Below are 144179 nucleotides of genomic sequence, written 5' to 3' on the forward strand. Positions count from 1 at the left end.
TCTTTGTTTTGATAGTGTAGCTTCTTCTTTTCATTCAGTTTAGTCATGATTGCTGAACTTGCAATACTTTTGCCAATTGGTTGTGCAGCCAGATTTATTTGCCATTCCTTTTGCGTCATCCCTCTCAACCATACACTTCTTCAATTGCTCATCAATCCACTTCCGCCGAAGTCGGTCCCTCTCCTTGTTCGGGTGGCGTTCGGCTTCACCGGCTTTCTAGCCACCGCCGATCCACTTTTCATTTTCCATTTGTTCTGTCTTTGTCTTATCACACCTGGTTTCACTCAATCAATTACCTGTTTATTATTTAACCCCCTGTTCTCCATGTTGTATTTGTGAGTGATTGTTTCTTGTATTTTTAGGTCCGTCATGGTGTGCTCATTTGTTGTTAGTAAAAGTACATTGATGACTCATATTTGCTGTCCTGTGCCTGACTCGCTACACATAAGACACTTACAAAGAGTTTAATACTTTTTACAGTCGTTTTCTTACTGAATGCAGGCTTATTGGTAACTGGAATAAGCTATTTCATAAATGTGCCAAGTGCAGCGCCTGTTTGCTCATCATGATATACAACGGAACAACAAATGTTATTACATAAACAATATTAAATTATTACATAAACAACATAGGAATCACAACAAAACTTATTGTATGACCTCATATAGACTATATTGGGCCCAGCATTTGGAACTTTGATTTTCCTAGATATGGCTACTATATTGTGATCACTACCTCCGATGGATCTGGATACTGCTTTCAAGCTCATTTCTGCAGCATTAGTAAAGATGCGATCAATACATGATGATAATTTAATTCCTGTGCTGTTTGTAACTACCCTGGTAGGTTGACTGCTAACCTGAACCAGGTCGCAGGCACTGGTTACAGTTTGAAGCTTTTTCTTGAGTGGGCAGCTGAATGAAAGCCAGTCAATATTTAATTTACCCAGGAAATATACCTCCCTGTTGATATCACATACATGATCAAGAATTTCACACGTTATCCAGATAGTGACTGTTAGCACTTGGTGGTCTATAGCAGCTTCCCACAAGAATGGGCTTTAGGTGAGGCAGATGAACCTGTAGCATATTACTTCAACAGTATTTAACATGATCCTCTCTTAAGCTTTACAGGAATGTGTTAGCAAGCATGGCGTTTTCTTTTTGACGCACACGTCATGCAAGAAAGCAATGATCATTATGATGTTGTTGTTTTACCTGGATGCTTCGTGTGCAACTTGCACCCCTGCTACGTTTTACTTGTGGATAGAGAGGTTTTCAGGAACACATTGAAGAGTAACCTGACACTGTATCAATACGTCAGCATACATTTGGATTGTAATGACGAGAAGAAAATGTAATTGACAGAGGAGGGAGTGAACTGAATTAATGCATAAGGTAAGGACTAGAATTTTCTCTGGATCTTCTAACAGCAATGCGTCTGACTGGTGTGTGCATGTATTATAATTAGCAGTGTGGCAGTTTCCCCAAAGTTCGGTGTTTCTAACTGGCTATAATAGCAGCCAAGGATGTTCGCTAGATTATTTGTTTGTTCTCTGATTACGCACAAGTGTCCAGGTCAGCAGTTTGCACAGATGACTGTATTCAGCCATATGAAAACCTTCCATAGCGAAATATACCTACCTAGCTAGTTATTTTTTTTCGCTTCTCATCCAATGGTGTTAGCTAGCTAGCTAAATCTGCAGGCTTTCTACTAGCAAGCTGCTAATGTTGCGCAGAAACCTAGTTGCTCGACTGATTTTAGAACGCTGAGGTTCATCTGAAAAGGTAGCAGCACATCCTTGGCTTTTATTGGGCAGAAATGTACACGTGAGAGCCATAAATTGTGAATTCAATAAAAACCATCATATCAGATGTAATAATACATTTTATTTTAAGCGCTTTTTAGACACCCAAAGTCACTTCACACAATCAGCAATCATCAATCATCAAGATAAGGCAATACAATCACCTGAATGAAATCAGCAAGAATCTAAAAGTACACGAAACATGATGACAGACTAACCAGGGGAGTAACGTTAGAACATGAATTCTCTCCCAATCGGTTGATATTACAGCTTTCTGGAACACATGAATGGAAGTTGCGTCCAGCAGGCTGCATCATTCTGCCCGAAGTCATCTGGGAAAGAGGGTAATACAGAGAAAGATTCGTTTTTTAAAAATGTAGCTTAAAAGGGAACACATTACCTTTAAAATGTATTTTTACATCTATCAAAATGTTTGATGAATAACGTGAGGGAGAGTGCTCTGTCGACAGCATCGTACCTCCATAGTTCATCTCCATACAATGCTCACGGCCATTCGTGTTGTCGTTCCCAGCAACATGGATGTAGTTATCAGGTTGCCCCTTGCCCCAGTTCTGGTAGCTAAACCTGGACCCATCGCTCCACAGCCAAATACCCTCCTAAAGAGCATACAAGCAGATGTGTAACCAGCAGACACTATACATTATATAAAAATGATTTAACCGCGTTTTGAAGCGACAGTGTTTGTTTACAATTACATTGTTTACAAACAATGGAGTAAAACAAGTTTATATTTCGGGTAAGGCACCACTAGGCATTTATAATTATATTCTAAAAGAATCAACGCATCTTACTGTATAGGTTTCAGGAGTGTTAAACAGAGTGTTTCTGACCTTGATGGCATCGTTGGCTCCAATCCAGGTGCGCTGGGCTCCGTTGGCACTACTTTGGATGAATGACTGAAGGAAGTTATACTGGGAGAGGCTGTGCACTGACGCCAGGTTACCTCCCAATAGCAAACAGTAATGCTGAAGAGAGACAGAGAGAGAGAATCACACAGAGGTAGAATATTTTGTTTTTTTATAACCTTTATTTTGACAGGTAAGTCATACTGAGACTGGGGTTTCTTTTACAGATGAGCCCTGCATAAATACTATCAATCACCTACAATATACATTATAAAACATATGAACAACAGACACATTTATCAACATAGATGTCTCCAATATTTACTTTGAACTGACCAAGCGGGACCAGATCATCTCATTTCAGAGAGCTCCATAAGTTGTTCCACATGAAGGGCACAAACAAACTAAAGTCAGTTTTATCCAACTCTGTGGAGACCTTAGGGGCCTCCAGTGTTATCCAAGTCTGAGACCGGGTTTGGTCATTTGTAAGTCTAAATTGAATTAATGATGATAGATAGGAAGTTTCTGCATTAGTTTCTGAATTTTAAGATAAAGAGAAGAAATAGCATGTCAAGTTGTAGTTTAGCAACCCGGTTAAACAAGCTAATTCTATGATGTTTAGAATGAGTAAATCTGGCCCTAAATATGGACATTTACAGGTACCTCTGCCTCTGGCCATTTGGCCATGATGGGGACGTAGTGATAGCAGTGTGTCTCATATCTGTGCCAACTAGGTGGGCATGATGAACTCCTGGTTTGTAGTTCCCGCTTCTCCTTCGCTCCCATCTCCCCAGACTCTGTAAGGGGGAAGAGATAACATGCAATATCCTGATGAAATTATTAGTTCCGTCAACACAATCTGAGTGGTCAAAAGTGCATTCCAACAGTGATATTACTGAACACAGCACTACAGCTATCTGTGCATTATCAGTCCATTAACATTAGCAAACCAACACAATATTATAGCTTTCTGCAGGTTTCAGAAATCCTGTTGATATGGGATTGAGGAAGACATTTTACCGATTGGCAGGTTGCGTATCAGGTTCTCAATAATTTGATTCTCTGCGTCATTCAGATCCCCTACAACAAAGAGAGACAAAGACAGAGGAAAGATTAATACTCATGTGGTCTTTAGCGTGTAGAATGATATAATCAAACTGCATCTGATGAGTGAACAGGTAATCAAATCATTGATAAGAATACCTCTACTAGCTACATATCATTAAACACCTCTTATCTACGCTGTAACTAAAAGGAGTACACTAAAGATATGGTGGAAACTATGAGGTGTATCTCTCTTACTTGCATCACCCAGAGCAAAGGCAGCGCTGAGAAGCAGAAATATGGTCAACATCGTCATGGTGATACTTTCCTGAGAAAAAGAGAAAGCGAGAGAGAAAGAGGGAAATGTCAAATTCAGCGTCGGACAGTGAGTACTTTAGAACATAGGTGGAGGTGACTATAGTGGACTTACCTGTTGTGTAATGAATCTCTGGTAGGCTCTGTTCTGTTGGAGAATGGGGCACACTTCTATACCCCCGACCACAAGGAAGCAATTATCGTTTTTTTTTATCAATAGTTAACTAATATAATATCTATTTCCTTCTCATGACGTGTTTCTTATCATCATCAAAAGAAGAGAGTAGCAAATATGCTAAATGGGCAGGTTGGGGTGGTGGTGGTGGGGGGAGGTGCTCATACACAGTACATTCGGAAAGCATTCAGACGCCTTAACTTTTTACACAGTTTGTTACGTTGTGGTCTTATTCCAAAATTGATTCAATATCCCCCCCCCCCCTCATCAATCTACACACAAAGCCTCACAATTACAAAGCAAAAACTGAAATATCAAATTTTACATACCTATTCAGACTCTTTACTCAGTACTTTGTTGAAGCACCTTTGGCAGCGATTACAGCCTCAAGAATTCTTGGGTATGACGCTACAAGCTTGGCACACCTGTATTTGGGGAGTTTCTGCTGTTCTTCTCTGCAGATCCTCTCAAGATCTGTCAGGTTGGATGGAGAGTGTCGCTGCACAGCTTTTTTCAGGTCTCTCCAGAGATGTTCAATCTGGTTCAAGTCCGGACTTTGGGAAGGGTCAATAAAGGACATTCATAGACTTATATCCCGACGTCACTCCTGCGTTGTCTTTGCTGTGTGTTTAAGGTCGTTGTCCTGTTGGAAGGTGAACCTTCACCCCAGGCTGAGCGCTCTGTAGCAGATCTCTCTATACTTTGCTCCGTTCATCATTCCCTCAATACTGACTAGTCTCCCTGTCCCTGCCACTGAGAAACTTCCCCACAACATGATATTGTCACCTCTGTGCTTCACCGTAGGGATGGTGGCAGGTTTCCTCCAGACGTGAAGCTTGGCTCTCAGGCCAAATAGTTAAATCTTGGTTTGATCTGTTCATTTTACTGATGTTAGGGTTGCGTAAATTCAAATCTGGTATCAGGATAAATATAACAATGAGTCACCGATTTTATCCTATGTATTTTTTATTAGCTAAGTAAATAAATGGCAAATGCAACTTTCGTATATACGGGCTCTCTGTAATACCACGCAGGCCAGAACAGAGAACTGACAAGATGTATGTAAACAGTATTCTTTATACTGTGATAGACAGTTCCAACCCGTCTGTTGGCCTATCACAGTAGAGACTGGGCGTGGTTTAAACTTGCCCAGCCTATCGCAGGCGCTCAGGCGGATCCCCGCCTCTTGGCGCTTCTTGGAGTCCTCCCTCCATCGATGTATAGATCCTTACTGTTCTGGTATCGCAGCCTAGTTATAACAGTTGCTCAGTTCCTGCTATCGTGTTGTTCAGTATTTTTCCATCTCAGTTAAAGCTCCTGATGACCACCCCTCCCTATCACAACTTTGTAAGATACAGCAAGTCACACCATGTGCTCAATATTGTTACATACAAACACAAGGACAAAGCATCTGCTGGGCTGTTATCTACAGTTTTGCAACATGCAGGTCACACCATGTTACTCAGTTCTTGTCACACACACAAACAGGCAAGTAGCAAGCAGTTGTTTAATCTCATAATGATGCTTCAGTGCACAAATGCAGACACCTCACACAACCAACATCAGATAATATTTAATCATATATATCTAATGGCTATAATGTAAAATACAGGGTCCAACACTGAGGAGTTGCTTCCGTCTGGCCACTCTACCATAAAAGGCCTGATTGTTGGAGTGCTGCATATATGGTTGTACTTCTCTGATAGGGAATCATCTCTGGTAAATCTCCGGGCTTCCTCATGTGATGCTCATGTTGTGGATGATGATGTGAAGAAGAAGAAGAGGAAGAAGTTTTAATGTTTTTTGAGATAATGCCTTTGACATTTCAATGTCACAGCAACGTCAAACTGTCTTTTTTGGGCAGAAACGTCGGAGAGGTCCTGCATCGAATGAATCAATAATCTTATCCCATTACTCCAGCAGCCAGTCAGGCCCATTTCCAGCCAGAGAGAAGAGAGAAATTCAGTACATTTCCCTCGCAACAAGCAGATGTTGAATGACTGTGAGCAGCACACTTAAAGGCCCAAAGGACACCCAGGAGAACAGACAGACCATAGACAGCCCTTACCTCTGAATAGGAAAGAGTGGAATGAGCTCATGGTCATACGGTACTGCATGATGGTTCATATTGCAGCAATGCAAAGGCTAGGAAACACAATGAGTGAGACTAGGAATAATGATGTGTACTTCACCTGATTGTGGAGACATGTTTAAATGAAGACAGTGAGTCATTTCAAACTGGTGTGTTTCTGTCTAGCAGTCAAATAAGATTTATAGAAGAAGTTTTACCTATGGCCCCCTACTGTGTGTGTGTGTGTGTGTGTGTGTGTGTGTGTGTGTGTGTGTGTGTGTGTGTGTGTGTGTGTGTGTGTGTGTGTGTGTGTGTGTGTGTGTGTGTGTGTGTGTGTGTGTGTGCGTGTGTGTGCGTGTGTGTGCGTGTGTGTGTGTGTGTGAGTGGCATGCTCTGACTCAGCACATTGATGTGGGCTGCAGAAAGAGAGAAGAGCAAGCAAGCAAGCGAGTGAGAGACCATTGATGTGGGCCGCAGAGAGAGAGAGAGAAGAGCCAGAGACACTGGCTCTTTTATTACCTAATCCAGTTTAGGAGATGAATTCAGCCTTTAATCAAATATTCCCATAATGATTCCTCATGTATACATGAATCACTGCCCTTACCCAATAACAACTCTTTGGGGTTCTGAGTGGCGCAGTGGTCTAAGGCATTGCATCTCAGAGAAAAATGTGTCACTACAGTACATGGTTCAAATCCAGGCTGTATCACATCCATATGTGATTGGCTGGTACACAATTGGCCCAGTGTTGTCTGGGTTTGGAAGGGATAGGCTGTCAAAAAAATAAGAATTTGTTCTTAACTGGCTTGCACAGTTAAATAAAGGTTCAATTTGGCCCTGACCAATATAAAGACAAGAAAGAGACTGTAAGTGTGTCTGTGTGAGGAGTCAGGTCTAAATGGCCTGTATGAAAGTGGCAAAGCTGACACTGGAGTTCTCTCTATTCCTCCCAAAGCTTATCAACATGGTTTCATTCATTCCTCGCTAGTCTAATAGTATCCTCCAGGCACCATGCCCTGGTTCACTGACCTGCTGTATGAAACCAATGAAATGCATCAGAAGTGTGACAATTGAAAGCAGCTCTACTTTGGAGACATTGTAAGGGAACATTTTATGTTCTGCTGACATAGCCTTGCATTGTACACAGTAGGCATCTCCTCTCACTCTATCTTGGTTCAGGTGACTGTGACCACCTCCTCAGACCAGTTGGCAGAATACCCAGAATATGTTCTAGAAGTTAACTTTTAGAACTACCCATCCCGGATCCGCTGAATAGCATAGCGCAACAGTCAAAAAATATTACTAGAAAATATTCATATTCATGAAATCACAAGTGAAATATAGCGAAACAAAGCTTAGCCATTTGTTAATCAAAATCGTCTCAGATTTTGAAATTATGCTTTACAGCGAAAGCAATACAAGCGAATGTGTAAGTTTATCGATAGCCTGGGATTGCATTATGTACACTTAGCATCAGGAAGCTTGGTCACGAAAATCAGAAAAGCAATCAAATTAACCGTTTACCTTTGATGATCTTCGGATGTTTTCACTCACGAGACTTCCATTTAGACAGCAAATGTTCCTTTTGTTCCATAAAGATATTTTTTATATCCAAATACCTCCGTTAGTTTGGTGCGTTATGCCCAGGAATCCACCGGAAATAGCGGTCACGACAACGCAGACAAAAAAATCCAAATTATATCCATAATGTCGACAGAAACATGGCAAACATTTTTTTTTATAATCAATCCTCAAGGTGTTTTTCAAATATCTATTCAATAATATATCAACCGCGACAGTTGGCTTTTCACTAGGACCGGGAGGAACAATGGCTGACTCTCTCATTTGTGCAAAAATCACTCTGAGAGCCCCCACTTGACCACTTACATAATGTGGTCGTTCACGCTCATTCTTCAAAATAAAGAACTGAAACTATGTCTAAAGGCTGTAGACACCTTAGGGAAGCCATAGAAAAAGGAATCTGGTTGATATCCCTTTCAATGGTCAATAGGGATGCATAGGAACACAGAGCGTTCAAAATAAGAGTCACTTCCTGATTGGATTTTTCTCAGGTTTTCACCTGCAATATCAGTTCTGTTATACTCACAGACAATATTTTTTACAGTTTTGGAATCTTTAGAGTGTTTTCTATCCTAAGCTGTCAATTATATGCATATTCTAGCATCTGGTCCTGAGAAATAGGCCGTTAACTTTGGGAACGTTATTTTTCCAAAAATAAAAATAGTGCCCCCTAGCTTCAAGAGGTTTTAAGATAGGAGACATTACTCAGTTTCTTGGGAAATGTAGCCTGCACGATAACAGCCAGTCACCTGCAGGAACAAGCACTATGAACCATGCCTATGTAGGTGTTTTGAAGGGACCACCCTGGCAGAGCTGGTAGCAGACTTTTAATTTGTACAAGCCTTACTTTCTCAGAACAAGAACAGACTGACTAGTTTAAGAAGAAAGTTCTTTGTCTCTGGCCATTTTGAGCCTGCAATCGAAACCCACAAATGCGGATCCTCCAGATACTCAACTAGTCTAAAGAAGGCCAGTTTTATTGCTTCTTTAAATCAGCACAAGATTTTTCAGCTGTGCTAACATAATTGCAAAAGGGTTTTCTAATGAACAATTATCCTTTTAAAATGATAAACTTGGATTAGCTAACACAGCGTGCCATTGGAACATAGGAGTTATGGTTGCTAATAATGGGCCTCTGGGCCCATAATGGGCCCCGTTTCCAGCTACAAAAGTAATTTAAAACATTAACAATGTCTACACTGTATTTCTGATCAAGTTGATGTTTTTTTAATGGACAAAAATGTGCTTTTCTTTCAAAAACAAGGACATTTCTAAGTGACCCCAAACTTTTGAACGGTAGTATATGTACATATATGTGTGTGTGTGTGTGTAGTGGCTTCTTCTGTGGTGTCCTCTCATGAACACCATTCTTGTTTAGTGTTTTGCTTATCGTAGACCCGTCAACAGAGATTTTAACATGTTCCAGAGATTTCTTTAAGTCTTTAGCTGAGACTCTAGGATTCATCTTAACCTCATTAAGCATTCTATGCTATGCTCTTGCAGTCATCTTTCCCTTACGGCCACTCTTAGTTAGAGTAGCAACAGTCCTGAACCCTCTCCATATATGGACAATTTGTCTTACCTTGGATAGATGAACACCAAGGCTTTTAGAGATACTTTCGTAACCATTTCCAGCTTTATACAAGTCAACAATACTTCATCTTAGGTCTTCTGAGATCTCTTTTGTTCGAGACATGATTCACATCAGGCAATGCTTCGTATGAATAGCAAACTCAAACTTTGTGAGTGTTTTTGTATAGGGCTTTGCAGCTCTAACCAATATCTCCAATCTCATCTCATTGATTGGGACTCAAGGTTAGCTGACTCCTGACTCCAATTAGCTTTTGGAAAAGTCAATAGCCTAGGGGTTCACATACTTTTTCCAACCTACACTGTGAATGTTTAAATTATGTATTCAATATAGACAAGAAAAAAACAATTATTTGTGTGTTATTAGTTTAAGCACACTCTGTTTGTCTATTGTTGTGACTTAGATGAAGATCAGATCAAATTTATGCAGAATTCCAGGTAATTCTAAAGGGTTCACATACGTTTTCTTGCCACTGTACAGTATATATATATATATATATATATAGTATATATATATATATATATGTGTGTATATGTATAGCTGAAGTCAAGTTTAAATACACATAGGTTGGAGTCATTAAAACTCGTTTTTCAACCACTCCACAAATTTCTTGTAGTCATTTTTTCCAACAATTGTTTACAGACAGATTATTTCACTTATAATTAACTGTATCACAATTCCTGAGGGTCAGAAGTTTACATACACTAAGTTGACTGTGCCTTTAAACAGCTTGAAAAATTCCAGAAAATTATGTCATGGCTTTAGAAGCTTCTGATAGTCTAATTGACATAATTTGAGTCAATTGGAGGTGTACCTGTGGATGTATTTCAAGGCCTACCTTCAAATTCAGTGCCTCTTTGTTTGACATCATGGGAAAATCAAAAGAAATCAGCCAGGACCTCAGAAAATTATTTGTAGACCTCCACAAGTCTGGTTCATCCTTGGGAGCAATTTTCAAATGCCTGAAGATACCATGTTCATCTGTACAAACAATAGTATGCAAGTATAAACACCATGGGACCACGTAGCCGTCATACCGCTCAGGGAGGAGACGCGTTCTGTCTCCTAGAGATGAACGTACTTTGGTGCGAAAAGTGCAAATCAATCCCAGAACAACAGCAAAGGACCTTGTGAAGATGCTGGAGGAAACAGGTACAAAAGAATCTATATCCACAGTAATACGAGTCCTATATCGACATAACCTGAAAGGCCGCTCAGCAAGGAGGAAGCCACTGCTCCAAAACCGCCATAAAAAAAGCCAGACTACAGTTTGCAACTGCACATGGACACAAAGATTGTACTTTTTGAAGAAATGTCCTCTGGTCTGATGAAACAAAAATATAACATTTTGGCCATTATGACCATTGTTATGTTTGGAGGAAAAAGGGGGAAGCTTGCAAGCTGAAGAACACCATCCCATCTGTGAAGCATGGGGGTGGCAGCATCATGGTATAGCTTGGAAGTTTAAGCTTGGTCGCGAATGGGCCTTCCAAGTGGACAATGATCCCAAGCATACTTCCAAAGTTGTGGCAAAATGGCTTAAGGACAACAAAGTCAAGATATTAGAGTGACCACCACAAAGCCCTGACCTCAATCCTATAGAACATTTGTGGGCAGAACTGAAAAAGTGTGTGCGAGCAAGGAGGCCTAGAAACCTGACTCAGTTACACCAGCTCTGTCAGGAGGAATGGGCCAAAATTCACCCAACTTATTTAATTTTTTACCTTTATTTTACTAGGCATGTCAGTTAAGAACAAATTCTTATTTTCAATGGCGGCCTAGGAACTGCCTGTTCAGGGGCAGAACGACAGATTTGTACCTTGTCAGCTCGGGGATTTGAACTTGCAACCACTAGGCTACCCTGCCTAGTGCTTGTGGAAGACTGTGGAAGACTCTCTGATGTGTAGCCTAACGTGCACAATGATATGCCAAATAGGTGATCAGAATAAGCAGCCTCAATATTTGCAGCCATAAGTTGTAATATCTCTCGTAGCTGATCCGTCGTCAATTCCAATGTTAAAGAAATATTTGAATGGAGAAAGTGTACATTGGAGGTGGCAGGTAGCCTAGTGGTTAGAGTGTTGGACTTGTAACTGAAATGTTGCAAGATCAAATCCCTGAGCTAATGAGGTAAAAAAAAAACGGTTGCTCTGCCCCTGAACATGTTATGCAGGTGAGTGAGGACCCAAAAGCGGTTTAACAAAAACAGAGTCCTTTAATGTCAAAACACAGGGAAGACATAGATCCTCTTAAGATGTATAGAATGGCAAAATAGACAACCCGCAGAGAGGGCGACAAATAAATCATAAAGTCCTCTGATATTTACAGAAGAGTCCCCTTCTTAGCAGCAGAGGAGAATAGCAGGGTTAGCGGCGACAGAATGCTGGTCTCTCTGGGTAGGCGCGGGTTGTAGAGGACAGAGGTACCTGATCACACGTAGCATCAGATGAACAGGCAGATTCCGACAGGACGGGACAAGGGTGAAGCAAACGAGACGATAGTTTGGTTCTGGCATGAGAAACTCAAACGAGAATCTGACAAAGACAGAAGCAGGAACAGAGAGAGAAATAGAGACCTAATCAGAGGGAAAAAAGGAACAGGTGGGAAAAGGGTGAACAAGGTAGTTAGAGAAGATGAGGAACAGCTGGGGGAAGGAAAGGAAGAGAAGGTAACCTAATACGACCAGCAGAGGGAGACGGAGTGAAGAGAAAGAACAGGAACAAGACATAATGACAATACATGACAGAACAAGGCAGTTAACCCACTGTTCCTAGGCTGTCATTAAAAATAAGAATTTGTTCTTAACTGACTTGCCTAGTTAAATCTGAGAGCAGCACTTTCTTTCGGTCCTATCAGTATTGACACATGCTACAACAACGCAGTTAGAGTCCGTTACTTTTGCTTGGAAAAGCATGTTACTTCATCGCCCATGGTAGGAAAGATGTATCATTAAAACACTTCCACATTTCTTTCCTCCGTAGTAGCAAGACGCCCGCACTAGTACCCAACGAACCCAAAGGCTCTTTTAAGGTACACATAATAAATGAAAATAAGCACACACCGTGCGTGTGCACGCCAGTGTGTGTGTGTCTTTTGTAAAGAATTGCTATTATGCAGGAGACCAATCTATTGCTAAATACATGGCTATTGCATTGTTATAACTGAGATAACACATAGCAACGTATTTTCACAGTAAAGCCTGTGGGGTCCCCTACAGGATAGCTCCCACATTACACACATAATCTCCCTTTTAACCGAACACTGTGTGCCCGAAGAAGATTCTACGATGACGGACAGACAACTGAGCCAATGGCGGAAGACTACAGACTACAACCAGCTGAACCAATCCGGAGATCCGATCTTCCTAGAGTCAACCTACTTTCTGTGACCATATAAGGGCTGTGCTGACTGTTTACGCGCTCTCTGCCTGCTGTTCCAACACGAACTAACGGAAGAGCCGTAATTACGCTGTACTACATATTTTCACTCTGAATAAACTGTTTACTTGTCATAAAATTTACCACTTAGTCTGAATCGATCCTTGACCGGCTCACCCATCTACATATCCAATTGCTAACACTATACACAAAAGAGAATGGTCAAAATGTCCCCTCCGGTAGGAAAACCAGGGATCTTCAAATCCCAGGGTGGTGACACAAGCTGTTCCTCTACGAACTCTGTTAGAGGTATGTCAACTTGACACTCTCTATTTAAATAGAGTCTGGTGATGACAGCTTTCACTCCAAAAGGTTTTTGTTGTTCATTCAAAAAAAAAGTCTAAAACAGTTGACGTGTTAAAAATGGATCCCCATTAGCTGCTGCCAAGGCAGCAGTTACTCTACAATTGTAAAAACATTACAATACATTCACAGATGTGTGTTTCTTCACAGTCCCTGCTGTTCCATAAGGTGTATTTGTATCTGTTTTTAAGATAACATTTTACTGCTTGCATCAGTGTGCAGCCAGACTTATTTGCCATTCCTTTTGCGTCACTCCTCAAAACCATAACATTTTTTCAATTCCCCATCAATCCACAAGAGTTTAATAGTTTTCACAGTCATTTTCTTAATGAGTGCATGCTTATTAGTAACTGGAATAAGCAATTTTATAAATGTGTCAAGTGCAGTGTCTGTTTGCTCCTCATTACACATCACGGACCAACAAATATTCTTTACAGCAACAACATAGGAATCTCTAAAAACGTATTGTATGACCTCTTATACACTATACTGGGCCCAGCCTTTGGAACTTTGATTTTCCTAGATATGGCTACTATATTGTGATCACTACATCCGATGGAACTGGATACTGCTCTCAAGCTAATTTCTGCAGTATTAGTCAAGATGTGATCAATACATGATGATGGTTTCATTCCTGTGCTGTTTGTAACTTCCCTGGTAGGTTGACTGATAACCTGAACCAGGTTACAGGCACTGGTTACAGTTTACACGTTTTCTTGAGTGAGCAGCTTAATGAAAGCCAGTCAATATTTAATTCAACCAGAAAATATACGCACGTCACGCAAGAAAGCAATGATCATTATGATGTTGTTGTAGTTTTACCTGGATGCTTCGTGTGCAACTTGCACCCCTGCTACGTTTTACTTGTGGATAGAGACTTCTGGTTTTCAGGAACACATTGAAAAGCAACTTGACACAGTGTCAATAGTTCAGCATACATTTGGATTATAATGACAAGAAGAAAATGTAATTGACAGAGGAGTGAGTGAACTGAATTAATGCATAAGGTAAGGGCTAGAATTTGCTCTGGATCTTCTAACAGCAATGTGTCTGTCTGGTGTGTGCATGTATTATAATTAGCAGTGTGGCAGATTCCCCAAATTCCCAAAGTTTGGTGTATCTAACGTTAACTGGCTATAATAGCAGCCAAGGATGTTCGCTAGCTTATTTGTTTGTGCTCTGATTACGCACAAGTGTGCAGGTCAGCAGTTTGCACAGATGACTGTCTTCAGCCATATGAAAACCTTCCATAGCGAAATATATCTACCTAGCTAGCTGGCTAGTTATTTTATTTTGCTTCTCATCCAACTGGCGTTGAGCAGCAACCGAGTTGCTCAAGTGGTTTTAGAACTTTGAGATTCATCTGAAAAGGTAGCAGCACATTCTTGTTTTTTATTGGGCAGAAATGTACACGTGAGAGTCATACGTTCAATAAAAACCCATCCAAATGAAACGCATCCAGTCTAATGGTCACGTTATGGACACTGTTGCTTCGTTTTAATCCGACGTCTACATTTTTGCTAGGTTTGGACAGAAAATAATTTGGGCGACCCTAATGCTAATGACCTCGTCAAAAAGAAAACACCTTAGTGGTTCTCGGTAATGTCGGCACTATCATGACAAGAGGTGGGGAGTGTGTTATGTACCTCCAAGTTGATTTGCTAATTCTCATCGACATTGGTGTCATATTGGCTGAGATATGATGGTATTTAACATTGAGCTTCAACCAATCCGTACTATAGCGACTATAGTGATGCCTAGAGCTGAAAGAGAATTTGATGTACTGTTATATATTTCAAGGTCCCCCAGGCCCAGCTGCATCCATCCTTTCAAACATGAATGCTGAATGTATGTCATTACATGTATCACGTTTCATGTAAGACCCAGTTGCAGACAACGTTAAAAACAACATCTTATTAATCCAACAGGGGCAGGAAAAAGACAGGTCAAGGGCAGGCAGGGGTCAGTAATCCAGATAGGTGGGGCAACGATACAGGACGGCAGGCAGGCTCAGGTTCATCAGAGGTCAGTAGACCAGATAGGTGGGGCAAAGGTACAGGATGGCAGGCAGGCTGGCTGAGGGTCAGGGAAGGCAGAAAAGGTCAAAACCGGGGAAACTAGAAAACAGAAATAATCATGAGACAGGAACAGAAGGAAAAACGCTGGTAGGCTTGACGAAACACAACGAACTGGCACCAGACAAACAGAGAACACAGGTATAAATACACAGGGGATAATGGGGAAGGGGGGTTGAGACAATCACAAGGACAGGTGAAACAAATCAAGTTGTGACAACATGTGCACACTCAGTCAATGTATTGAATATGCAGGTTATCATTTCAGTGGTGGATGCCGCTTCTCCAGCCCATGTAAATGTAATTAGAATATGGGTGATCTAGTGTCACCCAGTAAAATAGCTTTACCTGAACTGGCTGCATAGCAACGGGGGCTGGTCATGTGAATCAGCCAGAGTTGTGTTCATTAGGCACCAAACGGAAGGCAACAGACTGAAACAGGGAGCAGGGAGTGACTATCTGGACTTGTCCAACAGGAACCACTTGTTTACATTTTAAATGGTTTGCCAAAGTGTGCCCTAATGACTAAAACCCTGGTCTAGAACAAAGGGTGATGTATGAGAATTCATCCTGCTTCACATCAACCTATTCACAGTCCAGTTCATACTCAATAAGCATCTAAGACCATACTCATCAAATGCTATTCATTTTCCAATAAAACATAAAAATAATTGTGGAAAAGCTCCCTCAAAATATTTTAGTGATGAACATTTGACCATCTTATTGTTATGTTGGGAGATAATAGTTGGGAGTAAATAGTTTTCATTGCCCATTAAGTAATTTATTCATATGAAGGTGATTTTTACATGGGCCATCCAGACCCACAGAGGGCGTTGTTCTGCCTTGGCACTACATCTTTCATTATGACAATAATAATGGCAGCACAGTGTGAGAGGTTCTTCCTGGAGAGTCATCCATCTAGAGAGGTGCAGGTTATAAGAATGCCCTTTTTACCCCGAATGAATGGAAGTGGACCTCGTTAACACAATGTTTTCACACCCAAGACTGTTTCCATGTTTTATAGTCCATTCACACGTCCCATGAAACATATTCTTCATCCAAATGGAACAGCTGGAGCAATAACGGCAATAACAGGTCTCTTGCCCCCCCCCCCATGCATCATCAGTGTGTTTGTGCCTCAACACAAAATACAGTCTCGGCCGCTTTTTTCATTCCCTGGCTCTCTTGTTCTCTCCCCCCTCCATATTTTCCTCTCAGCAGTCTCAGACTCTCTCTCTCTCTCTCTCTCTCTCTCTCTCTCTCTCTCTCTCTCTCTCTCTCTCTCTCTCTCTCTCTCTCTCAGCAGTCACTGCAAGGACACAAATGAGATGAGCCCTGGAATGTCCCCACACTGCATGCCATGAAGGATGACAGATACATGGGAAATGTTGGTATGTCTGTTCCGTACTTGTGTCTCTTACTTTTGTTTTTTGTTGCATATTTGCGTTTTTCAACACACACGCACACACACACACACATCTACTTTAGGCTATTCCATTCCATTGCCCAATTGCTCAACAGCAAGGGAGTCCTTCCTCTTTATAGCAGGGTAGGGGCCGTGCAGGCTTTTATATCCTCCACCAAGCCAGGCAAGTGATGATGCTGCTGAGGACATGTGGGCATGTGTGTATGTCTATTCTCTCTCTCTCTCTCACACACTCACACTCACACTCATGCACACACGCGCGCACGCAAACAGAGAAGGAGAGAGAGAGACTCCTCCCCTCTCTCTTCCCAACCCAGCACCAGGGTCCAGCCTGAGTTTTTAGATTGTCACAGCTGGGGGCAACTGATTCGCCACCCTCCCCTCCTCCCTCCATCCTTCCATTCAGGCCTGTCCCACATCAAAAGCCAGCTGTGAGGCTGCAATCAAACATGCTCCTGCAGTGAGGGCCTCTTGGGGAGCACTGATGCCCAGGAATGAGCTAATGTGCTCCAATAATGAAGCACAGGTAAATCTGGGAAATAAATCAGTTTTCTGCATTAGTTAAGTCTGGGTCTGCCTGGTATTTTAACCCATACCGTTCACACTGGATATACCTCAAAATGTAAACCGAACTAGTTGCGAACGCTATTCCACATTCCAGAGAAGGAAGGTAATATTTTATGATTTTGTCTCAACTATGGTATAATTCTGGAGATTCCCCAGGGCAGGACAAATTTCAGTAGTATACAGGCATGCACTCTGTCATGCATGTAATATCATGCAATATTTATTTTCATCAGGAAGGTCATACTGTAGTACAATGAAGTGGTCAAATCTCTAGTGTACAGTGTGCATGTAGGCTACCTACTTATACACATGCATGCAATCATACATACAGTTGAAGTCGGAAGTTTACATACACCTTAGCCAAATACATTTAAACTCAGTTTTTCACAATTCCTGACATTTAAACCTAGTAAAACTTCCCTGTCTTAGGTCAGTTAGGATCACCACTTAATTTTAAGAATGTCACGTTCTGACCTCAGTTTCTTTTTATGTCTTTGTGTTAGGTTGGTCAGGGTGTGAGTTGGGGTGGGTAGTCTATGTTCTTTTTTCTATGTCTTGGCCTGGTATGGTTCTCAATCAGGGACAGCTGTCTATCATTGTCTCTGATTGAGAACCCTACTTAGGTACCCTTTTCTCCCACCTGTTTTGTGAGAAGTGAACTTTGTCTTTGTTCAGGGCACATGGCCCAAAGCTTCACGGTTTGGTTTTTTGTTCTTCGTTTTGTCTGCGTCATTTTTGAATAAAGAAAAAATGTACGCTTACCATGCTGCACCTTGGTTCAGTCCTTCAGCCAGCCGTGACAAAGAATGTGAAATGTCAGAGTAATAGTAGAGAGAATGATTTATTTCATTTTTTATTTCTTTCATCACATTCCCAGTGGGTCAGGAATTTACATACACTCAATTAGTATTTGGTAGCATTGCCTTTAAATGATTTAACTTGGGTCAAACGTTTTGGGTAGCCTTCCACAAGCTTCCCACAATAAGTTGGGTGAATTTTGGCCCATTACTCCTGACAGAGCTGGTGTAACTGAGTCAGGTTTGTAGGCCTTCTTGCTCACACATGCTTTTTCAGTTCTGTCCACAAATGTTCTATGTGATTGAGGTCATAGCTTTGTGATGGCCACTCCAATATCTTGACTTTGTTGTCCTTAAGCCATTTTGCCACAACTTTGGAAGTATGCTTGGGGTCATTGTCCATTTGGAAGACCCATTTGCGAACAAGCTTTAACTTCCTGACATGTTTTGATGTTGTTTCAATATATCCACATCATTTTCCTACCTCATGATGCCATCTGTTTTGTGAAGTGCACCAGTCCCTCCTGCAGCAAAGCACCCCCACAACATGAAGCTACCACCACCGTGCTTCACAGTTGGGAGGGTGTTCTTCGGCTTGCAAGCCTCCCCCTTTTTCCTCCAAACATAACGATGGTCATTATGGCCAAACAGTTCTATTTTTGTTTCATTAGACCAGAGAACATTTCTCCAAAAAGTACGATCTTTGTCCCCATGTGCAGTTGCAAACCATAGTCTGGCTTTTTTATGGTGGTTTTGGAGCAGTGGCTTCTTCCTTGCTGAGCGGCCATTCAGGTTATGTCAATATAGGACTTGTTTTACTGTGAATATAGATACTTTTGTACTTGTTTCCTCCAGCATCTTCACAATGTCCTTTGCTGTTGTTCTGGGATTGATTTGCACTTTTCGCACCAAAGTACATTAATCTCTAGGAGACAGAACGTGTCTCCTTCCTGAGCGGTATGATGGCTGCGTGGTCCCATGGTGTTTATACTTGCATACTATTATTTGTACAGATGAACGTGGTACCTTCAGGCATTTGGAAATTACTCCGAAGGATGAACCAGACTTGTGGAGGTCTACAGTTTTTTGGCTTGTTTTCTTTTGATTTTCCCATGATGTCAAGCAAAGAGGCATTGAGTTTGAAGGTAGGCCTTGAAATACCACGACAGGTACACCTCCAATTGACTCAAATTATGTCAATTAGCCCATCAGAAGCTTCTAAAGCCATGAAATAATTTTCTGGAATTTTCCAAGCTGTTAAAAGGCACAGTCAACTTGTCACCAAGTGTATGTAAACTTCTGACCCACTGGAATTGTGATACAGTGAATTATATGTGAAATAATCTGTCTGTAAACAATTTTTTGAAAAATGACTTGTGTGATGCACAAAGTAGATGTCCTAACCAACTTGCCAAAACTATAGTTTGTTAACAAGAAATTTGTGGAGTGGCTGAAAAACAAGTTTTAATGACTCCAACCTAAGTGTATGTAAACTTCCGACTTCAACTGTGCATACATACAGGCACAATATCTCTTGAGACAACACCCACATGAGTATGACACACACAACATCAACCCATGTAGCTATGTAACACTGCAGGGTACAGTATTCTGCACTACCATGATGCATTTTCCATTTGTTATTCCCCCTCCCCCATCCACCACACAGTTGCCATCTATGCCCTACTTTAGTAAACAGGTATTTCCCCAGCCAGCTACAGTCTGAGTGCATGTGTGTTATGGCGGGGAGGTGGAGGAGGCCCCGTCTTGTCTCCATAACCCGCTTTACATTTGATGGCAGGGACATAGGGAAAGGTGTCTGGCACGCTGGCTTTGTGTGTTTGAGGAACTCCTGTATCAACTATCGTGTGTTTTTCCATTCTTCCAACTCATCTGAACCCGACTGTGGCAGCTGAGCTCATTACAGTCCTTAAATCCCACAAGGCTGACAGGCCAGTTAGTTTCCAGATTTACAAAAAAAAATTCTACCCCCTTTACAATTTCGTGATATCCAATCGCTGCAACTCCCATACAGACTCAGGAGAGGAAAAAGGTCGAGAGCCATGTGAAACACAACACCGCCAATCCGCACTGCTTCTTGACACACTGCTTGCTTAACCCGGAAGCCAGCCACACCAATGTGTTGGAGAATACACCGTACAGCTGGAGATCGTAGTTGGCGTGCAGGCGTCCGGCCCGCCACAAAGAGTCGCTAGAGCGCGATAGGACAAGGACATCCCGGCCGACCAAACCCTCCCCTAATTCGCCTCATGGATCTCCCAGTCGCGGCCGGCTGCTACACAGCCTGGGATCAAAGCAGGATCTGTAGGGATGCCTCTAGCTCTGCGATGCAGTGCCTTAGACCCCTGCGCCAAGCCTCAGATTTACACTTTTAATCTAATCAGCCGTTTCAACATCATATTTTTCATAGTGAGTGTATTTGGCCAGATATACGTTATATATATGTTCTTGAAGTTAAGATAGGAGACATTACTCAGTTTCTTGGGAAAAGTAGCCTGCACGATAACAGCCAGTCACCTGTAGGAACAAACACTATGAACCATGCCTATGTAGGTTTTTGGCGTAGCAGTAAATAAGAGGACTGAAGGGACCACCCTGGCGGAGCTGGTAGCAGACTTTTACTTTGTATGTGTGTTTGTTGTAACCTCTCCAGTTAACTGATACAAAATAGTGATTCATTTATTATTTACTTAATGTGTCCTGGTGTTGAATTTCCACCACAACATGTTAAGGAAAGAGGGACTTCTAAACAGGATTTAAAAAAAACTGTTTTGACACTGTTAACCTTAAAGAAATCCTTAAGTCTAGAAAGTGGCCTTTCGGTATTTAATTTGAAGTGAAGTGAAAATTTTGTGTCCAGCTAAACTCCCTGGTGAGAGAGAACTGACAGCTTTTTACTGCAGCATAGGACAATTATTCCTAGATCTGTCCGGACTTCTAGGTTCCCAAACCCAATATTTTATTCCAACAATAACATTTATACAGCAAGGTTCTGTATTTGCTCAATGTCTGCAAGATGCACAGAAAAGTGCTGCGTCCACATTATAATGGTCTCAGCTCCGCTTCAGATATGACAAACCGGGCCTATAGCTGTAATCATTAAAGGGGTTAGTGGTGGTGGTGGAGGTGGCATCGGGCCAGTAGTGGCTGAGGCTTGCTGGAGACGACACCCTGCAGAGCCATTTGTGAAAGCCAATAAAGTTCCTGAAGGTCAGGGACACTGCTAGTCCTGGAGGGCCCCTGTCCTCCCCTCCTCTGCTCTTCTCCTCTCCTTTCCTCCTCCTCTTCTCTCAGTTCAGCCCGAACCATTGATGCAACAAATAGGAAATCCCCTCCCTGTGGCACAGACCAGCTCCGAAGACCCTGAGAGTGGCAAGAGTCCCCTTCACTCAGAGAAACTCTGAGGGAGAGTGTGACTACAGGGCTCACAAGGGCTACAAGGTGAGAGCCAGAAGAAGATTGACAAACAAGGGTTTGGTTTGAAGCAGGAAAACTTCAGACGGTAGGGGAGCGATGGTGGCCCTAAACGTGTTGCCGCAAACGATGTCATCATTAATAATTTTTTGGGGAAAGACTAAATTAATTAATCTCACACTGCGAGGTGTTTGTTTCATAAAAGTGGTTCAATACAAATCCTTCTGTTAGGTTCTGACAAAGTAAAAACTCAAACGGAATGCTAGGTAAAGGCTCAAACCAAATGTCTTCACCCACTGGGCCCAACAGCTGAAAGACAAAGACATGTTAACACAAGTACATATAGCCTCTACTGTGCGGAGTCAACTCCTAGACAGCTGATACATTTCTGTTGCTAGGCAGGAACTTAAGTGGTTCCTCTCATGGGTGTTGTCATGACACTGCCTCCTATGTGTGTATGTCATAGGACTGTTTCTTCTCACTTCATCTGACCTGACCACATTCCTCACTCCTCCCTAATCTGCAGCTATCTGACCTTATCAGTGACTGAAACCAGACTGTTACTCTTTGCCTCTCTCCATAGGATGCATGAGATTTGACAATAACATGTTCTGACAAAATGTAAACCTTCTCACTCAGTAGATTTGCATACAGCCAGTTCTAATATGGTAACATGAATAAGGATATTTCAATACTTCAAGTTAGAACCCAACACTTCCAAACCGGATTTTAAAAAACATGTTTTGACACTGTTAACCTTAAAGAAATCCTTAAGTCCAGAAAGTGGCATTTCGGTATTTAATTAGCAGCTTTCCATTGCTCCTACATCAGCCTGAGAGAGAGTTGTTTTAATTAGAGCACTGACAGCTTAAGTTAGTCAGCCACTTCATTCTCTGTAATGCTGCACACAGCACACATATCAATAATGCTAATGTGACAGGGACCACACATATAATGCTGAGTGGGATGCTGGGACAAACACACACACACACACACACACACACACACACACACACACACACACACACAGGTAAAGATGCAGGCATCCTTGCACACAAATACATGCACATGCACAAACATGCAAGGACGGATGCATGCACACACTCCTGCAAATCGATAAAACAAACACACTGTGGTTATTCGAGGTTAACTCTTGGTTGTGTTATCAACTAATGAGAGTCATTCCGTGTTGAGGCGATATGTCTTGACAGTTGACTCCATTGGATTTCAATAGAGGCCTACAGTGCATCAAATGTTTCCTTTAATTCATATTGTCATCCAATGTATATGTTTGCCTATAGCCCGGTGCAACACAAGGGCTTTTTAGAGATGATAAGGGACAGAATTAACTTTACTGGGGGGGGGGGGGGGGGGGGGCTGGTCCAACTCAAGGTGTCATAAGAAAAATGCACCTCCCCCTCCCCCTAAAAAATATTTTCAACTTTTTTTTAGGGGGAGGGGGGGTGTACTGTAAAATAAATTGAACACCCTCCCTCCTCATAGAATGAACTCATAATAATATTTACAACTACAAATAGCAATAAGTGTAGAGAGACTGTGTTTTGCCACTTCAGCATGCTTTTGTTGCGCAGTCGGTGCCACGCAGGGCTACGGGCCATAAAGTTGAAGGTTCACCGACCACCAAACATGAGCTCACTCTCCCTACATGTTTCACTACACTATGATCAGAGCTGGCTACAGCCAATGATCAGTTAGGGGGAAATCAGATTTACTAAAATGTTATGACATATTTATAATTGTATAAAATACATGCAACAAATTTTCCACCAACTGGTTTCTGTGCCACACAACCAATAAACAAAGCTTTCCCGACTTCAGGCACTTCAATATTGGGGTTGACATTAGATACAGACACATTACAGAGAGAGAGACGAAAAAATGCTCAACCTCCAGATGAGTATAAGGGGGGAGTTTAAGTGCAATTTTTACAAGCTTGTTTGACTCGTAGCTTATTCTTTAGATGTTTGGGACTGCTGGTGAACCATGATGTGCCTCCAACTTTACAGTTGGCACTATGCATTGGGGCAGGTAGCTGTCACGACTTCCGCCGAAGTTGGTCCCTATCCTTGTTCGGGCGGCGTTCGGCGGTCGACGTCACCGGCCTTCTCGCCACCGCCGATCCACTTTTCATTTTCCATTTGTTTGGTCTTAGTCTTACACACCTGGTTTCACTCACCCAATTACCTGTTTATTATGTAACCCTTTGTTCCCCATGTTTGTTTGTGAGTGATTGTTTATTGTATTTTCAGTCCGTAATTGTGTGCTCGTATGATACTTTATACATTTCTCATTTTGAGTAAAAATACGTTGATTACTCATATTTTCTGTCCTGCGCCTGACACTCTACGCCAGCTAAACACAGGACCCTTACAGTAGCGTTCTTCTGGCATCCACCAAACCCAGAATTGTCCATCAGACTCCCAGATGGTGAAGGGTGATTCATCACTCCAGAGAACGCGATTCCACTGCTCCAGGGTCCAATGGCAGCGAGATTGACACCACTCCAGCCAATGCTTGGCATTGCGCATGGTGATATTATGCTTGTGGGTGGCTGTTCGGCCATTGAAACCCATTTTCATCAAGCTCCCAACGAACAGTTATTGTGCTGACTGTCCACCTATTTTTGTATATATTGTGAATAAAGCCAATATAAAAGGAAGAGAAGCTTTGGCCTAGCCCCAGAGAGATAGATATATGCCAGTGGCTTGCCATGACACCGACAATAATTACTTTATGTCAGATGGCTACAGCATCTGCTATACAGATACAGACGTACAGAAAGAGGGTAGTTTGTTATAACATTATATTAATGTGAATAACTATGGTAGACCTGAAACTGTTTTACGCCGGGGCGTACTGCCTTCATATCAAAGGCCTGCAGTAACTAAAGCGTAATGATAGCCACACCATACCACAATCGTGTCAAAACTTTATAAGGGTGATATCAAATGTAAGTCAAGACATTTTTGTAGGGAAAATACGAGCAGAAGAGCAAATGTAAACCAGGGAAAAAGCGCACAACCCTTCCCTGTGCCCCCCAGAAAATCACAGAACCCTCCCCAAAGGAAAAAAAAAGTTGGACAACCCTCCCCTATTTTGGGCCACCAGTCCCCCAGTGAATTTCGATCTGCCCCTAAACAAAAAAGAACTGTTTGAATATTCAATCCAGGGAAATGGCTTGTGCTGTGTTTCTCCTGAGTACTAAATCCTCTCTGCTAGTTTGTTGCCAATCGATGGAAAGCTTTTCACAGTGGTGAGACCTCAGAATACAAAAGGCCCTTGGGTAATATAGTGGGTCCCTGATGTCACAACTTCAATTTGTCTGTGTGGTAAACATATTTGACAAGTCAACAAAGAAAATATACCAACAGGCAATCTCTGCATGTGGCTCACAAGGACCTGCCTTTTGTTTCGTCGTGATTCTCAAAAAGCTCTAAAGACAGTCCATTTACACCTGACACTGGATTGAATGTGTTCCTGGTAAATTCATGTGTTTGAAAACATTGTACCCATTTCAGTAGTGTAAATATGAGAGATGTGATTGCCCCTTGCCTCTTACCTACTGCTCTGCCTTTCAACCTCCACTAGAGATGATGGTGTAAAGTACATTTGATCATGTCAGTTAGGGGTTGCCTTTCTCTAATCCTGACAAATCAAAAGCTCCTCTCTGCTTTGAAGTGTTCGTCATTTTGTTACGTGACAGCCTAAATTGTTGTTTTTCCTTCATCAATCTACACACAATACCCCATAATGTCAAAGGAAATATATATATATTTTTTTAAACATTTTTGAAGATGTTTTAAAAATACAAAACTTAAATATCAGATTTACATAAGTATTCAGACCATCTACTTCAGGCCTGGGCAATTATTTTCCATGGAGGGTCATATCAAAACATATTTGTATATAGCCAGAATCATATTACAGGATTATACATAATGTGTATGACTTTGTTGACACTGTAAATCACGTCCAGATATGCTACTTTTTTGACTTTATTTAAACATGAACAGAAATAATCCACATCCACGTTCTCCTTTTGGTGGGCATTTTCATTATTAAACATGCAATGAACTACACGGAGGGAAAAGTACACTGTGAATTCAGCACCACGGACAGAACTCTTATTAACGGGTCTGCACAAAAACACAAGAAAGTGTGAAAGCTCAACATTACATTTAAACTACTCAATCAGTGAGGAGTGAAGTCTCTGATGGGCATTGACTAGAGCAGTGAAGTCAGGTATAGTTTCTGATGTCGCTCTGTGCAGGATTGCTGAGAGGTGAGAGTCAGTAAGAGATGATCCGTGCCTTGAGTTGTTATATTTAATCACTGAAAATGTCTGTTCACATACATAGGTTGACCCAAACAGTACAAACATCTTCTGAGCTTGACTCATAATAATTGGACAATTTTGTTCATTGAGAGATGCATAGAACCTCGTCAGTGTCACTGTGTTGAATAGTTCTCCAATCACTGCATCAGACTGACGATCAATAAGCTCAAGTTGCAGGTCAATGGGAGCGTTATCCACATTGAACCTGAAAGGAGAGGAAACCAACAGCATGTAATTTTCCAACATTTTGAAATCCTCAAAACGATGAGAAAACTCACCTTTCAAAGCACGCAGCAGCGAGGTATACTTCTCCCGTTGGTCATCTGATAGGGAACAGACTAGTTGTGTCGGAAGGTGGGTGAGATTGTTGGCTTCTACTTGGCAGGTCAGGAGGAGTAATTTCCCTTGAAGGCTTTGACAAGGCTGTAAATCTGATGTGCAAAAATGCCCTTGCTTTGTAGTTTGTAATTCAGTTAATTAATGAGGGCCATGATGTCCACGGTGAAGGCAAAATCAGCCAACCATTCTTTATCTTGCAGGAAATCCACATATTTTCCTTTCATTTGCAAAAATTCAGCAATCTCCGACAGGTCCCACACACTTTTAAGCATCTTCCTCAAACTCAGCCATCTCACGTTTGTGTGGTAGGGGAGATCTGCGTGACCTGATTCTGTCTCTTCCAACAGCGAGACAAACTGCCTGTGGTTTAAAGATTTTGCTGTTATGAAGTTTACCACTTTAGTGACGACTGTATCCACAACATGGCTCATTTTCAGAACACATTTACAGAGCATCTCCTGATGAATAATGCAATGTGGGAAAATCAATTTCTGATCTGGGTTCAGCTCGGCTACTTCATCTTGTATCTTTTTCTAAAGGACAATGTTTTTTCCTGTTAAGTTTGAGCATCCATCAGTGGTTACACTGGATACATTTTCAAAACTCAGTCCTAGCTTTGCCACACACTTATTAACCTCGTCCAATAAATATTTCCCTGTGGTATGTGCTCTTCATTCATTGCGCTGAAGCAAGCTCCTCTGTAATTTCAGTCTGGGGTTATGCCGCGTAAGAATATCAACAACTGTGCTGTGTCACATGCATCACTGCTCTCAACCAGGGTCAAGGAGAAATAGGTGAAATCCTGTACCTTGCCGTTCAACTGTTGTTTCATATTCTCTGCGACGTCCTCAACACGCCGTGTCACTGTTCGTCTTGACAAGGAAACATTTTCAAACAGAATCAATTAAACATTATTTTATGAATTTACCCTCAGCGAATGGCTTGCTATGTTTAGCAATTTTGTGGGACAGTACATAGCTAGCTCTCACAATTCCATCGTTTGCTGAATGCAGTTTTGTGAAAAGTCCTTGCTGCTTTTGCAACTGAGAATGCAACTATTTCAATGCACTTGCCCTTTGCTCTGAAGACATATTCCTATATTTCTCTGCATATTTCGTCTGGAAGTGTCGGGACAAGTTGTATTCTTTCAAGACAGCGATGCTCTCTTTTCACACTAAGCACACAGCTTTCTCTGATACCTCAATAAAGGAATATTTTGATGTCCACTATTGCTGGAACACCCTACATTCATTGTCTACTTTCCTTTTCTTTGAAATCTTTGAAAACTCAGTTTTGCGTAATTTCTAGCTAGCTACAATTTGGAACTGTGACGTGTGTCTCAGCCTGTCAGTCACTGTCTGTCCTAGTGCAGTTGTTATTTATATGTGCCTTCATAATATATGTCCCACAAGCATTACACATAGGTGAGTATTCATTGGTCTTTTAATTTCAATAACAAATATTATTTTCTAAACTTCACTATGGCAAATTCTTTATGTGATCTGAGCATGATTCCCCGGGCCGTATTGAATCAGGTCGCTGGCCGCATACAGCCTCCGGGCCAGCCCTTTCCCAGGCCTGGTCAATGGGGAGTAGATCGATGTAAGACTCTGGTTATCCACCAGAGGTCACAATGTAATTCTTAGTTGTAGCCTTCTTTGTCTTGGAGTGTTCTTTTAAAATGGATACTTCAGGTGTCCCACACAGTGGTGAGAGGCATCTGTTCTTCCCTCTTGTCTATGGTCAGATTGTTCTAGACTACATTACAGACTGTGCAGACTGTGACTCGTCGAGAGTTTCAGAGGGTCTTACCATTTTTTGGTCTTGTAGTTTTAACCATTTCAACGTGTGGACCACATCCTCACATTCTCTGGTCTGTAATTAAATTCTCAGCGACTTCTTCTAAGCACTCTGGTCTTGGAGGGCGTACCGTCCTATTGACACAATGTCTGTGCTCATGTGGGCGTGGTTACTGACTGGGCCCAGGTTCATATGAAAAGCCATTATCTTATTTAGAAGGCTAAAATCACATTTCTATCTTTAAAAAAATAGTTTCATATTTAATCATAATTTTTTACAACATTTAGATTTCTGATAATTTTAATGACATCACAAAATAGCCATTAATTTCCCATATTCCATCGCTCATCAACATTCTTTATGTTAGAAATATTGTTTCAATGTCCATTGTTTGATCTTGAAGTTTTTGCATGGCAAATTCCCTCCATAAGACACAAAGACATTCCGATCACCCAAACTAGGCCACAAAAGGAATCGTCTGATGCCTATGGTTTACGGTCGATGTAAGGTGTCATAGAAACCCCACATCCATCCCTTTCCCCATCTGCGGGAGAGAGAGCTCTGTAGAGCTGATCCACTGTAACCTGATCTTTTGGATCCTCACAGGAGAGTCATGACACCCAAGAAGTTCTGGAAAATTATTAAAGACCTGGAGAATAAACCCTCCTCCTCACAGCTGCCCATGCTCGTTAAAGTTGATGATGTGGTTGTTACTGACAAGAAGCACATGGCTGAGCTTTTTAATCACCACTTCATTATTAAGTCAGGATTCCTATTTGACATTTTCGCAGCCCTTCTAATGAGACTTGCCCTGATGCTACTCCCTCTTTTCCCCCTACCCTATAACAAAGTTTCTTCCCGCAGGCGGTCACTGAGTCTGAGGTGCTAAAGGAGCTCCTTAAACTTGACCCCAAAAAACATCTGGGTCAGATGGTTTAGAACCTTTCTTCTTTAAAACTTATTCGGGATCGGTGTCCCTTCCACGGGACAGTTGAGCTAACGTAGGCTAATCCGATGAGCATGAGGTTGTAAGAAACCAGAACATAACTACACTGTCCAATTCATAGAAGCTATTACAGTGAAAGAATACCATGCTATTTTTGAGGAGAGTGCACAATACTTTTGAACATGAAAAGATATGAATAAACAAATTAGTTACATTTGGGCAGTCTTGATACAAAATTTGGAACAGAAATGCAATGGTTCATTGGATCAGTATACACTGCTGCCATCTAATGGCCAACATTAAATTGCACATTGGCTGGAATAATACATTATGGCCTTTCTCTTGCAATTCAAAGATGATGGTACAAAAAAATATAAAAGAAGGGTTGGATTTTTCTTTGTATTATCTTTTACCAAATCTATTGTGTTATATTCTCATACATTCCTCTCACATTTCAACGTGTTTCCATTCAAATGGTACCAGTAAGATGCATATCCTTGCTTCAGGGCCTGAGCTACAGGCAGTTAGATTTGGGTATGTCATTTTAGGCGATTATTGAAAAATAAGGGGCAGATCCTTAAGAGGTTTTAAGGTTGCTACCCCTATAATCGTTAAGCCTATCTCTGACCTTTTTAACCTGTTTCTCCTCTCTGGGAAGGTTCCCATTGCTTGGAAGGCATCCACGGTTCGTCCATTATTTAAAGGGGGAGATCAAGCTGATTCTGTTATAGGCCTATTTCTATTTTGCCCTGTTTATAAAAAGTGTTAATAATCAACTGTCTTTCTTGATGTCTATAGTATTATCTCTGGTATGCAATCTGGATCCTGCTCAGGTCATGGATGTGTCACTGCAACTTTAAAGGTCCTCATTACCTTTGATTCTAAGCAATGTTGTGCTGCAATTTTTATTGACTTGGCCAAAGCTTTTGATACGGTAGACCATTCCATTCTTGTGGGCCGGCTAAGGAGTATTGGTGTCTCTGGGGGGGTCTTTGGCCTGGTTTGCTAAATACCTCTCTCAAAGAGTGCAGTGGATAAAGTCAGAACATTTGCTGTCTCAGCCACTGCCTTTCACCGAGGGTGTACCCCAAGGCTCGATCCTAGGCCCCACGCTCTTCTCAATTTACATCAACAACATAGATCAGGCAGTAGGAAGCTCTCTCATCCATTTATATGCAGATAATACAGTTTTATACTCAGCCTGCCCCTCCCTGGATTTTGTGTTAAACACTCTACATCAAAGCTTTCTCTGCCCTTTTAACCTTGTTCTGAACACTTCCAAAACAATGGTATTGTGGTTTGGTAAGAAGAAGGCCCCTCTCCCCATAGGTGTGATTACTACCTCTGAGGGTTTAGATCTTGAGGTAGTCACCTCATACAAGTACTTGGGGGGTATGGCTAGACGGTACATTGTCCTTCTCTCAGCATATATCAAAGTTGCAGGCTAAAGTTAAATCTAGACTTTATTTCCTCTATCGCAATCGCTCCTCTTTCACCCTAGCTACCAAACTAACCCTGATTCAGATGACCATCCTACCCATGTTAGATTATGGAGACGTAATTTATAGATTGGCAGGTAAGAGTGCTCTCGAGCGGCTAGATGTGCTTTACCATTCGGCCGTCAGATTTGCCACCAAAAGGACACGTCACTGCACTCTATAATCTTCTGTAAACTGGTAATCTCTGTATACCCACCGCAAGACCCACTGGTGGATGCTCATTTATTAAAACCCCTTAGGCCTCACCCTGTGTGTGTGTCCATTCAAAAAAGAGAATGGTCAAAATGTCCCCTCCGGTAGGAAAACCCAGGACATTCAAATCCCAGGGTGGTGACGCTGACTGTTTCACTAAGAACTCTGTTAGATGTATGTCAACTTGACACTGGTGATGACAGCTTTCACTCCAAAATGTTTTGTTGTTCATTCACTCAGTACTGTTTGAATGTTTATTTATTTGCGTGTTTAAAAAAAGTCTAAAACAGTTGACGTGTTAAAAGTGGATCCCCATTAGCTGCTGCCAAGGCAGCAGTTACTCTTCCTGGGGTCCAGGAAAATTAAGGCAGTTATACAATGTTAAAATCATTACAATACATTAATATGTTTCACAACACACTTTGTGCCCTCAGGCCCCTACTCCACCACTACCACATATCTACAATACAAAATCCATGTGTATTCTTTATGTAATTTATCTTTGTTTGATAGTGCAGTTTCTTCTTCTTTTTATTCAGTTTAGTCACATGATTTCTCAAATTGCAATACTTTTGCCAATCGGTTGTGCAGCCAGATGTATTTGCCATTCCTTTTGCCTCATCACTCTCAACCATAAAATTCATCAATCCACGGGGATTTAACATTTTTTACAGTCATTTTCTTAATGAGTGCATGCTTATTAGTAACTGGAATAAGCAATTTTATAAATGTGTCAAGTGCAGTGTCTGTTTGCTCCTCATTACACAACACGGACCAACAAATATTCTTTACCGCAACAACATAGGAATCTCTAAAAACGTATTGTATGACCTCTTATACACTATATTAGGCCCAGCCTTGGGAACTTTGGTTTTCCTACATATGGCTACTATATTGTGATCACTACATCTGATGGATCTGGATACTACTTTCAAGCAAATTTCTGCACCATTAGCTTTTTTTTTTGCAGCATTTGTAAAGATGTGATCAATATATGTTGATGATTTCATTCCTGTGCTGTTTGCAACTACTCTGGTAGGTTGACTGATAACCTGATTCAGGTTGCAGGCACTGGTTACAGTTTGAAGCTCTTTCATGAGTGGGCATCTTAATGAAAGCAAGTCAATATTTAAAATCACCCAGAAAATATACCTCTCTGTTCATATCACATCCATTATCAAGCATTGTTATCCAGATACTGACTGTAAGCGCTTGGTGTTCTATAGCAGCTTCCCACAAGAATGGGCTTTAGGTGAGGCAGATGAACCTGTAGCCATGTTACTTCAACAGTATTTAACTTAGTTTTGAGATCCTCTCTAAGCTTTATGTGTTAGCAAGCATGGCGTTTATGTGTTAGCAAAGCATGGCGTTTATGTGTTAGCAAAGCATGGCGTTTATGTGTTAGCAAAGCATGGCGTTTATGTGTTAGCAAAGCATGGCGTTTATGTGTTAGCAAAGCATGGCGTTTATGTGTTAGCAAAGCATGGCGTTTATGTGTTAGCAAAGCATGGCGTTTATGTGTTAGCAAAGCATGGCGTTTATGTGTTAGCAAGCATGGCGTTTTCTTTTAGATGTACACATCACGCAGGAAAGCAATGATCATTATGATGTTGTTGTTGTTTTACCTAGACGCAATTTGTGTGCATCTTGCACCCATGCTAGTTTTTACTTGTGGATAGAGACTTCGGGAACACATTGAAAAGTAACCTGACACTGTGTTGATCAGTCAGCGTGAATTTGGATTATAACAGAGGAGGGAGTGAACTGAATTAATGCATAAGGTAAGGGCTAGAATTGGCTCTGGATCTTCTAACAGCAATGTGTCTGTCTGGTGTGTGCATGTATTATAATTAGCAGCGTGGCAGTTTCCCCAAATGCCCAAAGTTTGGTGTATCTAACGTTAACTGGCTATAATAGTAGCCAAGGATGTTCACTAGCTTCTTTGTCTGTGCTCTGATTACATCCAGGTCAGCAGTTTGCACAGATGACTTTCTTCAGCCATATGAAAACCTTCCATTACGGAATATACCTACCTACCTACCTATTTTCTTTTGCTTCTCATCCAACTGGTGTTAGCTAGCTTGCGCTGCAGGCTTTCTACTGGCTAGCTGCTACTGATTTACTTGACTGGTTTTAGAACTCTGAGATTCAGCTGAAAAGGTAGCAGCACATCCTTGGATTTTATTGGGCAGAAATGTACACAAACTTTGAATACATTGTGAATTCAATCAAAACTGTTGCACCTACAAACGTATCCAGTCCAAATGTATCTAAGTATAATGGTCACCTAATGGAAGCTGTAGCCTCATTGTAATCCGACATCTTAAATTTGAGATAGGTTTAGGCGAAAAATGTATCTGACTACCCTAATGCTAATGGCCGTGTCAAAAATCCGGTATAGTGGTTCTCGGTAACAGCAGGACAGTCATGAGGAGAGGCAGGGAGTGTGTTGTGTACATCTAATCAAGTTGATTTGGGAATCTTCATCGACACTGGTGTCGTATTGGCTTAGATATGACGGTAGAGAGATTAAACATTGAGCTTTAACCATTTCATACCGTAGCGACTACAATGATGCCCTAGAGCTGAAAGAGATTTTTATGTACTGTTATATACATTATATTTCAAGGTCTCCCAGGCCCAGCTGCATCCATCCTTTCAAACATGAATGCTGAATGTATGTCATATTGGAGTCATTACATGTGCGCATTCAGTCAATGTATTGAATATGCAGGATATCATTTTAGCGGTGGATGCCGCTTCTCCAGCCCATGTAAATGTAATTAGAATATGGGTGATCTAGTATTAGCCATTAAAATACCTCGACCTGAACTGGCTGCTTAGCAACAGGGGCTGGTCATGCGAAGCAGCAAGGGTCGTGTTAATTAGGCTCCAAACGGAAGAACACAGACTGAAACAGGGAGCAGGGAGGGACTACCAACAGGAACCACTTGTTTTCATTTTTAAATGGTTTGCTACAGTGTGCCCTAATGACTAAAACCCTGGTCTAGAACGAAGGGTGATGTACGAGAATTCATCCTGCTTCACATCAACCTATTCACAGTCCAGTTCATACTCATTAAGCATCTAAGACCATACTCATCAAATGCTCTTCATTCTTCATTAAAAGAATGTGGGAAAGTTCCCTCAAAACATTTTAGTGATGGACATTCTACCGTCTTTATGTAATGTTAATAGTTGGGAATAAATAGTTTTCATGGTCCATTAGGTCATATATTCATATGAAGGGGATTTTTACATGGACCTTCCAGACCCACAGAGGGCGTTGTTCTGCTTTGGCACTACATTGTTCATCATGACAATAATAATGGCAGCACAGTGTGAGAGGTTCTTCCTGGAGAGTCATCCATCTAGAGAGGTGCAGGTTATAAGAATGCCCTTTTTACCGCGAATGAATGGAAGTGGACCTCGTTAACACAATGTTTTCACACCCAAGACTGTTTCCCTGTTTTATAGTCCATTCACACGTCCCATGAAACATATTCTTCATCCAAATGGAACAGCTGGAGCAATAACAGGTCTCTTGCCCCCATGCATCATCAGTGTGTTTGTGCCTCGCCACAAAATACAGTCTCGGTCTCAGCCGCCTTTTTCATTCCCTGGCTCTCTTGTCCCCCCCACCCCCCCTCTTTTTCTCTCTCAGCAGGCAGTCTCTCTCTCTCTCAGCAGTCACTGCAAGGACACAAATGAGATGAGCCCTGGAATGTCCCCACACTGCATGCCATGGAGGAGGACAGATATTCTCATGGGAAATGTGGGTATGTCTGTTCCGTACTTGTGTCTTACTTTTTCTGTTTGTTGCATATTTGCGTTTCACACACACACACACACATCTACTTTAGGCTATTCCATTCCATTGCCCAATTGCCCAACAGCAAGGGAGTTCTGCCTCTCTACAGCAGGGTAGGGACCGTGCAGGCTTTTATATCCTCCACCCAGCCAGGCGATGATGCTGCTGAGGACGTGTGTGTGTGTCTCTGTATATACTTTCATGTTTGTGTGTCTATTCTCTCTCCCTCTCACACAAACAGATAGAGAGGGAGAGAGAAAGCAAGAGAGAGAGAGCAAGAATGAAAGAGAGAGAGAGACTCCTCCCCTCACTCTTCCCAACCCAGCACCAGGGTCCAGCCTGATTTTTAGATTTTCACAGCTGTGGGCAACTGATTCACCGCCCTCCCCTCCTCCCTCCATCCTTCCATTCAGGCCTGGCCCACATCACAAGCCAGCAGTGAGGCTACAATCAAACAAGCAGTGGGGGCCTCTTGGGGAGCACTGATGCCCAGGAATGAGCTAATGTGCTCCAATGATGAAGCACGGGTAAATCTGGGAAATAAACCAGTTTTCTGCATCATTTAGGTCTGGGTCTGCCTGGTATCTTAACCCATACCGTTCACACTGGATATACAGTAGCAGTCAAACATTTGGACACACCTGTGGAATCATATGTAAAAACATCATAACTATGAAATAACACATATGTAATCATGTAGTAACCACAAGTGTTAAACAAATCAAAATCTATTTTGTATTTGAGATTCTTAAAAGTAGCCACACTTTGCCTTGATGACAGCTGTAATGGGATATTTTCTCAATTCCATCCAATAAATATGACCACTGCCCTGTCGAGAGAGGGGCTATTTCGGACACACACCCACCACAGGCTTTACTGCATGTCCGTAGAGATGATGGCAGAGTGGCACTTCGGATTGCAAGTTTACAAACAAAAGGATGCTTCCTCGTTCAAGCATATAAAACTTACAGACCTTCTTATATAAAAGATGGGAAAACGAAAATGTTCCTTAAAATTCCTCTAATTCTAATAACTTATAAGTGCAATAAGGAGGGCGCCGGCCGCAAAGGGGGGTATTAATCTCCAATAATGGCTTCGCACTAATAATTCAACTAATAATCCTCCGGTTATTGTATACAAATTGGCTCTTTGGCTCCCCCATTCCGGCCCCTAATTGTAAAATGCACAAAATGTATAATCGATTACCTAAAATATTTCAGGTAGAGCCCATAACAACAAAAATGATATTGCATCAGAGTGTAATTGTAATTCACAACTAAGGTCCTATATAGACCTAGATGTATGGTTGTATGTGGGTGCATGTCGGTGAAAAATCCATAGTTCATGAGCCCGACATCTTGGGTTGCAGGCCTCTAGGTCATCAGGCTGCTGATTATCCTGCACACCTGTCACCATCGTCTCGCACGCCTGCGCCTCATGACACTCACCTGAACTTCATCACCTCCTTGATTATCATCTGTCAGTCCCCTTGGTTCTTTCCTCAGGTGTTATTGACTCTGTTTTCATGTCGGTGCATTGTTTGTGGTACATGTTTATTGTTTAATTTATTTAATAAAACACTCTCTCCCTGAACTTGCTTCCAGACACTCAGCCCACTTGTTACAGATGTAGGTTGGAGCTCAACATCAGGCTTTTTTCATAGGCTTAGTCTACCCAAATGAGCAGACAGAGCTTGGTGATGGGCCTGGCTAAAATGCTAGTCGTTGTCTTAACTAAGACACTTTGGACTAGGCCTTTAGTCCATGGCAGGGCCTTCACCACGCGTCCCATTAACCATGAGTTTGTTGGAGCATCCATGATGACGACCAGGTCTCCAGGAGTGACATTTCTCCTATGGTTATTCCACTTGCTCCTTTCCTGCATCAATGGGAGATATTCCCTAACCCAGGTTGGCAATGTGCTGCACTTTCCTCCACCTTCTCCTGGAGTACAGGTCTCCTCTCTGGAATAGCCCGGGGGTTATGATGGGTTTTGACCTCAGTAGAAGCAGGTGATTAGGAGTGAGAGGACCAAGGTCGTTGTGGTCGTTGGTCACCATTGTTAATGGCCTGTCATTTATGATTGCCTCGACCTCGCACGGAGCTGTTTGCAACGCCTCGTCATCTGGTGCTTGTTCCTTGAGGGTTGATGCTAGAATCTTCTTCACTTGCCGAATCAGCCTTTCCCATACTGCTCCATGATAGGCTCCTGAGGGAGGATTGAACGACCATTTTACTCCAATGTTCCGTAATGTGTTTTGGATCTTCTTGTGATCCAGTTCCTTTAGAGCCTCTGCTAGCTCCCCTTGTGCACCCACAAACTTTGGGGTCACACGGTCCTGTGGAAGGTCAGCCATCTTTTGTTCTCCAGCTTTGGCTTGCATACACCTACATGACACAGCTCTTGATGATCTTTCTTGCCAATGAATTGGCACAGGGCATCCAAAAGCGTTGGCTAAGTCTGGACAGCATATGGCCCCTCCCACAATGACCAACCTGCTCATGAATCTGTTGTAGGATAAGTTTGGAGATGTGGGAATCTTTTGGCAGTATCATGGGGTTCTTCAGCTCCATAGGCATGGATCCTTTACTTATCTGCCCTTCTATACTAAGCAGGCTTTTGTCCATGACTGGGTCCATCTTACCGAAGCCTTTAGCATATTGTCTCTCTATCTCAAGGTGCTGCTTCTGCTCATAGCAGATAATTGCTTTCTCAGCTTCCCCCATGTCCTCCACAGTCAGGCTTTCTGTTTTGACAGACAGCTTGAGCTGGGTCGAGCGGGTAATTCAAACCTTTCTGTTCTGGCTTGATCGGAGCAGCAGTCCTCTTAGCTCCAGCATCCAAGCAAAGGCCGTCTTGAGGCTGTTCCATGTCGAATAGTGCTCGATCAGCTTGCTAGTTGACCTCTCCTCTGTCACGCGCACACTATTTACAGTGACATTCTTACTTCGGGGTTGTCCTGAGGGATAGAGCCCAGTTATGGATTCTTTGGCCATTGTGTTTCTGGTTTCTCCAAAAACTCTGGTCCTGCCAGCCATCTTGAATTCAGAAAGGTCTCAATGTTCAGGCCACGTGAGGCGTCGTCAGCTGGGTTCTGTTTTGTATTTATGTGTCTCCCACTGCTCTCCTCTTGACAGATCACGAATCACAGAGACTCTGTTCACTACAAAGGTATGGAATCTTGTAGTCTTGTTGTTGATATATGTTAAGGGGATTTTTATCAATGATGACTAATTATGTATACATTTCTATCAGGACTGACTAGTCCAAATGCTATTATGTACTGTACATGTATGAATTTTCTATCTTGCTCCCATTCCCAATTGTATATAATATAGTCAGGAGTTTAGAACAATGTCTTGGTACAAATGAATGAACTATCTCCAGACTGTCTAGAATGCTATCTACACTGACTGACCTTGGCTTTAGGCGAGGAGGGAAGGCTCGAGAACTATAGGGCCTCTCTACCAGTGTCAAGAAGAGATAGAACATTTAGAAAACGCTGACGTCATTTTCAGTTTATAACCCGTGGCAAAATGTGTATGAACTTAGTACTCTCTTGAATTAAACGCTGTTACCTGACTTTTAAGACCGGGGCTCTGTCCATTCTTATAAAATATAGGGTCTTACAAACCCTTAAATGCATTGACAGAGTGTTTTAATTTTGATTGGGAAATAAAACAGAGGAATTTAGAATTCCTTCAACAATATATTTCAGTACAGGCTGGCTGTCTGTCCAGAAAGCAGAGTCTTGTAGTTCAATCTGGAGCTCCTTTCTGAGTATGCTATCTACTTGTACAGTTAGTGTTGGTGCTGAGAGTTCCAGCCTGGGGGTTGTCATCTGCTTAATTGGCGTCACTTTGGACTGGCCTAGCAAAAATGCAATGTGAAACTTTTCTTCTTTGCCTGTGAGCCTCAAGTAGCTTGTAGTTCCGTAGTCTTGTACACTTGCATACATGAAGGGCACTTTTCGGCATTTGCTGTATGATCGATGAGAATTTCCATATTGCAAATGTACGGTCCCTTACTAGACGTCTGGGAATGTTTGTAAAATTTGCCGATGGCGGCGGTCCGTGCACCGGGGTCAGGTCTTCTGGAAGTCATCGAACGGAGTCTCTCGGACATTAGGTTTCCGTTTTATAAAATGTTCAAATCTTTGTCATTTTTCCCCTGTCCCGGTAAATTCCACCAGATGGCGAATGGAATCTTATTGCAAATGTACAAAACATCACCAATCACGACATGGCCATTTATCCTAAACGGAAAAGATTTCGAAGACGAAACTTGGTGAGCATAGGTTTGGACTAATGGGCTGTTAGCCAGATGGTGTCGAGGCCTCAACGCTTTTTGAGTTAAGGCCATTTTCTGGGATTAAAGGTCAATAACAAAAATAGAATGCTAATTTGACCACTTGACATCAAAGTACATGAACCTACGGTGTCAGGAAAAAAAGAAACTAATCAATAGAAATCTATTGTAATATACGAGAAATCGTACAATGTACAATTGGTGATGGTCAAAGAAATGTGTTTTTTTCTTCAAAAAAGTTACAGATCCAGTTGGGGCGTGTTCAGACGGATCTGTTAAGGTGGGTTTCGGAGCTCTGTGAGATTTCTGTGATTTTCTGTGATTTTCTGAAATCACACACACTCATTCAACCCTCTGTAAATCAGTCAAGTCTTTATGATAAGAACTAAAACGCAATATTCTGTTAGAGCCTACCCCAAGGAGGATTTGTGTTCACTTTCATCTTCCTGTGCCAACCGGAAGTGCCTTAAACTGGGGTCATAGGGGATGTTTCGAATGGTTAAACAGGTCAGATCTTTCCAAAACCTCATATGTGGGATTAGGCAACCCTCATGAACTGTAAATCAGTCATTTCTCCCAACATATGTCAAAGAAAAAACTCACACACACACACAGCAAGAATGGAATGACACAGTGCGGGGCTTAAAGATACACAGAGCCTGAAATAGCATTACCATAATCTCTAGGCTGTGCCGAGTTCAACAAGATGCTCCGCTTGACAGTAGCTCGCTCGGTCTGAGCGCAGCGACCGTGCAAAAAAGTAGGTCCAAAATTAAACCTGGCCCTAAATTTATATGTGCTTTTGGGTGTCAGCGGGAGAACCGTTAGGGTTAGAGGCACAATTCGATTTGTGCAAGCCTAACCTTGACCGTGTGGCATTAACCCTTAACAGTGAAAAGAAGGTGTTTACATCAAGCAGTTTGCAATGACTACTCTCCCCATAGGAATACATTGCCTGCTCCCCTAAATTCAACCTGAAGCCTATGCGGGTTATGAAGGCCTTATGAACATGTCTTCGATAACAATTCATCAGGCCACTATGAGGTCTACCTGTGTTGATTCTAAGCTTCCTGGAGCAACCGGAAGTGATTAGATTCACCCTAAAGATGTTTGATGAACCAAACCTGCAGTTTGTGAAAATCACTGCATTCAACCCTGTTTAAATCAGTCAATTCTTAGTATAAAGACTTTAAACTCGGGATTCTGTAAAAGCCTACCCCAATGAGGATATGTGTTTACTTTTAGCTTCCTGTGCCAACTGGAAGTGCTTTCAATTGGGGTCATAGGGGCTGTTTCGAAGGGTTAAAAAAGTCACATCTTTCCAAAACTTCATATGTGTGATTAGGCAGCCCTCATGAACTGTAAATCAGTCATGTCTCCCATCAGATTTCCAAGAAAAACTCACACACACACACAGCAAGGATGAAGTGACACAGTGTGGGGCTTACAGACACACAAAGCCTGCAATAGTTACCTTCGTTTGAACTATCAATGAACCGTCAGACCTAGAGCTCTGCAACTTTAGAAACCTGTTCTACAGCTCAAGTCGGTAGTGCGTGGTGAGGTATGTGGCTCTTAGAAGGTTCTCAGACCGAGAAACAGCCTCGTACATTGTTACACAATGACTGGTCTTTTGTTTGATAAAATCCATTTTTATAGCCTACCACGAAACATTTTGTGTACCGCTTGTGTCGTGAATTCCGTCTCATTCAACTTTCAACTAAACATTCGATGTAAATACACACACTACATGTGCGTTTATCCAGTCATGTTTGGTTTCATTGCAATCAACTGGTTGTGTGTAACACGAAACCAAACATGATGGTTCTTTTCGCTGGACGTATTGACCGAAAGAAACCGATAATAACCTCATTGTGCACCAATTATATGACCACTGTTTCGTTGATTGACTGTATTTTAACCTAATGACTACTGATCGTCTTGAAATCTAGCTTGGTAGATAGCCAATGAGCTGAGGTAAACGGCAATATGTAATGTTTATGTGTTGGAAGACCAGCACATGTAGTAAACTCGGGCGTAAAGAGGGTCATTCGTCATTGAAGATTCATACTGGAAGGAGCCACACGTGCTGTTACGCACAGCAGTATTTCGGTAAAGCGCATCTTCAGCTATTTTTATATTATGGCGACTAAGTCAGGGAAAGCAAAATCCAAGTCTAGATATACAGATGTACACAAAATTATAGAAGAAATTGATAGGGAAAGTGAGACAGAGTTGCTCCTGGACGAAGATTCAGTTTGCGAGCATAGCTATGACTCCCAGATGGAAGATTATTTTTTGCACGGAGAGGACATCGTTTTGGACCGGTAAGTTCTTCTCTTGCTAATGCCGTTGTTTGATATTAATAATATCAAATATTATTCGTGATTTTAAATTTTTTATTTGCAATATACGTATATAAATATAATCAGTAATGAAATGTGTAAAGTACACAATGGCTATACATTGTGGGTGGGGGTATGTTTGTATGTATGTGTATGAACCATAGCCTATGTTTCTGTGTGTCTATATACAGTATATGGAGTAGAATGTAACAGCAAACCCACACATCTCAACACAGCGACCATGCTTCCTCCTGTATTAGAAGGAACATGGCCGAGATGCGTGTCTGCCGCGCCACCCCAATCCCCACATGAAATAATCTATTTGAGGCTGTTGAGGGGAGGGCCCACAACAATGGCCAGAGTGAAATGGAACAGCACTTCAACCTAATGATTATGTTCCCTGTACTCTATATATATCTGTTTATTATACCTGTTGATACAGGGCTCATACGTGAAACAATTCTAACTGAACTTTTTTCTTTCACAGTGCCACTGACTCCGAATGGGAGCCCACCCCCCACTGAAGCTGGTTCATCCAGCCAGACCCCTGCTGTTTCCGGCTCCACACCTCCCGGGCCATCTAGAGGTGTCAAGGGACTGACAAAGAAGCGGAGGAGGGGAAGTGTGCAACCTACAAACAAAGAGACAGACGGGCGTTGGCACACTGTCCACCTCAACCAACATTTAGGCCAAAAAGGAAGCCAGGACCTCAGCTGAACATGACTGCAACGTACAGCCCCCTTCAGCTTTTTCAGCTGTTTTTCACCCCATCAGTTGTTGATTCGCTCGTGTCTAACACAAATAAGTATGGGGCGAAGAAGCAAGCAGACAAAAAAGTAGCATGGAAGCCCATTTCCATGTCAGACCTTTTCTGCTACCTTTCACTGGTCATCTACATGGGGCTGGTGAAGCTGAAAACCCTGAGGGACTACTGGAAAAAGTCATCTCTCTACCAACTGCCTTTCCCCCTCACTGTCATGTCATGCAAAAGGTTTCTGGTTCTCTCACAGGTGCTTCATATCAGTGACCCAGAAGTTGATGAGGACAATGACAAGAAGAGAGGCACAGCAACGTTTGATAGACTCTGCAAAATCAAACCTCTCTACCCCAACATTGTTGAGGCCTGCAAGACCTATTTTCAGCCAGTCCAGAACCTGTCCATAGATGAGAGGGTGGTAGCCTCAAAGGCCAGAATTGGCCTCAAACAATACATGAGAAACATACCAACTAAGTGGGGTTACAAGCTGTTTGTGTTGGCTGATTCTGTGTGTGCCTACACATGCATTTTTTTTTTCTGACGGGAAGAACAGTTTTGCTACCGGGAGGGGCCTTAGCTATGACTCTGTAATGGAGTTATTGGATTTTCAACTGCCGGTGGAAGGGCTACAAACTGTTTGTGGACAACTTCTACACAAGCCCTACCCTGTTTGCAGACCTTAGGAAGCTGGATGTGTGGGCTTGTGGCACCATTCGTACTAACAGGATGGGCTTTCCAAAGACAAAGGTGAACGACATGCCTAAGCGGGCTGATCGGGGGACCATGCGATGGATCCGTGAAGATGGCGATTACGTCATCAGGCTTGTGAAGAACGCTAGAACCCTTTATCTCTGTCCCTTCTGCTCCTGCCAAAAGTGGTGTTCATCTGCCCAAATTGATTTCTGTAGGCATGGATGTGCCTCAGGGCTAAAAGGGCACAGCATGGAGTTGTTGTGTTCTTTGCAAAATGAAGTCCCCCATCACCTGCACGACATGCTTGGTGACCCTCTGCTTTACAGAAGAAAGATTCGGACTGTAAGTTTTTGGAACAGCACCTAACTTTATGAAATCCATAAATGCACTGGGATTTTTTCAGGTAAGCATTCATTCCATCTCGGTTGGCCCCTTCAGAGACTTGTGAATCCGTTTGAATGCTCTCCAGGACCTTTAATTTAGCATCTGATGCTGCTACTTTTGCTTTCAGTTCCATTTCCTCCTTGGCTGACTGCATTCGAGCCTTCTCCAATTCCAGTGCATGCTTTTCCTTTAATATAACCGCTTGATGTTCTTGAACATCTTGATCCAGTCTTTGAAGGCCTCTGTGATGGCACATTAAAAATAGTCATCTGGTGCAACCATTGTTTGTGGGTCCTGTTGAGTATTTTTCCATTGTTTCCACCTCGTTCAGAAATTCTTCAAACGTTTCCATCTTTCCAATCAATCGTCTCGTTTTCCTTTCACACCGCACCTTAAATTCAGTGAGGATCGAATCAAATATTTCAACGGCTTCATTCACAATTTCAACATTTCCTTCCTCAAGCAAAGCTTGGATTTTGATGATTTTGCGTGTGCACCATCCAAGTTTTCCTCTACGTATAGAGCTGACCTACTTTACTTGATCTTTATTTTCTGCCATAGCAGTGATTTGGGTTTGGGTTTTATTCACTATGACACTTTGTCATCTTAATTTTTCGTTCACATGTTTTGATTCGCGCAGTTTATTCCATCCTTTGATTGCGCTCTAGCTCACTCGGTATATTTATTTCTACATGCAACCTAGTTCCATTATTTTCCTTTATTTGTTTAGTATTTTAGTATTTAGTATTTCCGTTTATCAAACATTAGCGCCCATCGGCACTTTCATCCTTTGTTTGACCAAACACAATACAATTGTATGGAACCGATGAGTACATAAATTCTCAGTGGTTACGACTGCAGAATTGTAGGACTTGGAATCTTTCCAGAGAACTGTCCTCCCGGTTCCAAGTGCGCTCCAGGTGAAGAACAATAATCCAGCATGTGTAACGGAGCTTTTCTTCGGCTGACTTTTTTGACTAATGTAATGGTATATTTTCTGCCCTGGCGAGAGATGGGCTTCAGACACACACTCACCGCAGGCATTTCTGCACGTTCGTAGAGATGATGGCAGTGTGGCTTCATTGTTCAAGCATATAACTTTCTAATATAGAAGATGGGTTTCGAAAATGTTCCTTATTATTCCTCTAATTCTAATAACTTATAAGTGCAATATCGAAAAGCTATTGTGTGAAGTAAATTCAAGATATCATGTAAGTGCGAACAAGTGCGATCAAAAAACTATACCGCTCCCTAATCTAACCAAGACTCCTCCTTGTAGGCCCGACTTCCTCCCTCAAATAACCTTTCCTCCTCCTGTATCCACCGCACTGGCCGCAAGGGGAGTATTCATCTCCAATAATGGCTTCGCACTAATAATTAAACTAATAATGCTCTGGTTGTTGTATATAAATACAAATGGGCTATTTGGCTCAAACAACATCTTTGCACACTCTTGGCATTCTCTCAACCAGCTTCACCTGGAATGTTTTCCCAACAGTCTTGAAGGAGTTCCCACATATGCTGAGCACTTGGCCTCCTGAGTGGCGCAGCGGTCTAAGGCACTGCATCTCAGTACAAGAGGCGTCACTATAGTACCTGGTTTGAATTCAGGCTGTATCACATCCGGCCGTGATTGTGAGTCCCATAGGGCGGTGCACAATTGGCCCAGCGTCGTCGGGAGTAGGCCGTCATTGTAAATAAGAATTTGTTCTCAACTGACTTGTCTAGTTAAATAAAGGTTCAATCAAAAAATAATTAAAGGCAAAGAGTGGCTACTTTGAAGAATCTCAAATACAAAATATATTTTGATTTGTTTAACACTTTTTTGGTTACTACATGATTCCATGTGTTATTTAATAGTTTTGATGACTTTGTCATTGAACAATGTTTGAAAGACTGCAGGTGAGTTATAATACAATGTAGAAAATAGTAAAAATAAAGAAAAACCATTGAATGAGTAGGTGTGTCCAAACTTTTGACTGGTACTGTACGTCAGAATGTAAACCAAACTAGTTTCAACTGGTATTCCTGTGACATAAGGATGGACCCAGGTGCAGAGAAGACACCAGATGAGGAATCAGTGGTTAAGGATAAACATACTTTCCTGAGGAACAGTAGCCGCAGGATCACAGTACACGTAGGGGGAACCAACAACAACAAGTCTCGAAAAATCACTCAGCGACCGACCGACCGACCGACCGACCGACCGACCGACCGACCGACCGACCGACCGACCGACCGACCGACCCGACCACAGTAAACAATTCTAGCTTCTGCAAAGGACAACAGAAAACACACCTCTTTTAACAGGGAAATCATGAGTGAATTGGACACACCTGAGTGTCGTTAATGTCTCTAGGACGGTCTCTGCCGCCCTCTGGTGACTGGTGGAATTCCACGCTCCATCAGAGGTAATATTTTGGTATAATTCTGGAGATTCTCCTGGGCAGGACTAATCAAGTGTACTCTATGTGGGCTACCAATATATGTACTTGCGTGCAAGCAGGCATGCACTCTGTCATGCATGTAATATTTTGTCTCAGCAGAAATGTCATACTGTAGTAGTCAAATCTCTAGTGAACGGTGTGTAGGCTATCTACCTACAGGCTATCTACCTGCAAGCATACATACAGGCATCTCTTGAGACAACACCCACATGAGTATGACACACAACATCAACCCATGTAGCTACGAAACACTGCAGGGTACAGTATTCTGCACTACCATGATGCGTTTTCCATTTGTTATTCCCCCTCCCCCATGGCATGGTTGCCATCCATGCCCTACTTTACGGTGCAGTAAACAGGTATGTCTCCAGCCAGCTACAGTCTGAGTGCATGGCAGGGAGATGGAGCACCCCTCGTCTCCATAACCCACTCTCCACCACGCAGCCAGACGGAGAGCACTTAAGTCATATCAGCTGCCTCTTTAGGGGGACGAGTGGATTTGACGGCAGGGATGCAGGGAGGGGTGTCTGGCACGCTGGTTGGCTTTGTGTGTTTGAGGAACTCCTGTAGCAAATGTGCGTTTTTCCATTCTTCCATCCAGCCCAGATCTGGCCTAGCCTCAGCCCGGAGTAAAATGCATCTGAACTCGACTGTGGCAGCTGAGCTCATTACAGTCCTCGAAACCCACAAGGCTGACAGGCCAGTTAGCTCCCAGAGTTACTTTTAATCTAATCAGCCGTTTCAACATCATATTTTTCATAGTAAGTGTATTTGGCCAGATATACAGCAATATCTAGCACCCAACACCATCCTTGGTTAAAATAATCCCATATGCCGAGAGCCTAACTAAGGGGTAGGTTCGGTCATTGCAAAGGGGTGCTTGAAATCAAGGGTTTACATGTATATACATACTAATACATTGTTTCATGAGGGTGCTTCTGCAAAGGCAACCCCCTCCCTGGAGCCACCCATGAGAATTCTCTGGGGGGTTTTGCCAAAATTACCACTGAACAATAGCAAATATTACAGACTGACTTTAGTGAAGAATCCCATCGCCTGAGAGCCTCTCAGATGTAATAATAATACATTTTAGAAATGTTATTTTAAGAGCTTTTCAAGAGACCCAAAGTCACTTTACATAATTAGCAATAATCATCAAGATAAGGCAATAGAATCACATTAAAATCAGCAAAAATCTCAAAGTGCACTAAACATGAGGGGAGTAACGTTAGAACATGAATTCTCTCCCAATCGGTCGATATTACAGCTTTCTGGAACACATGAATGGAATTTGCATCCAACAGGCTGCATCATTCTGCCCGAAGTCCCCTGGGAAAGAGGGTAATATTTTTGTTTAAATGTAGCGAAAAAAGGAACACATTACCTTTAAAATGTATTTTTACATCTATCAAAATGTTTGATGAATAACGTGAGGGAGAGTGCTCTGGCGACAGCATCGTACCTCCATAGTTCATCTCCATACAATGCTCACGGCCATTCGTGTTGTCGTTCCCAGCAACTAGGATGTAGTTATCAGGTTGCCCCTTGCCCCAGTTCTGGTAGCTAAACCTGGACCCATCGCTCCACAGCCAAAGACCCTCCTAAAGAGCATACAAGCAGATGTGTAACCAGCAGACACTATACATTATATAAAAATGATTTAACCACGTTTTGAAGCGACAGTGTTTGTTTACAATTACATTGTTTACAAACAATGGAGTAAAACAAGTTTATATTTCGGGTAAGGCACCACTAGGCATTTATAATTATATTCTAAAAGAATCAACGCATCTTACTGTATAGGTTTCAGGAGTGTTAAACAGAGTGTTTCTGACCTTGATGGCATCGTTGGCTCCAATCCAGGTGCGCTGGGCTCCGTTGGCACTACTTTGGATGACTGACTGAAGGAAGTTATACTGGGAGAGGCTGTGCACTGACGCCAGGTTACCTCCCAATAGCAAACAGTAATGCTGAAGAGAGAAAGAGAGAGAGAATCACACAAAGGTAGAATATTTAAATTTTTATTTTTACAACCTTTATTTTGACAGGTAAGTCATACTGAGACTGGGGTTTCTTTTACAGATGAGCCCTGCATAAATACTATCAAACACCAACAATATACATTACAAAACATGTGAACAACAGACACATTTATCCACATAGATGTCTCCAATATTTACTCTGAACTGACAAAGTGGGACCAGGACATGTAATTTTAGAGAGAGCTCCGTAAGGTGTTCCACATGAAGAGCACAAACAAACTAAATGCAGCTTTATCCAACTCTGTGGAGACCTTAGGGGCCTCCAGTGTTATCCATGTCTGGGACTGGGTTTGGTTATTTGGAAGTCTAAATTGAAGTAATAATGATAGACATATGGGAAGTTTCTGCATGAGTATCTAAATATTAAGAGAAGGAATAGCATGTCAAGTTTTAGTTTAGCAACCCTGTTAAACACACTAATCCTATGATGTTTAGAATTAGTAAATCTGGCCCTAAATATGGACATTTACAGGTACCTCTGCCTCTGGCCATTTGGCCATGATGGGGACGTAGTGATAGCAGTGTGTCTCATATCTGTGCCAACCAGGTGGGCATGATGAACTCCTGGTTTGTAGTCCTCCTTTCTCCTTCGCTCCCATCTCCTCAGACTCTGTAGGGGGAAGAGATATCATGCAGTATCATGATGAAATTATTAGTTCCGACAACACAATCTGAGTGGTCAAAAGTGTGTTCCAACAGTGATGTTACTGAACACAGCACCACAGCTATCTGTGCATTATCAGTCCATTAACATTAGCAAACCAACACAATATTATAGCTTTCTGCAGGTTTCAGAAATCTTGTTGATATGGGATTGAGGAAGACATTTTACCGATTGGCAGGTTGCGTATCAGGTTCTCAATAATTTGATTCTCTGTGTCATTCAGATCCCCTACAACAAAGAGAGACAAAGGCAGAGGAAAGATTCATACTCATGTGGTCTTTAGCGTGTAGAATGATATAATCAAACTGCATCTGATGAGTGAACAGGTAATCAAACCATTGATAAGAATACCTCTACTAGCTACATATCATTAAACACCTCTTATCTACGCTGTAACTAAAAGGAATACACTTAAAATATGGTGGAAACTATGAGGTATATCTCTCTTACTTGCATCACCCAGAGTAAAGGCAGCGCTGAGAAGCAGAAATATGGTCAACATCGTCATGGTGATACTCTCCTGAGAAAAATAAAGAGAAAGAGAGATAGAGACTTAAGACAAATTCAGCGTCAGACTGAGTACTTTAGAACGTAGGCGGAGGTGACTATAGTGGACTTACCTGATGTATAAGGAATCTCTGGTAGGTTCTGTTCTGTTGGAGAAAGGGGAGCAGCTATATACACCTGACCACAAGGAAGTAACTATAGTTTATCAATAGTTAACTCATATATTATCCATTTCCTTCTCATTGTGAGTTTATCAATCAAAAAGAGGAGCAAAGTACAGAGAGAGATCTGTACTTTGCTCATATACAGTGCATTCGGAAAGTATTCAGACCCCTTGACTTTTTCCACATTTTGTTACATTGCAGCCTTATTCTAAAATGGATTTAATAGTTTTTTCCCCCTCATCAATCTACACACAATACCCCATAATTACAAAGCAGAAACTGAAATGTACATAAGTATTCAGACCATTTACTCAGTACTTTGTTGAAGCACCTTTTGGCAGCGATTACAGTCTCGAGTCTTCTTGGATATAACGCTACAAGCTTGGCACACCTGTATTCGGGGACTTTTTCCCATTCTCCTCTGCGGATAATCTCAAGCTGTCAGGTTGGATGGGGAGTGTTGCTGCATAGCTGTTTTCAGGTCTCTCCAGAGAGGTTCGATTGCGTTCAAATCCAGGCTCTGGCTGGGTCACTCAAGGTCATTCATAGACAAACCTGCATTGTCTTGGCCGTGTGCTTAAGGTCGTGTTGGAAGTTGAACCTTCACCCCAGTCTGAGGTCCTGAGCGCTCTGCTCTCTATACTTTGCTCCGTTCATCTTTCCCTCGATCCTGACTAGTCTCCCAGTCCCTGCCGCTGAAAAACATCCCGACAGCATGATGCTTCCACCACGCTTCACCGTAGGGATGGTGCCAGGTTTCCTCCAGACGTGACGCTTGGCATTCAGGCCAAAGAGTTCAATCTTGGTTTGATCAGACCAGAAAATATTGTTTCTCATGGTTTGAGAGTCCTTTAGGATACTTTTTGCAAACTCCAAGCAGGTTTTCATCTGCGTTTTACTGAGGAGTGGCTTCTGTCTGGCCATTCTACCATAAAGGCCTGCTGCAGAGATGGTTGTCCTTCTGGAAGGTTCTCCCATCTCCACAGAGGAACTCTGGAGCTCTGTCAGAATGACAATCGGGTTGTTGGTCACCTCCCTGATAAAGGCCCTTCTCCCCCAATGGCTCAGTTTGGCTGGGTTGCCAGCTCTAGGAAGAGTCTTGGTGGATTCAAACTTCTTCCATTTAAGAATGATGGAGGCCACTGTGTTATTGGGGACCTTCAATGCTGCAGAAATGTTTTGGTACCGTTCCCCAAATCGGTGCCTCGACACAATCCTGTCTCAGAACTCTACGGACAATTCCTTCCACCTCAGGCTTGCTTTTTGCTCTGACATGCACTGTCAACTGTGCGACCTAATATAGACAGGAGTGTGCCTTTTCAAATCATGTCCAATCAATTGACTTTACCACAGGTGGACTCCAATCAAGTCGTAGAAACAGCTCAAGGATGATCAATGGAAACAGGATGCACCTGATCTCAATTTCGAGTCTCATAGTAGAGGGTCTGAATACTTATGTAAATATGGTATTTCTGTTTGTTTTTTTACATTTGCAAACTTTCTAAAAACCTGTTTTTGCTTTGTCATTATGGGGCATTGTGTGTAGATTGATGAGGACATTTTTTTATTTAATCAATTTTAGAATAAGGCTGTAACATAGCAAAATGTGGGAAAAGGGAAGGGGTCTGAATACCTTCAGATTGCACTGTATACCAGTGGTGGAAAAAGTACTCATTTGTTATACTTGAGTAAAAGTCAAGATACCTTAATTGAAAATTGCTGAAGTGAAAGTCACCCGGTAAAATACTACTTGAGTAAAAGTATTTCATTTTAAATAAACTTAAGTATCACAAGTAAAAGTATAAATCATTGCAAATTCCTTATATTAAACAAACAGACAGCACAATTTTCTTTTTTTCTTTTTTTTTAACGGATAGCCAGGGGCACACTCCAACACTCAGATATAATTTATAAACGAAGCATTTGTGTTTAGTGAGTCCATCAGATCAGAGACCGTAGGGATGTTCTCTTGAAGTGTGTGAATTGGACCATTTTCCTGTCAGGGATAATGTATGCAGTAAAAAGTACATTATTTCCTTCAGGAATGTAGTGAAGTAAAAGTAAAAGTTGTCAAATATTAATAGTAAAATTAAGTAAACATACTGAAAAAAACTACTTTAGTACTTTAAAGTAATTTTACTTAAGTACTTTACACCACTGCTGCAGTGTACCTTGTTGTCTGGCAGAAGAAGGGAAGGTTGGGTTACTGGAAGGAAGGAACCTATAAATAAGTCTAGGTAATTGGTTATATTCTGTTCATAAACCTAGCTAGGTCAGCTGTTTAGTTGTTTTGTTACATTACAGGATGAATAACAACATTGAAACCATCACTGGTGAATCTCTGGGCTTCCTCATATGATGTTGATGTTGATGATGTGAAGAAGAAGGTCGTCTGCACCACTCTTAATGACAGAGGCTAATGCAGTATCCTGTAACGATTACAGCTTATTGGAATGAGTACTGTGCTCAACAATGCTTGAATATTTTGTATTATTCAGAAACACTCTTGACACTACTTCTGTATGGTACAATGTATCGGTGAAGTATTTAAGTGTATCACTACACACAGCGATGTAGAAATAGTTCTGGATTTGAATGTAGTTTTTACATCTTTAGAGATAAGGCCTCTGACATTTCAAAGCCACAGTAACGTCAACTGTCTTTTTTTGGGCTGAAAAGTTGGAGCAGTTGTCGTGGAATATTCTAATCAAGTGAGAGACTGTAATATCTTCAAACAATCATCTTTATTTAATATTGATTCATTATTGCAATAATGAAACCATCGACCCCACATTCCGAAGTGCTTATAATCATACATAGTATACAGCAGGCCTGAGCAACTTCAGTCCTCGGGGGACTGATTGGTGTCACACTTTTGCCCCAGCCCCAGCTAACACAATGGAATTGCCCAGGCCTGGTATACACGGTCTTTATATAGCATACTTCAAAATGCTTATTTATGGCTGTCTCCACCTCTCCCATGTAGATTGGGGCACCATAAAACAACCTGGGTTCATCCTGTCATTTATCTGCACAGGGGGTGTTACTTTACTCCTCCAGGATAAGTTTCCTAGATGCAAGGATTAGAACAAACAATGAGATGTTTGTTCAATTCCTTCACGCTCTCTCGAGTCGCACGCACGCACACGCACGCAAACACACACACACACACACACACACACACCTTATCTATGAATGTCAAGCCGGAGACATAGGTCTAATCACTAATCATAGAATGGAATGTGTCTAAAGTGTTTTATCACCAAGGCATCACTTAATCAGTTGCTAGCCCAAACTTCAAAAGATTTCTCTCGGTTCACTCAGAATGAAGAGAGAGTTCTAAGAAACCTATTCTATTGCCTGAAAACAACTATTCGGTACAAAAACAGTGTCATAATGTAACGGTTTTCTTCTATCTCCTCCTCGGAAGAGGAGGTGTAGCAAGGATCGGACCAAAACGCAGCATGTAGATTGCGATCCATGTTTGAATGGAAAAAACACACGTAAACACGAATCAATACAAAACACTACAAAAACAATAAACGTAACGAAAACCGAAAACAGCCTATACTTGTGTCAACTAACACAGAACAAGGACATCAGGACACTAAGGACAACTAAGGACAACTAAGGACAACTAAGGACAACTAAGGACAACTAAGGACAACTAAGGACAACTAAGGACAACTAAGGACAACTAAGGACAACTAAGGACAACTAAGGACAATCACCCACCATACAACCAAAGAATATGGCTGCCTAAATATGGTTCCCAATCAGAGACAACGATAACCACCTGCCTCTGATTGAGAACCACTCCAGACAGCCATAGACTTTCCTAGAACACCCTACTAAGCTACAATCCCACTAACATACACACCAAAACCCCCAGACAAAACACACCACAATACAAAAACTCCATGCCACACCCTGGCCTGACCCAATACATGAAGAAAAACACAAAATACTTAGACCAGGGCGTGACACATAACATAATCTTGTAATTTGTTTTACCCCTTTTCTCCCCAATTTCGTGGTATCCAATTGGTAGTTACAGTCTTGTCCCATCGCTGAACCTCCCGTACGGACTCGGGAGAGGCGAAGGTCGAGAGCCGTGTGTCCTCGAAACACAACCCAGCCAAGTCACATTGCCCACTTAACCCGGAAGCCAGCCACACCAATGTGTCAGAGGAAATACTGTGCACCTGTCGACCTTGTCAGCGTACATGCGTGCATGCGCCCGGCCCACCACAGGAGTCGCTAGAGACAAGGACAAGGACATCCCAGCCGGCCAAAGCCTCCCCTAACCCAGACAACGCTGGGTTTATTGTGCGCCGCCTCCAGCAGTCTCTAGCTGCGACCGAGCCTGGACTCAAACCAGGATCTCTAGTGGCACAGCTAGCACTGCGATGCAGTGCCTTAGACCACTGCGCGACTCGGGAGGCTATAATCTTGTAATTTTGCTAACATACGGTCCTGCATCGAATGAATCAATAATCTCATCCCATTACTCCAGCAGCCAGTCAGGCCTATTTCCAGCCAGAGAGAAGGGAGAAATTCATTACATTTACCTCGCAACAAGCAGAATAGGAAAGACTGGAATGAGCTCATGGTCATACGGTATTACATGATGGTTCATATTGCAACAATGCAAAGGCTTGGAAACATAATGAATGAGACTACGAATAATGATGTGTACTTCACCTGATGGTGGAGACATGTTTAAATGAAGACAGTGAGTCATTTCATACAGGTGTGTTGCTGTCTAGCAGTGAAATAAGATTTCAAGAATAAGAAGTTTTACCTATGGCCTCCTACTGTGGGCTATGTCAATGTTTCGGTTCTTCCAAGCACGCTACTTTCAAGTGACTTCATTCACGATTACACAAGCATGAAATACAGCTAATTAATGCTCAAATACAGTCTGGAAACCACTGTCGTGACGTGACTATCATTAATGTGATGACTGCTATTCATTGTATAATTACCTACCAAGTTTAATTATTACTCGATTAAATTAATCATGTAAAATTCTGTCTCAGCCACCAGTATTTATGCTGCAATAGTTTGTGTCGGGGGGTTAGGGTCAGTCTGTCTGGAGTATTTCCCCTGTCTTATTTCCCCTGTCTTATCCAGTGTCCTGTGTGAATGTAAGTATGCTCTCTCTAATTCTCTCTCTCTTTTTCCTCTGTCTTTCTCTCTCTCTCAGAGGACCTGAGCCCTAGGACCATGCCTCAGGACTACCTGGCCTGATGACTATTTGCTGTCTCCAGTCCACCTGGTTGTGCTGCTGCTCCAGTTTCAACTGTTCTGCCTGCAGCTATGGAACCCTGACCTGTTCACCGGACATGCAACCTTTTCCCAGACCTGCCGTTTTCTACTCTCTCTCTCTCTACCGCACATGCTGTCTCTAACTCTGAATGATCGGCTATGAAAAGCTAACTGACATTTTCTCCTGAGGTGCTGACCTGTTGCACCCTCTACAACCACTGTCATTATTAGTATTTGACCCTGCTGGTCATCTATGAACATTTGAACATCTTGGCCATGTTCTGTTATAATCTCCACCCGGCACAGCCAGAAGAGGAAGTTTCCTCTCTAGGTTTCTTCCTAGGTTCTGGCCTTTCTAGGGAGTTTTTCCTAGCCACTGTGCTTCTACACCTGCATTGCTTGCTGTTTGAGGTTTTAGGCTGAGTTTCTGTGCAGCACTTTGTGACGTCAGCTCATGTAAGAAGGGCTTTATAAATAAATGTGATTGATTGACAATTAACTCAATAGGAATTTGGGGAACCACGGGAAAAGTTGATTTAATGAGTTACCATTTCCCGAATTAACTCAAGAATGTCTCGATATTATACCAGTCATCAATTAATAATTTCCTCATAACAGTTTCATTCTGAATGTCATTGACTTCATACATTTGCACGAACCCCAACCTAAGTGATGAATCAGCAATTCACAAATTGGCTTAATTATTTATTTACGAACGAAATAATCACACAGAAATACACACAGAAATATACACACACACACACATAGCATAGGTTATTGATTACTCACATAATGCAATGAAAACAGTCCCTAGTGGACTATCCCGACATGACGGCTTGTTACACAATGGAAAGGAGGTGGGGAAAGACAAAAAGGTGGATAGACAAAGAGTGGACATATCGTACATACATTTGAAATCTATGCTCACCGTAAATATGAATATTTAGTACCTTAATAACCGCTCATTTGGATTAGAAATGCAACATATATTTACACGTAGATGTCTTTCTCTGTCGTCTCTGTTGAAACAACTCGATCTGTCTATGGGGAGTAGTTCGATGTAAGTCTCTGGTTGTCCACCAGAGGTCACAATGTCCATCTTTAGTTGTTTGTTCTGGAGTGTTATTAGAATGATTACTTCAGGTGTACCACACGGTGGTGAGAGGGATCTGTCTTCCCACCCGTCTAGGATCAATTGTCCTAGACTACTTTACGTGCAGAGCTGCAGACGGTGCATGTTTTGGTCTACTCTTCACTCGTCAAGAGTTTCAGAGGGTCTTACCATTATCTGGTCTTGTAGTTTCGTCCTCACATTCTCTGGTCTGTATTTCAATTCTCAGCGTGTCCTTTTAAGCACTCTGGCCTTGGAGGGCGGTTCCAGCATGTGGACACGAACTCTGACCTCATTGGGGGCGTGGCTTAGTTAGTGTGCAAAAGACATGAACAACCATTATCTCAGAAGACTAAACTCACATTTCTATATTTTCAAACAAAGTTTCATCTTTCTTTACATTGTACGAACATCCCATGGGGTGGAAGCTTTACAGCTAGAATGTTTCCTTCCTAAGCTACAGTATTTCTGTTATAGTCTTTCTTATCATTTTAATGACATCACAAAATAGATGTTAATTTTTCATATTCCATCCCTCATCATCCCCAACCTTTGGATGTTGAAATGTATTGTCCCAGTGTCCGTTGTTTGATGTTGAAGTTGTTAGGCAAGAGTCTCTCTCTACACACACCACATTCATTTGTTCAATGCTGCAGGGCAAGAGAGAGAAAGTTAACGACCGGTGTTAAGTCATAAAACCGGCCCAACTTCCCTTTAAAACCTGCGCCTTTGATCCCCACTAAGGAGAGAGAGAGTCATGGCACCACTCACGCACATCATTTTGCCTGAGGAAGGCCCTAAGAATTGTCAGACTCCAGCCACACTAATCAGACTGTTCTCTCTGCTACCGCACGGCAAGCGGTACCAGAACGCCAAGTCTAGGTCCAAGAGGCTTCTAAAACAGCTTCTACCCCCAAGCCATAAGACTCCTGAACATCTAATTAAATGGCTACCCAGACTATTTGCGTTGCCCCTTCCCATACCCTCTTTTACACCGCTGGTACTCTCTGTTATCCTCTATGCAGTCTCTTTAATAACTCTACCTACATGTACATATTACCTAAACTAACCGGTGCCCTCACACATTGACTCTGTACCGGTATCCCCCCTGTATATAGTCTCTCTATTGTTATTTTACTGCGGCTCTTTAATTACTTGTTACTTTTATTTCTTACTCTGTATTTTTTTTAAACTGCATTGTTGGTTAGGGGCTCGTAAATAAGCATTTCACTGTAAGGTCTACTACACCTGTTGTATTCGGCCCATGTGACTAATCAAATTGGATTTGTATTAGGAAAACATTTTCTTGTGAATGTCCACCACAACGTGTTGAGGAAAGGGGGACTAAAGTGAAGTGAAAGCTTTGTGTCCAGCTAGACTCCCCGGTGAGAGAGAGAGAGAGAACGGAAACCTTTTTACTGCAGCATAGGACAATTATTCCTACATCTGTCCGGACTTCTAGGTTCTCAAACCCAATATTTGCAGCCAACACTAACATTTATACAGCGAGGGTCTGTATTTGCTCAATGTCTGTAAACCATACCATATTAATGTCTGGAATTGGAACGGATGGCTAGGCTATTTCATGATTTATCTCCACGTATCCTCCTCTTTCTCCTCTCTCTACCCATCCTATCCTCTCAAACCACCACTGAGAGACAAGCAATTATGTAGAGGCGATTTGGCCCCAATTGAACCCATCGACTCTGCTTTCCAAACTAAACTGAGTGACTCTTTTAATCTCTGGGGTAAACTTCCCGTTTCAATGTCCAGGTAGATACCAGAATGTTGCTGAGCTGCACAGGGTTTTTACAAAATGCAATTCATTTCAATAGATAAGGGACCAGCACATGTACACAACTTTTCACATATTCACTTTATTATTCCAGCATAATCTGAGATGAGGCATCACAATGGTTCAAATCAGGACAACGAAGACATAGCGAGACAAAAGGCTTGGCTTTCATTTATATGTAGAATAATACAATTTGACCTTTTTAGCATAAACATCACAGTGTATCATAAAGGCAGCATCACAGAGAGAGAGAGAGCAAGACAAGCACCAAATGAAGCAGAAACGTTGGCCAATATGGGTCACCATGGCCATCGAAACCAATGAGGGCACAGTGAACGGTTTATGATGCAATGATAGGCTACATGTGGTGAGTCATTGTTTTTACAGTGGATTCGACGCCAAAACAACTGCAGCAAAGTGGCGCCAGGCAGGGAGCTGTGTACTGTATATCCCTTGCAGCTATATAGATCCTGTCAGGCCGACCAATTGTCAACACTTCCTCCTCACACTGACGCAGCACATTTACTAAATTCATGTTAAAAAAACGAATCAATGAATTAACCACATTTTGTTGTGATCCATCTAATAGAACAGAATGTGGTACTAAAATAAGGTAATAAATCTCATGATTTCAAATAGCCAGTCAATAGAAACCAAGACCAAACGCAAGGCAAGACACTGGCCAAGACTCTTGAAATTCTGTCCCAAAATCTTTGGCTAGACATTTTCAAAAATGGTAAAACCTGTATACTATCAGTTTCCAAAGTGGAAATAAACATGACAAACAATTACAAATATCAGAAAAAAAACACTTATGAAATAATGATATATTGCATTTTCAAAATAAAGTACAATGTCCCACGAAAGTTCAATTTACAAAGTAACAAGGCACATAGGGTGGATGTCAGTAAACCATAGATACACAGAATATTGTGGAGAAGGTCTACTTATACCATTGGAAACAAGGCCCATACTAGCATGGCGATAAGACTGATTGCGGTGATGGATATAGCTTTACCATAGAAATCAGGCCTATGGTGGTGACCACTTTACCACATGTACTATTGGTGATTGTCAACACATGGCTTACCATAGATACTGGTGATTGTCTACACATGGCTTACCATAGATACTGATGATTGTCAACACATTTACATTTGAGTCATTTAGCAGACGCTCTTTTCCAGAGAGACTTTCAGGAGCAATTAGGGTTAAGTGCCTTGCTCAAGGGCACATTGACAGATGGTCAAATCCCCGAGCCGACTATTTGAACAAACAACCTTTCGGTTACTGGCCCAACACTCTTAACCACTAGGCTACCTGCTGAAACTCCCTTGTGATCTCCTTGCCTGGCTACCCATCCACATTGCTCCGGCCAACTGACGTTTCTTCTCCACGATGAGTCTGGATTTGCCTCCCTCCCCGACGATTTCTAAAATGCGAACATAATCTGACCAATCTGATTGGTCCCAGAAACCGATGGGTTGGGCCAGAGCCTGCTTACCTGATGACGTTATCAACTTTGATTCTCTGACTGGATTGTCATAAACAAATCTAACCAATCACTGATTCATTGGTTTTGAAGTCACACAAAACTTCTAGGATGGTAGTTTCAGACTGACTGTATGTAGCGATTGATAGAGCAGAGGAATTCAATTCAGGGTGAGTGGTCAGGCAAGTGATCTCCCAGGCAGACATACAGCTCAGTCAGTCTATGAGTGGACCAGTTTGATGCCCTGTCCCGTGTCCAGTATATTGGGAGGGAACCAGCCCAGTTTGAGTCGCCTGAAGCACCTCAGACACACTCCACACAGCCAGAGGAGGTTGAGCCCACAGCACCAGTTGGATAGGTGCACCAGAGGATAGGTAGCCTGGGGGAAGTGGGTCTTCCAGTGCTTGGCCACGTCGCTCCCCGTGGGAAGATGGAGCGTGTAGTCGCTCCAGTGTTTCGACACGCCGTAGGCCGCCGCCACCATCCTGCCCTTCTCCGACCACTGGGTGGCGCTGTCCGGGTTGCAGTTGAACTCCACCCACTCCGAGGTGAAGTCCCCAAGGCGGGGGGCGACCCCGCCTTCGATGTCGCCGGCGGGGCGAGCTCGGCCCCTTGCACAGCCACATAGACTCCCTCCATCCTGCGGACCTCCTTTACCCAGGGCATGGAGTTCTCCGTGTCCAGGACCAGGATGAGACGGGAGGTGAAGCCGCTGTTCTTCTCCTTCCACCACTCCAGCAGCTGCTCCAGACGCAGAGAGTCTCCTCCTGGTAGAGCGAGAAATAAAACATTGTAATAAACACAACCCTAGTCTTAGGCTGGGACAAACAAGGAACCATTTGCGAAAAGCTAATGTGATTCATATCATACACAATGTAAACAAAAGGAACGTGAATAGTCAAGTTATTTGTCAAATCATCTCTATTGTTATTCTGAATACCATCTACAACGACACGCCTGTATGGCCTATCCCTAGTCTAAATCCTGAGTTACAGGGACTGCTCTCTGTTTGGACACCCTTCCCCTGTGGCAGAAACGTGAGCGGCGTATGAGTGTGTATATGTGTGCGTGAGCAGCCTGCGTGATTGAGTAAGAGTGCCAGAGACACCCCCCCCCCCCCCCCCATCCTGCTCTTCCCAGACCGTTCTGTAAAGCTCCAACGCCAGCCAGGGCTCGGGTTGTTTTTCCCTCGGCCTCCACTGCTCAAACACTGTGACACGGCGTATGACAAGCAGTATCCTTCATGAGGATTAATATGGCAGTGGGCTCCATGGCAGGAAGATTAAGAGGTGCCCGTAGATGGAGCCAAGATAAGATATTTCTTTACAGTTTGGGAGCTGCTCAGAAAGGGACTGGTGAAGAGGAGCAATACACTGTGTGGTCGTGACAACCTGATGCTTAAAGTACAATTTGGGTTTCAGGGGAGGACCGGGGTGGTACACTGTGGCAGCGTTGATGTTTTGACACATATTACGAGAAGCATTGGCCCGTAGATGGATCTGTATCTTTAGGAAGACAATACATACCAGTTTTTTTTTACTGACCCTGAATGTTAGAGGTTTAGTAGCTAGTTTGATGAAAGGTTATAAAAGTTACTGTAATCATCTCTTACAATGTACAATATATTCCTTCCTCAATCCATTAAAATAATAATTGGGTAATGGGTTAATAATGCTAATTAACTACACTCATTACAGCCGACTTGCCTGATGAGGCACGATGACTGTCTGCATGTATTTGAGAAGGTTAAGGTGGGTGGTGAGTAAATAAGGACATTAAAGACAAAAAAGGTAAAAGTAGTCTGGGTTCATGGAGAAAAGGAAAAGTTACGAGTGGGAGTACATTAACGGTCAAGTCATGTTTAATTGTCACCGAGCTTGTCTTCGTAGCAGCACCACGCAGTGATAAAGCGTGGGTGTGTGTTGGCAGCCACTGAAGACAAGCTTCAGTTATCACACTGGGAGAATGTTGAGACTCTTCATTTCTACTAAGAGCGATGGATTCATGAAAAGTACAGGCACAAATCACACTTTAGTGGTCACATACACGTGTTTAGCAGATGTTATTGCGGGTGTAGCGAAACGCTTGTGTTTCTAGCTCCAACAGTGCAGTAATATCTAACAAGTAATAAGGTGTTAGATAGAACACACTGCATCTGGCAGACTACAAAATATGTTGTACTTTTCTCAGAAACAAATGGAAAACTTTAAATTGTTTGTCAAAACAAAAATTTAGTATTCTACCCTCATCATCATGTTTTATTCAAACATATAACCTTATTTTGATCCTGTCTTTTTGATCTAGTCTGGAAATAAATAGGTGCAAAATAAACATTGATAGAAGATGAGAGACAGAGGCAAGAAGCTTGTGCGTTGAGGAGAGGCAGCCAGCCAGCCAGCAAACCATCAAGCCAGCCAGCCAACCATCAAGCCAGCCAGCCAGCCAACCATCAAGCCAGCCAGCCAACCATCAAGCCAGCCAGTCAACCATCAAGCCAGCCAGACCAACCATCAAGCCAGCCAGCCCAACCATCAAGCCAGCCAGCCTCTGTAAGCTATGGTGACCCTCACCTGCCAGTGCCCAGGCCCCGGTGCGCTGCGTATGCCCGCTGTAGAACACCACGTATGTATCATGGCGGGGCCCGTCGGCCGTGCGAAGCTCCAGGAAGGCCTTGAGCTTGGCCTGCAGGGCCTCCAAAGTCACCCCGCTGGTGGAGTAGTCACAGCCAAAAGTCTCAATCATGTGGTGGGAGAAGAGGCGCTGCACACTGTTCAACATGCCCGTGGAGAGCACGTTCAGCTCCTGCACCTGGACCGGAGGTAGGAGGGTGGGCTGGCCATCTGGCCTGTGGAGGGAAGGACGAAAGGATGGGTGGAGGAAAGGAGGGAATGAGAATGAATATGAGGAGAGAATGGCAAGTGGAGATGGACAGCAGAATTGAAAAGAGGAAGATGAGAATGTAGAGTAAGAAAAGGAATAGAGGTGAAGACACTGGCAGTACAGTAGAGATGGAATGTGTGTGTTTGTCTAAAACTAGTGAGAATAAAGATGGAGAGGAGTCCTGACCTAACAGCACCATTCGGAGGTCAAGGCAGAGAAATCTGTTTGATCCGACACACCTCTTTCTCTCCATCCCACAGCACCAGGCATGAGGGCAGGAGCCAAGGCTTCCCCAGTCTCTGTCACTCAATATAGCCTCACTCACTCTGTATCTGTCTGTCCCTGGCATTACAACTTTCTCCATTCACTCATATAGACATCTGCATAACTCAAAACGTGCCATCTTAAAGCGGAGTTATTATGATCTTGAGAGAGACCTTGGGCTGGAGAAAGTTATGTTTAAATAATGACTAGATTTTGTCTGAGTGGTTGTATTGAGATGACTGGGGGGCAGTGGATGACATGGCTGTTGGAGGCTGACGTGACAGATGTGTAACTAACCTGGCCTGGGTCTTATCTACACAAAGATGGAAACATATTAGTCTCTCACTATCCCCTTCCCTCTGTCCTCCCTCTCTAAAAGCTTGTCTCTCTCCCCCCGCACCCTCTCTCACTTTGTCCCTGTCAGACTTTCTTTCCTTTGCTCGCTGTCCCTCGTCGTTCCCTTCTTCTCCTCCTCCTCATCTTCCCAAGGGGCCCTCATCATTGTAAAAACATGATCTGAACCCATCAAACAGTAGATAATACACTGCTATATTCTCAACATGCTCTCTGGTCTCCCGCCGGGGCCTACATCCACAGCCCTGGAATACAGAGCAGATGTATGGGCCTGCATCCGAATCACCACCACAGACAGACCAAGTGCTAACTGCCCCAGCACAGAGATAGAGTCAGAGTCTGCAATGGCACCCTATTCCCTACATAGTGCACTACGTTTGACTAAAGCCCTATGGGTCCTAGTCAAAGGGATAAGGGTGCCATGTCGGACAGAGTGGTCCTGCCTGGTCGTAAACACATGTTCCACCCACAGCCACTTAGTATGCCAGGGAGAGAGCAGCCTCAGGGGGGAAAACATTAGGGTCATGTTTATGCATGGCTATTGGGATATTTTCCACTTGGTTTGTCCAGTGAGGGAATTGAAATGATGGTCTGTCCCGCTGGATGCTGTAAAATGAAGGTATTTTTTTTTATACTTTGGTGCAGGGAAGATTGATGATTGTGGAGATGAAGAAAGTGAATGTGGGTCTGTGTGTGTGAGGTTTGTGTACATGTGTACACTGAAATGTGTGCGCGTCAGGGTTTCCATTAGGAAAATGTGGAGCCTGACTTTTGATCGGCAGCATTTTAATTTAACAGACATTTGAGAAATTTACCGGACCCATATGCATTGGGCGCATAACCTGATTAGGGCGTCCACCCACAGACAAAAATCACATTTCGATGATTTATCCTCACAGAACATGCAACTCGAGGATGCAACAGCGTACGCTCTTCTTACCGAATTCCAATGCGCACTTTGAAGATGTAAGAATAACGGCCACATTGACTTTTCATCAGCCAACAAGACGAGTAAAAAAACAGCAAAATCACTAGCCTATGTCCATGTAATATCCCACATAGTAGAAAGGTTGACCTATTCTTATGGTCAGCTTGTCGTTCTGTGCAAGAAAGAAATAGGCTATTCCAAACAGACTCTGGGACAATTATGGGATGATAGATCCCAAATTCATACAACTAGTAGGCCTAGCCTACATTAAAAAAAAGAAATCTTTAAAAAGCAATGAGGCTGATGCAACAGATCAGCACGTTTAGATTATAAATGTTGATAAATTATTATTTCTTCACATTATAAGTTTAGCAGTGCGCACAAGGCAGTAAGCCATACTAACATTCTGTATACTACATACTTAACTTATTATGGCTGCAGGGGCAGTATTGAGTTGCTTGGATGAAAGGTGCCCAGAGTAAACGGCTTGCTCCTCAGTGTCAGTTTCTAATATATGGATAATATTATTAGTATTGGATAGAAAACACTCTGAAGTTTCTAAAACAGTTTGAATGATGTCTGTGAGTATAACATAACTCATATGGCAGGCAAAAACCTGAGAAGAAATCCAAACAGAAAGTGAGAAATGAGGTTGGTATATTTTCAATCCAGGCCCTATTGAATTCACATTGGGAAATGAATGAAGTTGCACTTCCTAGGGATTCCACTAAATGTCGACCATCTTTAGAAACTTGAATGATGCTTCTGTTGTGTTGTGGGACAGAATAAGAGCGGAATGAGTCAGCTTACTGGCAGAGAGACATTTCTTGGTCACGCGCATTCCACATGATATCGACTCCTCCTCGAGACACAAAGGAATTCTCCGGTTGGAACTTTATTGAAGATTTATGATAAAAACATCCTAATGATTGATTCTATACTTAGTTTGAAATGTTTCTTCGACCTGTAATATAACTTTTTGAAGTTTTTGTCCAAACACACGAGCGTTTGGATATGTGTACGCTAACAAAAGCAGCTACTTGGACATAAATAACGGACATTATCGAACAAATCAAGCATTTATTGTGGAACTGCGATTCCTGGGAGTGCATTCTGATGAAGATCGTCAAAGGTAAGGGAATATTTATCATGTAATTTCTGGTTTCTGTTGACTCCAACATGGCGGCTAATTTGACTAATTTTCTGAGCGCCATCTCAGCTTATTGCATGGTTTGCTTTTTCCGTATAGGTTTTTTAAAATCTGACAGCGGTTGCATTAAGGAGAAGTACATCTATAATTCCATGAGTATAACTTGTATTATCATCTACATTTATGATGAGTATTTCAGTTGAATCGATGTGGCTATGCAAAATCACTGGATGTTTTTGGAACTAGTGAACGTAATGCTCCAATGTAAACTCAGATTTTTTAAATATAAATATGAACTTTATCAAACAAAACATACATGTATTGTGTAACATGAAGTCCTATGAGTGTCATCTGATGAAGATCATCAAAGATTAGTGATTCATTTTTATCTCTATTTGTGCTTTTTGTGACTCCTCTCTTTGGCTGGAAAAATGGCTGCGTTTTTTTGTGGCTTGGTGGTGACCTAACAATCGTTTGTGGTGCTTTCTCCGTAAAGCTTATTTGAAATCTGACACTGTGGTGGGATTAACAACAAGATTACCTTTAAAACGGTATAAAATACATGTATGTTTGAGGAATTTTTATTTTAATTCCGGGATTGCAGCCCGGAAATGAATATATACACTACATAATATATACTAGGAGCTCATTTTAGAATACTGTAAACGAATGGTATCATTTCAGTTGAGCGTACTACGCCTGTCTACTGTAAATTGATGCTGTAGCTATGCAACCTCTTGCTAGTTTCTTATCATAACAAATGACTAGCTAGACATTTTACGATTTCAGGTGTGTTCGTAAATTCAATCTGGAGTGCCAGAGTGCGCTCTGGGCGTTGTCAGATTGTCCATTCGTAAATTCAGAGCGTTTAGCTGTAAGACTGTTTATGTTAGCCAGAGCGTTGGTGACTAACTGTGCTGCTGGCAACAATTGAATTACGCTTTTTTATGCCGACGTTTACTGCCACTGGCCATATTCAACAGGTGTTGAGCGTTCGTAAATTCATCAGTTATTCCGCACTCTGACACACTAACGAGAGTGTTCTGAAATAGCAGATAGCCAGAATTAACAATGTCCATTGAAACGCACAACGACTATACCACTTAGCTAAGAATTATGTTAACAATCAAGTCAATAAACGTCTGGTAGTTAGTTAAAATACTGCCTGGCAAGTTTGATGTATTAGTAGCCAACTAAAGTTAGATAATACTGATACATACTGCTGTAATGCTATGCGGTTCATAAGGAGAGCATAGCTAACAAATTGTCAGCCAATGTAAGTTATTTGAAAAGTCACTACATTGCTCAACATTTTCTTAACATTTGTGATAATTAGTTAAAGGAATGAATTTGTATCCGCTCTCGTCGGACTTCGGCTGCATTTTTTCTGCCATTTTCTTCAAATCTGAAAATGTTGTGAAGCTACGCCCATTTTCTGAAGTATTGCATTATGGGCCCTAAAAGCTCGGAAATAGTGTACACTGCTTGTTTACTTTGTATTTTGGCGAATTTGGTACGACATCCGGGAACTTTTTGCAAACTAACTATAACCAATAAGTATACTATATACTCAATTCATGTCACAAATTGTATGGTTAGTGTGAGTATTGAAAGAAAGTTGATTTGAAAACCAATAGAACATGAGAGAAATATGCTACTGGTTTCAATGGTTTATGGAAGTCTTTAGAGAAGAATTGCCCCCATGTTTCAATGGTCGGATTTTACTTTGAAGCAAGGTAAGTCATGCCTCATAAAATGAATTAAAACATTTAGGTTTCAAACATTTAAATAAGTGTTTTCAAAACGCATACAGCTTCCAGCTCATCACAAAGTGGTGTGTAACATGCTGAAGCGTGCCGATACCGTTGCCTATATAAACTTGAATGGAGAATGGGAAGAGTATTTTAATTAACAGTTGAGAAATAAAAATAGTAGCTCTTTTTAAAATCGGGAACATCAAAACAGTTAACATGCGATTGTATTTAGAATTGTTAGGCAATGATTGGGCTTATAAATGCAAGTTTCACTCCAGCAGCAACAAATGAGCTGTTTGAGGAGCTGTAGCAGCAGCTCTCACGCTGTGTGACAGATTTTCCAATCATAGGCTCTGCATCTGTATGCTGTGCTTGTGTGATAAACCTAACGACTAACGAAAATACACACGTGCCAATTTAATTCCACAAAATTATTCAAATTATTTTAGAAACCGACAAGCATGACCGGTCAAATGTATTTGCCAAAAGCTGGCTATTAGCGGCTAACGGAGACCCTGGTGTGTGTGTGAGTTCTGTGTACATCAAATCAAATTTATTTGTCACATACACATGGTTAGCAGATGTTAATGCGAGTGTAGCGAAATGCTTGTGCTTCTAGTTCCGACAATGCAGTAATAACCAACGAGTAATCTAACAATTTCAAAACTACTACCTTATACACACAAGTGTAAAGGGATAAAGAACATGTACATAAATATCTATGAATGAGTGATGGTACAGAACGGCATAGGCAAGATGCAGTAGATGATATAAAGTACTGTATATACATATGAGATGAATAATGTAGGGTATGTAAACAAAGTGGCATAGTTTAAAGTGGCTAGCGATACATGTATTACATAAAGATGCAGTAGATGATATAGAGTACAGTATATACATATGAGATTAATAATGTAGGGTATGTAAACATTATATTAAGTAGCATTGTTTAAAGTGGCTAGTGATATATTTTACATACATTTCCATCAATTCCCATTATTAAAGTGGCTGGAGTTGAGTCAGTGTGTTGGCAGCAGCCACTCAATGTTAGTGGTGGCTGTTTAACAGTCTGATGGCCTTGAGATAGAAGCTGTTTTTCAGTCTCTCAGTCCCTGCTTTGATGCACCTGTACTGACCTCGCCTTCTGGATGGTAGCGGGGTGAACAGGCAGTGGCTCGGGTGGTTGTTGTCCTTGATGATATTTATGGCCTTCCTGTGACATCGGGTGGTGTAGGTGTCCTGGAGGGCAAGTAGTTTGCCCCCGGTGATGCGTTGTGCAGACCTCACTACCCTCTGGAGAGCCTTACAGTTGCCGTACCAGGCGGTCATACAGCCCGACAGGATGCTCTCGATTGTGCATCTGTAGAAGTTTGTGAGTGCTTTTGGTGACAAGCCAAATTTCTTCAGCCCCGAGGTTGAAGAGGCGCTGCTGCGCCTTCTTCACCACACTGTCTGTGTGGGTGGACCAATTCAGTTTGTCCGTGATGTGTACGCCGAGGAACTTAAAACTTACTACCCTCTCCACTACTGTCCCATCGATGTGGATAGGGGGGTGCTTCCTCTGCTGTTTCCTGAAGTCCACAATCATCTCCTTAGTTTTGTTGACGTTGAGTGTGAGGTTATTTTCCTGACACCACACTCCGAGGGACCTCACCTCCTCCCTGTAGGCAATCTCGTCGTTGTTGTTAATCAAGCCTACCACTGTAGTGTCGTCCCCAAACTTAATGATTGAGTTGGAGGCGTGCATGGCCACGCAGTCGTGGGTGAACAGGGAGTACAGGAGAGGGCTGAGAACGCACCCTTGTGGGGCCCCAGTGTTGAGGATCAGCGGGGTGGAGATGTAGTTACCTATGGTGTTAAATGCTGAGCTGTAGTCGATGAACAGCATTCTCACATAGGTATTCCTCTTGTCCAGATGGGTTAGGGCAGTGTGCAGTGTGGTTGAGATTGCATCGTCTGTGGACCTATTTGGGTGGTAAGCAAATTGGAGTGGGTCTAGGGTGTCAGGTAGGGTGGAGGTGATATGGTCCTTGACTAGTCTCACAAAGCACTTCATGATGACGGAAGTGAGTGCTACGGGGCGGTAGTCGTTTAGCTCAGTTACCTTAGCTTTCTTGGGAACAGGAACAATGGTGGCCCTCTTGAAGCATGTGGGAACAGCAGACTGGGATAAGGATTGATTGAATATGTCCGTAAACACACCAGCCAGCTGGTCTGCGCATGCTCTGAGGGCGCGGCTGGGGATGCCGTCTGGGCCTGCAGCCTTGCGAGGGTTAACACGTTTAAATGTTTTACTCACGTCGGCTGCAGTGAAGGAGAGTCGACATGTTTTGGTTGCGGACCGTGTCAGTGGCACTGTATTGTCCTCAAAGCGGGCAAAAAAGTTATTTAGTGTGCCTGGGAGCAAGACATCCTGGTCCGTGACGGGGCTGGTTTTCTTTTTGTAATCCGTGATTGACTGTAGACCCTGCCACATACCTCTTGTGTCTGAGCCGTTGAATTGCGACTCTACTTTGTCTCTATACTGACGCTTAGCTTGTTTGATTGCCTTGCGGAGGGAATAGCTACACTGTATGTATTCGGTCATGTTTCCGGTCACCTTGCCCTAGTTAAAAGCAGTGGTTCGCATTTAATCGTTGCTATGTGTTTTAATTGTAGACATGTGTCTACGTGTGTGTGTGTGTAATATATATATATATATACACACACACCCCTCCCTGTGCAACTGCGTACTGGACTGACGGGCCGCCCCCAGGTGGTGAGGGTAGGTAACAACATCTCCACCCCGCTGATCCTCAACACTGGGGCCCCGCAAGGGTGCATTCTCAGCCCTCTCCTGTACTCCCTGTTCACCCACGACTGCGTGGCCATGCACAATCGAGATATATATATATATATATACACACACACAGTTGAAGTTTACATACACCTTAGCTAAATACATTTAAACTCAGTTTTTCACAATTCCTGACATTTAATCCTGGTAACAAATCCCTGTTTTAGGTCAGTTAGGATCACCACTTTATTTTAAGAATGTGAAATGTCAGAATAATAGTAGAGAATGATTTATTTCAGCTTTTATTTCTTTCATCACATTCCCAGTGGGCCAGAAGTGTACAAACATTCAATTAGTATTTGGTAGCATTGCCTTTAAATTGTTTAACTTGGGTCAAATGTTTTTGGTAGCCTTCCACAAGCTTCCCACAATAAGTTGGATGAATGTTGGCCCATTCCTCCTGACAGGGCTGGTGTAACTGAGTCAGGTTTGTAGACCTCCTTGCTCACACACGCTTTTTAAGTTCTGCCCACAAATTTTCTATTGGATTGAGGTCGGGGCTTTGTGATGGCCACTCAAATACCTTGACTTTGTTGTCCTTAAGCCATTTTGCCACAACTTTGGAAGTATGCTTGGAATCATTGTCCATTTGGAAGACCCATTTGCAACCAAGCTTTAACTTCCTGACTGATGTCTTGAGATGTTGCTTCAATATATACACATAATTTATCATCCTCATGAAGCCATCTATTTTGTGAAGTGTAGCAAACCACCCCCACAACATGATGCTGCCACCCCCGTGCTTCACGGTTAGGATGGTGTTCTTTGGCTTGCAAGCTTCCCCCTTTTTCCTCCAAACATAACGATGGTCATTATGGCCAAAGTTCCATTTTTCTTTCATCAGACCAGAGGACATTTCTCCAAAAAGTACGATCTTTGTCCCGATGTGCAGTTGCAAACCGTAGTCTGGCTTTTTTAATGGCAGTTTTGGAGCAGTGGCTTCTTCCTAGGTGAGCGGCATTTCAGGTTATGTCGATATAGGACTCGTATTACTGTGGATATAGATTATTTTGTACCTGTTTCCTCCAGCATCTTCACAAGGTCCTTTGCTGTTGTTCTGGGATTGATTTGCACTTTTCGCACCAAAGTACGCTCATCTCTAGGTGACAGAACGCGTCAACTTCCTGAGTGGTATGATGGCTGCGTGGTCCCATGGTGTTTATACTTGCGTACTATTGTTTGTACAGATGAACGTGGTACCTTCAGGAGTTTGGAAATTGCTGTAGACCTGTGGGGATTGACAATATTTTCTCTCTTGGCTGATTTATTTTGATTTTCCCATGACGTCAAGCAGAGGCACTGAGTTTGAAGGTAGGCCTTGAAATACATCCACAGGTACACCTCCAATTTACTCAAATTATGTCAATTAGCCTATCAGAGGCTTCTAAAGCCATGACATCCTTTTCTGGAATCTTCCAAGCTGTTTAAAGGCACAATCAACTTAGTGTATGTAAACTTCTGACCCACTGTAATTGTGATACAGTGAAGTAGAAGTGAAATAGTCTGTAAACAATTGTTGGAAAAATTACTTGTGTCATGCACGAAGTAGATGTCTTAACCGACTTGCCAAAACTATAGTTTGTTAACAAGAAATATGTGGAGTGGTTGAAAAACTAGTTTTAATGACTCCAATCTAAGTGTATGTGAACTTCCGACTTCAACTGTATATACAGGTTCGTGCCATGGGGAAGATCTTCGTGGGCTATACTCGGCCTTGTCTCAGGGTAGAAAGTTGGAGGTTTGAAGATATCCCTCTAGTGGTGTGGGGGCTGTGCTTCGGCAAAGTAGGTTGTGTTATATCCTGCCTGGTTGGCCATGTCCGGGGGTATCGTCGGACGGGGCCACAGTGTCTCCCGACCCCTCCTGTCTCAGCCACCAGTATTTATGCTGCAATAGTTTGTGTCAGGGGGCTAGGATCAGTCTGTTATATCTGGAGTATTTCTCCGGTCTTATCCGGTGTCCTGTGTGAATGTAAGTATGCTCCTAATTCTCTTTCTCTCTTTTCTCTGAGGACCTGAGCCCTAGGACCATGCCTCAGGACTACCTGGCCCGATGACTCCTTACTGTCCCCAGTCCACCTGGTCGTGCTGCTGCTCCAGTTTCAACTGTCCTGCCTGCAGCTATGGAACCCTGACATGTTCACCGGACATGCTACCTTGTCCCTGACCTGCATGATTTGTATGAAGAGGTGTCTGTGTAAATGAGATGGAGCTGCCTCTCTTTGACTACCGCACACCTGCTGTCTCTAACTCTGAATGATCGGACAGCTTATCATTGTATCATTAAAAATCACCGCTTTCTGAACTGAAAGGTGCATTTACTGTTCTTGGACCAAAGGGAAAGACACAACACAACTGAGACGTGTTTCTGAAATGGCTTTTCTGTGTGACATTACGAGTCATCTGAATGCAATAAACTTGCAGCTGCAGGGTCGGGATCGTGTCATCTGATATGTACAGTACAGTTTTAAAACCAAACTGACTCTGTGGGACCAGATGCGGAAAGAAAATTTGAGCCACTTTCCCAGCTGCCAGACCATGAAACCACTTGGCTGATAAAATAGGTATGCTGATTATTTGCTGATTTGAAGCACATTGCTTTTGCTGACCCTCCAATGCAATGATGCACTGAGGGCAAAATATGCGGCAGTGGGTGGTCATCTATGGATACGTGAACAACTGTTTTCTTTGATGAACCTGAACAAACATCAGATCTTGGCCATGTACTGTTTTAATCTCCACCGGCACTGCCAGAAGAGGCATCCCGTTCCTCCCGGCACAATCCCCAGCTGCGCATTTGTCATGTTTGCTTGTGTGAACAACTGTTTCTTTGATGAACCTGAACATGGCCACTGCTGAACTCCACTATGCATGGGATTTCTTCAGCTCAGGAGCCTTACCCCAACATGATTTGTGGATGAAGATGGGACACCACCAAGTATCACCCTCAACCTCAAACAAGATGAACATTTGTGCAATCACATATTTAGAGTTTTACTCAGTTCAAGTTTAAAAGTTAAAATTTAATATTTGTTTTCACTGCATGTTACTTCTCCTTAAACAAAGTGTTGTTTTTGATTAATAGATTTTTGCACTTTATTTTTTTGATTTCAATCCAATTATATTTTAAAAATATTTCAGTTGAGTGGATGATATTGCTATTATTGTTTTTCTTTGCCATTCCTCAGAGCCTGGTTCCTCTCTAGATTTCTTCCGAGGTTCCTGCCTTTCTAGGGAGTTTTTTTCTAGCCACCGTGCTTCTACATCTGTTTTGCTTGCCGTTTGGGGTTTTAGGCTGGGTTCCTGTATAGCACTTTGTGACATCAGCTGATGTGAAAAAGGCTTTATAAATACATTTGATTGATTGTGTGTACGGTTATATACCTGCTGTAGCTGGTAGGGACGACCACAGCGTAGCCCACAGATGTGCCCCCCAGGCAGCTGCCCAGCTCATGGAAGAGCCCGTGGGCCAGAGACTCCAGAGGGAGGACCACCAGGAACACACTCATGAACACACCATTGGAGGGCTGCAACACAAGAGATCATTTCATTTTTTATTTTTTTTCAATGTATTGAAGCACAAGATAATTTAGCTACACATTTTTTTTTTTTTAATCCACCACAAGGCTTCAGCTCAAAACACCCTTCAAACACAATCAAGTCAAGTTGTGGGAGTGAGAATGAAGCCTTTTCAAAGATAGTCTATGTGAATTCAAGGCCAAAATCTATAGTTCTACCCAATGGACTCTTATTATACAAATTCACCAAGCTGTTAAAATTCAGTAAATACACAACTAAATAATTGTATGATGTTGCCTTGACGATTTCCACATAGCCTTGCGATTCCTCAATTACACTTGTGTTACATTCACATTTGCAATTAAAATCCTTATTAAACCTCATATTTTTCCTCAATCTGATTTGTCCAATTAGCGAGGCACCAGCAAGGTTACCACATCAGAACTCCCTACTTCATTATTAGAGAGCCAGTTTTGGATGGAGGCAGCAGACTTCTTGTTAAATTCAGCTACGACTGCCCAAGGACTCACAGCTGGTCCATAATCATCTCCTCAGTCCTCATTTGACAAAGCAGCACTGAAGCTCTTATGCAATCCCAGCATTCAAGCCCTTTAAAACGTAGAACAAGGCTATAGGCCTAGATTATAGAAACAATTCAAAGCTATAACTAGGCCTATATGTTTGATAACACGGACACTGAATTGTTTAATTTACTTTACATGTTTAAGAGTGTGTGGGTGGGTTGAGTAAGTATTCTTGCTTAAAGACATGCTCCAGTACTTTGGCGACTAAGAAATAAAAAAAATGTAAACCTCCTGCTTTGGGCTGGATGTGTCAATGTGTAGTTCATACATGCATAATCTATGAGCAGAATTACTGTCACCTTAATTAGCTACGAAATACGAGAAAATACGTTTGAAAGCGACTGTTTCTTGAAGCTGTGCCTAGAGCAATTACAGTTCTAGCCACTAAGTTTCAGCCTTAGTGTGTGTGACAGCTAGCAAGGCACCTGCCCATCGTTATCCAGCGTGGCCCAACGGCTGTGTGAGTGAGTGAGTGAGTGAGTGAGTGAGTGAGTGAGTGAGAGAGAGAGAGAAAGAAAGAAAGAAAAATGACGTGGTGCACATAGCTGCACATGTGATGTAGTACGCAATTTGTGTACCACTTTTGGCTTGTGAGTAATATTTTCAAAACTACCGGCAAAAAGTATACAAAGGTACAGTAGAATCTCTTTAAGGGTAGTTCCATGTAATTTCAGCAGGCCATGACAACAGCCACCATCTCTGATTGTTCTGAAATAGTTTCTGTAGTTAGAAACGGATAAGATAAGCATTCCTGAATCATTATTTCGTTGAACACTTTTTGAACTCTGAGAAATTAAGCTAATTGATTACACCCAAATTGGCCATTTCAATCATAGGATTCATATAATATTCATTAAGTATAATACCCAATATCCTATTTGGACAAAACCACTTCTTAAAATGACTAAGACATGAGGAATCCAAATAAATAGTCAAAAGCCACCCATGTACCCCACCCAAAACAAGGCCACCCCAACCGCCACCATAAGGTATCAGTTGTCTATGTTTGACAAGTATTATGAAGCTGTGGCTTGGAGTATTGTTTATTCATCCTATGTATTGTGAATTCGGTGATGTTTTTTTTCTTTCCTGTTCAGAGAAATTAGCCATTGAAGTCGCTTGCATTTCCCCCCATAAATGAGTGTGAAAGTACCAGGTTTTTCCCACTAGATGCTGCTCTTCATGCTCGTACTGCCACAGCCTTTTATTAATTTAGCAAGTCTCTTGTGCTTACTAAAGGTAGTTTTGATCCCAATATCAAATCATTTGAGTAACAATTGATTGTGATTGTTTTAAATTAAAATGGTCAAAGATAACCAAAAATAGATTCTTAGCAAAGAGCAATTTCTCAAGCAAGACATTTTTTAGGATTGTCTGGGAGTGGTCTGAGTGGGGAGGGGAAAACTGAGACCTAGCTGAGAGATTTTGGAACTGTTTCTTATTGGTCTATTTACTAATTTACTGCCTGGTGATGTTAACAGTCAAAACAAATCTCCATCCCACCAAAACAGGCAGAAATTCAAGGTGGCCTTTTCAGCTTTTACAACCTCATAGTGTGGAAACATATAAAACACAGAAAAAAAATCACATTTTTGACGGCACAGGGCCATTAAATGGACCCATTGCAACTTTAGGTAGAAAACCAACAGCTTTTGCTCATGATTAAAATAAATGGTGGGGTCATAGCTTAGAGGGATACAGCGAGATTCTGACAATTCGTTTTTCTACCTACCCAGGCTATGTCTCTGCGTGCAGTATGAACCAATGATGACGCAACTCGCCTAGTGTTAGCGCAATAACTGAAAGTCTACAGGTACAGTAGCATAAACTGGCTGCAGATCTTATATGACGTGGCAAATAGTTGGACATGCCTCAGCGTAGCTTGTTATGCTAATAGCAGATTACAAGGTAAAGCTAAATTAGGGCTAAATAATTTATGGCTCTTTATGTAAGGAGATAGGCATATTAAAGAGCTAATTCACTTGGTCACGGTTGAGAGCAGAAGCAGCTCTCCTCCGGCTTGGGACTGTCTTGTGAATGCATGCCAGGCCTCTAGCAAGCGTCAGTCTCCGGGGTTTATGACGTGAAGCTTGATGTTTCAATGTTGATGACGCTACTCACCTTGCTTTGTTATTAGGCTATGCAGCTATCATGGTCAGGTCTGTCTCGAATAAGATAATTCAAATCTTCTCAATGATTCAAATCTTCTCAATGTGGCAAAACCAAAATAAATGAAAAGCTCAGATCCAATCGCTCAATCAGCTAACGGATTTATCAATCCATCTTTTCATTCATTAGTTTAACATACATTACCCTGCCAGTTCACCATGTAGCAACTTACCTGCCAGGACACAGCTGCCAGAATGGCTGTGGACACCAGGCTGAAGAAGACCAGGCGTTCAGAGATCAGGCAGAAGTGTCTCATCCCCCGCGAGGCCATGACCCGGTCCAGGCTTCGTGAGTCTGACTGCTGGACTGAGCGCGCCTTCTGACAGTCACTCAGCTTGGTGTGGAAGCCCCACAGTGTGATCAGCAGCACCACGTGGCAGACTGTCCAGAACAGGCCAAACACACAGAATCCAGGGATCACCAGGTACCACAGTTCTAGATGGCTCATCTTTAGAGCGGCTAGGACGAAGAAGGCCATCTCCACAAGCCCCAGGGGGAGCAGGGAGAGTCGACACCAGACACGCCCCCAGGAAAGCAGGGGCAGCCAGCGCTCGGTGGCCCCTAGGCTGCTGAAGTAGACGTCCAAGAGGGGGTCACAGATCAGACGGCCCAGGTAGCAGCCCAGGGCGAAGGGGTTGGTGGTTATCCCCACGGCCTTGAAAAACAGCAGGGAGGTGACCAGGGTGAAGCAGGCCAAGTTGGGCAGGGCTAGGAGGGACTTGACACGCAGGCCCACGATCAGAGCCCCCAGCGCCACCACTAGGGCAATGAAGGCCATAGATTTGTGCATCAGCATGGTGGTACTGGCAATGCCAAAGCCCAGGAGTTCTAGGAGCTCCTTGGACGAGAGCAGGGTGGGTTTATAGTGAACGCAGCCCATTATCCTATCTGTTAAGGCCCACACTGTCCTCAAAGCCACACTAGCCAGCAACAGGTAGTTAGTAGCCTGCTCCTTCACATTATCCTCCAGCGAGGGACTATTGAGGAAGCACAGGAGGCCCAGAAGGAAGCTAAACCACAGGTGGAAGAGGCTGAGACTGGCCCCCTCCATGGAGAAGTAGTAGTAAAGGATGCTGGCGATGCCCAGGATGAAGAGACCCAGGATGAAGATGACAAGGATCATGGGCTCGTCCGTCTGCTCCCAGCGCACGTACAGGCCCAGGCATACTGCCACCATCAGGTTGAAACTGGACAGGTAACCCAGGCAACGCACCAACGACCACATGCCCACCTCCCCGCCGGGCGCAGGCCCGCTCTCCTCCTCCGGCTCCAGGCGTGACATGGCTGCGTAGAGACAGTGGCTGAGGCTGTAACAGCTCCTCCTGAACATTCAACTGGGGGGACTCATGATTCAATGATAAGGTATGTCACTGACAGTAGCAAGCTTGTGTAGGTTTTGTAACAGACGGGGGCACTTGAATTTAGGCAACATTATGGATGAGATCGATGAAATCGGCTATTCAGCCACTGTGAAAGGAGAACATATTTTGTGAATGTGAAAAATGTTTACATTAATTATCATGAACAATAATCATCCTAATTTACCTGTCATATGTTTGCTGGATGACAAGCAAGTAACAAACCGTTTTAATTACCATAGCAATAAACATTGACACTCACCAGTTGCTATTGACAGAAGATTAGAGACAGTCAGCAAGCGCTAGCTACGTGCTTCTGTCAATAGCACAAGAATGGCTAGCACATAGCACAAGAACGCCATAGCACAACAATAATGGCTAGCACATATCACAAGAACGCCATAGCACAACAATAATGCCTAGTAGCTAGCTAGTTAGTTAGTTATGCTGCGTCGTAAGGTTAAGTAAGTGATGACATCTCTCGCAATTCCAGAGGCATCACAGTAACACTACTTAAAATCATCAAATGTATTCACAAATAACTATCGATGACAAAACGAAAGATGAATCTTGAGTTGCTTACCCTTGTCTAAAAACTTTTTTCGTTTCTAGTTCGGGATGTTTCCGGACTCCAAACTACGGCAAAGATAATGAGACAAACACAGTTGGGATTTTGCGTTTGCAGCGAAATCGAATGTGGTTTCACAGCAGGTTATCCCTCTCAATAAATTATTATTCCATTAGAGGTGACATCAAGGAAATATCATTATTTATCAATCAAAATAATTGAAAAAAATGTAATTTAACATTCATTGATCAGAAAAGACAACCACCTCAAGCATATAATCATTGCATCCACATCCAGTGTATGTCCTCTATGGTCAGTGAAGATATCACAGTGACGGTGCCAAGGGGCACATCTCAAATGACACCCCACTCAAATATGAACTTTACCGCATACTGTACTGTAGCTCTAGTAAAATAGTACAATATTTGCGAACAGCCAAAGAGAGATTACTCTGGTTAATTATGATACTTTCTGGGAAATGATTATGTGGAGTAGTGTGGCTTTATATCAACAGGGGCACTGTGGAGGCAAGGGTCGATTCATTTTCTATTTTTCTCTCTGTGTTGTTGGGAAGGGCCCGTAAGTAAGCATTTCACTGTTGTTTACGAAGCGTTTGTAAAATGTTATTTGATTTGTTTGTTTTTCTGACTGACTGACTACTGTAGGTATAATAATGCACACACAGATACAGCAGGAGTCCTCACTCTCTCACTCCCTCCCACACATCACTGTGAAGCCCACAGAGCCAAGAAACGTCTGAGCTGGAGACTGGAGACACAATACATAACACAGCCGTGGCCCTCATCAAGAATCATATCAACCTACTGTAATTGGAGGGATTTAGGGCCATGAGTTTCCCCCCACCATTTCATATGATGACATGAGCAGGAAAGCTCTAGACCGTAGTCATGAGCATCATGAGTATCAGGACCACATAAATGTTCTGTATAGGTTACATTACATACATTTGGTCAAGGTGAATGATGCATTTGGTCTTGAGGATTGCAATGTAAATACCATAAATACAATTGAAAAATTCGAATTCCATGGTACCCATATCTGTAACCACCAAGCCCAACAGCAGGCTTTTTGCAACGAAAATCTCACCGTTGGGCTTTGAAGACCAAGATAAATCCATTGGCCAATTGGATCATTTACAGCATTAGTGAGGAGAAGCCTTTTAAAAGGTTTATTTTGAATTTTCTGCTGATACAACATGATAAATGTAAGGATGGGATGAACATCAAGGAGGCTAATTCACTATCCTGAGGCTACAAAGCATCCAAAAAAGTATCTCTCTGTGTGTGTACATGTGTGTACATGTGTGTTTGTAATAGATTGACATTCAACACACAACAGCTTATAATTAAATAAATACACAGATAAGGTGATATCTCAAAGTATTGGGAGGGCAATGTGAGATTCTGCAGAGATAAGTGTGTGTGTGTGTTTGTGTTCGTGTTTGTGTGTGTGGGTGCTGTACCCGAGGTACTGTAAAAGTGAAATGTTAATATCAAAGTGAGTGTGTTTCTCTCTGCTGAGCTGATTGGGGAAGACTAAGGCAGAGTGTCACGTGTTGTACCGGAGGGTCTGAAGGGTACGGAAGTCACACCCGTTTACACCCCGGGGAAATCGACTGATGATAGGAAGAAAGAACACTTGTGAGTGTTTCAGAGTGTGTTAAGAGATCACTTTTTATAAATACACCCAATTAGTCCACTTCAACCTCGCTCTTGTTTCCTCAATGAAATATCGAGGTCGTCGTGTATTAAATAGGCCACACATTTCCTGCAAGACCACGATAACTGTGACAATAGAATTCAAGTGATAATTCTTTGAATTAGTAGAGTTGCTTCATCCATAATTGAACAGGGCGTCCCGCTCTTAATGTTTGGTTAGAACACAAGACTATTCTTGGTAAGCAGCTTAGCAGCACCTGCCCCACCACAGCAGCAGTTCCCTGGTGTGCTGTTTCCACGAGGCAGAGAAGACTAGATCACCCGTGATTACTTCTTCTCCGAAACCCAATCAGAGCTCATGAATGGTGTCGATGTTTTCATTACCCCTTGTAGGTCACAGGGCTCAATGAATGAGCTCCCACATAAAGAGAGAGAGAGAGAGAGAGAGAAGGAAGGGGAGGGAGAGAGTGGTGAAGGAGACTGAGGATGGAGAGAGAGAGTGAAGAAGAAAGAGAGAAAGAACTAGAATATATAGAGAGAGAGGGAAAAAAGAGAGAGGGAAAGAGTGAGGTTCATCTGAATTATGCAGTCCGGGCCGCATCGCGTGTTCGTCATTCTTAGATGTGCAATAAGATGTGGCAAGATTACTTTGCAACAACATTCTGAGGAAACATGGCCACCCTAACGGAACCACTACCATCCAGTATCCATTGTTGGGGAGAAATAAAGTACATGTAGTTCAACTAGTATTTAACTACATTTTCAAATGTTTTCCGTAGTTAATTACTTTTTTGCCATGTAGTGGTGTAGCTACAGTGAATTTGGAAAGTATTCAGACCCCTTGACTTTTTACACATTTTGTTACGTTACAGCCTTATTGTAAAATTGATTAAATATTTTTTTTCCTGATCAATCTACACACAATACCCCACAATGACGAAGCAAAAACAGTACAAATGTTTTAAAAAATCAACAACTGAAATATCACATTTAGATAATTATTCAGATCCTTTACTCAGTACTTGGATGAAGCACATTTGGCAGCGATTACAGCCTTGAGTCTTCTTGAGTTGGACGCTACAAACATGGCACACCTGTATTTGGAGAGTTTCTCCCATTCCTCTTTGCAGATCCTCTCAAGACTCTGTCAGGTTGGATGGGGAGCGTTTCTGCACAGCTATTTTCAGGTCTCTCCAGAGTTGTTAGGTTGGGTTCAAGTCCGGGCTCTGGCCCGGCCACTGAAGGACGTGACGAATTCAGTGACTTGTTCCGAAGCAACTCCTGCATTGTCTTGGCAGTGTGCTTAGGGTCATTGTCCTGTTGGAAGGTGAACCATCACCCCAATCTGAGGTCCTGAGTGCTCTAGAGCAGGTTTTCATCAAGGATGTCTCTGTACTTTGCTCCGTTCATCTTTGCCTCGATCCTGACTAGTCTCCCAGTCCTTGCTGCTGAAAAACATCCATACAATAGGATGCTGCCACCAACATGCTTCACCGTAAGGATGGTGCCAGGTTTCGTCCCAACGTTGTTTCCGTGTGTGTGTTTGTCGCCACACGGTACTGTTTAGTTTTTTTGTAGATTTCACGTTATTGTTTATTATTTTTGTTCGAGTGTTCATTTGTCTTGATTAAAAACATTATGGACACTTACCACGCTGCATCTTGGTCCGATCCTTACTCCTCTTCAGACGAAGAGGAGATCTGCCGTTACAATAAGGCTGTAATGTAATAAAATGTGGAAAAAGTCAAGGGGTCTGAATACTTTCCGAAGGCACTGTAACTACTGGAACTATACACTACTTGTTTTGCAAAAATACAATTAAATATGGGTGAAGTATGCAATATGTAATTTTCCTGCCTAATTCTCACTTGCAACATTGGTTTTGTGTTTAATCAGATAAATTATACATTCTGTTAACAAAGTGTGCTCTTGCAATTTATAGTCTGACATTTCAGATTTAAAATTTTTTTTTTTTTTTCACAAAGTAGTTGGGATGTGGTGAACTACTTTTTCAAATTGACTTTAGTTCAGTAAAACATATTTTTCTCAGGGGTAGCTTTAATGTAGCTTATCTTCTTCCAGTGTGAAATAATTGGTAGCTTGGTAAACTATCTTTTCAGAGTAGCTTCCCCAACACTGCCAGTATCCACACTCTTCTGCTCTCTGCATACTGTAGAACTGAGGCAATCCCCTTCTTAAGTCCTCGGTCATTTTAGTTTCCATTAAAAATGCAGTGCTGTGTCCTTGTGGTGAGGTGTGGCGGTGAGAGTGTGTTTTATCTGCTTGTTGTCCGGCAGTTGGTTTGACTGTTTGGATAACCCTGGCCAAGTCCACTCAGACGGTGAGAGACACAGATCTGAGGCCTCCAGCTGAGTGACCTAAATTGCTGATGTTTATCTTTGTTCACTGTGCCTCTCCAGGTCTGTGGTCTGGGTCGCTTTGCTTACCTAGCAACAGCCATTTCTTCATTATTCTCCCCAGGCAGCCTCTACCAACTCCCCTTCCACTTATTTCAAATGCCCAGCTTCCACTTCACCTCACATTACCTAGGCCTACATAGAATCCTTCCTCTGCCTAAACAACCCACACCGTATTATTACCTACCTAAAGCCATCCACCCCTATGCACCACATGATCCAGGTTTATTTAGAGATAGCAGGCTGGATAGCAAGCTGCTACCTTGCATACCTATCACCTCACCCAATCTAACCCCCTTCAACCCACCAAGCCCAACTACCCCTCCTCCTCCACCCACATTGCCCACCTACTCTATACCCCCCACATTCCACCGCCAGGTGAACCCTGCCTGGCACGGCAGCAGGCATAGACATGTGTAGCAGGTATACTCCTCACCTCATATTTGGTCAGGTGACAGGCTTTATTAAGCTCACCCTTCATACTCTCTAACTGTATGAGACATACGGTGAGAGCCTGCAGGAGGAGAGGCCTGTTCAATCACAGTTTCATCTTCACAGAAATCAATGTGATGGACTGGGAGTGCCGCCCAAAGTGAATGTTTGGAGAGGCAGGCACATCAGAGCCTAAATCAAAAGCTGTCACATTCAGTGTATCTGTCAAGCAAAGTGAATTTCGGAAAGGCTATGATGACAAAAAAAAAAATTGAATGAGCCCGAATTCTGCGAAAATATTAATCATTTTCTTTCCCCCAGAAGTACTGATATTCAAAGGGGTGGAACAATATTCTATGGCAGTGGCAGGGTGAGTCTCAGTCACTGTTATAACATAGCAAAAAGAAATCCTCTGTTGATTAACACTCAACAGAAAATAAATCCACTGCTCACTGTCACGTCGTGCTCAAAAGTCATCTATCTCGACGGGACAGTGACGATGCTTCATCGGCCAAACATCTTGTCAACTCACAGGGATCAATTCAAACAGCCATTACACTCTTTATCCCTGTCAGCCATTCACGGGCGTAACACCAAGAGGGAGAGACACACAGGAAATGTTAATAATTTCCTGTGTGTAGGGGAAGAGTGGTATGTAATCTGTTTAATTGACTTCCATAAGATGTTTTATTGGAAAGGAGATAAACAGAAATATACATTTGCATAGGGGAAATGTGATATTCAGCACCACCTATCCATGGGAAGCCTGCATATTTTCAATCCAATACCTCCAATAACTATTCATATTCTAGTCATGATATATAGAAACAGCAATATCACATTTCTTCATCTGATATTTACTTTGAGCCTTTTCAGCTACAAAAATAACCTTTCGTGCCTTGGTTGACAAGGGAGGAGATATGAACAGTGTGCAAAAGAAAGACAGACTCATATGTAATCTAAAGCACAGAGACATTTCCTCTCATAAATGTGAACCTTCAATATAATTACCCGTTGAGGGAATTCATACATTACCAACCTAACCTTTTCTCCTTTCTCTGGCACAGCCATGTAGAACAGCGATTACTTTTCAATAATCCAACCTGTTCGGTATCACTGAGCTGAGACAATAAAAGTGGATTTCATTAATTGATCTGACGGGGAGAAGATTACAACTCAAAACAAATCTGTTTGTGTAGCTGTGACTGAGAAATTGGAACAGTACCTACAGATGTAGGATTTTAATTTGATCACTCTTTTGTTGCTGAGAATTTTCCTGTACAGCAGGAAATGCTAACTTTTATAATGCATTTGAGTTTTCTAAAGGCTTCTGCAGTTTGTCATTTCCACTTTAAAATGTCAGACTTGAGTTCCCCTAATAAAAAATAAATCAACCTGTACAAAAAATGTAATTACAATTTCCTGTTGCTGCAGGATTCTTTTTTTTTGCTGTAGCAAACTGGCTCAAATTAACATCCTACATCTGTAGACCGCAACAGAATGAACAGAGCCATGAACAACACTAATGATCATTACATATACCATACACACTCTCTTTCACACTCTCTCTCTCTCTCACACACACACACACACACACACACACACACACACACACACACACACACACACACACACACACACACACACACACACACACACACACACACACACACACACACACACAGAGAGAGAGAGAGAGATCCAGTTGCTCTTGCCTCCCCTGCGACAGATATAGACAGAATATAGTCAAAGACTAGGTCACCAGATATCCCACTCTGCTTCCTGCTCTCTCTCTCCAACACTGTTGGGTGGACGTGTAGAGAAAATATAATGCCAAAGACTGGTTCTGAATTCAGGGCTGTCTTGCTGTGCTCTCTCAGGTTCAACAAATCAGCATCCGCTCACATGCCAGAAACCCATTGGTCCATATCTATATGAAAGGGAGACAAAGCGAGAGAAATAGAGAAAAAAATATGATGCACTCCTCCATCATATACTTTGTGTATTCAACCAACAAGGCAAGCAGAGTTATGACAGACAAACTCAGTACCTCAGACCATAGAAATATAAATATTATCTATACCATGTTTGTCATTGACTCGGGGTGGCAGGTAGCCTAGTGGTTGGAGCGTTGGACTAGCAACCGAAAGGTTTCAAGATTGAATCCCCGAGCTGACAAGGTAAAAAATCGTTCTGCCCCTGAACAAGGCCGTTAACCCACTGTTCCTGGCCGTCATTGAAAATAAGAATTTGATCTCAACTGACTTGCCTAGTTAGATTTAAAAAAAAACTGAGGTCATGAATTCCAAGATAATTATTCCAAATGTACTCTATTGTTAAAACGTTTGGGGTCACTTCGAAATGTCCTTGTTTTTGAAAGAATAGCACATTTTTGGTCCATTAAAATAACATCAAATTGATCAGAAATACAGTGTAGACAGATTTATTTTAATGGAATATCTACATAGGCTTGCAGAGGCCCATTATCAGCAACCATCACTCCTGTGTTCCAATGGCACGTTGTGTTGGCTAATCAAAGTTTATCATTTTAAAAGGCTAATTGATCATTAGAAAACCCTTTAGCAATTAAGTTAGCACAGCTGAAAATTGTTGTTCTGATTATAGAAGCAATAAAACTGGTCTTCTTTAGACTAGTTGAGAATCTAGAGCATTAGCATGTGTGGGTTCGATTACAGGCTCAAAATGGCCAGAAACTATAGAAATATATTTATTCTGAAATTCGTCAGTCTATTCTTGTTCTGAGAAATTAAGGCTATTCCATGCGAGAAATATCATTATGTCCCTTTACCAGTAAAACATAATCAACACCTATTTATTTCACTTACTTGCTGTGCTGTTTCGTTGTTCATTTGTTCAGTCATTTATTTCTCAACCAGGATTTCTATGGAACGCATTTTGGGTCAAAATAGATACAGAAATTATTTGCGTGTCAAATAACACAACATAATCTGTTTCAGTAGCTATAGTTAGCTAGCAGCTAACTATATATCTAGGTGTCATCTAAAATAACCCTAATTTATAAGACAGTTCCCCATATATCACCCACCACTGCAACCTGTATGCTCTCATCGGCTGGCCCTCGCAACATATTCGTTGCCAGACCCACTGGCTTCAGGTCAGTGGGTCTTTGCTAGGTAAAGCTCCGCCTTATCTCAGCTCACTGGTCACCATAACAACACCCACCCGTAGCACGCGCTCCAGCAGGTATATCTCACTGGTCATCCCCGAAGCCAAAACTTACTTTGGCCGCCTTTCCTTCCACTTCTCTGCTGCAAATGACTGGAATGAATTGCAAGAATCGCTGAAGTCGGAGACTTATATCTCCCTCACTAACTTTAAGCATCAGCTGAGCAGTTTACCGATAGCTGCAGCTGTACACAGCCCATCTGTAAATAGCCCATCCAACTACCCACCTCACCCCCATATTGTTTTTATTTACTTTTTTTTGCTCTTTTGCACACCAGTATTTCTACTTGCACATCATCATCTGCATATCTATCACTCCAGTGTTAATTTGCTAAATTGTAATTACTTCGCTACTATGGCCTATTTATTGCCTTACCTCCTTACCCCATTTGCACAAACTGAATATAGACTTTTTCTATTGTGTTACTGACTGTATGTTTGTTTATTCCTTGTGTAACGCTGTGGTGTTGTTTGTGTCGCACTGCTTTGCTTTATTTGGGCCAGGTCGCAGTTGTAAATGAGAACTTGTTCTCAACTGGCCTACCTGGTTAAATAAAGGTGAAATAAAAAATAAAAATAAAAAATGTGATTATTGGTGGTCGGACCCACCTATGTGAAGCTAGCCACAATAAGGATTAGCCACAATAGTGGACTTTGCGGTTAACCTTCAAAATAAAAGTACGGCATAATTATCTTTGTATTAATTTGCGTCACTGTCAATTACCTACCTTTATTTTGAAAGCAAACCGCAAATTCCACAATTGTGCCAAAATACTTATTGTGGCTAGCTTCACAACACATAACTCGTTCCGGTCGAACCTCACCAGCCAGATGAAGCTACCTGGCTGCTTATAACGTTAGCTTTGGGCAACAGGGTTAAGTAGCTGGCTAGCTATTTATTTTCATGAACTGAAGTTCAATTTCAATAGGCGAACTGCAAGTGGCAACCTAGGTAATACTTACAATGATTCCTAAATCATTGCTAAGAATAATGAAAAGGACTGCAGTTTCTACTGGTCATTGTTTTCAGGCTGGTTGTATTGGTGCTAGCTAGGTACCAAGCATGAGCACACGGTTCACTTCTTTAACATGAAAAAGGGTTAAAAGTGGGTTGCAGTAATTTAATTTGAGCTCTGATTGCGTAGGGCAGCATCGCCTTTTTAGAAGCGTCTTTTCCCAGGCATAGTTTAGAGGGGCACTCATCCTCTAGCCCCTACAGACAGCACGGAGACAGTTGGCGTCCATAGTCTCAAATGTGGGAGAGGGGGGAGAAGGCGAGACCATCGATTCGTGTCACACAGGATAATTTATTTTTATGGGAATGGCCATGCGGTTACGCATTCCCTTGATCTCCAGGTAGGTGTCACTGTTGAACTGGAAGTCGTTTTGGGTGAGCAACAGCTCCAACAACTGCAGGAGCTGCTCGGCCGGCCTGCCTGAGGGTACCACTCGAGGAACCGCGGTGAGGCCCGTTGTGACTTTGATGTTGGTGTAGAGCCTGTCCGCTTCCATCGTAAACAGCAGGTCTTTCTTGCTCAGCTTTGCGGCCCTGACCTTGTCCAGGAAATCAGCCATGTCCCTGATGTAGCTGTTGTGCCGCGTCGCCATCAATCCACTCCGACGCTCCTTTGGTCTCGCTGCCGTGGTCGGACACGATTGGTCTGCCCGGCGGAGTCCTGCCCGCTAGGTACTCACGTTGCTCCGGCCGCAGAGTCCCGTCCGCCACCAGCCTGTCGGTAGCCTGCACTCTCTCTCTCTTCCCGCTGCTCCCATGGGTGTTCCCGTTGCTCCTTTGGCTGTCGAAGTAGGCGATGACTTGGATCCGCCTGTGGTATTCCGCGTCCTCGAGAGGAGTCGGATGCGGACATCCTTGCCCGTGTCATGTGGGCATGAACGAGAGGCCTAGTCAGAGCAGGGAGAGCTGGGGCTGTGGGCATGAAGAGGTGGGATACGACCACTACCTCCGTGCCGGTTCGCCCTGTGTTTGGGCTGGGAATTGGCAGGTGTGGTGGGATTCGGTTCCACTTGGTCGTAGCCGTTGTAGTTGTCATCATGGGGAGCCAGTGGTGTGGTAGAGGGGGACCCTTCGCATCGGTTTCCCCTGGGTTTTACGTAAGTCGCCGGCAGGTGTGCACCCGGCCAGGGAGGCCTGCAGCTGCTGCGGGGCCATCCAGAGGGGCACACTACCCCTGGTTTGGGCAAGAGAGAAACCCGTCTAGTTTAGGGTGCAGCTGATCATGTCTTTGAGGACATCCAAGTTAATCTTCTTGTGAGGCGCCATCTCTGGTTCATAGTTGATATTGGACACAAAGATGGCTGCGTTGGGGAAGGCCGGAGTAGCCGCGCTGAGCAGGAGGTTGAGGCCCTTGTGGAAGGCATGGCAGGCTCTGCAGTTTTGAGGCCAAAGGAGAGGATGGCCTTTAAAATTAAAGTATTTTATCCTTTATTTTACCAGGTAAGTTTGCAGCAACGACCTGGAGAATAGTTACAGGGGAGAGGAGGGGGATGAATGAGCTAATTATAAACTGGGGATTATTAGGTGACCGTGATGGTTTGACGGCCAGATTGGGAATTTAGCCAGGACACCGGAGTTAACACCCCTACTCTTACAATAAGTGCCATGGGATCTTTAAGGACACCCATTTAACGTCCCATCCGAAAGACGGCACCCTACACAGGGCATTGTCCCCAATCACTGCCCTGGGGCATTGGGATGTTATTATTATTATTTATTTTTTAGACCAGAGGAAAGAGTGCCTCCTACTGGCCCTCCAACACCACTTCCAGCAGCATCTGGTCTCCCATCCAGGAACTGACCAGGACCAACACTGCTTATCTTCAGAAGCAAGCCAGCAGTGGCATGCAGGGTGGTATGCTGCTGGCTGCTTGGCCACTTCCGAGCAGCCCTCAGGCAGCAGGTCATCGGACGACGTGGCAGAGGCAGGCACCGAGGTAGGCTCCTATTTGTACCAAGTTGAAGCGGATCTGTGGCAGGTGGGTAATGTTGGGGTCACCGAGGATGAGGATGGGTCGACGGGATTGCTTTCATTGATAGCCCGGAGGAGGTTGGCCAACCGTTAGGTGGATGTTGATTTCCTCCAGGTGGTGATTTGCCCTGATGAGTTTCGCCAGCGTCTTCACCGTAGTCTTGACACTGGAATGGAGGAAGACTGCCAATGTCAGTTTGCTCGTCGATATCCTCCGCTGTCGCTGACTCCTGTGAGGTGTCGAGTGCCATTCCCAGTGCCATCGGTGTTTCGCCGAAGGGAGGGAGTGAGGGAAGGGGAAGCCCCAAAGTGTTGGGAGTGCGGTCTGGTGGTCACCGGGTGTGTGTCGGGGGCTTTGCCTCCGCACTGGCCCTGGTAACCCGGCGCTGGGAAGGGGGGAGGGTAGGGGAAACCCCAGAGGGTTGGTGGTGTGCTCTGCTGGGCCCCAGGTGTGTGTCATGGGCTTTCGCCTCTGCACTGTCCCTGGTGGCCCGGCACTGGGAAGGGGGAGGGAAAGGGAGTCCGGGGTGGCCAAGGTTGTTACCTAAGTGTGCTCCGTCCGTTGGTCCCTCATGTTGGTCGGTGTTGCCTCGGCCTCTGTGTGCTGTTGCTGCCATTGTACTCCCTCACCGCTTCGTGCTGTTGAGTGCCTGCTGGGGATCTGTCCCTGTAGTGCCGGATCAGTTATCTGTCACTGTGTTGTCAAGTCGACAATTCCCTCGACGGATACATGTCACCCCGTTGCCTGAACTTCAAGCCCTGTCCAGTTGTTTGTAGTGCGGTTCCAGCATTCCTTGGGATCCCACGTCGTATCTCGCCGATCCAGTGCTCCGTACTGATGCCATGCAGCCATCCAGTTCGGTTCCTCGTTGCTCCTTTGCCTGTGCCTCTGCTCGTGCCCTGTGGGGCCTCCTTTCTGTTGCTCCCTATCTGTAATCCTCTGGTTGTCTTCCGTTGTGATGAGTCCGTGTGGGTTCCGACGATCAAGCCTTTGGGGTGGAGGAGTCAGTAGGAGGCGTAGTAGGGTGCGCTGCAGTGTCCGGAGTCTTTCCCATAACTGTTACGTCCCTCGTCGCCAGTAGCCAAAAATAGGCTTTTCCAACACCCGGGTGGAACCCTCCTGCCTTACCTGGTTCCACCTCCCTCGAGGTCTGGGGGAGTCCGTTCTGTAGCTGCTGGTTGATTCTGTAGATCCGTCCCTGTAGTAGTCTGGTCAATGATCTGTGGAGTAAGGTGTGCTGGTTATATAGGGCTGGTGGGCAGGACTTACATTGTCAGGCCATCATCCGATTGGTCCGTTGTTGTGTAGTTGCTCTAGCCTATGGGGGCTTGGCTGATTCCTTGAAACAGGTTGGTGCTCCCTCATCGTCACCTGTTTGGGAGGACAGGGTTTCTGGGGAACAGGTGAGGGTGCAGGGGCATGGGCGATTCATTGAGGACTCCTCCTGTATTTGTTTTGGATCCGACTTGTGTAGTTCTGTAGCGACTGGTCTAAGGAGTGTGGGAGGCTGTTGTGTCCCTCTGTGGGTTGAATAGGATATTCAATCGTTTTTTGTGAGGCGTCCTGTGAACCCGTGTTCCACCGGTCCCTCATGTGCCTTGACGTACGTTTGCTGAACAGTTGCTCTCACGTTGTTATGAACGGCTGCTCCCTCGCTGTTTTTTTTCCACCACCTGCTAGCCACTGTTGTCGTGCTTCTTGTTGTGTGTTAATTGTTGAGTGGTCCCCCTGTGTTCATGTTGTGTGTTGTATTTCTCTCATTCTGTGGTGCCCGGCCTGCAACCTCATGTACCGGAGGAACCCATGTGCCTCGCTGGTGACGGAAATTGCTCTCTGGTGTCGCTTTTGATTTTGGGTTCTGGTTTGTAGTATCATGAAAACCATCTTCAAATCCTTGTTGTTTTTGTCATGTGTGGTGTTCTGATGTTTTCTGTGTTGGTTCCCATGGTGGTTGTTCTTCCGTCGAAGTTAGTAAATGGGTGTTGCTTGATATGACCAAGGTTTGGTCTTGAATACAAACATCTAATGGGTTCAGGGTTGTTTATATGAGTTACACGTGTAGTGGACTACTAGCTGAACCAGCGAGGATGAGGAGGAAATATATTGCCTTTTGGTTATCAGTGGAGTGAAGAGAAGTGGACCCACCAGAAAAGTCTCCAAGGCAGGATACTCAGAAGGTATGAAATTATGAAATTGCTAATTAAACATCATAGCAGTTATGGCCCATAGCCTTTACCCTGCATTCACAAACAGGAAGGCACTACTACTTTGTAGCTCAGCCCCCTCAACACCCCCCTTACAGTAATATAGCTGAAATATGATTGGTCTCAACGGAACATTTTGGTGTCAACAACCCTGTTTCTGTTGTTGCTTCAGGGTCTTTGCTAGTTGCAATGTGGTTGCAGAAGCATATTTAGGACAGACTTTTGAAAATGGCCATCAAATGATTGGGGACAATGTAGATCCACTAGCTGATCAGGTGTGGATGCTGGCGAAGTTGGTGCCCCTCCTTGTTCGGGCGGCATTCGACGCTCGTCGTCACCGGCTTTCTAGCTTCCACCGATCCATGTTTCTGTTTTCCATTTGTTATGTCTTGAGTGTACACACCTGGTTCCCATTTAACCCTCTGGTTCCCATTCTGTTTTGTGATTGATTGTTCCTGGTTTATGTTAGTCTTTCGTGTTAGGGTTTGTGATCCCTGCGTGGATTAAATTTTTCGGATTATTTTCCCAGAGTAAAGTTAGTTATTTTTACTCAGTTCAGTGTCCTGCGTCTGACTCCGTTCTCACCTCTGCACAACTAACACTTGACTGTTCCTCAACACGTCTGGAGGGCGTAATTGAATTTCATCTGAAGATTTAACCATAAGGTAGAATGAGACAAAGATAATTAATTTACACCCACTAATTTCACATTTGAAGTCTCCTGCCTTTGCCAGTATGTCTTCCAGCTGTTTCCTTCCAAAAGATGACAGTTGCTTGATGGTTAACTCATGCCCCAGACATCTAATGACGATGGTCCCCTCCTCGTCGGTAAGGGTGCAGACTTTCTGCTGCAGGTTGCCGTTCTCTGACTGCTGTAGACTTGTCTCCTTGGACTCAAAGCTGCAGTAGGATTTCCTGTCCTCCCCAAACTCACTGAGATTGGCAAAGGCACAGTCAAGATCGGATAATGGCGGATGGAAGACAGGGTGGTGCGGCAGGTGCCGCTTCTCATACGAATGCTGTTATTTTATCTAAACCATCATGTGTACGCCGATCCCAGCTAAGTAACTCATGCAAAGAGTTAAAGCGCAATTATGTGTTTTATCTCCAGTACTTTGCCATGATTGTCAGTTTATGTAGCTGCTCTACTGATAATGTCAGTGCGTCCTTGGTGGGATGACACAAATCTACTGCCGGAGAATACCAACACCAAACACATTGGTTCACCGTTCCACGGGAGCGGACAGTACACAGCATACCATGATGTTCTGAATAATAGCCACGTCTACCTCGCTCCCTATTCCACTGATCCGCTTAGGCGTAACAAACACAAGTCCAACATTTATCGGAATCTGTTAAACTACCTGTTCACTACCCTCCTGCTCTCCGGGGATGTGCAACTCAATCCTGGGCCTAACATCACCGAGCCAGCGATATGCACCGGAGTGGAAAGCGGTGGATGGCCTAGTCCACTGATCGTTGCTGCTGTGGAAGTGGGTGAGTGTATTGGTCCCATGGTTTCTCTCGACTAACCCGGCTCCAGGATAGATTTTGACTCTTCAAACATACCCAAGTCGCTATATGCGATCCCTGTCTCTGCTTCTGGTACGCAAGTTGTTTTAATTAGTTCCCCGCATCCAGTGCAGGCGGGAGGGATTGTTCATTGCGCTACCGAACTGCCCCTAATCAAAACTAAACAAAACAGCCTAAACCCAGCCATCTGAAAACACAGAAAATGTAACTTTTTTCAGGGTGTCAATCACTCTCGAGTCATCTGGGACCCACGAGCTAAGCCCAAGGGACTACTAGGGGGCACTTGAACATTCGTATTGTCATTCCAAAAAGTGATCAAATTCAACATCTACTCACAGACTCCAACCTTGACTTCCTCTGCCTCTCAGAGACATGGCTCCATAAAAACTCTCCATATGCTGCTTTGATTGTGCCTGGCTACAATATTTTCAGGAGAGACAGGATTGAAGGAAGAGGAGGGGGTGTGATGATTTACATTAAAGAACATATCCGATGTAAACAAATTGAGTGGTCATGTGATAATGAACTAGAATGTATCGGCCTGAACGTTACACTGTCTCCCCAAATGTATTTTACCCTTATTGGAATGTATAGGCCACCTTCCACCTAAAGTGTGTTTTTTGATCAGTTTAACAACATGCTTAGGGAATGTGATTTGGGGAAAGAGGTCATCTTAATGGGAGATTTTAACATTAATTATGAAGACAAGTCTTGTAGGAAAACCCTCAAACGGATCACTAATACCTTTGACCTTACACAGCTAGTTAAAGGGCCAACCAGGGTGACTTGTTGCTCTAAAACACAGATTGATTTGGTGTTCAGTAATAAACCAGAGAGAGTGACTAAATCATTCAATATGGTTACTGGGCTATCTGATCATAATCTGACACTTATAGCCAGAAAGCTGTCTAAGAGCAGGTTTAACCTTTCTACTGTTAGAAAGCCGGATGAACTAAGAATACCTAGGAGTGAATTAAACTATTTTGAGGGAATTAACTGGAATGATATCTTGTCCTATACACACGTGGAAGCCGATAGTCAGGTTTTTCTATCCACAATCAAGACTACAATAAATGGTTTCCTAAAGAAAATCAAATCCAAACCTGGCCAAAAGAGCACTCTTCCTTGGCTAAATGGAGAAATCTGGAAATTGATGAAAGAACGAGATTATGCTCTAAAAATAGCTCTTAGATCCAAATTGGAGCATGACAGACGTAGGTTTACCATGCTGAGAAATAAGGTGATGAAAGAAATCAGACAGGCCAAGGCAAACTTTTTTATTAACATAATTGGTGAAGCAAAGGGAAATTCTAAATTGATATGGGAGAATCTAAAAAAGTTAACAGGGAAAGACCATAGTAACACTGCAAAAAGACTAGAAATCATGTTGATTAACAATCTAACACAGGATGCAGTCGAAATAGCAATAGCCTTCAATTCCTACTTTATTGACTCTGTCATGGTACTGACACAGAACCCCTTCACTGGTTTCATGGGCTCAAGCTAGTGAATGACACTCAACCTGTCTTCATAAGGGAGGTTTCTGAGTCAAAGGTGAACAAGGTGATTAGCTCACCGAAGAACTCTAAAGCCAAACATGTGTTTGGGCTGGACTCTACATTTCTTAAAAACTACAGAGTCACTCATTGGCCCCATTACTAAGGTCACCAACACATCTATTGGTCTTGGAGTGTTTCCAAGGGTATGTAAGTCGGCCATAATAACGGCCATATTTAAATCGGGCGACCCTGCTGACGTGAGTAACTACAGGCCCATTAGTATACTACCTGTGGTGTCAAAGGTTGTTGAAAAGTGTGTAGCAGAACAACTGATTGCCCACCTCCACTGCCTTCACATTACACTCCATGCAGTTTGGCTTCAGAGCGAAACACTCCACAGAAACAGCCAACTGCTTTCTTCTGGAAAATGTGAAGCCCAAGATGGACAAAGGGGGCGTTGTTGGGGCTGTGTTTATGGACCTAAGGAAGGCTTTTGATACTGTTAACCATGAGATTCTCATCACAAAATTGTCCAAGTTAAACTTTTCCCCCAATGCCTTGAGATGGATGAAATCATACCTTGAAGGCAGAACTCCGTGTGTCAGAGTGAGCACTGAGCTGTCGCCCACTCTTAGCTATGATGTGGGCGTGCCCCAAGGGTCAATACTGGGACCCCTCCTGTTCAGCCTGTACATTAATGACCTGCCTTCTGTCTGTACTGGGTCTGAAGTTCAAATGTATGCAGATGATACAGTGATATATGTGCATGCAAAGAGCAAACAACAAGCTGCACAAGAACTCACTACTGTGATGGTCCAGGTTACAAAGTGGCTCATTGACTCGTGTTTGGATCTCAATGTGAAAAAACTGTTTGCATGTTCTTCACAAAGAGGGCAACAGATGCTACTGAGCCAGATGTCTATGTGTCAGGGGAGAAGCTCCAGGTGGTATCTGATTTGAAGTACCTTGGCATCATACTTGATTCCAACCTCTCTTTTAAAAAGCATGTGAAAAAGGTCATTCAGATAACCAAATTCAACCTAGCTAATTTCGGATTTATACGAAATTGTTTGACTACAGAGGTAGCAAAACTGTACTTCAAATCTATGATACTCCCCCACTTAACATACTGCTTGACTGTACAAGCTTGCTGTACTACATTAAAACCTATTCAGTCTGTCTACAAACAGGCTCTCAAAGTGCTTGATAGGAAGCCCAATAGCCATCATCACTGTTACATCCTCAGAAAGCATGAGCTCCTGAGTTGGGAAAATCTTGTGCAATACCCCAACGCATGTCTTGTATTCAAGATCTGAAATGGCCTGGCTCTCCCTCCACTCAGTATTTTTGTTAAACAGAAAACCCAAACATATGGCAGCAGATCCACAAGGTCTGCCATGAGAGGTGACTGTATAGTTCCCTTAAGGAAAATCAGCTTTTGTAAATACGCTCTCTCTGTGAGAGCTTCCCATGTCTGGAATACACTACAATCGGACACACATAACAGCACCACCTATCACACTTTCACAAAATGTATGAATACATGGCTAAAGGTCAATCAGATTTGTGAACATGGTCCCTAGCTGTGTGTTGCCGTCTTCCATGTTGTCTGTTGTCTGTAGCTTGTGAGGTGTGGAAACACTTTGTTGCTTTTATGAATTTTGTCTTGCTGCTTTTTGTTTTATGTTGCTCTGTCTGTGTGCTATATCTTGCTTGTCCTATGTTGCTCTGTCTATATGCTATGTCTTGCTTGTCCTATTTTGCTCCTCGTATACTCACTGCTCAATGATTGTCTATATTGTAATTGTTTTTAATAACCTGCCCAGGGACTGCGGTTGAAAATTAGCCGGCTGGCTAAAACCGGCTGTCACGCCCTGACCGTAGAGAGCTTTTTATGTCTCTATTTGTGGGTTGGTCAGGGTGTGATTTGGGTGGACATTCTATGTTCTTTTTCTATGTGTTTGTATTTCTTTGTTTTGGCAGGGTATGGTTCTCAATCAGGGACAGCTGTCGTTCGTTTTGATTGGTTCTCTGATTGAGAACCATACTTAGGTAGCTTTTCCCCATAGGGTTTTTGTGGGTAGTTGTTTTCCGTATCAGTGTTTGCACTGGTTTTGTTTATTCATGTTGTTGTTTTGTGTTTTAGTGTTCAGTCAAATAAATATGAACACCTGCCACGCTGCACCTTGGTCCTCTTCTTCCCACAGCCGTTACACCAGCACTTTTACTTAAACGTTGATTAATGTGCACTGTCCCTGTAAAAATAAAATAAACTCAAACTCAAAAGAGCAGTAGGGGAACTAACCTTTTTCACCACATTTATCTAAAGGGGAAGACACAGAGAGCTTGGCATGGATAATATACATACATACATACTGTTTATAACAAACATAAAATGTTACATACCACATTACAGGTAACACTAAACAACAAAATTACATTTTGTCTGTAGTCTTTTGATGCGACTAAATGTATCTGTAATCTATTGATGTGACAATGTATCTGCTGTTTACTATTGTAAGAAAGGAAATTACTTTAAACATAATACATTTATAATTGAAGACGTCTTTAACCGCCGGAACTAGATCTGCTCGGCTCCTCCCACCCTCCTGTGGTTTAGTTGTTACACCTATCAACAAAATAACATGGTGCCGAATGACACTCGACATAATATAAGTATAAGCACCCACCTAATTATTGTTACTATTTTAGGTATTTATGGAAAATATTCCTAGGAAAACAAACACAGCAACCACATTGTCTGGCTTTTAATCTGTGTTACAATAATACTTCACCTGCAAAGGAAAGGCCAAATTCTCTGACAACTCCAGTTGGCATGACAACCTGTTGTGCTCCACTAATGGCCAGGTGCTGCACCTACTTTGTTCTCTATTTTTCTTCAAGATGAGGACAACAGCTACCACCCCCAGATCCTTGAAATCAGACAACTTAATAAGAACTTTTATTAAACTACATAAGGAGGAAACAAAAATGACATTTATTTTATAAAAACGAGTAAACTGTACACTTTTTATACTGAAAACAAACAACTAATTACGTTTTCTGTAACACATAAGTCATCTCTAAACCTATATTAACCTCTTCTCTTCTTTCATACTTCTTATCTTACCCTATATGAGGTTCTCAAACAGTAACACTTTATTTAAGCCCACACTTATCAGGCACCAATTTGCAGCTTTTAAGTACGAGCCAATAGCTGCAAGGTTGCTGGTTCAAACAACTGCAGGGTTGCTGAAATCAAATTGAAGTAATACCTAATATGGGTCCAATAACCTACCTATGATACTCTGATCTGGGATTTAAATGACTATGGTCATCAACTCTTCTTGGCCTAATGTCTTCAGTTATCTGTCCTTTATCCCTTGACTCCCCGAGCTCCTCAGACATCTTCTGGAATTTCCTCCTCTCCATCTCACCTAAACTCCCCCACCTGCCACTGAGGGTTGTCAGGTCACCTGCGATGACTATATTTCATACCAATGTCAACAGATGATATTATCGTGGTGAAAGGGTCATGAGCTATTGGCTTACTTGAACAATACAGGATCACCTTCAAACTGCTCATGCTCACCTACAAAACACTCACTAGACTGACGCCATCATACTTTACTTACCTTCTGCACCCCACAAATGGGTCATCCAAATGGACAATGACCCCAAGCATACTGGGTTGGCAGGGTAGCCTAGTGGTTAGAGTGTTGGACTTGTAACTGGAAGGTTGTAAGTTCAAAACCCCGAGCTGACAAAGTACAAATCTGTCATCCTGCCCTTGAACATGCATGACGGCCCACTGTTCCTAGGCCATCATTGAAAATAAGACTTTGTTCTTAACTGACTTGCCTAGTTAAATAAAGGTAAATAATACTACCAAAGTTGTGGCAAAATGGCTTAAGGACAACAAAGTCAATGTATTGGAGTGGCCTTCATAAAGCCCTGACCTCAAGCCTATATAAAATTTGTGGACAGAACTTAAAAAGTGTGTGCAAGCAAGGAGGCCTACAAACCTGACTCAGTTACACCAGCTCTGTCAGGAGGAATGGGCCAAAATTCACCCAACTTATTGTGGAAGGTTACCCGAAACGTTTTACCCAAGTTAAACAATTTAAAGGCAATGCTACCAAATACTAATTGAGTGTATGTAAACTTCTGACCCACTATCGACTGTGCCCCAAAAGCATGCACAAGCGGCAGAGTCGATATCCGTGCTTATAAATCCAGGGTCGTTACGATATCATTAATTTACAAGTCTAAAGATGGATGTAGAAACGGCTGATTTCCCTTTGAAAAGCTGAATGACATGTAGCTAGCTAATCTGATTAAACATTTCACTTTTTGAAGTGTTTTACTTATTCAGAAGGCAATTGTTGTACATACCTTGAGTGATGGCAGAAGAAAGAGAAAGGACATGTAATGTTAGCTACAACGTGATGAGGATAGCTAGCTAATCTTTTTCTATCTAGCTACTGTAACTTTTTGGGGGGTGATACTAGCTAATTTAGCTAGCTCAGAGACTATGAAACTATGAAAAATAGGGTTCTTGTCACGAATCCTGCCGGAGATGGTGCCTCTTCCTGTTCGGGCGGCGCTCGGCGGTCGTCGTCGCCGGCCTATTAGCTGCCATCGATTCCCTTTCCTTTTGTTTCTGTTAATTGGGTCTATTGGTTACACCTGTTTTGAGTTAGTTTTGTTTGTAGGCTATTTAAGGGCACTAGGCCCGCTGAGTATTGTGCGGGCTTGTTCTCTGTTATTTGGTGTTGGTGTATGTTGGTTTTAGTCCTGTGTATTTTGGACGGGTTGTTTCATGCGCCCTTGTGTTTTGCTGCCCTTGTGTTTTGCTGTCTTTGGAATAAAATATCCACGTACGGAATTACCTGCTCTCTGCGCTTGACTCCTCCACTCACCATTCATAGGAGTCGTAACAGTTCTAAACAGCTCACCAAGTTATAATTCAAGCATGCTTTTATAATAATAATTATAACAACATTTTGAACAGAAATCCAATGGTTCATTGGGTCAGTCTAAAACATACTCTGATGCACTGATGCCATCTAGTGGCCAAAATCTAAATTTCACCTGGGCTGGAATAATACATTATGGCATTTATCTTGCATTTCTAACATGATGGTACAAAAAAACACAAAATAACGGTTGTTTTTTTCTTTGTATTATAATCTTTTACCAGATCTATTGTGTTATATTCTACTACATTCCTTTCACATTTCCATAAACTTCAAAGTGTTTCCTTTCAAATGGTACCAAGAATATGCATATCCTTTCTTCAAGACCTGAGCTACAGGCAGTTAGATTTGGGTATGTCATTTTAGGTGGGGGGAAAAAATGGGCTAACCCTTAAAAGCTGTAGTTTAAATGGGTGCACTAATCAGGTGTTTTTTTGTCACAACAGTTAAATAATTCGACACCAAATGTTTTATAATGTTACCTTACCAAATAGCTAACATTTAGCTGCCAGGGTAATTTAGCTAGCTACAGCAGTTAGCTAACATTACCTAGCTAGCTAATAGCTAACTAGCTTGACCATCTACAGTAGCTAGCTAACGTTTGTAAACTAGAATCATAGAACAATGAGGGTTAGTTATATAAATCTTTGCTATATTACTCAAACCAAATATAGGTTATAGTCGAGTTAAGGTCACTCAGCCATTCATTCTATACACCACCACTTTGGCTGATGTGAGTGTTGCTTCATTGGCTAGTTAGATGGCTGGCTAGTAACGTTACATAGATGGCTACCAAAGCCACATGTCTAAACTAGATAACCTAAACCTGCATTCGGTTTGAGAATTCAGTAAAATAAATGAGCCTGGGTAGCTATGATGTTGTCAATTGCGTCAGCTGTAACCTAAACCTGCATTCGGTTTGAGAATTCAGTAAAATATGTGAGCCTGGGTAGCTATGATGTTGTTAATTGCGTCAGCTGTCGATTATTTTTTCTAGGCGTGTGTGCCCTGTGTGTACTAGCTACGGAATGTAGAGTCAAATGTAGTGCTCGTCTCATGCATCACTAAATATTGACTTAATAAGTGCAGTGCAGCAAAGCCAGGGAGAAAGCAGGGAATATGTATTTTGGTTGAAGTGATTGTATGTTACCATAGCAAATGTTAGAAAGGTAACTGGTGTTTATCTCAATCTCATATGCTGAAATACACACGCCCGCGATATGCAAATGTCACGCACGCAACAGTTCACCTTGGCTTAGTTTTGAGGCTGTCAAAGTAGTACATTAGTATGAAAATCAAGATTGTGCGCTGCGTTGTTCATTAGGCTACATATTTATTAGAATGTCTTGAAGTTCAACGTTTTATATAGGCTGTGTTAGGGTAGTGCTGACTATTTTAGATGTGACATTTAATATGAGATGATTAGCAGTGTCTAATTTTGCTTTCAGGAAGGATGCTGGCTGTACGAGTGAAATGTAAAGATGAGAAGAAACACAAACATTTCACAAGGGCCATTCACTTTCAATGACTTCTTGGAAGGAGGTGAGTGATTGCCACGATTGCAGTTGTTTATAGAAACCCTAACGGTGAGCTAAAAGTAACTTTGTTTAATGTATTTCAAGTCAAGAAATGTATCCTGCCTTCCATGGACTTAAAAGTCTACGATGAATCTGAGACAGAAGTGTTCCAGTTTCATCTTTAGAGACCAGACCTCAGTGTGCTACAAATGTGTTTACCCAATGAAACAAATGTGTTTACCCAATGGTTCTGATGGTGAGTTATTTGTCTACAGTACAGCGATGTGATCAATGTATTCATACAATCCCAGCTAGCACAAATGATATGGCCCACATCCGTCCTTAGTTCGGCAGGCCTGATCTATCCCGCTGGCCCAGTTCTGGCATCCGGGTCCAGGCGGAGTTCTGGTGTTTGCCGGGAGGGTACAGTAAAGGGGGGGGGGCACCGCTGAGACATTTAAATGCCAAACATGTTTTTTTGAGCAGGGAGTTTGCCAGGTGTCCTAGGTTTGGAGGGATGGAGTCACACGTAACACATTCTGTGACATGTCACAGATCACATTAGGACCCATTAATTGTATGTCTTATCTCAACATCCCATATAGAATTGTAAATTAATGATTTCTTTACAGATTATTTGGGCCTGACATTTAAAGCATGCTAAATTGGGTTTAGTGTAGGACTAACAATCAAATGTAATGACACATATGCAATTTGGCTGTATTATCCCTGTAGCATTGTTGAGAACAGAGTATACATGTAGTCATGTAATTGGCAGATTAGGTTAACTCTTCTGCAAGCTGCTGCACGGTTGTTGGTGGTTCCTCAGACTGTCACTGATACACTGACACAAAGTCGCAACAGAAAAAGGAGAACAGAGGAAGATATTGCAGCCAAAGGTATCCTTCCATTATTTGCTATGATTGTCTTTTTATAATTAAAATCTGTATTGATCTTCCTGAGGTTCCATCGATGCGATGTTGGGTTGGACTACCCGGAGAGTGAGTTAGTATGTAGGTTTTTTCCAGTCCTGCTCTTATCGACTTCAATCATTGTCACGATCATTTAGAGATGGATTGGACCAAGGTGCAGCGTGGTAAACGAACATTTAACTTTTATTAAAATGACACTGAAAAAACAACAAAATACAAAAACGAACGTAAAGCTACATGCAGTAGCAAACAGCTGGAGGCAGTGCTTTCTCCTACAGAGCTCCATTTTTATGGAATGGTCTGCCTACCCATGTGAGAGACGCAAACTCGGTCTCAACCTTTAAGTCTTTACTGAAGACTCATCTCTTCAGTGGGTCATATGATTGAGTGTAGTCTGGCCCAGGAGTGTGAAGGTGAACGGAAAGGCTCTGGAGCAACGAACTGCCCTTGCTGTCTCTGCCTGGCCAGGTTCCCCTCTTTCCACTGGGATTCTCTGCCTCTAACCCTATTACAGGGGTTGTTTCACTGGCTTACTAGGACTCTTTCATACCGTCCCTAGGAGGGGTGCGTCACTTGAGTGGGTTGAGTCACTGATGTGATCTTCCTGTCTGGGTTGGTGCCCCCCCTTGGTTTGTGCCGTGGCGGAGATCTTTGTGGGCTATACTCGGCCTTGTCTCAGGATGGTAAGTTGGTGGTTGAAGATATCCCTTTAGTGGTTTGGGGGCTGTGCTTTGGCAAAGTGGGTGGGGCTATATCCTTCCTGTTTGGCCCTGTCACAGTGTCTCCTGACCCCTCCTGTCTCAGCCTCCAGTATTTATGCTGCAGTAGTTTATGTGTCGGGGGGCTAGGGTATGTTTGATATATCTGGAGTACTTCTCCTGTCCTATCCGGTGTCCTGTGTGAATTTAAGTATGCTCTCTCTAATTCTCTCTTTCTCTCTTTCTTTCTCTCTCTCGGAGGACATGAGCCCTATGACCATGCCTCAGGACTACCTGACATGATGACTCCTTGCTGTCCCCTGTCCACCTGGCCGTGCTGCTGCTCCAGTTTCAACTGTTCTGCCTGTGATTATTATTATTTGACCATGCTGGTCATTTATGAACATTTGAACATATTGGCCATGTTCTGTTATAATCTCCACCCGGCACAGCCAGAAGAGGACTGGCCACCCCACATAGCCTGGTTCCTCTCTAGGTTTTCCTAGCCACCGTGCTTCTACACCTGCATTGCTTGCTGTTTGGGGGTTTAGGCTAGGTTTCTGTACAGCACTTTGAAATATCAGCTGATGTACGAAGGGCTATATAAATACATTTGATTTGATTTGCAGTGCAGAAAGCAATTACACACAAACAAGATCCCACAATCTAAGGTGGGAAAAAGGGCTGCCTAAGTACGATCCCCAATCAGAGACAACGACAAACAGCTGCCTCTGATTGGGAACCATACTAGGCCAACAAAGAAATACAAACATAGATTTGCCCACCCAAGTCACACCCTGACCTAACCAAATAGAGAATTAAAAAGTCTCTCTAAGGTCAGGGCGTGACAATCGTCTTGGAAGATCCTAATGTGATATAGCCAGGTGTTGGAGCAGGGCTGAAACCAATGCGTGCACAGTAGCTCTCCAGGAGGATGGCTGGCTACCACTGAGCTCTTTCTCAATATGTCCTCTTCCATCCTTTTCAAAACCAACTACAGAACAAGGAATTAGGAGAGGAACATTGGGTCTTACTATCAAATGGGATTTGAGAAGGAGGCGAGGAATCAATAAAAACATATTTTGAGAAAAAACCCAGGTGTACTAGGGTCTATGTCTGTTGTGCTTTTTATTAGATGGTTGAGGACAATCCCCAGAGCAAAGCTGGAGGGAATGAGTATACTCTGACAAAAACTTGACTGACCACACCAGGCGTAATATGATCAAGGTATTGGATGCAAATTTGACAGAGGATCATGGGCAAACCATCCATTTTTTTTCACGCATTAAGATCAATGCTTTGCATTCATGTATTATTGCCAATGTAGTAATTATTAATTGTTCGGGTTTCAGAATAAGTACCCTCATGACATGTGAAGGAGGCATATGCAAAAGGAATAGTTTCCTTGTTCCCGTTCCTGGCCGACCCCAAAAGCAAGACTGTGAGTACGAAATAAATCTGGGTCCCAATTCACTCCCTACCACTTTCCCTTAGCCCTAACCCTTTGATGTTTGCAGATTTGAAAGGGTGTGGATAGATGTAAGTAGTGTAGTTGTGGAGCGTTCACTCTATGGATCTGCAAACATTGATAGGGTTATAGGGCCAAGGGGAAGTGGTGTAAGACTCTTTTTTTTTAAATGGTTTTGCTGTTTTAAAGGCACAATCTGCGGAGAGTGAAACTGCCACTGAAACATCACTAGATGTTCAAATGATAAACACAGCATTTTTCGAATCACTTTTGAAGTTGCAAAGCGGTGTAACATAGCACTGCTGTTGTTTACATGCTCCTCCTTCGGTCACTTGAAATTGAAGATAACATCCATCAGGCTTTGTGTATGTGAAGGTGACTGGGGAGCGTTTAACATTACACAGTCCCTGCAACTGTTCAACTTTTCTTCTCGATTCTAAAATGCACCAGTGACAAATTTGCTTCAGGTAAACAAAAGGTTTGATTATTTTTTGTCTGTGTTCCCACTATTACACTGCAGAAGACAGGAGTTGTAACCTGCCGTGGAGACTGAAGCACCTGTGAAAAGGAGGCTGCAGAGGATACACAACGCTGAGATCACAGCTGAGATGGGAAATGGTACAGACATACCACTTTATACTGGAATATTAAGTTCTAGTATGTGCATTTGGAAGGGATAATAATTGTAGGATTGTGGTTGAAGGGGATGTGGGTTCCATTTTAACCCACACCAACAATAGCAAACATGTTCTGACAGTTTTCTAATGTTAGAATGAAAATGTGTGTTTCTAGGCTGGGACACTGACATTCTTCTCCTTGTCCATCTTCTGCCTCCCTCCTCTCAAGGCCTCAACAAGCCGGGAAAGTTGTCAACAAGACCTTCAGCTGAAACTCTTGTGAAGTTCGTTAAGGTCAAGCTATAATTTGTTATTGACTAAATGTGTAACTGTAACCTGATCTCTGTCTCCCTCTTCCTCTTCACCCCTCTCTCCCTCAAGTGTACAAGCACATACCCCAGCAAAGAGCACTATCAACAACTCTACTGCTATAATACCTCTTACTTGTTAAACTACAACTGTGGCAGTACGACACTGTAATACATATTAGAATCACTACTGTCTGGCTTGTTAGACTTATAGTATATGTCAAATCAAATCAAATGTATTTGTCACATACACATGGTTAGCAGATGTTAATGCGAGTGTAGTGAAATGCTTGTGCTTCTAGTTCCGACAATGCAGTAATAACCAACGAGTAATCTAAACTAACCTAATTCCAAAACTACTACCTTATACACACAAGTGTAAAGGGATAAAGAATATGTATATAAAGATATATGAGTGATGGTACAGAACGGCATAGGCAAGATGCAGTAGTACAGTATATACATATGAGATGAGTAATGTAGAGTATGTAAACATTATATTAAGTGGCATAGTTTAAAGTGGCTAGTGATACATGTATTACATAAAGATGCAGTAGATGATATAGAGTACAGTATATACATATACATATGAGATGAGTAATGCAGGGTATGTAAACATTATATTAAGTAGCATTGTTTAAAGTGGCTAGAGATATTTATTCCATCAATTCCCATCAATTCCCATTATTAAAGTGGCTGGAGTTGAGTCAGTGTGTTGGCAGCAGCCACTCAATGTTAGTGGTGGCTGTTTAACAGTCTGATGGCCTTGAGATAGAAGCTGTTTCTCAGTCTCTTAGTCCCTGCTTTAATGCACCTGTACTGACCTCGCCTTCTGGATGATAGCGGGGTGAACAGGCAGTGGCTCGGGTGGTTGTTGTCCTTGATGATCTTTATGAACTTCCTGTGACATCGGGTCGTGTAGGTGTCCTGGAGGGCAGGTAGTTTTCCCCCGGTGATGCGTTGTGCAGACCTCACTACCCTCTGGAGAGCGTTACGGTTGTGGGCGGAGCAGTTGCCGTACCAGGCGGTGATACAGCCCGACAGGATGCTCTCGATTGCGCATCTGTAGAATTTTGTGAGTGCTTTTGGTGACAAGACAAATTTCTTCAGCCTCCTGAGGTTGAAGAGGCGCTGCTGCGCCTTCTTCACGACGCTGTCTGTGTGGGTGGACCAATTCAGTTTGTCTGTGATGTGTACGCCGAGGAACTTAAAACTTACTACCCTCTCCACTACTGTCCCATCGATGTGGATAGGGGGGGGTGCTCCCTCTGCTCTTTCCTGAAGTCCACAATGATCTCCTTTGTTTTGTTGACGTTGAGTGTGAGGTTATTTTCCTGACACCACACTCCGAGTGCCCTCACCTCCTCCTTGTAGGCCGTCTCGTCATTGTTGGTAATCAAGCCTACCACTGTAGTGTGGTCCGCAAACTTGATGATTGAGTTGGAGGCGTGCATGGCCACGCAGTGAGTGAACAGGGAGTACAGGAGAGGGCTCAGAACGCACCCTTGTGGGGCCCCAGTGTTGAGGATCAGCGGGGTGGAGATGTTGTTACCTACCCTCACCACCTGTGGGCGGCCCATCAGGAAGTCCAGTACCCAGTTGCACAGGGCGGGGTCGAGACCCAGGGTCCCGAGCTTGATGACGAGTTTGGAGGGTACTATGGTGTTAAATGCTGAGCTGTAGTCGATGAACAGCATTCTCACATAGGTATTCCTCTTGTCCAGATGGGTTAGGGCAGTGTGCAGTGTGGTTGAGATTGCATCGTATGTGGACCTATTTGGGCGGTAAGCAAACTGGAGTGGGTCTAGTGTGTTAGGTAGGGTGGAGGTGATATGGTCCTTGACTAGTCTCTCAAAGCACTTCATGAAGACGGAAGTGAGTGCTACGGGGCGGTAGTCGTTTAGCTCAGTTACCTTAGCTTTCTTGGGAACAGGGACAATGGTGGGCCTCTTGAAGCATGTGGGAACAGCAGACTGGGATAAGGATGGATTGAATATGTCCGTAAACATACCAGACAGCTGGTCTGCGCATGCTCTGAGGGCGCGGCTGGGGATGCCGTCTGGGCCTGCAGCCTTGCGAAGGTTAACACGTTTAAATGTTTTACTCACATCGGCTGCAGTGAAGGAGAGTCCGCATGTTTTGGTTGCGGGCCGTGTCAGCAGCACTGTATTGTCCTCAAAGCGGGCAAAAAAGTTATTTCGTCTGCCTGGGAGCAAGACATCCTGGTTCGAGACGGGGCTGGTTTTCTTTTTGTAATCCGTGATTGACTGTAGACCCTGCCACATACCTCTTGTGTCTGAGCCGTTGAATTGCGACTCTACTTTGTCTCTATACTGATGCTTAGCTTGTTTGATTGCCTTGCGGAGGGAATAGCTACACTGTTTGTATTCGGTCATGTGGTTCGAGCTTTCAGTTTCACGCGAATGCTGCCATCAATCCACGATTTCTGGTTTGGGAATGTTTTCATCGTTGCTATGGGAACGACATCGTCAATGCACGTTTTAATGAACTCGCTCACCGAATCAGCGTATTCGTCAATGTTGTTGTTGGAAGCAATGCGGAACATATCCCAGTCCACATGACCGAAGCAGTCTTGAAGCGTGGAAGCAGATTGGTCGGACCAGCGTTGAACAGATCTGAGCGCAGGAGCTTCTTGTTTTACCTTCTGTCTGTAGGCAGGGAGCAACAAAATGGAGTCGTGGTCAGCTTTTCCGAAAGGAGGGCGAGGGAGGGCCTTATATTCGTTGCGGAAGTTAGAATAGCAATGATCCAAGGTTTTACCAGCCCTGGTTGCGCAATCGATATGCTGATACAATTTAGGGAGTCTTGTTTTCAGATTAGCCTTGTTAAAATCCCTAGCTACAATGAATGCAGCCTCAGGATATGTGGTTTCCAGTTTGCAAAGAGTCAAATAAAGTTCTTTCAGGTCCATCGATGTGTCTGCTTGGGGGGGGGGGATATATATGGCTGTGATTATAATCGAAGAGAATTCCCTTGGTAGATAATGCGGTCGACATTTGATTGTGAGGAATTCTAAATCAGGTGAACAGAAGGACTTGAGTTCCTGTATGTTGTTATGATCACACCACGTCTCGTTAATCATAAGGCATACGCCCCCGCCCCTCTTCTTACCAGAAAGATGTTTGTTTCTGTCGGCGCGATGCGTGAAGAAACCAGCTGGCTGCACCGATTCCGTTAGCGTGTGAGCCATGTTTCTGTGAAGCAAAGAACGTTAGTCTCTGATGTCCCTCTGGAATGCTACCCTTGCTCGGATTTCATCAACCTTGTTGTCAAGAGACTGGACATTGGCGAGTAGTATGCTAGGGAGTGGTGCGCGGTGTGCCCGTCTCCGGAGTCTGACCAGAAGACCGCTCCGTTTCCCCCTTTTACGAAGTCGTTTTTTTTGGGTCGCCGGCCGGGATCCATTCCGTTGTCCTGGGTGAAAGGTAGAACACAGGATCCGCTTCGCGAAAGTCATATTCTTGGTCGTACTGATGGTGAGTTGACGTTGCTCTTATATTCAGTAGTTCTTCCTGATTGTATTTAATGAAACCGAAGATTACCTGGGGTACCAATGTAAGAAATAACACGTAAAAAAACAAAATACTGCATAGTTTCCTAGGAACGCGAAGCGAGGCGGCCATCTCTGTCGGCGCTGGAAGCTGATGTGAGAATTAATAGATGTTCTGACAATACATTAGTGTCTTATTGTCTTATAGGCAGGGACCAGCATCCAGCAACATCTGGATGGCATCACCGGAAGTCAACAGCCCTATCGGCTTGCTGTGGGGACCCAGAGAATGAGTATTCACGCCTACTTCATCGTGATTGAAAAACATACAGTACCTTGTAAGGCATCAAATCACATTTGCATAACAATAACGAGGCGGCATACTGGCTCACTGGGCTGTTTTGATGAGCTTTTCAAAACTCACTTTGTCTTTGGTACCTCTCAGGGTCTGGCAAACATGCACACTTTTCTACAAACGACATTGACGTTAATGCAACTAAGGTGAATCCCAGGGTAGCAGAGCTGAGAGCCAGAATGCTGCATTAAACAGATCTGTTGGACACAGAAAGGGCTTTGTTTTGTTTGCAAATGCCGCCAGGCAAATGCCAACAGCCTTGAAAAACATCTGAAGTGATTCCAGTGTCTTTGTCCAGGGAAATCTCTGCTTTTTTAAGTGTAGTCAGGTTGGCTGTTCACATGTATTTGGCACTTTTTATGGATTTAGAAAGGATCTTACAGTTTCCCACAATTGTTTACACACATTTGCTGAATCTTTGGGCCATTTTCCCCAAACTCTAAACACAAAACCACAAATACAAAATGCAAAACTCTACAAATCACTGCATTCAAAACTATTGTAACGGCTGTCATAGGTGGAAGAAGGTGAGGACCAAGGTGCAGCGTGGTACGTGTTCATCCGTTTAATAATGGAACTGAACACAGATAAACAAAACGCAGAGAACAACCGAAACAGTTCTGTCTGGTGAAGACACAAAAACAGAAAGCAAACACACACAACCAAAATGGAGAAAACAGGCTACCTAAGTATGATTCTCAAGCAGAGACAACGGAACGACACCTGCCTCTGATTGAGAACCATACTAGGCCAAACACATAGAAATATAGCAACCTAGAAAAAGGAACATCGACTACCCACCCCAACTCACGCCCTGACCAATCTAACACAAAGACATTAAAAAAAGGAACTAAGGTCAGAACGTGACAACTGTTTTATCTCTTTCCAAAATGTTTTTTGAATAGATCTGTCTACCAACCAACAACACACTGATGTGCTCAACACAAAACACTACTATGAATTTCCCATCAGTAGGTTTATGCCTTTTGAATTTTCAGTGTTATACTGTAGCCGATTGTAAAATATTGTTACAGTAATGTATACCTACTCAAATATACATAAATAACACACACACACAAATGCAATACAAAAACAGTGATTTGTGTTTTGCATGTAACACTTTGTAACACAGGAGAAAACCAGGAAAAACATTCAGTAAAATAAAGGGTTTTCTGTACAAAAATGAAAGTTCTTTCAAAACTCTAAACACAAAAACACATGCAAAATGCATAAAAAACTATTTTGGTCTGGCCACAGCACCTCATCTACATCACAAGGGGCGGCAGGGTAGCCTAGTGGTTAGAGTGTTGGACTAGTAACCGAAAGGTTGCAAGTTCGAATCCCCGAGCTGACAAGGTCGTTCTGTCGTTCTGCCCCTGAACAGGCAGTTAACCCACTGTTCCTAGGCCGTCATTGAAAATAAGAATTTGTTCTTAACTGACTTGCCTAGTAAAATAAAGGTAAAATAAAAAATAAATAAAAAACAAGCGATGTTCTCCCTGGCTAAACAGCAGGGAAAGAATCTTCTGGAGTGACAGATCCAGCCACCGAAAGCCCCCACATCAACTTCACCACATGCATCCTCCATTGCCTGGAGAAGAGGCATGCGTGCGAGGGGATGGCGGTCACACACCTATCGCCATGACGAAAAAAACTATTCAATTGGGTTTAGGAATGGGGAATACGGTGGGAGGTATAGAACAATAAATTGTGGGTGGTCGATGAACCAGTTGCAGACCAGAGCAGCCCGGTGGAAACTCACGTTGTTCCAGATGACAACATTACTGACATTGCTCTGGTCCACCACTATGCTCAGCTGGAATGAAGATGCCATATAGTGTCCAGGAATGAGAAGGGCGGTGTTGTAGAGACCGAGGTTGGCATGGTGATGGAGGACACCTTGCTGGCTAAAGGCTGCGTACATGGTGATATTCCCTCCACACTGTCCAGGGACATTCACAATGGCACGGTGGCCAATGTCTGCAGTTGTGGTTCTGGATTTCTCGTAGTCTAAATGGTATTGTTTGCCACCACCATGTTCACAATAGCGGTCTCCTGTTCTGGTGTGAACAGCCGGTGTCTTCCACCATGGCCGTCTCAGCAGAAGACCACAAATATGATATGATTGGTTACAGTAAGCCTACATCTATTTTCTTTCAATATGAAATGACATTGCTCATTTCTGAATGATAGATGCAACCATGAAGCGGCTCAGGTTGGGCTGAACTCTGCCCAAACTCCCTCATACTCAATCCATGGTTGAGCACATGGTCAACCAATGTGGCCCTGATGTCATCTGAGACAACTGTCCTTCCTCGTATTCCTCTTACTCTCAGTCCTCCACCTCTAGCTCTTGCTTCACCATTGACTTCCATTTTCCTCTAAAACAGGAGAGCTCATCTGTGGCCTTTTATAGTGCTAAAGCTCTGATTTCAAAGTGAACAATTCAGCAACTAGTGTTTACACCTGTGAGGAGTGGGTGTTGCCAATTGGTGTAAAGAGCATGGCATTGTGATTGGCGTTGCTTTTCAAAGGGACAAAAGAGATTTTAATTTAGAATGTTATGACTAATGTAGAGAACAGTGTGTGGTGTTTTGCAAAAAGTGTGATATAGAATTGAAAACTGAGTGTAAAGCAGGAATTGCGCTTGCAATTTTGCAGACTTGGTTTAGGGATTTGGTACATGAGTTTCAGGTTTCGTTGATTTGCGTTTCAAGTTCCAATTTCAGTGTGTAAACAATTGGGGGGAAACTGTAACAGGGCGTATGAAGAGCGTACCGAAGCAGTTTCTGATAATGATGGTGGAGGCCCCTCTAATGCTACTAACAGTTTTACAGCAAACAGTTTTTTGGTGATGGGCCAGCACCAAGCTCACATTGTGATTCAGCTCTCTATAATAAGAGTGTCGTGGATAATTGTGCCGCAACAATAGCTCAAAGCAGCAGGAGCTGGTGAAACAACGGTGGACACTTTAGTCAGTACCATGGAAGAGATAGTTGATGATATCCACAGTCGAGCTAAAGTCGGTGAAGACGTGTCTGTCTTTACAGGAAACTGGCAACGATGAGGGTGTAAAATAGATCAGTGTTTTGGGCAAATTGAAAATCCTTTTCGTGTATTGAATTCTGAAACCAAAAGTTTGAAATATTTCTCAGAGAAGTGGGGAAATATAGATCCAGTTGAATATGTTATTGGCACAAGATTTGACACACAACGCAATAGAACCACTGGAACATATGAGCAGGTTTTTGTTACAGATAAATCCATGTACATACCCATTTTGCAGACGTTAGTATGTTTACAAAAACCTAAACAAAATGTTGCAGACTGTGGATGGTCCCAAAGAAAGTCTACTCTATGACTTGCCTGGTGGATATTTGTCCAAGAATCATGCTCTATTCTCAAAAGATATGCGATACAAACTCAACTCTTGAATGACGACTTTAAAACCGCTAATCCTCTTGAATCGAAGCATGGTATGCATAAATTGGTTACCATTTACTTTACTTAAAGAAATGTCTCTCCAAAGTGGAATTCTTCTCAGCTCAATACTCACCTGGTTTCTTTATCTCGTGCTCAAGATATGAAAACCTATTGGTTTCACTACTTGACCCAATTGGACGAGATGTAAACAATTAAGGTTCCCTTGTATGATCACCAAATTCATGGAACTATTGTTCAATTAACAGGTGACAACCTCAGTATTCGTGGTTTATTTGGTTTTGTGGAATATTTTAGTGCAAGATATTGCTGCCGTTTCTGTTATGCCGAGAAAGACGACTTTCAGACAGAGTTTAGTGAAGACAGTCCCAAGATAGTATTTCAAACTAAAGAGATGCATGTGGAACACTGCCAAACAATGGAGAGAAATCTGCCCACTCTGCCCTCTGTTAAAAAATTCTGCCTGTTAAATTCATTACAGTACTTTCATACAACTGAGAATGTTTCAGTTGATATCATGCTCGCTGATATCATCATCTTGGAGGGTGTTGGGCAATACGAGGTGAAATTGCTACTACAGCACTTGCCAAACAGGCATTTAACCTCAAAAGAAATTAGCATGAGAATTCAGAGCTTCAACTATGGTTATATGGAAAGAAACAACAGACCCCCCTGCAGTAAAGTTAATTAGAGAGTTCCAATGATTTGAGCTTAAATGCCATTCAGTCTTGGTTCCTACTACGCGATCTACCGCTTATCTTTGGTAACTTGGTGTCTCCAAATGATCGACACTGGCATTTGCTGCTTTTGTTGCTTCAAATATTCAACACGGTATTTTCTCCAGTGTTATCAGATGGTATTACAGGCTATTTGAAGCACTGGATTGCAGAACACCACAGATTGTTCAAGCATTTGTTTTCTGGAAAAAGGTTGTTACCAAAGCATAATTTTATGGTGCGTCAGCTGCGAATTATTCAGAAAATCAGGCCAATTCTCAATTCTCCATAGCTGTTGTATTGCGCTATGAAGCAAAACACACAGAGAAGAAAGTGACAAGCTTTGGCCAAGAAACACCAAAGTGACATGGCATACAACTGGGAAACATTTGCCCTAGATATATTGGTCCAGGGAAAATGGTGCCCTTGAATGTAATGGAAGAAGCTCATGAGATACCAAACGCACTCCAGGTGCCTTTTTCCCCTGAGGTTTTGAGTGTAAAATGGGCCAAACATCAAGGGAATGTAGATTTGGTTGTTTGTCTTAAAGTTCTTTGTGAGATGCCAATGTTTCACGAAATCCAGTCTATTATTGTAAAGGATGACACCATGCTGGTTATTTGCTTTAGACACACTGTCTTTGTGAACATTTTCATGCATTTAAAGTTGTATGGACAAAAAAAGGTGCCCCAAGTTGTTGACGTTGAAGATCTTTCGCTTCACAGATCATTCGACATACAGACGTCCTGTGGTGGTGATGATTCAAGTTAGTTTGTGGTCCAGTACTGCTGCATGTGATTTCATTTCCACGCTTGCACACAGTATCAGAACAATTTAGAAATCCCCCCACGGAGGCACGGTGGCTTTCAATTCATACGGCCCCTATTGCTTTATTTTATGTCAAGGATTTTACACCATGTTACCAAAGAATTCTGTTCTGCAATATTTTGGGTTGACTGATTTATGGTAGGAATATAATTTTTCTGTGTTTACACTGATCAGAGTCCATTTATTTAATATTATGAGTCAGAGTAAATTGTAATGACACCGGTAGGAGTAAACAGTACTCTCAAAATGTAACTCTAGAATAATGAACAATACTGCATTGAGTAAAAAAGTGTGTTATTTTAAGTTAATATTGTACAGAGTGAAACTCAATGACGTATTTTAAATTTCAACACTGTTGTCAGAATACATTTGACTCTTATTGGACTGGGACCCAATGTACAGTTAATTTGGAAAGTATTCAGACCCCTTGACATTTTCCACATTTTGTTAGTTTACATCAGCCTTATTCATCAATATACACACAATACCCCATAAGGACAAAACGAAAATAGGTTTAAAGAAATGTTTGCTAATTTATAAAAAATACAAAACAAAAATACCTTATTTACATAACTAGTCAGACCGTTTGCTATGAGACTCAAAATTGAGCTCAGCTGCATCCTGTTTCCATTGATCATCCTTGAGATTTTTCTACAACTTAGAGTCCATCTGTGGTAAATTCAATTGATTGGACATGATTTGGAAAGGCACACACCTGTCTATAAGGTCGCACATTTGACAGTGCGTGTCAGAGCAAAAACCAAGCCATGAGGTCGAAACAATTGTCCATAGAGCTCAGAGACAGGATTGTGTCGAGGCACAGATCTGGGGAAGGGTACCAAAACATTTCTGCTACATTGAAGGTCCCCAATAACACAGTTGCCTCCAGAATTCTTAAATGGAAGAAGTTTGGAACCACCAAGACCCTTTCTAGAGCTGGCCCTCCGGAAAAACGAAGCAATCGGGGAAAAGGTCCTTGGTCAGGGAGATGCCAAGATCCCGATGGTCACACTGACAGAGCTCCAGAGTTTCTATGTGGAGATGGGAGAACCTGCCAGAAGGACAGCCATCTCTGCAGCACTCCACCAATCAGGCCTTTATGGTAGAGTTGCTAGATGGAAGCCACTTCTCAGTAAAAGGCACGTGACAGCCCGCTGAGAAACAAGATTCTCTGGTCTGATGAAACCGAGATTGAACTCTTTGGCCTGAATGCCTAGTGTCACGTCTGGAGGAAACCTGGCACCATCCTTACCGTGAAGCATGGTGACAACATCATGCTGTGAGGATGTTTTTCAGCAGCAGGGACTAGGAGACTAGTTAGGATTGAGGAAAATATTAACAAAGAAAAGTACAGAGAGATTTTTTATGAAAACCTGCTCCAGAGCGCTCAGGACCTCAGACTGGGGCAAAGGTTCACCTTCCAACAGGACAACGACCCTAAGTACATAGCCAAGACAATGCAGGAGTGGCTACAGGAAAAGTCTCTGAATGTCCATGAGTGGCCCAACCAGAGCCCCGACTTAAACCCGATCGAAGATCTCTGGAGAGACCTGAAAATAGCTGTGCACCGACGCTCCCCATCCAACCTGACAGCTCTTGAGAGGATCTGCAGAGAAGAATGGGAGAAACTCCCCAAATACAGGTGTGCCAAGCTCGTAGTGTCACACCCAAGAAGACTTGAGGCTGTAATCACTGCCAAAGGTGCTTCAACAAAGTACCGAGTAAAGGGTCTGATGTGATATGTAAATGTTATATTTCAGTTTTGTTATTTTTAATACATTTGCAAAAAGTTCTACAAACCTGTTTTTGCTTTGTCATTATGGGGTATTGTGTGTAGATTGATGAGGGGGAAAAACAATTTCATCCAGTTTAGAGTAAGGCTGTAATGTAACAAAATGTGGAAAAAGTCAATGGGTCTGAATTCTTCCCGAAAGCACTGTACGTGAGGTCGCTGTGGGGACGACGTCATTGATGCACTCATTGATGAAGCTGGTGACTGATGTGGTAAACTCCTTAATGCCATCGGATGAATCCCGGAACATATTCCAGTCTGTGCTAGTAAAACAGTTCTTTAGCTTAGCATCTGTTTCATCAGACCACTTCCGTTTTGAGCGAGTGGCTCGTACTTTCTGCAGATTTTGCTTCTAAGCAGGAATCAGGAGGATGGAATTATGGTCAAATTTGCCAAATGGAGGGTGAGGGAGAGCTTTGTACGCGTCTCTGTGTGTGGAGTAGAGTTTGATTTAGTTCTGGTAAAGATGATTTAAATCAAATTATTGGTCACGTACACGTGTTGAGCAGATGTTATCGCGGGTGTAGCAAAATGCTTGTGCTTCTATATGGATGAGCAATGTCAGAGCGGCATAGACTAAAATACAGTACAATAGTATAGAATGCAGTATATACATATGGGATGAGTAATGCAAGATATGTAAACATTATTAAAGTGACTAGTGTTCCATTTATTAAAGTGCCAGTGATTTCAAGTCTATGCATGTAGGCAGCAGCCTCTATGTGCTAGTGATGGCAGTCTGATGGCCTTGAGATAGAAGCTAGAAGCTGTTTTTCAGTCTCTCGGTCCCAGCTTTGATGCACCTGTACTGACCTCGCTTTCTGGATGATGTGTCTTTCCCAGTCCCACCATCATACAGTAGGTTGAGTGCAGCCAGGCAAGGCCCCCATCCTGCTCTCTATGAACTGTCCCATTCATCACCCTGCTACCCTGACTCCTAGCTCCACAGGCCCAGCCAAAGGGGTTCTCGTCTCAAAACGGATGACAGAACTGCCAAGCCCAATGAGCCAAACGTCACTTAGACACTGAACATCCCACAAGCTCAAGCGTAAGTGTCTGTTTTCCTCAGCAAAAAAGAAGCAACACAGAGGCCTTTCAGGAAACCCTGTTCTGTCAGATTTGTGCAGTAGTGTACAGATGTGGTTGGCAAGGAGGATACTACTGTAGGCCACCACATTGTGCCATTGTCAGAGAGAGTATTATGGAATATGATGACAGTATGTAGAATCAGCGTCAAAAGAATGAACTGACTTTTTAATGTTGAGGAGATAGTGTTGTGATGTTCATTCTTTAATAGCTGACTATATTTCTGAAACATATGTTGTGGTAGATTATAAGCAGAATGTATGATGTATGTAGCCATCCTCAAATACAGAAACTACTAGAAAAAAGGGTTCCAGAAGGGTTCTTCAGCTGTCCCAATAGGAGAACCATATTTGTTTACAGGGAGAATATTTTCTGGTTCCACGTAGAACCATTTTGGCTTCTATGTAGAACTCTCTGTGGAAATGGTCCTACATGGAACCCAAAAGATTCTACCTGGAACCAAAAAGGGAACTTCATTGGGTTCTCCTGTGCGAACTGCTGAAGATCCCTCTAAGATAGCACCATTTTTGTAGTTGGTTTTCACATGTGCAGACATCACAAAGTAGGAATGATAGTGTTAACACACCTGCCTCCAGGCTAGTGATTCAACTTGTAACAAAGACAGCGCCTCTCATTCTCAAAGTGCTAGTCTGGAGAGGCACTCGACACACACACACACACACACACACACACACACACACACACACACACACACACACACACACACACACACACACACACACACACACACACACACACACACACCTCTCTCTCCTCGAACATCCAAACTCAAGGTGAGTGAGCGAGGTACTTTCATGCTTCATCAGAGCAGTGTTAACAGCAGAGACATAAAGTGGGATATGCCTGATTGGCCTGAAAATGACTCCTAAAACACACGCGTCAGTACATTATCATTGTGAAGGTGCAAGAGGGATTTTTTTTACATTTATTTAACTAGGCAAGTAAGTTGAGAACAAATTCTTATTTTCAACAGCCTAGGAACAGTGGGTTAACTGCATTGTTCAGGGGCAGAACAATAGATTTTTACCTTGTCAACTCAGGGATTCAATCTAGCAACCTTTTGGTTACTGTCCCAACACTCTAACCACTAGGCTACCTGCCATCCTGGATCTGTGTAGGTCAGTGTCTGATAATGACTAGGATAGGTGAGGACAACGCGAGCTGTGCTGAATGTGTGTCCTGTCCTGTAGGTTACCATTACAGGGAAACCTCAGAAACCATATTTACTTTACAGTAAAAATCGCAGGGCTTGGATGACAGTAGACAGCCCATGAAATGTTGAATCAATTCGATACAACAGTGCCCACCAACCATGTTACTGTAAACTGGTTCAACACACACACTGATGAATTAACACGCGTACGTACGGGTGCACGCAAGCACGCTCACACACACCTCCCCTCAGAGCTCTAAGCACTTCAGAGACCCTGTAGACTGTGAGCTGCCGATTACATTACAGAACTAGTCCACCTACACCATTCTGTTCACGAATCAGAACATCCTTCAAGTCTGTTATCACATCACTAATGCCACAATAATAAGGCCCTATTCATACAGTATGGATTTACAGATATTGGTCATTACTGACCAAATAGCCCTTAATTAATGAACAGTGGTGTTCTGCTAATTATTACCTATGTGTCTCACTTTTTGCTTTCCTCAGAAGACCGTTCCTCATTGATTGAATTACTGTCACTTGTGGACAATTACCGCCTCAGAGAATTGAACCATATTACAGTAATATCAATTCTCTACCGTGGTCACAGCCCTACCTTTTCATGCTCCGCAGGTCTCTGTGAGCCAGGCAGTGAAATGTAGTTATCAACGTTCGCATGGGATGTTTGTGCTGTGTTCATGCATTGCTAACCCCATGCTGTAGTAGAAAGCGAAGAGCATCTTTCGCAGACAGCAGGGCAAAGAGCAAGAGACGAGTTAAAAATAAATTGGATGCCAGGGGGGTTGAGTCGATGTGATTTTCTTTGCTGCAATATTAGTGCCGAGAGGCATCGTTCACTTGGCTTTGTCTCACCAAGCTCTCTATCCACCCACACACATGCAGGTACAATAGCCTAGTTTCCATGAACAAAACCATAGACAAAAGCAGTGGTATAAAAAAAAGATTGAGGGCACATCTTAATAATGTTTGTTTAAAAAAAAATATATTTGATCAAATAACTTGATATTAAATCAAACCTATTTTTCTGCTTCCTGAACCTGACAGAAATAGCTTTGTTGCTTGATGAATTCCAGACATGCAGGGTCCTTGAAGTATGCATCCAATTCAGATAAGTAGCCCCTCTTACAAACAAGATTAATGTCAAACGTGAACCATGAAATTCCTGTCGGCAAAGCTGACGTGTCAAGGGAGTTCTCCCCCAAAAAGGCTTATTCTGAATATTCAAACAACAGTTTTATGATATTTGACATTCCTCCTCTCAAACCCTATTAGAGGCCATGTGACAAGATTATTTCTTGAATGTTTTCATTCACAGAACTCAGAGGGGATATTGAAGGGTGAATGCTGAATGAGGTAATTAAGCTTGGCAAGAGGTGAGTGAGTGCATTTAAAGGGACTCAAGGTTGAGTGAAGTCACACAGCATTATGCTGCCAATAAATACAAAACTCAGTAATTATCTGTTGTGTTATAGCCTAATGACAGGTGGCGGCTCACCTCTCAGGAGGTAGACCTTATATAACACCTTGTATAGATTATAAAAAATTCTGTTTTCATTGCAATTAGGGGAAAATAATCCTGGCTGTTGAAAGCGATTTTATTTTTATTGGATTAATTTCACCTTCATTTAACCAGGTAGGCTAGTTGAACAAGTTCTCATTTACAACTGCGACCTGGCCAAGATAAAGCAAAGCAGTGTGACACAGACAACAACACAGAGTTAAACATGGAATAAACAATCAACAAGCCAATGACAAAAACAAGTCAATGACACAGTAGAAAAAAAGAAAGTCTATATACAGTGTGTGCAAAAGGCATGAGGAGGTAGGCAATAAATAGGCCATAGGAGCAAACCATAACAATTTAGCAGATTAACACTGGAGTGATAAATGAGCAGATGATGATGTGCAAGTAGAGATACTGGTGTGCAAAAGAGCAGAAAAGTAAATACAAACAGTATTGGGATGAGGTAGGTAGATTGGGTGGGCTATTTACAGATGGACTATGTACAGCTGCAGCGAAAGGTTAGCTGCTCAGATAGCTGATGTTTAAATTTGGTGAGGGAAATAAAAGTCTCCAACTTCAGCGATTTTTGCAGTTCGTTCCAGTCACTGGCAGCAGAGAACTGGAAGGAAAGGCGGCCAAATGAGGTGTTGGCTTTGGGGATGATCAGTGAGATATACCTGCTGGTGGTATAAGGTGATTTGGTAACAAAACAGATGGCACTGTGATAGACTGCATCCAGTTTGCTAAGTAGAGTATTGGAAGCTATTTTGTAGATGACATTGCCAAAGTCGAGGATCGGTAGGATAGTCAGTATTATTAGTTTTATTAGTTTTATTGTTGCGAAATAGAAAGCCGATTCTAGATTTGATTTTGGATTGGTGAGTTTGGATAATATATGAGTATATAATATGAGTTTGGAAGGAGAGTTTACAGTCTAACCAGACACCTAGGTATTTATAGTTGTCCACATATTCTAGGTCAGAACGTCCAGGGTGGTGATGCTAGTCAGGTGGGCGGGTGCGGGCTGCGAACGGTTGAAAAGCATGCATTTGGTTTTACTAGCGTTTAAGAGCAGTTGGAGGCCACGGAAGGAGTGTTGTTTGGCATTGAAGCCCGTTTGGAGGTTAGTTAGCACAGTGTCCAAGGAAAGGCCAGAAGTATACAGAATGGTGTCATCTGCGTAGAGGTGGATCAGGGAATCGCCCGCAGCAAGAGCTACATCATTGATCTATGCAGAGAAAAGAATCGGCCCAAGGATTGAACCCTGTGGTACCCCCATAGAGACTGCCAGAGGTCCAGACAACATGCCCTTCGATTTGACACACTGAACTCTGTCTGCAAAGTAGTTGGTGAACCAGGCAAGGCAGTCATTCGAAAAATCAAGGCTATTGAGTCTGCCGATAAGAATACGGTGATTGACAGAGTCAAAAGCCTTGGCCAGGTCGATGAAGACAGCTGCACAGTACTGTCTTTTATCGATGGCGGTTATGATATCGTTCAGTATCTTGAGCGTGGCTGAGGTGCACCCGTGACCGGCTCGTAAACCGGATTGCACAGCGGAGAAGGTACGGTGGGATTCAAAATGGTCAGTGATCTGTTTATTAACTTGGCTTTCAAAGACTTTAGATAGGCAGGGCAGGATGGATATAGGTCTGTAACAGTTAGGGTCTAGGGTGTCATCCCCTTTGAAGAGGGGGATGACCGCGACAGCATTCCAATCTGTAGGGATCTCGGACGATACGAAAGAGAGGTTGAACAGGCTGGAAATAGGGGTCGCAACAATGGCGGCGGATAGTTTTAGAAAGAGAGGGTCCAGATTGTCTAGCCCAGCTGATTTGTACGGGTTCAGGTTTTGCAGCTCTTTCAGAACATCTGCTATCTGGATTTGGGTGAAGAAGAAGCTGGAGAGGCTTGGGCGAGTAGCTGTGTGTGTGTGGGGGGGGGGGGGGGGGCTGTTGGCGTGGTTGGAGTAGCCAGGAGGAAGGCATAGCCATCCGTGGAGAAATGCTTATTGAAACGTTCAATTATCATGGATTTATCGGTGGTGACCGTGTTACCTTGCCTCAGTGCAGTGGACAGCTGGGAGGAGTTTTGGGACTACAGAGTCCCAAAACTTTTTGGAGTTAGAGCTACAGGATGTAAATTTCTGCTTGAAAAAGCAAGCCTTTGCTTTCCTGACTGACTGCGTGTATTTGTTCCTGAATTCCCTGAAGAATTGCATATTGCGGGAATATTCAATGTTATTGCAGTCTGCCACAGGATGTTTTTGTGCTGGTCAAGGGCAGTCAGGTCTGGAGTGAACCAAGGTCTATATGAGTTCTTAGTTCTGCATTTTTTGAACGGGGCATGCTTATCTAAGATGGTGAGGAAAATACTTTTAAAGAATGACCAGGCATCCTCGACTGACGGGATGAGGTCAATATCCCTCCAGGATACCCGGGCCAGGTCGATTAGAAAGGCCTGCTCGCAGAAGTGTTTTAGGGAGCGTTTGACAGTGATGAGGGGTGGTCGTTTGACCGCGGACCCATAGCGGATACAGGCAATGAGGCAGTGATTGCTGAGATCCTGATTGAAAACAGCGGAGGTGTATTTGTAGGGCAAGTTGGTCAGGATAATGTCTATGAGGGTGCCCATGTTTACGGATTTAGGGTTGTAATCTGTTTGGTTCCTTGATGATTTGTGTGAGATTGAGGGCATCTAGCTTAGATTGTAGGACTGCCAGGGTGTTAAGCATATCCCAGGTCACCTAACAGAACGAACTCTGAAGCTAGATGGGGGGTGATCAATTCACAAATGGTGTCAAGGGCACAGCTGGGAGTGGAGGGGGGTCGATAGCAGGAGACAACAGTGAGAGACTTATTTCTGGAGAGATTAATTTTTAAAATTAGAAATTCGAACTATTTAGGTATAGACCTGGAAAGTACGATAGAACTTTGCAGGCTATCTCTGCAGTAGATTGCAGTTCTATCTTGACGGAAAATGTTGTAGTTGTGTATGGAAATCTCAGAATTTTTGGTGGCCTTCCTAAGCCAGGATTCAGACATGGCTAGGACATTAGGGTTGGCTGAGTGTGCTAAAGCAGTGAGTAAAACAAACTTAGGGAGGAGGCTTCTGATGTTAACATGCATGAAACCAAGGCTTTTTCGATCACAGAAGTCAACAAATGAGAGTGCCTGGGGACACGCAGGGCCTGGGTTTACCTCCACATCACCCGAGGAACAGAGGAGGAGTAGTATGAGGGTATGGCTAAAGGCTATCAAAACTGCTCGCCTATAGCATTGGGGACAAAGAATAAAAGGAACAGATTTCTGGGCGTGGTAGAATAGATTCAGGGCATAATGCACAGACAGGGGTATGGTGGGGTGCGGGTACAGCGGAGGTAAGCCCAGGGACTGAGTGATGATAAGAGAGGTTTTATCTCTGGACATGCTGATTATAATGGGTGAGGTCACCACATGTGTGGGAGGTGGGACAAAGGAGGTGTCAGAGGTATGATGAGTGGGACTAGGGACTCCATTGTAATTAACCTAAACAACAGTATACAAGGCATATTGACATTTGAGAGAGACATACAGTGAGGCATAAAGTAATCACAGGTGTTGATTGGGAGAGCTAGCTAAGACAACAATAGGTAAGACAACAACAGCTAATCAGTTAAAACAACAACAACAGGTAAAATGGCGATGAATGGGCAGAGAGGGTCGGTTAACTACACACAGAGCCTAAGTTCGCGGCTGGGGCCGACAGATAAACAAAAAAATAAACAGAATGGGGTACCGTGATTAATGGACAGTCCAGCAGGCATCAGCTACGTTGCCAAGTGATCATAGGGTCCAGGGAACAGCAATAGATGGAACAGGGAAGCCGCGGAGTAGTCGCTACTAAAGTTAGTGGCCCGGGGCTAGTAGAAGCGTCTGCTCCGACGTCCGACGGAGGCCGGTTGAAGGCACAGCGGATGGAGTATTCGTCGGCAGACCAGTTGTGGTGCCGCGGCTGGGCGCCGTGTCGACAAAGGATCCAAGCCAGATGGCAAAAGAGGTATTGTAGTTGTAGTAATTTAGTTTGCCAGCCGGGAGATGCACCTGGCTCATGGCTAACTGGTGCTAGCTTCGGGGCAGGGGCGTCAGCCACTATAGCCACTCGGTAGCAGCGGTGAGCCGGTGCCAAGGTCCAGAGCTTACAGTAAGGATCTGGTGGAGTAGTGGGTTCTAGCCGTGTTTTGGTGGAGTCCGGGTGAACAACTGAGTTGGCCGGGAGGTGGGCCTCAGGGATAGCTTCGGTACTGGGTAACTCGGTGGATGCTAGCTAGCTGTGAAGATCAGGAGTAATGGTCCAGGGATTACAGCAGGAATCCGGCATTGTCGTGGAGAGACAGTCCGATACTGGTAGGCTGGCAAGTATTATCCAGGCTAAGAAAAAAGGCTGGTATCTGTGTAGAAGGTAAAGGCCGCTAGCAGTGGCTAACAATGACTAAATAGCTTGTAGCTAATTAGCTGGTTAGCTTCTGATGGCTAGGTGATTCTTGCAATAAGGTCTAAAAATAAAACAATAATAGCGGTTCCATATCACATTGGGTGAGGCCGGTTACCTGAAGGTATAATTTAATTAAAATGGAAAAGATATTGAAAATAAAATTACGAAAAATACAAAGTACACGAGAGGACGAACAAAACACGTCTGCACTGCTACGCCATCTTGGATTCACAAACAAGGCTAATGTACAACCCCAATATGCTCTTCAATGTTTCGCATGACCTTTAGATTTGAACCCAGAATATCATAAATGGCTTGGATGTGCTGTCAAAGGCATTTGCACTGACAAGAAACTGTCCTGAGTCATTTCAGAGCCCTAAGTGTTATTGCAGTGGACTGTGAAAACACAGAGCGAGGCGGGTAGACAGACATGGCGAGCTGTCACCATGACAACCCTCAAGAACAAACCTCCAACAGCTGTTAGGTTTTTCTTTATGATTAGGCATGTGTTTTAGTCATCCACACTTTTGGCCTGATATCAAAAGTAGAAGAAGATGAACCCCTTCATCGCCAATGGGGAGTTGGATACACGGGGAATAGATATGGAGAAGCATGAAAGATATGAAAGGAAGTACAGTCCATAAGAGAGACAGAGAGAGGGAGCAAGAGAGCAAGACAAGCCTGGAAGCTATAGGGATTACAAAGTCCAACCTGAACCGAACTAATGAGAAAATGTACTTCAAATAGAATAGCGTCATTACCTTATATATATATATAACATGGTTGTTTGAATTACATTACTGCTGACTCAGGAGCTGTCTGATTGATACAAAGGCATAGAAGTGCAAATATATGATTGCATAAAAACTCTTGAGTGTTTAAGTTAAGGGCCCAGCCCAGACCTATCGCCCATTGTCAAATGTGTTTTAAGGTTAGTGGTTATCTATCTAACATCACACGCTGTCATTATTCATCTCCATCTCTCCCCCTCCAACCCTCCATCTCTCCCCACAGAACCATCATCATGCCTCATCTGCTCTCGAAGCAAAGTCATAAAACAGCCCAGTGTTTATTCAGACCCTGCCATTACAGTTTTATGTTCAACCATTGCGCTCTATAATGAACCAGCTCCGAAAACACATTTCAAAATATAACCCAGGAGCACAATTTTAAACTTAGCAAGCCAAACTTTTTCCACAAAGTTTTGTGTCCATGATGGACATGGTACATCAGACAGCCCCTTGGGAACACATTTTTCATTCTTTGTGTCCTTTTATTACATTGTATATAGTCAGACACTCACAGATGGGCAAGGGTGCAGTGAAGGAAGGTTGAGAGCTACCCCCCCATTCTACCTCCCTTCATCCCGACATCCCTTCATCCACCCGTCCCTCCATCCCACTCCCATGCCAGGCAGGGGGCCAGAAGGCCAGTGTTTGATAACAACATCTCAATCTCAATCAAACATACTGTGACCATGAATCATCCGTCCAAGAAATACCATTTTTCCCCTTTCTTTGCCCCAGTTACTAACAAAGAACTGTCCAAGATTGTCCAAATGTGTTCTCTCTTGTTGTGTGACATAGAAATCGGGCAAATTGTAGATGGTGGGATGTTGTTATGCTGGCAACACAGCTTAGTCTTATTTGGGACTTGGATCTAGGATAAGTCACGATTAAAGATGGCATCGAAAATCACACAGCAACAGCAAAAACAGGATCAGGTGAATCATTGGTTCACATTAAAACAAACATCAACCAAAAGCCTACCTGAAGCCTTCATAAAAGCCTATGGGGCTCTCCTCTTGTTGGTGGCATGTGTGAGAAGGAATTTGGAATCTGTTTTGGATGGGGGTAGCATTCCCCTGAAGGGAGAGTGCTGTTAATAAGATAGCTCTCTTTACCCAATATCCAGAGAGGCGACTGGCATCGCTACAATGACAGGCGATAACCCAGCTACGACTCCGCGGAGGGCTATCAACCAGGAGCTATGAATGCTGGGATGGCAGGATGCGGCGGGAATGACTGATTGGAGATGGAGCGATAACAGGTCTGTTAAGGCCCCTCTGTGAAGGAGATATAGGAAGACACAGCCGGCGAGGCAGAAACCCTGTTCTGACTGCTGCAGCAAGAGAGCGAGAGGGAGAGAGAGAGAGATCCCCCATCATTTTCTCAATAAAAAAGGAGTACTGGCTTCCCCGTCATTTAACCATTGGATCAATACCCAAATTGTACTTGTACCAATACCCCAGCTAGGATAATTCAAAGGTCTCCTCTCCTCTGTTCCCTTCATCAGTCATCACAATGGGTGTTCTGGAATAGATTTTTCCTTTTGATCTCCCCCAAAACAATGACAGGATTGGAAGGAATCCCCCAATTTTTAAGTGTCATCCAGTCAGAGGAAACCTGATCAAAATGTCAGGCTAATTCCTGAGTTCTACATCGGGAGAGACAGAGTTAATGATCAACTGGATGCTGACTGCGTCTGTCACCTCTGATGTAGCTGATGTAAACACAGTGAATCCGTGCAGCTCGTTCTCATTCTGACTTCACAGGTAATGATTTCAAAATGACGCTCCCCGTGTTTTTGAGTGACGTTTGTGATGTTCAAACAGAGAAGGAATTAGAACAAGAGAGTGTCTAAAAACAAAGTCAAGCCCTACAACAGAAGGTATAATTATACATGACTGTAGAGGAGTGGCCTTTGTGTAATATTCAGTCCCCCCATTAAATCTATCCACCCACGTCAGTAATAAATAGCCACAATTCAAAGTATTAAAGTATTACCAATCAATGTGATGACAGCATCCTAAATGACCCCCTATCCCCTATATAAGTGGTTAACAACCAGTCCATCTCTGAGGCATTTCTAGTCGATCACCAGACATCTCCGTTCCTAGTTTTTTAAATTTGTTTGGCGCTGTTGGGGTCAGGAGCACTTGATTCTGCAGGCCTAGTGTCTGGAAGGCAAAGTGTTCCCATTCTGAACCATTTCATGTGTCTGAAGACAGAACTCCATGTGTAACTCTGTGTTGTTGTTTGTGTCTCACTGCTTGGCTTTATCTTGGCCAGGTCGCAGTTGTAAATGAGAACTTGTTCTCAACTGGTCTACCTGGTTAAATAAAGGTGAAATAAAATAAATACATTTAAAAAAAACTCTGCCTTACCTGGAAGGCCCAGAGAGAAAATAAAGTGCACCTATAGGCCAACAGCTGGCCAATCAGATACCTCAGATCACCGTGTCTGCACAGTTTCGTCGAGCCATAGACTGTAAAAAGAAGCCTCGAACGCACAGCAATGTTACCACTGTGAGATTTCAAAACATTTTAAACCATGACTAGGGGAGAGACTCAACACATACTGCAGAGTTGTTGTTTTTCTGAGTAAGCTCATGTTTAAGTTGTTATTCAGTAGCACTGTCAACACATAAAATGCACATTCTTCCTACTTCCACTCACGCTACAACCAGCACTGCAGCTTTAATAAATGAGTAACAAAGTGTTCCGATAAGCTTGCGCTGTTATTATTAGCGGCTTGTCTTTTTTAATATCGAGGAATATTTCACTTTCTCTGGTCATATAATGCAGTGCAACTTGAGTTTCTCCATCAGCTGGAACTGTGTACCCTTTTCTCAGAGGAGGGAAAGAGGAGGGACGGTGAGTTGGGTGAGAGGCAGCCTCACCACTGCTCCTTCCCTCCCCTCAGACTCACCATCAGATGCAGGCCGTCAGTCCAGTAAAAAAAAGCCATTATGCTCACTCAGCTGTGCCTCACAAGTAAAACAAAAAATTATCCATTACCAGTGTGATCGTATACCTAATATGTTTAATAGAATTTCAAAATTGTCTGAGAAGAACAACATTGGCAGGGAAATTCAAGTATAGCTAGTCATAATGTATTGGGCCTATAGTAGTGGTGTAAAGTATTTATGTAAAAATACTTTAAAGTACTACTTTAAAGTACTACTACTGTTTTTTGGAGTATGTGTACTTTACTAGTTATATTTTTGCCAACTTTTAATTTTACTTCACTACATTCCTAAAGAAAATAGTGTACTTTTTACTCCATACATTTTCCCTGACACCCAAAAGTACTCAGTACATTTTGACAGGAAAATGATTCAATTCACACACTTGTCAAGAGAACATCCCTGGTCATCCCTATTGCCTCTGATCTGGCGGACTCACGAAACACAAATGCTTTGTTTGTAAATTATGTGTTGGAGTGTGCCCCTAGCTATCCGTCAATAAAAAAAACAAGACAATTGTACCGTCTGGTTTGCGTAATATAAGGAATTTGAAATGGAATATACTTTTACTTTTACTGTTGATACATTTTAGGAACACCATTTACTTTTGATACATAAGTGTATTTAAAACCAAATACTTTTAGACTTTTACTCAAGTAGTATTTTACTGAATGTCTCACTTTTATTTGAGTCATTTTCTATTGAGGTATCTTTACTTTTACTCAAGTATGACAATTTAGTACTTTTTCCATCACTGACCTATAGGCTACTGCACAAACCTCATTGCTACAATACTGTTTTTAATTGGTCAATAATGCATAGGCTTGTGTTTTTTAAGTCATGTTTAAAAAAATATCTGAGAGGTAGATCCCGGCTTGAATTTTGACTCAGAAATTGATCTTGACTCAGAAAAGGTTGGTGACCACTGCCCTATATAGTGCACTACTTTTGACCAGAACCCTATAGGCCCTGGTCAAAAGTAGTGCACTATAAAGGGAATATGGTGCCATTTGGGACTGTTCAATCCACTCAAATATGAACACAGAATATAGTATCAAATCAAATTTATTTATATAGCCCTTCGTACATCAGCTGATATCTCAAAGTGCTGTACAGAAACCCAGCCTAAAACCCCAAACAGCAAGCAATGCAGGTGTAGAAGCACGAATACATGCATACATCATGTTTCCCCCCCTATTTTCACAAGATAGTGGAAGTGTTCAGTTCTGTGTGAAGAGGATCCAAGTCAAGATAGGGGTTTGATCCCTGATCTGGGTGACACGCGTGGTGATACATCTTCATTTGCGAAAGACAGAAAACCTTTGCTCATTTATTAGGTGACACTGGTAAGCCTTGTTAATGACGATGACACCACCTGCAGAACAATACATCAAACAGGTTATGGAAATGCCCATTGCCACACTATATCAATTTCATTAATCAAACTTGCCAGGATTGATACTCGCTACACTTAGACAAAATTAGTCGTGCAGCTAGCGAAATATCCACCAAATGGAAAACTCCTCCTTAGAATCTATAGTGAAGTGAACACTGACTATAGGCTATGTTGTACTGTAGTGCATTCTCCCTTAAGATTTACACAGCTCCACTTGGAGAGGATTTACATGAAGTAGTCTTCATTTCTCTAAAAGGCATGTGATCTCCTAGCTGTTTTAGGATGCTGCCTGCCTGGTGCATTAAGTCAGGTTGCAGGCTAGGACTCTGCTGCAGTGTAGCTGGAGTGGGCTAGCTTTGCGCCTCTGTAGCCAAACCCCTTTGCTCTGGCAGCTAACGGTGAAGCTTAGCACTTAGCTTAGCTTAAGAGTAATGTGGGCATGTGGAGTAATGTGGAGGCATTCCCAGTATGTTATCACTGTGTTTCTGCTCTCAATAGGGTGTGAAGAGTCCTCACTTTCAAAATGGTGATTGACACAATGGCAAATCTCATATTTAATCAATGTGGGCTACTTTCGGATCACAGCGCAACAGTGCTAATTGATGGGTTGGCTATGGGCTAAATGCGCTTGTTCTAGAGTCCGGAAGCTTCTCTGCAATAAAGCTGAAAGGAGGTAGAAGAGATGATGGTAGAGAGAGAGAGAAAGAAAGACAGAGAGAGAGAGAGAGAAACAGAGAGGGAGAACAGCTTGTAGAGTGGTAAAGAGCGGTGGACGTGGGCTCAGACAAAAGCATGCGTCACATTCCCTCCTGCCTGTTGACTGAGATAAGTATGGATGCAGCTGCAGGAGGCGGCGTATTCTATCCAACTCCACACAAACACTTTGACATACAGTGCAATCGGAAAGTATTCATCCCCTTTACTTTTTCCACATGTTGTTAAGTTACAGACTTACTCTAAAATGTATTCAATGTATGTTTTTTGAAATGGTAAAAAACAGAAATAGCTTATTTACATTGGTATTCAGACCCTTTGCTATGAGACTTGAAATTGAGCTCAGGTGCGTCCTGTTTCCATTGATCATCTTTGAGATGTTTCAACAACTTGATTTGATTCCACCTGTGGTAAATTAAATTGATTGGACATGATTTTGAAAGGCACACACCTGTCTATACAAGGTCCAACAGTTGACAGTGCATGTCAGAGCAAAAACAAAGCCATGAGGCTGAAGTAATTGTCCGTAGAGCTCCGAGACAGGATTGTGTCAAAGCACAGACCATAGTGTCAATCACCATATTGAGAGCAGAAACAACGTGATAACGTACTGGGAAAGCCAGTTACTCTGTGGAGATTGGAGAACCTTTCAGAAGGACAACCATCTCTGCAGCTCTCCACCAATCAGGCCTTTGTGGTAGAGTGGTCAGACGGAAGTCACTCCTCAATTAAAGGCACGGCAGCCAGCTTGGAGTTAGCCAAAATACACCTAAAGGGCTCCCAGACCATGAGAAACAAGATTCTATGGTCTGACGAAACCAAGATTGAACTCTTTGGCCTGAATGCCAAGCGTCATGTCTGAAGAAAACCTGGCACCATCCCTACTGTGAAGCATGGTGGTGGCAGCATCATGCTTTGGGGATGTTTTTCAGCGGCATGGACTGGGAGACCAGTCAGGATCGAGGGAAAGATGAACGGAGCAAAGTACAGAGACATCCTTGATGAAAACCTGCTACAGAGCACTCATGACCTCAGACTGGGGCGAAGGTTCACATTCCAACAGGACAACGACCCATAGCACACAGCCACAGACATCACAGGAGTGGCTTCGGGACAAGTCTCTGAATGTCCTTGAGTGACCCAGCCAGAGCCTGGACTTGATACCAATCAAACATATCTGGAGAGACCTGAGAGAATCTGCAGAGAAGAATAGGAGAAACTCCCCAAAGACAGGTGTGCCAAGCTTGTAGCGTCATACCCAAAGAGGAGTCGAAGCTGTAATTGCTGCCAAAGGTGCTTCAACAAAGTACTGAGTAAATGGCCTGAATACTTACGGTATGTAAATATGATATTTCAGTTTGTACATTTATTTATAAATTAGCACACATTTATAAAACATGTTTTTGCTTTGTCATTATATGTTGCATTGTGCGTAGATTGTGATGGGCAAAAAAACTATGTAATACATTTTTAATGAGGCTGTAAAAAATGGGGTCTGAATACTTCAGAAAGGCACTGTATAGGCAAGAAGAGCAGGTGTGCGTGACTGCGCACATGCGTGTATGTGTTTGAGAGCCATTCACAGCCATCTGTAATGCTATTTGACTTCCTCTTGTTTTAGTGCTGGCCCATGCCCTGAGGTTTGTGAGTGGAAATGTTCTCCATGCGAGAACATATTATGCCACAAACTACAGGGCCTGTTGCTTAGGGCAGTTGTCAACACATTTCTGAGAAACAGAAAGAGAAGAAAACTCTACGAAAAAGCTGAAGTTCATATTGGTCATCATGATGAGAAGAAAATTCTCTGTTCTGACAATGACTTAGAGAACTTCAGTTGAAGCTATTGAGGAGAGTACAAAATGTCCCTTCAGTCACTGTGGTTGTAAAGCATTGTTAGTGGATAAAGAAGTAGATGGACAAATAGGTTTTCCAGGAACAGACAATTATGTACAATAACAAATTCAGGTAAAAATAAATTGTATAATAGGTTACACTCATTATGAATACAAAAGTATCTCAGATACAGAACAAAATGTGACCTAGCTATACAGAAACCACACTGTTAGACAAGCACATTGACAAAGCAATGAAACCCAGAAACCAGCTCTTGATGCGTAGAATCTGAATGCGAGTCAGGAAAATTAAACCTGTGTTGCATTTGTACGATTTCAATCAGTTGGTCATTACTTGGGTTTCCATAAAGAAAATAGGAAACACAGTACAGTAGCTGAACATAATGAGTGCACCTCCTTTAAGCATGTCTGCAGCTTCTTTCCACTTGTTTGACACATCAGAGAAGGGAGGAAAATGGGAAAGAATCATTGAATTGTCAAATGAATGAAATCAGCCTGATGACGTTTTGGGACCCAAACCAGCAAAGTGCATCGGATGCAACCAGCATCTCTTTTCCTGGTGGCTGGGATTTTATTAGGAATCAGAACAGCAGATTGCACTGATGAGGCTGAGCTGGCTGGCTGCGTGCGTGCGTGGCTCAGAATGTTAATGCCAAGCCTGGGGTTCAGCAATACGACCGACGTGGTCATGTTTGGGAATGGGGATCCACCTCTTTGCCCTGTCCGACCATATTAACCTTCCCCAGGCATGATGGCCCTCGCTGAGTGTGAGGCTACGGGATGAGGAGGAAACATCAGAGGAAAAACAAAACAATAACCAGACTCATAGGAAAATCAGAAAAAGAGGATCCTTGTCCGTGGTTGACCTGTATTTTTATTTGAGGTGGTGTGAGGGGTGTCAGATGTTGGGTTTTGCATAGGTCAGACACTACCTTAGGGAGAAGATGCTGACTTTAGGGATCACTTGCTACCCAGGATTTTACCCAGGATGCACTCTGTGTTTCCACTATAATGAAAGAGACCCAGTGCGTTATTAACTAGACCCACGGGAAATGGACCCGTGACAGATGGAAGGATGTATCTGGTTTATGTAAATGAGAACGTGTTCTCAGTCAACTTACCTGGTAAAATAATGGATAAATAAAAAACAAATAAATAAAAATGTGCCAGAGTATACGGACTGAACATACACTATGTACAAAAGTACACTATCGTTCAAAAGTTTGGGGTCACTTAGAAATGTCCTTGTTTTTGAAAGAAAAGCACCTTTTTTAGTCCGTCAAATGATCAGAAATACAGTGTAGACGTTAATGTTGTAAATGACTATTGTAGCTGGAAACGGCAGATTTGTTATGGAATATCTACATAGGCGTACAGAGGCTCATTATCAGCAACCGTCACACCTGTGTTCCAGTGGCACGTTGTGTTAGCTAATCCAAGTTTAAAAGGCTAATTGATCATTAGAAAACCCTTCTGCAATTATGTTAGCACAGCTGAAAACTGTTTTTCTGATTTAAAGAAGCAATAAAATTGGCCTTCTTTAGACTAGTTGAGTATCTGGATAATCAGCATTTGTGGGTTCCATTACAGGCTCAAAAGGGCCAGAAACAAGTAACTATCTTCTGAAACTCGTCAGTCTATTCTTGTTCTGAGAAATTAAGGATATTGCATGCGAGAAAATGGCAAGAAGCTGAAGATCTCGAAACTGGTGAATCACGCTTCACCATCTGGAAGTCCGACGGAAGAATCTGGGTTTGGCGGATGCCAGGAGAATGCTACCTTCCCCAATGCATAATGCCAACTGTAAAGTTTGGTGGAGGAGGAATGATGATTGAGGGTGGTTTTTCATGGTTCGGGCTAGGCCGTTAGTTCCAGTGAAGGGAAATCTTAACGCTACAGCATACAATGGCATTTTAGACGATTCTGTGCTTCTAACTTTGTGGCAATAGTTTGGGCTTTTCCTGTTTCAGCATGACAATGCCCCCATGCACAAAGTGAGGTCCATAAAGAAATGGTTTGTTGAGATCGGTGTGGAAGAACTTGACTGGCATGCACAGAGCTCTGACCTCAACCCCATCAAACACCTTTGGGGTGAATTGGAACGCCGACTGCAAGCCAGGCCTAATCGCCCAACATCATTGACCGAGCTCACGAATGCTCTTGTGGCTGAAAAGAAGCATGTCTCACAGCAATGTTCCAACATCTAGCTCAAAGCCTTCTCAGAAGAGTGGAAGCTGTTACAGCAGCAAATGGGGGGCCAACTCCGTATTAATGCCCATGATTTTGGAATGAGATTTTCGAAGATTTTGATCGTGTAGTGTATAAATCAGAACAGAAACATATTACAAAAAACTGTTTCACAAGGACAGACATTGTCAAACACAGTCCATAATATAACTCCTACACTTATATTAGAAGAGTATGTGTTGCCAAGGTGGTGAATCAGATAATGAAAGTGAGATTGGACGACACACAACCCAATAGTGATCATCAGACAACATCAGATAAGCCACTTGTTCCCTCTCTCCCCTACTGTGCATATGCTGAGAAAAAAAAGTATTTTGTATTTCTTCATGCAATTTCTGTCAGTGTCACGTTAAATCACTTCTCCCGTCTTTAGCATGAGGGGATTGAGGCGATCGGTCGCCAGCCAGCATTGGACTTGTTTATGCTGCCTGTGTGCTGGACAAGAACGCGCTGCAGAATTCTGGCTGCCTTCCAAAGGGCACTGTTACTTCCAACGAACAAATAAAATACTGGTCAGCTAAATATAAAATTTCCCTCCATGAGCACAGCAGCATAGGCCCAGGGAGGGAGGGAGAGAGAGAGAGATAGAGAAAGAGTTAGACAGTGGGGGGAGAGAGCAGGGTAGAGAGAGAGAGGGGGGGGGGGGGGGGGGGGGGTGGATTCTGGCCACAGCCTGAGCCAACCTGAGCTGAATGCAACAATGCCTTACTTGAAGTGGAGCATGGTGATAATAGCTCAGCGCATCCTCTCTCCTTCCCTCCATATCTGTCATAGCTGTCTTGTTGTCTCTATCCTAAAGATTAGCATTAGCTCTCCTCTGATTTCCCTTTATTTCTTCATGTATGATTCACAGCCCAGATGACCCTGTCCTCTCTTTCTCTGCCCCATTTCTCTCTTTCTACACTGTAAAACGCTCTTGTTGTTTGGGCAGTATTAAACAATAAATCGAACAGTAAAGTACCACATGAATTATGTACAGTAAATTACCGTAAATTGCAATGCATTGTGTGTGATTTTAGGCGTAAACAGTCAATTATACCATCAATTCCAAATAAACTTTTCTTTAACAGTACTTTACTGTAACCACACAGAATTATGGGATTGGCAACTAGCTACTTTTTTAAACAATTCTGAATGATAGGATTGAAAGACATCATGGTCTGAAATGAACCAAACAAACAAGGTGTGTGCAACATTTATATGATTTACACACATGTAATTACACCGAATATTACACTGTAATGAAAAACTGTGATTTATAGGTAAATGTGGACATTTTTCAACAGTAAAATACTTTGAAAAATTATGCAGCAGCATACTGTAAATGATGGTGCGTTGTGGGAAAATATTGTGGTCAGGGAAATAATTGCTGTATTCCTAATGGTACAGTAATTCCACCCCCCCTGAATACAGTGTTGTACCGTATTTCTGGAGTGCCAAAAATATTTTGACCACTAGTGGTTGTTCCACTAGTAGTAGTATTGTTGTTTCTGTCTCATGAACATATTTTGAGGCGTGCCTTGTAAGCGGCTACATTTGTGCCACCCATTCGTGAAAGTGTTGTACCAATTGCACTGATATCTGGTAGGAGTGCCCCAACAATTAAATGTGTATATGGGACAGACTGGAGTGGTGTCAAGTCTCAAACCTTTAATGGTTGAGTAGTTGCCATGTCCTTTGGTCTGTTTTGCCTTGTGGTCACTGCCAGCCAGTTGCCTGTATGTTACCATAAAAACAACTATAAAAAAATATTGCAGTAACAGTACTGGATACTGCACTTTTTCCCCCTGTAATTTCCAGACAACTAGCTACTTGTAAGATACTGTAAAACAATAACAGGTAAGGTTTTACGGTGTATATTTCCCCCTCTTTCCCTCCCTCTATCTCTCTTTCTGTCCTCCCACCGTTTATTTTCTTTCTTATCTTGCCGTTTATTTCCCTTTTTCTTCCGCCACAAATATGGTGCTTGGAAATGAACCCCCGAGATGGATTCATAATTTACACTGGAGTCAACGCTAAGGGGAAACTAACATTGAACATAAATTTTTTGGGGTCTTAGTCATGAGCGGGAGGCAGCAGTGTATGGCAAGGGAGGATCGGGAGAAGAATTAACACACACAGGCTAATGTTTTATCACCATAGTGCTAGCAATTTAAATGATCACCAAATCAGATTAAGAAATAAGAGCAATTACTATCCACCCCAGTTCCAGAGGAATACTGTGTTGCTATGAGTTGAGAGTTCTTCTAAGAAAAGAACATAGCCTGAGAGAAGGTGGCAGGCAAAGTGGACATGGCTGGATGCAGGCTGACACAGTGTATCAGTCTAGGGGGCATGACTGGGCAGGCAAAACCTTGTCACCAATCTTCACCATCCACTGCAGACCCACGTGACTTCTGCAGAGAACCTTAAGGGATGGAGAAATCTACCTAATGACACTTCACTGAAATCTGCAAACATATAACCTAGGTCCAAAGAAAACAAGTATATGATATAAGTATATGACATTTTCCTATAGTGGTTCCCTATGCAACAATGAACTGCGCAATAGAGCAGATAATCTGCCTTCCCACACCATCAGAGAAATAAAAACTATAATTAATGTTCATTATAAAATACACCACAATAATGATTACCAAAAAACTTCCACCGTAGAGTCCAAATGGCATTCTGAAATATGTTGAAAACAGAGTTAGAACAAGCCCAGAAATATTGCCTAGCCGACTTTGCCAGGGAACATAGGCCTGCGGTAGATTAATCAGGAAGAGAGATTCACACCTCCACGACTCTGTCATCCGGTTTCTCCTGAGGCAGATACACATATAGACAGATAGACACATGCAGCCCAGCGGCCATGTGGTGTTGGGCCATACAAATTGACATTTCCTTGTAAACAATACCTCTAATGATACGTATATTACTAATGATATTTTGAGCCGTAGTCTGGGGTTGACGTACACGGAGGAGACATGCGGTGGCTCGTTGACCTCATGGTGTGAGTGATGATATTTACAAGGACAAAACGATCCTCGGTGGGGACACTGTGGAACAAATTGGTTAAAAGAAAAACCCTCTGACCACTCTAAAGGAGTTTTTTTTCACATGTCGATAACAGACTCCAGTCCAAGGAGAGGAGAGAGGGAGGATTGGAGGGCGGGGAAGAAGGGGGAGGGGTGCTTCGAACAAATCCGCCATACACTCAACCACAACATGCAGGACTAGACAGAGCAGTATGCCATCTCAGACGGCATCCCTAGCCGCGTCCTCAGAGCATGCGCAGACCAGCTGGCTGGAGTGTTTACGGACATATTCAATCTCTCCCTATCTCAGTCTGCTGTCCCCTCATGCTTCAAGATTACCACCATTGTTCCTGTACCCAAGAAAGCAAAGGTAACTGAACTAAATGACCATCGCCCTGTAGCGCTCACTTTGTCATCATGAAGTGCTTTGAGAGACTAGTCAAGGATCGTATCAACTCTACCTTACCTGTCACCATAGACCCACTTCAATTTGCTTACCGTCCCAATAGATCCACAGACGATGCAATCGCCATCACACTGCAAATTGCCCTAACCCATCTGGACAAGAGGAATACCTATGTAAGAATTCTGTTCATTGACTATAGCTCAGCATTTATCACCATAGTACCCTCCAAGCTCATCATTAAGCTCGAGGCCCTGGGTCTGAACTCCGCCCTGTGTAACTGGGTCATGGACTTCCTGATGAGCTGCCCCCAGGTGGTGAAGGTAGAAAACAACACCTCCACAAAGGTGTGGGCTCAGCCCCCTTCTGTACTCCCTGTTCACCCATGACCGTGTGGCCATGCTCGCCTCCAACTCAATCATCAAGTTTGCAGACGAAACCTCAGTACTAGGCCTGATTACCAACAATGACTAGACAGCCTACAGGGAGGAGGTGAGGGCCCTAGGAGTGTGGTGCCAGGAAAATAACCTCTCACTCAACGTCAACAAAACGAAGGAGCTGATCGTGGATTTCAGGAAACAGCAGAAGGAGCATCCCCCTATCCACATCGACTGGACCGCAGTGGAGAAGGTGGAAAGCTTCAAGTTCCTTGGCTTATACACATCACTGACAAACTAAAATGGTCCACCCACACAGATAGTGTGGTGAAGAAGGAGCAACGGTGCCTCTTCAACCTCAGGGGACTGAAGACATTTATATTGGCACCTAAAAAACAAACTTTTACAGACGCACAATTGAGAGCATCCTGTCGGGCTGTATCACTGCACGCAACCACAGGGCTCTCCAGAGGGTGGTGCGGTCTGCCCAACACGTCACCAGGGGCAAACTACCTGCCCTCCAGGACACCAACAGCACCTGCTGTCACAGGAAGGCCAAAAATATCATCAAGGACAACATCCACCCACGCCACTGCCTGTTCACCCCGAAGGTGAGGTCAGTACAGGTGCTTCAAAGCTGACTGAAAAGCAGCTTCTATCTCAAGGCTATCAGACTGTTAAATAGCCATCACTAGCACATTAGAGGCTGCTGCCCTATATACATAGACTTGAAATCACTGGCCACTTAAATAATGGAACACTAGTCACTTTAACAATGTTTACATATTTTGCATTACTCATCTCATATGTATATACTCTATTCTATACTATTCTACTGTATCTTATGTCCAAGTATTTATATATTCTTAATTCCATTACTTTACTTTAGATTTGTGTGCATTGTTGTGAAATTGTTAGATATTACTGCACTGTTGGAGCTAGAAACACAAGCATTTCGCTACACCCGCAATAACATCTACTTAAACATGTGACCAATAAAATGTTCTTTGATTTTGATACACACACTCAACAAACACATGTATCCAGCCTCCACACACACACAACAAATACACATGTATACCCACCCACCCACTCAACACACACACACACACACACACACTCAACAAACACATGTATCCAGCCTCCACACACACGCAACAAATACACATGTATACCCACCCACTCAACACACACACACACACAAATCCCCCCCCCCCCCTACACACACTCAACCAACACATACACATACCAACTACAGACATGGTCCAGATGCTACGGGTTTGCATTCCCACCAAGCTGCATTACCGTTGATTCTACATGACTGGCTAATGGAGTGAGCTTTAACCCACTGTGCTACGCTGCGACTGGGCTGCAGAGTCAGCAGACGCCTTACTGCAGGACGGCCAAGGGGGAAGCACCTTAGGTCATCCTGAGGGAACAATGTTGGTTAATGTGAAGTGATTACTTGAGAGTTGTGTTCCAGAGGCTTTGGATGAGGGGAATGAGGGCCTTGAGAGGCAGGGGGGGGAGACGGGGGAGGGGGAGTGGTGTATTGATTGATTGATTTTATTTGATCATTTAAAAACACAATACAACCATAAATGTGGATACAATGCATTCATTGTTTTTTGAGGATCACACACAGAAACATGTCAAATTACTTCAATTGTGGTCCTCTTCAAAAATATCAAACATGTTACACATTCACAGCTAAAAGCTGAATTTGTAGTAAACATCACATGGCCAAAATAATTAAACTATGCAAAGAACAAATCAATAACATATTTAAATTGTCCTCCCGATGACAGTGGTTGCTCTCCTTGGAATAGCTTGCAGAACTAGTCAGCCAGCGCCCTTCACTGTCCAAACTGCGTTGGTTGCGATGACTTGCAAATAGCCTGGCTCTGCCTTGCCTTGCAAATCTTTTCACTGCCTCGCCATCCTCGCTGTGTTGAGTTGGCTCTCTGCAGCTCCTCAGTAGCGAGTCCCCTCGCTGAACCAGCAAGAGTAATCTCCTGTGGTGTTCTCCAGGCTAAATGGTCTCCTGGTCCCAGTGTAGCAGGCTTCCATTACAGCTAGCAGCTGACAGTAAAGCTAGCTAGCAGTCAAATCGATCTATTAATCAATTTACTGCTGCTAGTGAAAATAACAGATCCCAGATCACCATGTGATCGCTATTTCTACAGCTAATAGCTTACGGGAAAATAGTTGCACATAAAAACACGACGGATAAAACAAAACGAACAGGACATTTGCTGGAGCTAAGAGCCCAGCAGCTAGGTTGCCCCTAGGGCACCATGGCAACCAATGATAGTAATGTAGATGAAAGTGGAAAGGGTTCATCATTCTCAGAGAAAGGAGGGTTGACGGAATTGGGGGTATGGAGAGGTGGGAGGTGATGGTGCTTGGCTCTTGGGCTCTTGGCGTGATGATGAGAGTGCGTTTGTGACACAGCCGGCAGCTTCACTAAAGGCCGCTAACGCATGGGCGACTTCAGTCCAGGCGACTGCAGCTCTCCCTCCCTCAGCTGCCCACACACAGGAGGGAAAGGTCCATCGCCGTTCATTTCTGGAGAGCCTGTTTGAATATTACATAAAGACAGACAGCTGCATCCAATACAGCTTGGTGAGACATCTACATCAACCCAGTGAACCCATACGGAATAACTGGATGAATCCAAATGGAACTGACAGTCACAACAACAAGTGAATAATCTGCATGCACGTGTGCCAGACTCAACAGGAACAAACAAACAAAGCCAAGCAGTTGCCTTAAGACACTGTTTACCTCATGACTGGAATCCTCATATGTGCTGTATATAAATGAGGAATACATCATGTGATTAAAATGGGCTCATCCAGCATTTTCACTGGGTTACATAAGTCAACAGAGAGGGCATATTGTGAGCCCATTAAGTCTAGCTAACAAATATGTATAGCCTTGAAATGTAATGGTATATACAGCCTGCTAAGCTGTAGATCTCTGAGGCTGACGCAACCAAGATATACAGCTTCCATATGTAATCGGAAGCAGGCGATCATCACATCTTGGCTATAGATTTGTGAGCCAGAGTCTGATTCTGTCTAATTGCTACCTGAGTTGGCCTTGTCAGTTGTGCTGGGAATAAGTGCCTTGGCAGTTGGCTCTGGTTCATATTTCATTTGGTGAAACAGGTGCGTTGGCCCAGTGTGTTGGCCTTGCACAATGTGGGTGAGTGCCTCTGGGCTGCTCAAAACAGCATTCGCCATCTCCTCTCCCTGCTTCGTTCCACCATCGCTCCACAGCTCGCTGGCAATAAAGGTTATCCCGACTGATAAACACATTGTAATTACTCACAATCCCGCTGAGGGCGAAACTTCATCACAATAGATGCGTGCACCACTCAATGTAATGGCTGCGGAACATGACATGCTAAAATACATTTCAGCATGGGAGAACGTGTTTTTACGTGATGGGAAACTAAGTTACTACGCTCCTGTGGGGAGGAAGACTGGAGTGCATCCATTTCATTTCCATCCATAATTCACCACCAGATGTTTGTAGGTTTCGCATCACAACATGGCCACCATGTTGACGAGAATAATCCTGTGGTGAATACTCCAGTACACGACTGTGTCATGTGGATCTACGGTGACGTGGGTCTATCTCTATGAGCTGCCGCTGATGGTTTAAAACACAATGCCTCCTCGTGAACACAAATGTCCGATTAGGACCAAAACTCAGCGACTTCCCGATGGATCATTTCAGCTCTCATTGAAATAATGAGCTCCCATCCTGGGTTCCCTTTGTTTCAACGTCTCTCGATCCGCCTGAACAACATCACAGTAACAAGCGTCAACGTTCTTTGTGTGACATTCTCGGATTAAGGAGTTTAGGGGAGAAGAAACCTCGTGACAATAAAAAAAATCTCTCTCGCAGCAGACGTTCTGGCACGCTGTCACATCTTAAAGAGTTGCTGTTCGAGGGGCCGGTGGTAAGGCTGTGAAGACAAAGCTACCGGTTGACAAAGTGTGTTATTTCAGCCGAGCTGCCGAATCCATTTGAACGCCCACTCGGCACCCAAAGACTCTCATCCATACCAGATTTCACACTCAATCTATTACCTGCTGCTTGGGATGGATGGCTGCAGATCCACAAAGAGGTGTTCATTATCCGAGGTGCGCAGAAGAGAGAAGAGACACATGCGGGTGAAAAACCTTTCCTTACCTATGTTTGGAAAGATATAGACTAGCTCATAATATCCTTGTCTACTGTATATGTAATGTACTGTTGATTGCTTGCAATTTGTTCAGCAAGAAACTCTGCTTGATGGTGAGTGCTATTTGTTTCCCATCTAAAGACTGTTAGGAGAATAGCTATGGAAGCAGCTAAGGGACTAGTGTATAGGTATGAAACCAGCACAGAAGAACACTTATAAATGCTAAAGGCTCATAAGTGGATTCATGGCTTGATCGTCTTGTGATCCTGCTCTGTTTTATTTCCATGCCTGGCACAGCCCACTCCAGCCCACTCCAGCCTGGCACAGCCCACTCCAGCCTGGCACAGCCCACTCCAGCCCACTCCAGCCTGGCACAGCCCACTCCAGCCCACTCCAGCCCACTCCAGCCTGGCACAGCCCACTCCAGCCCACTCCAGCCTGGCACAGCCCACTCCAGCCCACTCCAGCCTGGCACAGCCCACTCCAGCCCACTCCAGCCTGGCACAGCCCACTCCAGCCCACTCCAGCCTGGCACAGCCCACTCCAGCCCACTCCATCCTGGCACAGCCCACTCCAGCCCACTCCAGCCTGGCACAACCCACTCCAGCCCACTCCAGCCTGGCACAGCCCACTCCAGCCTGGCACAGCCCACTCCAGCCCACTCCAGCCTGGCACAGCCCACTCCAACCCACTCCAGCTTGGCACAGCCCACTCCAGCCCACTCCAGCCTGGCACAGCCCACTCCAGCCCACTCCAGCCTGGCACAGCCCACTCCAGGGGCATCAAATAGTAAGTAAGCCACATGAAAGCCCACAGATTGTGCCCATTGGGGTTGTGTGTTAGATCCTTGCCAAACCCTCAACCTGTCATGCAAGTTGGATGGAAGGAGGCACAGTGGGACACATTGGATTCGTAGAAGAAGTGGCGACATAATTGCTAGATGAGAGAAGCCGCCTTCCTGCAGGGACCACACTATCGTGACAGCTTAGAGAGCAGAGATGATGGTCCAGGGCCTTAGTCAGGGTTTAGTCCAAAAAGTGTACATCTCAAGCGCTATAGTTGTCACTATTCACTGAATTGAGGCAAACTAACGAACAACTAAGTCAATTGCATAATAAATGAATCCAATGAATAAAAACAAGTTCTGATGATGCAGCAAGGTCCAAACCCATCTGGCCTGGCAGTCCCCTAGGCTTCCACGGGTTTCCGTGGGAGATATTAGAGGCAGCAGTCTCTTCACGTTAGCCATGGTGCCCTGGAGAATGAGATGGGGCTAGCGTCTCACTCCCTCCGACCGAGCTGCCATCCCCTGTCTTTTTCTCCCAGCTCTCCATCTCTTCCCCATGACCGGCCACGTCACTTGGAATTAAAGCTCGATCCTCTATTGGCTGTTTTTGCACAACAACATGACGGCAAAAGAAAAACACAACTTTTTATGTTGTTGTATTGAGCAAGCAGTATTTTTCTCTCCCCAGCTTCCATCAACTGAACCAGCAATGGGATGATCGTGAATGATCTTATTGATCATAGAGGAAGCATAATTGCCATTCTGCAAGACATCCTCAGCCAGCATTTCTGTAATAGTTATTGATCGCATGGGGTGCCATTTTTATTTAACCAGGTAAGTCAGTTAAGAACAAATTCTTATTTACAATCACGGCCTAGGAACAGTGGGTTAACTGCCTTATTCAGGGGCAGAACGACAGATTTTTACCTTGGGGATTTGATCTAGCAACCTTTGCGGTTAGGTGCCCAACGCTCTAACCACTAGGCTACCTGCCACCATGACATCAACAACTTCAGGAATGTGACCAAATGGACTTTTAGTTCACTCACTCACCCACTGTTTTCTTTAATGTCATTAAACCATGGTAGTCTACCATTCTGCCCACATGAAAGGGAAAGTACAGAACGTTGATGATGATGTCATGACGATGCACATTTCCAAGGCATTTCCAGACACTCGGTGAGTGCAACAGACAATGATTATTACACAATACTTGATACTTGACTACTGTGACTGCAAAAGCGAAACGCTCCATCTGCAGTATGTCAGTAGAAATATCTGCATGGCATCCAGGTTACCTAGCCCACTTGTTCTTGAAGTGCAGACAGGGGAGAGGCATTACCATTGCCATTGCATAGATTACCCAGCACTGTTCTATAATTGATCTACCACTTAGCTCGGGTTAATTTCACACAAGGGCAAATGGTTCACTACAAGCACTGCTACTAATGACATACTTAGGTAACATTGTGCAATTCAGTACTTCTCTTTTTTTCTTCCTAGGTTACCTTGACTGCGTGCTGAGTAAATAGGTCATCGCTGTTTGCGAGCATCACATATGTGTTATGGCCTTTGGATGTTTTTGTCTCCCTTAAGAGCAAATTGTGACACTTTTAGGCAGAATCACAGAAAATGCCAGTTACGTTTTCATTGTAATGTCTCTGGAGTGGCTATGTGCTTCGAGTACAGAGTCTATGCCCAGATCAGGGCCAGAGCGCTTCAAAATCTGAAGAAACCGATGATTGTGGCTGTGTGACACAATACAGTGCTCCAATGTATGTGTAGCTTGTATGAGTCTGACAAACAGGCAAACAATGCATAACTATCAAAGGCAACAAAAGAAATCCTCAAATGTTTTACATAAGAAAATATTAACTTGCTCTTTTCCCCTCCAGCTATCCCCGACTCCATCCCAAACACACAAGCCATTGAGCAGTGCATACCCAGCACTAAGATGCACAAACAAAACATACCCTGTATGCCTGAAGAAATGAAGACAAATTCACACATACACAATGAAATATGTGACTGAGCAAAGTGAAACTTTAAAGCTACGGAAATATCAAGCCGTTATTTCCACTCACTGGGGTTTACCGATATGCAAATGTGAGTGTTTCAATAGAGCAAACTCAGTAATGGTGGAAATGATAAAGTGAGTTTCTGACCTCACAGGCCCTGGTACAGAAGTGATGATATAATGATGTAGAAAGAAGCTGCTAATAGTGTCCTAATTAGTTCAGACGCTTTGAATACTTAATATCAGTGTGCGGCAATTTGAGAGGATGGCACCGTCACTGAGTCACTTCATCAGCAACGTCTATTCTTTTTGTGCAGTTTTTAACATTAAGGGACCTCTCTCTCTCTCTCTCTCTCTCTCTCTCTCTCTCTCTCTCTCTCTCCCTGTCTCTCTCTCTCCCTGTCTCTCTCTCTCCTTGTCTCTCTTTGCTGCTGAATAATATGCTTCGCCATTGATTAGCTCGGAGACGGATAATTAGCTTGCATCGGATTATAGCCACTTTAGTTTATTTACTCCAAATAACAAGAGAGAAATAGAGCGCGTGTCTTATTTATTCAGCTGGCGTGACATCACAGAACTCTGGCCATGTTCCAATGTTCCATACATCGCCCCACTACATTAAACATGAAACTGATGCATATTTGAATAAGATGACTCAAAAGGATTTAACGGTCAAGATGGTATAGTTTAGGAGTATATTAAGCAATCAAAAAAGCTGAATATATGCTGTCAGGGAGAAAGGGGGCACGGCCCGAAGCTTGTTCAGGCCAATTCAATTACCCCTGGCCGTGCACTAATAGAGTAGACTAACCTCGAAAAGGGGTTACTTTAGGACCACTCTGCTGACTAGTGCTTCTTGTCTACATGATCTAATTTACTAAGACATGGAGCTATTGATTATGTTTGCATGCCAGAGGGAAAACCTTTTTCAGATGCTGCACTCCTTAAGTTGCCATCTGGCGTTGGCTTAAAACGAGCTAAGCGGACAGTTCTAGCTGTGTACAAGGTAAGGGTTAATTATGTTACCAGAGATAGGCCATGTAAGGTAAGATCAACTATTGGCTGTGTCTTCAAGCACTGGGGTCAATACAAAAATCAATGGCATCACTTGAGGTGCCTGTGCTATTTTTTTTTAATGGGGTATTTTCTTATCAGCCATTGAATGAACTGAGGTCAAAAGGGTTGCGTTGACCATAAACCACATCGATGCGTTCTCTATGTAGCAGCATTTCTTTGCAATATTGCACATTTTTCTATTCCT

At 43.0% G+C, this 144179-nt stretch overlaps 3 protein-coding genes and 1 pseudogene across 4 annotated transcripts; all 4 read right to left on the reverse strand.

Moving 5' to 3' along the window:
* Positions 1 to 1869: 1869 nt before the first annotated feature.
* LOC115106922 (galactose-specific lectin nattectin-like) lies at positions 1870 to 4816 on the reverse strand. Of its 2 annotated transcripts, XM_029630134.2 has the most exons (8): positions 4537 to 4816; positions 4148 to 4203; positions 3976 to 4045; positions 3694 to 3753; positions 3337 to 3470; positions 2659 to 2793; positions 2286 to 2424; positions 1870 to 2139 (listed from the first exon to the last, which is right to left on the reverse strand). In XM_029630134.2, the coding sequence occupies exons 3-8, from the start codon at positions 4031 to 4033 to the stop codon at positions 2072 to 2074; spliced, it is 594 nt and encodes a 197-aa protein (XP_029485994.2). In that variant the 5' UTR covers positions 4034 to 4045; positions 4148 to 4203; positions 4537 to 4816; the 3' UTR covers positions 1870 to 2071. The 2 variants fall into 2 exon arrangements, with proteins under 2 accessions (XP_029485994.2, XP_029485995.2); XM_029630135.2 differs by lacking the exon at positions 4148 to 4203.
* A 16368-nt stretch (positions 4817 to 21184) lies between these two features.
* On the reverse strand, positions 21185 to 37160 carry LOC135564005 (general transcription factor II-I repeat domain-containing protein 2B-like; annotated as a pseudogene).
* Positions 37161 to 44694: 7534 nt separating this feature from the next.
* On the reverse strand, positions 44695 to 48788 carry LOC115106921 (galactose-specific lectin nattectin-like). Its single transcript, XM_029630133.2, has 7 exons — positions 48695 to 48788; positions 48525 to 48594; positions 48243 to 48302; positions 47887 to 48020; positions 47204 to 47338; positions 46831 to 46969; positions 44695 to 46697 (listed from the first exon to the last, which is right to left on the reverse strand). The coding sequence occupies exons 2-7, from the start codon at positions 48580 to 48582 to the stop codon at positions 46630 to 46632; spliced, it is 594 nt and encodes a 197-aa protein (XP_029485993.1). The 5' UTR covers positions 48583 to 48594; positions 48695 to 48788; the 3' UTR covers positions 44695 to 46629.
* Positions 48789 to 56984: 8196 nt separating this feature from the next.
* LOC115106923 (transmembrane protein 168-A-like) lies at positions 56985 to 76893 on the reverse strand. The gene is given in 6 exon segments (XM_029630136.2): positions 56985 to 59014; positions 59017 to 59181; positions 60985 to 61259; positions 71964 to 72106; positions 75024 to 76318; positions 76793 to 76893. Coding segments are annotated over 5 exon segments (2121 nt in total). The 5' UTR covers positions 76182 to 76318; positions 76793 to 76893; the 3' UTR covers positions 56985 to 58634.
* Between the last annotated feature and the right edge of the window lie 67286 nt (positions 76894 to 144179).

This window comes from Oncorhynchus nerka, linkage group LG23 (assembly GCF_034236695.1).
Source record: "Oncorhynchus nerka isolate Pitt River linkage group LG23, Oner_Uvic_2.0, whole genome shotgun sequence".
Taxonomy (NCBI): Eukaryota; Metazoa; Chordata; class Actinopteri; order Salmoniformes; family Salmonidae; genus Oncorhynchus; species Oncorhynchus nerka.

Coding starts and splice junctions, on each gene's coding strand:
- LOC115106922 (XM_029630135.2), bottom strand. CDS start 4,033: ATGACGATGTTGACCATATTTCTGCTTCTCAGCGCTGCCTTTGCTCTG. Junction 3,471..3,693: donor GATACGCAACCTGCCAATCG/GTAAAATGTCTT, acceptor TCCCCCTTACAG/AGTCTGGGGAGATGGGAGCG. Junction 2,140..2,285: donor TATGGAGATGAACTATGGAG/GTACGATGCTGT, acceptor CCTCTTTCCCAG/ATGACTTCGGGCAGAATGAT.
- LOC115106921 (XM_029630133.2), bottom strand. CDS start 48,582: ATGACGATGTTGACCATATTTCTGCTTCTCAGCGCTGCCTTTACTCTG. Junction 46,970..47,203: donor GAGCCAACGATGCCATCAAG/GTCAGAAACACT, acceptor TATGCTCTTTAG/GAGGGTCTTTGGCTGTGGAG. Junction 46,698..46,830: donor TATGGAGATGAACTATGGAG/GTACGATGCTGT, acceptor CCTCTTTCCCAG/GGGACTTCGGGCAGAATGAT.